Raw genomic sequence first — 144,179 nt, 5'->3', positions numbered from 1 at the left:
AGGAGGCAGAATGCCAGGAGCGCAAAAAGGTACACGTGGGCACACACACACACACACACATTTAGTGATCAAATGACCCCGCCCCATTACACACACCGCTCTACCTGTGTGTGTGTGTGTGTGTGTGTGTGTGTGTGTGTTCTGATGTGTGTGCTGTCCTGTGAAGGCCTGGAGTTTTGCGCTCTGGACTTTTGCCAGGGGAATCTGTCCTCACTTGTTCCCTGTCAGTGGGGGTTTAACACAGCAACGTGGAAACGCAGACTTAACCTTCAATCCTGTCCAAGTTGTTTTTCCAGCGCTCCCTGTCCCTTATTCCCCCCCAGTGGATCCCTCCACTTCTCCATCTCCCCCTGAGTCCCCTCCCAGTGGATCTCTCCACCTCTCCATCTCCCCCTGCATCCCCCCTCCCTCTCTCCCTCTCCCTCTCTCTGTGGTAGGCAGATGGGTTGAATGACCCATGCGCAAAGGGCCCCTGGCGCTTGCTTCCCTGTCTATTTATGAGCCTGTGTGTTAATATTTCACACACGCTGTCTTGGGAGTGCCTGTCCCAACCTGAGGACGGCCCGTGCTGAGGAGAGAGCGACTGTTAGGGCAGCGGCGGTTAGCTGATGTTGTGTAAAACCACAGGCTCTGTGGACAACGTCCTGCCGTAAACTTGTCGGAGGGTTCCCACGTGAACAAGTGAGATCATTTGCTAACACTAGTTGGGTTTACAACTTTTTAATGTGTATTTAGACCATTCGAATAAGATATCCTAACTGGAAATATAACTAGATGTACCGCAGAGCGGTACAAAATATGACCGCCGCCCAGTCCAGCACATGTTTTCCACAAAAATAAGTCACGCTGAAAGGCATATATGATTCTAACTGTCTCACTGAATTGCATTATGCACACTCAATTCTCACTGGTATCTGCTAGACAACAAGTACCAAAACATGATTAGTTCATAGATTTCACATGTAAAATACATTTTATACAACCCCACCCCCATCTTGCCTGTTCATAATTCTGAGAAATTCTTGAATTGTGTGCATGTGTGCGTGTACATGTTTATGTTTATGTGTGTGTGGGTGGGTGGGTGTGTGTGCATGTGCATGTGCTTGTGTGTTTGCCTGTTTATGTGCCTGTGTGTGTGCACTACTAAAAATAACCCAAATATAACCCAGCCGCTGGTTAACTATTGGACCAACACCACATTGAGTTATCCTAACCCAATGGTCTGGGTACATTATTAAACCCAGCAGATTGGGTATGATTCTAACCCAAAACGCTTGGTTATATCAACACAACGTTAGTTAAATAGGCACAGTAGACTGGGTAAAGGGTACACTGGGTAACCAATGTGCTGGGTTAAAACTATATAAATGTTGAGTAAAATTCACACAGTTTATTGGGTATAGATTCAACCCAAACCACTGGGTTATATCAACAAAACTGCTAGTTAAAATAACCAGTTGTCAGGTTTTCTAAACCCAGTATTTGGGTTGCATTGAGAGAAAATGGGCAACAAATAGCCATGCAATGAAATAAAACAGTTCGACATAATTATTTATTTGACAGTTTATTTTTTAATGGATAGCCTACTCTAAAAGCAGCATCAGCATGTGATAAGTTACTTCCACGAAGACAGCTAGATTCCACAGTCCATTTGGGGGTCAGCCCTGTCAATCAAAGAAAGAAAAAGAGTAAATTAATCACTGCTATTGACAGAACTTTATATCAAGACTTTCACGAACCATGATCAGTGAATGATGTTGACAAACATTAAAAATCCGGAGACAAAATATTAGCGCAATACACTCGGAAACCATGACCACCTCATGGAGTTGTTTAACAGCAGACTGACAAACATGCGTTCAGTAATGTTAACGTTTAACCTGGGTGTTCCCATGCTGCCTTGCGCGCAATTTGATTCACGCTGCTAAGGCAACCTGGAGACCATGGAGCAAATTTTCGCCTGAGATAGGGAACCAATCACAGAACAGGGGGGAAAGCAAGACGATGATGAGCTATGCACAGACGCATTTGATAGACATCCGTGGCACCCAATAAACGGATCTGGGCATTTTTTTCAAATACGAGAAAATGAACGTTTGGTTCCCAGACCACGTCTCATTGAGAAGTGGTGGCGCTAGCCAGGCTAGTTAACGTTAGTGGCAGTGATAGTTCTACCGTTAGCTAGCTCATGTTAGCACATTCAGTTAGTTAAATTCAAGTTGTCTGTAACGTTAATGTTACCACCAAAAACCACCCAGTAAGTTACATGGCTATAATATGAAGCTACCCTGAATGAATTAATATGTTGTTTGGCATGATGATTACCGTACGTGTGAAGAGACTACTTCGACTGTATACATTAGAAGACACACATGCTGCACTACCATGAAGCATTTAATTACAGTGCATGAAAATGCACTGTACTGTTCTTCCTATAGGCTTCTTATTACAGTGCATGAAAATGCACTGCACTGTTCTTCCTAGGCTTCTTATTACAGTGCATGAAAATGCACTGTTCTGTTATCCGAAGTCTTCTTCTTCTTCCCACCAAATTTCTGCATCTAATTCAGCTTTAACCGTTTAACGTAGAAACTTCGTTCAAACTTTGTAACGTAGGTCTTGAAAAGGACACGTGGGGAATGTATTTTTCACTTTTGTAAACTTTATACTTTTTGAGATATTAATAAAAAACAAGCTTATTTTTCCCCATAGACTTAACATGGGCTGATGACATCACAATGGGCTAATTAACTTGATTTGCACCTGTATCAACTTCCAGCTGCTCACTACTAGGACCCATCAAAGGGCCAGTTAAACTGATTGCACCTGTATCAACTACTTTCTGCTTAACTAGGCCAACTCTCTCTGTGTCTCTCCATTCTACAAGGATATAAGGCACATTCCATCCAACTTTCTATCCATTCATCCTCTTCAAACCATTCACTCATCCACCCATTAAACTATCCACCAACATCCATTAAACAATCTGCCTATCAACATCCATTCAACTTTCTGTCTATCAACATCTATTACACTATCTTTTTTTTTTTGAACAATGTTTTTATTGAGTTTTAACATAATCAATGTATACATACAACACATGTTTGTTTGACACTTAAGAAAAACATAAATGTAAAGGACAAAGACATTAATAATAATAATAAAAACACATAGTTAGTAAATTAATAAATAAATAAAAGTAACAATAACTATAAGCTTCTCATCGCATATTAGATTTGACACAGCTTCTCATTCAGCCATTGGTACGTCATTTCCACCATTTTCAAGAAAAGATAAGAATGGATTCCAGATTTCCTCAAACCTCCTATATTTACCTTTCACAATATAAGTTACCTTTTCCATAGACATATTTATTGCCATTTCTTTCAACCAGTTACTTATACTTGGTGCCTTTATATTCTTCCAGTGTAAAAGCAATAAGACGGCTTTTGCTTGTAATAGACACATGTCTATTAATGCATATTCCTTACTCTTCAGTTGCATGTTTAGAGGGTATAAATGTAATATAAATATTTTTGCAGAAATTGGTATATTGGTATTTAAGATTTTATCTATCATGCACTTCACATCCTTCCAAAATTTCATTATATGTTCACATTCCCAAATGCAATGGTGTAGAGTGCCTTTAAATGTGATACATTTAACACATGTGTCCGGGATATTTTCATTATATTTGTGTAATGTGGTAGGAGTTATGTAAGTTCGCATCAACCATTTATATTGTAATAATTTCAATCTGACATTTACTGTCTGTGTTTGAGCTTCCTTACACGCCTCCATCCAATCATTCACATGGATGTCCTCTTTTAAATCTTTCCTCCATGCTTCAAGTTTGCTATCTGAGGAATCCTGTGACCCTGACGCTATAATGCCATATAATGATGAAATTAAGCCTCTATTATAACAATCTTTTACCACTTCCCTCTCTAATATTGACAAAGATGGCATATCTAAAGATTTATTTTGAGAAATGAAAATGAAATTCCTTATTTGTGAGAATTTAAAAAAAAAAAATTCTAGATATATCAAATGTATGAACCACTTCCTCAAAAGACATAAGCTTATTGGATGAATATAGATCTGCTACAGTCTTAATCCCTTTATCTATATTTTAAAACCTGCATCCAATCGGCCTGGTGTAAACCTTGTATTGCCCCTGATGGGGCTATAACAAGACAAGTTATTGGGGATGCCTAAATACCTCTTAATTTCATACCATACATTTATCATATTTAAGAAATATTTTTCCTAAGGTCTTTCAGTTCTGAGGAATATAGATACAAGCTTAGAGGCAGGCCTGATGCGATTGCAGATGATTCCATATCCACCCAAGAGGGAATAGTTTGAGAAGAAAAGTAAAACATAATGGTTCTAAGTTGGGCAGCCCAGTAATACCACTGCAAGTTAGGACACTGAAGCCCTCCTCCATCATATGGTAAATACAGAAGTGAAAGGCGGAGCCTAGGACGCCTGTTGTTCCATATAAAATTAGTAAATAATTTATTCATTCTTAGAAACAAATGTTTGGGAGGCACCAAGGGGATATTTTGAAATAAGTATAAGAGCTTGGGCAGAATATTCATTTTCAAAATATTTATACGACCTATTAAAGATATGGGTAATGATGTCCATCTTTCAATGGAGTTAGAAATATTTTCTAAAAGAGGATCATAATTTACTGACACAATGTTCTCAAGGGTTGGTACAATCTTTATGCCCAGATATGTAAAACAATCAGTGGTATTAAAAGTGGATACACCATGGTTGGACTGTTGTCCATCTCCCTTATTCAGTAACATAAGCATGCTTTTAGAATGATTAATCTTGTATCCAGAAATCTTTCCAAACGTACTAATGAGTTCTAATAAAGCAGGGATGGAGTTATTGAGGTGTTTTAAAAACAGCAGAACATCATCTGCAAACAAGGCAATTTTATGTTCTACTTGACCAACAGTAATGCCTGTTATGCCCATATGATTTCTAACTGCGATTGCAAAAGGCTCAATGGAGATTGCAAAGAGGAGAGGAGAGAGAGGTGACCCCTGTCGACAACCTCTGAAAATGGTGAATGGTTTGGACAGCATGTTATTCGTTAGCACCTCAGCTACAGGGTTGTTATAAAGTAGCCTAACCCACTTACAAAATCGTTCCCCAAAACCAAACCTTGTCAGTAATTCAAATAGATAGGGCCATTCAACCCTATCAAAGGCCTTTTCGGCATCTAGTGCTAGGATGGCAATATCTTGTTCTCCCCTCTGGTAATGAAGAATGTTGAGAAGCCTTCTAACATTATGAAATCCCTGTCTACGTAGTATGAAACCATTTTGGTCTTCCCCTATCAGTCTAGGTAACTTCCAAGGGCTTAGCCAAAACTTTACATAATATTTTTGTGTCTGAGTTGAGGAGACTTATTGGACGCATGTTTTCACATCTTGTATTACTTTTCCCTGATTTTGGTAGTAATGTAATTAACGCTCCCCTCATTGACGCAGGGAGAAGGCCATCCTGAAAAGCTTCCAACATCATTTCCAGAAGGGGAGTTAACAGTTTTTCTTTAAATTGTTTATAGATGTCTATGGGAAGGCCATCTGGACCCGCTGTTTTCCCTGCGGACATCGCATCAATAGCTTCAGAAATTTCTTTCAATGTTAACTCCTCATCTAAATTAATTTTATCTTCCTCAGAAATCTGTGATAGGTTAAGGTTATCTAAGAACTCTGTCTGGAGTTCCAAATTAGGAGAGCATTCTGAACTGAGCTTTTCATAGTAATCTTTAAATCCTTCATTAATCTTCACTGGATCTATTATGTTTCCTGATAGGTCTTCAATTGTTGTTATAGCTCGCTCAGTTTGTCTTTGCTTGATCTGCCATGCAAGTAGTCTTCCTGCTTTATCTCCTTGCTCATAAAAAGTTTGTTTCAACTTCAAAACTTTTGCAGCTGCCCTACTCGCTGACATTTCATTATATCGGGCTCTTAGTAGTAGTAATTTATTATGATCATCTGCATTATCATTTGTGTTATGATATATATCTTTTTCCAATTGGGTAATCTGTCCATCCAATTGTTTCATCTCTTGTCTAGATTGTTTGGCTTTTGAACTACAAAAGCCAATAATTTGACCTCTAATGAATGCTTTAAATGCTTCCCATCTTACACTTGCTGAAGTTTCAGATGTATTAATTTCAAAGTATAGGTCTATTTGTTTACCTAGAAATTCTATGAATGATGGGTCCTGAAGCCATCCTGTTTGAAGACGCCATTTAGGGGGGTCGCTCACCATTTTATTATTGATATACATTAATGCTACTGCTGCATGGTCAGAGATAACCACGCTATGGTACTGACAATCAGAAATCCTGGGAAGCAATTGTGCAGATATTAAAAAATAATCAATACGTGAGTATGTTTGGTGAGTACTAGAGTAGCATGAGTAAGCTATTGAGTTAGGGTTAAGATGTCTCCAAATATCCAGCAGATTTAAATCTTTCATAAACTGTTGAATCAGTTTTCTTGATTTGGTGTGTGTATTGTCAATGCCTGTTGAACGATCTTTCACTGGGTCCATAGTGCAATTCATATCCCCTGCTATGAAGTAGTGACCTGACAAGTTAGAGATTAGGAGGAATAAATCGTTGTAAAAATTAGAATTATCCTCATTGGGACCATATACATTAATTAAATTGATTTTATCTGACAAAAGAAATCCTTGGACAATTATAAATCTACCATTGGGTCCTTAGTTATTTTGTCAACCTGTATAGGAATGGATTTGTGGATTAGAATCATTACCCCTCTTGCACTTGAAGTATAGCAACTAGAGAACACCTGACCCTGCCATCTCCTCTGTATTCTAACTGTATCTCCTGTCATCATATGAGTTTCCTGTAAGAAAACTACTTTGGCCTGCAATTGTTTAATTCTGTCCATTACTTGTTTAACTTTTTTAATATTACCCATTCCCCTACAATTCCATGTAAGGAATTTTACCTTTCCCGTCTCAGACATTACATTTTATAAGTGATGCTATGACCAAACCCTTTCCCTGCAGCATAGTCATTAAGCATTGAGAAGCATAAACAAAATATAAAAAAAAAACAAATACAGAAAGAGAAGACACACATACATGTAACCTGAATTTGAATCCCATAAAGTCCCTCCCTATCCGTAGTGGATTGCTCCCTCCCCCCTAGCTATTCACTCCTTATATGAAGGCTATTGGTCCACACACCTTTGAGGAACAAGCAGGTGCTGGAAACCTCTCTCCTATCAACTTAGCACAACCCACAACATTGCTAGTCTACGTCTACTCTTGTTTTGAACTGTTGAACCTGTGTATCAACTGTTAACTTTGCAGTTCCTATGAACACCATACATGTTCCATCTAAGGATATGTAAGGACAAAAAAGTGAGAGAAAAAAAGGATGCCTTAGTCCTAACACAAAGTATGTTGAGCTACTATTCATTCAGAGTCTATCAAAATAGCATTAGTTGCCAGCTAAGTCCAGTTTATAGAGTGAAAATGACTTATCCCAATATGTTGAGACAAAAAAGACATAGCCTATGTCATGCCTGCTAAGCCTAAGACAAACGTTGTAGGCTACCGTCTGCATAAATTCGCAATACCAATTATCCGTTGTTTTCTGAGAATAAGAAAGGAAATACAAATATCTGAACTAAATTTGTCATAAACAAAAACCAGCAAGATATTCCACCTGTAGCACTAGCCTACTCTTTATCCAATCCTTCCATGAAGCGTTCCACCTCAGCGGGGGTGTCGAACAACGTGGATTTCTCCCACGTGTGTGAGAAGAAGCCGCGAAGGAAAGATGATTCTGTGTTTGGGTATTTCCCAGAATTGGGGCCTATTTCTGTCCACAGGGTGTAATTCTATTAAAAACACATTAAATCTAATAATGTTTAGCATCACTAATTAGTATAAAGAAAAACAAGCCTAGACGTTTTTAATGGTTGCTTCTACTCATGATTTAGACACATTTTATTGGTGTTTTATGGTACAATATCAGTGTTTTGGTGTTGTCCGCAACCAGAGTTTTCACATATTGTGCCATATCTCAAACATTATTTATCAAAAAATTAATTTAAAAATCATGCATATGAATTAAATGTTACCTGAACTAATGAACTGCATGCACACATTATGCATATATATGCATTTCCTGTTTTATTTTGCTTAATGTTTACCTGTCCCATGGTTTAGCCGTCATTACCAGCACACTCTACATAAAGGCACTTTGCTACTGTTTTTCATCAAAAAAAAAATTTGGTAACCATGGTCACCTAATATCACAGTGGAATACATGGGTGTCAAGCAGAAAGATTGATGCCTTGATGTCCAGAAACATAAGAAAATCTACTCTTTATCCCTCGTTTTGGGCATGTACACTTATTATGTGTCATTACCATATGCATTGTATTTCTGTATTTTTGAATATTCCTGAAATTTTAAAATGACTTTAATAGTTTAAATGATGTACATTACATGAAGAAAGCTAGCTACACTTGCATGGTGATCATTTTGCTTCTTAGGGTAGTTTTTTCAGGTATAAATGTCATCACCAACACAGTCATTACCAGCACATTATAGCTTGAAATGTAGTGGTAATGACGACTGTGTTGGTGATGACATTTTTGCAGATACATTTAAAGTACTATTTTTAAAAGAAATACGTTTTTTTTTTTTCACAGTCAGTTCAACTTGGGTTTCTAAATTATAAACATTTAATTGCAATAGATTACGATCAGTGATTTGTCATCACCGCAACAAATGTCATTACCAGAACTGCAATGTCATCACCATCACCATGCATATTTTTGCCAATAGAATATGTATAAATTACAATAAATTACATTAATTAGATATTTTTGACAATGTTGGACAGTCTAAATTGCCACTGGATGAAAACAGATATGATATATGCCATTTATTTCAAATAAATGAAATTCCAAGCCAGGGTCGAGTGAAAAAATAAAAAATAAGATACTTAAACGACTATAATTCATGTTGTAAGTAAAATTCAACAATTCTAATAAGTTCAAGATAAAATAGACTTCATGTGAAACCATAATTGATCATTGATTGACCATTTCATCTTTAAAATGTACATATTAGATAATGTGATGGTAATGACATTTACCTGAAAAATGACAAAAAAACATAAATTCCCTTATAGTGTGGTCTCAACCAAGCTCACAAGGTTACTCCTATCAAAATGACTGATAACTTGTTGCATACCAATTAGTAAAAGTTTGAATTTTATTTTTCAAAATTTCAGTAACCCAAATAGGCCCGAAATATGAGAAATGCCCGTTTGCTGATTCCCTTGTCACGTAGTCGTTTTCGCACCTCATCGTAAGCCCTCATGCTTCTTGTGAATTTCCGCAGATACATCTGGATAGAATCGAATGAGTTGCTCCTTATATATAAGCGTCCCTTTAATTTAGCCGCTCTCATAACTTGTTATTTTTGTCTGTAATTCAGGAACTTCACAATAAGAGTTCTTGGTGGAGGCACCTCTGAATTTTCTTTTCGTCGTTGTGGTGGGCGGATTCTGTGTGCACGTTCCAAAGCCAGTGGGACACTAGCATTCATTTCTAGAAATGCTGGAAGCCATTCCTCCAAAAACTCACATGCATCTCGTCCTTCTTCATTTTCTGGCAAGCCCACGATCCTCAGATTGTTCCTCCGACTTCGGTTCTCCATGTCGTCGGCCATCTCTGTCAGCAATTTCACTTGAGTTTCCAAAGCTTTTGTAAAAGCCCGAAGTTGAACGACTTCGTCTTCTGTCCCTGAAATACGTTCCTCTGCTTCCTTCACTCTGTCTGTGACTTCTCTGATTATCGAAAATACTCCATCTATTTTATTTGAGACTAGTTTTTCCATCCCCTTGATCGCGTTCATGACATCTGCATTACTAGGGTTAAGATCAACTTTGGCCGATTCACAGTCGCCATTTTCCTCCATCTCTCCTGTATCATCAGCGTGGTCAGATTCCAGCAGAATATCTTGTTCTTCGGCGTTAGTTCTCTCTTGATTTGCTTTTTTCTTCTTTGTAGGCATCCTCAAACTCTAATTTGATACACCTTTTACAGCAAATAATGTTTGTGAGTAGATTTGTAAGGATTTAACTTGACAATTGCAGGAGGGTTGCTATTACGCTGCCTCTCCATAACCGGAAGTCACATCCATTACACTATCTAAATTCAACTTTTAAACTATATACTCTGTGTCAGGCTTTAAGCATACAATCTGGCTCTATTAAGACTACAGATTCTGTTCCTATTTCCTCTGCCCACAACTGTTTCAAAATAAATGTCCTCACTACAATAATTCACTATTAAATAATTTAACTATTTAAACTACTCAACTATTTAACTGTTTAGACATTTCGACTGTCAGTTGTTATCAACTATGACTCAACTGTTTCCAAATAAAAGTTTGTTTTGCATTTTATGTAAATATACAGTATATTTATATTTTCATGCACTAGTAATTTCCTCCTCATTTTGCAAGGTCTATTTTCTTATGTCTGTCTGTCCCGCCTTCAACACTTTTACATATTGCCTTCAGCGCTGCGCAGCCTCAGGTCAGCTCACTTCACTTGATCAGTTCTTGGCGAACGGTAGTGTCACACGAAGTTAGCTAAACTGCTAGAATGAGCAACAAAAAACAAGCATCTTTAGCAGGTCACTGGCCAGAGTGTTTGAGTTCGCGCAGAGCAGAAAAAAGTCACCGTTAGCTGCGCATTTTAGTGATGAGGACTGGGTGTCAAAACTCGCTTACCTGTGTGACATATTCAGGTTGCTTAATGACCTCAACCTGTCACTCCAGGGGAGAATGACGACTGTCTTTAAACTGGCAGATAAAGTCGCTGCATTTAAAGCCAAGCTTGATTTGTAGGGACGACGAGTGGAGTGTATTTGATATGTTCCAAAAAGTAGTGGGGGTTTTGGGAGAGACTGAGGCAGGGCCCTTTCTCTCACAGCTGGTGCGCGATCACCTTGTTGCGCTCTCAAATGAGTTTGAGCGTTACTTCCCATCCTTCAAAGATTCACGGCAAACCAATGAGTGGGTCCGCAACCCATTTGTCAATATCCCGAATAGTCCTAACTTGTCAGTGCAGGAGGAAGAGCAGTTGATCGAAATTGCAAATGACGGTGGTCTTAAGAGTGTGTATAAGGAAACCTCTGGCGGGTTTTGGATCAAAACCAAAGCAGAATATCCCGAGATAGCCGTAAAAGCTGAAAAACGTTTCCCACCATGTATCTATGCGAGGCCGGGTTTTCGGCAATGACTGCAACTAGACAAATTGCGCAATCGACTGGACATTTCAAACACACTGAGGGTGTCACTGTCTTCCATCACCCTCAGATGGAAGCTTCTTGTTGCAGGGAAACAAGCAGGCCTCCCACTGATTATATTCGTAATGCACGTTTAGTTCCCATGTTTTGTTCCCATATTTTGTTAAGCATGTTCACACTTATAGATGTAGCTTCAAGTTGATCAATATTCATAGTTCATATTGTTCAATTTTCACTTCTTCAAGTTCACGTTTTTCACAAGAGATCTTACCTTCACTGTTCATACATAACTGGAGCTAGTTCTTTTCAAGTAATGCATGCACAACACATATGGAACATGGAACCCCCAAACCCCCCCCCGGTCCGTGAAAAAAATAGGAATCAAACCGGTCCATGGTACATAAAAGGTTGGGGACCCCTGCTCTAAGCAACATAAATCCAAGGGCGTCAGTTTGTTTTTAGAAGTGGTGGGGACAATAACCATAAGCTTGAGTGTGGTTTGAAAAGTGCGGGGTACCCGGTATCTGTTCACATGATGCGGCATTTTGGGGAGCCAGGAGGCAGCATCAGCTATTAATGTGACGTGCAACAGGAGCGTGTAGAGTGATAGGCGTAGGCCTTATTATGCGTGGGCCTTCAGATGCAGCAGGTGTGTGATTTCCAAAACCATGGCGAGATGGGAGAACCGACTGCACTTTGGTTAGCTTGCATTTGCTTTGCTGTTGCTTAGAATGTTAGATTCTTGCGATAGATGTCTTCAGACAATAAAAAGTAAGTTGGAAGGGAAATTGAAGAGAAGAGTTGCTCCCTGCGTTGGCCTTGATTTCCCTTTGAAAATCAGAGGTTCACAGGCTACTGTGGCCTTGGTCAGTGGCGCCGCCAGCCGTAATCCTGTCCGCACTGTGCGTACAATTTATTCATGAAATCATTCCATATTACAACAATAAAAATGTGTACTGTCTTAATTGAAACATGCTTCACGCACAAATGATTGCCTAGGGTAAAGAGAATGGACATCTCAACATAAGGATACATTAGAAGATGATGATTGGTGTAAACTTTGTCACACGACGTGATAAGCAGTTCTGGCGCTTAAAAACGCAACGTTCCATTCAGTCATAAATCATTCAAACGTAGGCCTAGTGCTCGTCATGAAAAGAAAACAGCAGCTTAATATTTTTCAGGTGTTTAACAGTAGGCCTAGGCACACTGTATCAGTTATGCCGTAGGCAGTGAGATTATTAGGCATTGCATCTTGTCACTCTGTTTGGAACATCGCAGTTCGGGTTGATAAGATTCAGTTAATGCGAGTATGGGTTGTCTCAAAGTTTGGGACAACCAAACAGCAGAGTAGGCAAAGCAAATCCTACTTGTTAGGTTACCAATAGCTGTCTTTTCTCTAGGCCTAGGCCTATTGGAAATCGTGACATAAGCTCATTGGTTTCTTTCTTGTTCGCGTGTTGGGTAGTGAAGCGATAATGCATTTAAATCAATGTAGCCTACATCAGAGCCGATATGGCCAGCCCTGATCTGCTGCTCTGTAAAGGTATTTCTGTCCCACCCAAATTTGCTGAACTACTTGCGAAGTAGCCTATTCATCACAGACATCACATGTATCACAAGAAAGAGCTTTTTCTCAGCTTTTAAACGATGTTGGTGGTTAGTTGCTGTGGTAAACGGTTCGCGAGAAAATTAGCCTTTAATTTAATTTAATCATATTTTCTGCGCCTGTCTCCTTACCCATTCATCTTGACTTTGCGAACTTTCCCTCAACACAGGACAAACCATATATCAGAATAAACAGCAGACCTTACCGAACACAAAGGTGTAATTAAAGTTTAAAGTTTAAATTAAAGTTTAAAGCACTCCCCTGTACAGTTAGCCATTCCAGAGTAATCCGGTTTTAAATTTGCAGCAATGTCTACATGCATGTCTCCAACTTTGGGGTTCACAATGTGTTTCAATTGTTCAATAGGCCTACATGATTTTATAACAGGCCAAATAAAAAATAAATGTTACAAATATTGCTTAGATAGCCTGTAAACATTAGGCTACAATCAGAGGATATACATATAGGGCAGACCATTTTATCGCTGGATTTTAGGATAGCCTACTATGGCAACCGATTGCATTCCGAGCTACAGTCAACTCTAGCAGGCATTAAATGACTGGAGGGTCGGGTGGGTGCGGATGTTAAAAAACCTGAACCGCGCAACACTCCATCCACACATATCCAGGCAGGTGTGCATGCTGTGAAGATGTCATTGTGCGCGCCTATCGCATGGTTTAGACTCGATGATTTCAGTATGTGGGGATTTTTTCGGTCAACATTGGTTTGCACATTTTTAGAAGTGGTGGGGACAAAATTCAAATTATAAATAGTGGTGGGGACATATCCCCCCCGTCCCTCCGTAATCTACGCGTATGCATAAATCTCATAGCGTTACAGCAACATCTCCTCCCCATGACCTAGCTAGCTAGCTTCTAGCCACACAAGAAATATGAATGATGTTAAAATCTCCGCTTCGCATTCTAATAACAGAAGGGGCACATTTATGTGGACCACTCCAACATGACTCATTATGTCTGTAACGTTAACTGTATAAAACACTTACTTTCATAAAGTAAGCACACCATCCAGCACATACACATGGAAACCGATATTTTAGGTAGCCTACTTGGCCACGAACTCAAAACGTGTCTCTCTGAAGCTCTGTTCTAGAATCTTTGCTCTGAAGTCTGTCCCCGTTGCTAAGCAACATCAAATAAGCGAAATAACAGTCTTCCAGTATTAAATGTGTACGTGTGATTATGAATGTATGTGTGTGGTTTGCAATTAGAATAAACAAGAAATAACATTTCCAATAATTTCCCATGATAAATTACATAATATTTGCACCTTCCTTCCTTGTGAAGCTCACACTAATTCCACCGCATTTAGTGAAATGCGTGAGCAACGTTGCCACCTAGCGTTCAGATGTAGGCTATTTAAGATTAACGTGGCATTTCCTGCTTATTCTTTTGTCAACACCATGCTTTTAGGAAAACAATCTTTTTATCATAGTTCCCTCTTCAATGAGCGATTACCAGCTCGTTTTTGTAACAGAGATGGCTGTTTATCGTCCCTAGGTTTACAGAAACACCTATTCATATTAATACGTAGCCTATGGAGTGCTGCCGACCACTGTTCATTACGGCCCAGAATGCATGTCTTTACAACAAAACAACCCAGTAAAACCTAATTTCCCGTAAACATATGAATTTGCATACTTGTAACATTTTTAATAATACTCTCCCATCCAGGGGCGGACCTGGACACTTTGAGACCCAAGGCAAAGGATTCCGAGGCCCCTCCGAGCGTCCCCCACCCCCCCCCACACACACACACACACACACACACCACAACCCTAAAACTAAAACACACTTTATTCTGTAATAATGGGACGCTGAGGCATACTCAAATACAACAAATATTTTTTGCCATAGATGACAATGAAGAAACAGTAATAAAAACCTTTGAAAGTATTACAATTATGAATGGTGTGTATGTCTGTCTGTGTATGTGTGAGTGTGAGTGTGCGTGTGTGTGTGTGTGAGAGAGAGAGAGAGAGAGAGTGTGTGTAGGCTAGGGGTTTGGGGTCTCTGTGTGTGAATATACTCTTTGTAGCTATGTATGAGAGTCTGTCCGTGTAGGCTATGTGTAGGAGAGAGAGAGAGTGAGAGTGAGTGTGTGCATGCGAACTAAATGAGGTGTTCGATCTTCCACCTCACATCCGACATCCAAAACAATAAACAGCGTATGCACTGACCGAATCAACTAGCCATTTTCTGTTTATTTTTTCTAATTTTTTTTATGGTCATTGAATAATGGTCAACCGTGAATCTTCTGGGTGGTTTATCTGCATTTTTGGGGAATTCAAAGTTATTAATTTGCACGGGGCCTTTTTTAACGATTTCAACTCGGTCTGCATCTCTTACGGTGTCTTGCCATAATGCAGGGTCGTCACTGTAGTGCTAGGTATCGTGTTAGGGCTACTCACGTTACTGGTTCCGTTGTACCCAAAGCTTCTACTACTAAAATGGTGTCCGTAACAGCACCACCAGCACCAGTGCGGACTTCGGCAGTGACAGTGATCTTGTCCTTCACGACTGTTTCACTTAGATCAACATCATAATCATCATCATCATCAGTAGAAGAATATGTAGTGCAAGTTGTTGGTGGTGGTGCATCAGTGCCACAGCTACTGCAGCTAGCATTAGCTACACCACCTAGCTCAGCAGATGTTGCAGATGTTGTTGCATCACTGTCCAAATTACTTTCTTCCGTGGAAGAATTCTTCGACTGGAAGAAGTTGGTTAATTTAGGCTATTTCTTTCTAAATTCTTCCTCCTCCCTCTTTCTTTTTCGTTTATCACTTCTGGAAACGTTTCATGGCTGCTGTCATTCCCTCAACTCCACCTCACCAAGACCTCGTTCAGACTAGCTAGTCATTTGATTTTATGATGAGTTTATGAACAATGATGAGGCAAAATATTTTTTTCAATCTTTATTATGGATTAGAATATATTGTTTGGATGCGTGATCATTTATTAAAAAAAAAAAAAAAAAACGATATGGGGATGACGAGGCCCCCTGGTGGCCGAGGCCCCAGGCAATTGCCTGACCTTGCCTAATGGTAGGTCCGCCCCTGCTCCCATCATGATATTTAACAATAAGGAAAAATTTAATTTGAATACCGTCAATGTGAAAACAACTCTATTATGTAAGCTATATATAGCTACTGTTCTCCTTGCTATTTCAGTTTGTAAGTCCATACTATCCCATGGCAGAGTAAGGATTTCATGAGTGGGCAAGGTTGCCCGGAGACATTGTGGCTGTCCAGAGGCATTGAGCATACTTGGAAGGCATTGTGATAGAAGGTGAATGGTGAGAGTTACCAAATACCTGTGGGTGGTTTGCAAAATGATGGAAACTTTTGGAATATTTCTTTTTTTTTTAGCTTATGCACCCTCACATTGGAGTCCCCAGTTCATATACAAAATTTGGTATCGATATGTGACAGTGTTCCTGAGATATGGATGACTTCCTGTTTCGGAGCTTCGCCGCCGATTTCGTTTGGCTGTGACGGGCAAACGCTTTCGAAAATCAAAAATCCTTCTGGTAACTTTTGTGAGGCTTGGTCCAAGGATAATGTACGTCAAGTTTCGTGGTGTTCGGACCAAATTTGTGACCTGTGAAAATTTAGTTTCGCTTTCTGTTCAATCCAATATGGCGGACGAACGACACGCCCACCTGACGTCATCTTCGCGACCAACTTACACCGGTACTGACCGGACGTTTTAAAGTTGGAACGGTGTCTCTGTCTCAAAGGGCCTAGGCGCTAGAGCTGACAAAAGATTAGGGAGACGGGAAAAATAAAACTTAAGAAGAACAATAAGTGTGCTGCTTTGCAAGCACACTTAATAACGATAATAATAAAACTTAAGAAGAACAATAAGTGTGCTTGCAAGCACACTTAATTTCGCAGTTATACTTGCCTTGCACGACAAGTCCTGACAAGTAGCTGTAACGTTATAGTGTGCTAACCTCCACAACCCAACAGTATTCTAACAGTATTCTATTCTAGTATGCTAACCTCCACAACCCAACTGAAGGAACTGTACGGGGCGATGTGGGTCGAGGTAGAGTGAGTGGCGAGCAGGCATAGCCTCGGTCAGAAGGCTCAATGGTATGGAGTGATGACATTGAGATGGCAGGTTTCGGTGCAACACAAGTGAACTTTATTTGAGTTTCAATTAATCTGTTCTTTTGTTCTTTACTTGTATGTATGCTGCATCAAAGAGGAAACAAACAGAAAATGGAGTAATCAGTGAAATGGGGTAAATTAGTATAGATCCCAACTCACAAACAAACCAATTGACATTTGAACAATAAACTGAAATCATATGGCTATATAAGGTACAACCAAGGGCGCGGGAAGGGGGGTGCTGAGGGTGCTGCAGCACCCCCTGCTGGCAGGAGATAGATTTTTAAAAAACATTATATATTTTTTTTTTATATAGGTTCCCGCGCGCCTGGGTACAACTAAACAATACTTGACATCCCAAGTCAACCAACATCACCTAATCATCTCTCACATGGGACTCCAACACACCAAACCAACAAACAAAGACCTTAACTTAACATATGATGGCAGAGCTACTCTACAAACTGATAAACATCACAAAAGTCATAGTGAGGGTCATTAAAGTGATTACTTACGTTAACTCAAAGACGCACACAGAGCAGGACACACTGGAGTGCTGGGTTGAGAAGAACAAAGAGTGAACTGAGGGCGAGCAAACAGAGGCGATTCTAGAGTCTGTGGGGGCCCCAAGCAAAAATTCCAAAGGGGCCCTACCGACAAGTGTTATCACCATTATGTTATATCACCTTTAGGTTATTATGTTAAATAATAAAAATACAAAAAGCGTATTATAAAAATTCTTATATTTTGACATGTATCTCACAAAATATAACTTTGAGTGCATGGTGTATGCACTCATAATGATTCTCTACAACATCTTTTTACTGCATTGCCAAGAACAAAGTAGAGGCAAAAAAGGGGTTTCTTTGTTGAACAAATTAGGATGCAATGTGAGCCTTGAATTGGATGCCATGCAGGAATTTGCTAGGTTTTCAAAACCGGATTATGAACATGCTTTGCCATAGAGAAACACACGATAGCGTTGGATTATAAACATGCTTTGCCACAAAAACAGACAAAAATTCGTAAACGAGGGGCAAGTCCAGCTATATGAAGTTATTATTTTGCTGTCACTTCGTCTGTTTTATAACCCAGAAGGATGTACTTGATATCAAATGATAGCTCTGTGTCTCCTCTTTCATCTGCGTGGCATATCTATCCGATCACGGGTCCGCGAGTAATTCAAACGAGAGTAATGGGTGTGCAGCGTTGGTTTGTGTACATGACGTTATTATTTTGCAGTTACTTCGTCTGTTTTTATAAGCCAAAAGGATCGATCGATATTCATGGTACCAATGGATAGCCCTGTGTCTCCTCTTTCATCTGATATGCTTGCCATATGCGATCACGGGTTTGCGAGTAATTCAAAGGAGAGTAATGGGTGAGCAGGTGAACGCAGAGAAGTATAGACTGTAAATATGATGCAATTTAATTTAATGTAATGATTTTCTTTTATTTTCATACTTGATCGTACAGACATAGACGTAGTCTCGTTGGAAAGCCCCACTTCTGCTCTTTCACGCAATAAAAGTTTTATCTCGTTGCAATGAACAGTTCCGGAGCAATGTAACAGAGAAGAAAGGGTGTGTTTTTTGACACACTTTGCGTCAATCGGGTTCTAACAAATTAACGCGTATGCTTGGTCCTTACTGCATCGCGATTAACATGTTATGGCTGACAGCCCTAATACAAACATAGCGTTAACCATCTCCTTGCTTAACTAGTTGTAACTGCCGCTAGCTAGCTTAAGTTTACTGTCGTATAGATGAAGCAAACCATGTTAAATCTTTCTGCCAATTAACATTAGCCTACTATAACTTCATTGAGTAGACTAAATGCCAAAATCCGATGTTGATCCGTCATCACTGCACCCTCGATTGAAGTTTACCACAGTTGCCTAAATATGTGCGGATTCTTTGAACTTTTTTGAACACAGATCCGCTGTTCATAAGGCCATAGCATAGGGCCTACATACAGTATGCACGTAATGTTTGTACAACAGGGCAGGAGCACGCAAAATACATAATTCAATCTCTATGGACGAAATTCTCGCTTCACCCACCGGCAAACGCGCTGAGACCAAGTCGGGGGCCCCCTAGCGGCTCGGGGCTCCAAGCAGTTGCTTGGTTTGCCTGTTGACAAGGTGCGCCTCTGCGAGCAAACAATTTATCCTGGTCTGAACCCCTGCTCCGGAGCTACAGGGTTTTCCAGCAGGTAAACTGGGCGTGGTTAGGTGGCAGAGCCAAACAATCCTGCAATTTCTCCACAGCACTTTCACCTCAAGGACTTTGTGCAGATTTAAGTGTACATTCGAAAACGAGAAACAATATAATAATAATAATAATATATATACTATTTATTTGTTGTGAATGCGGTTCGTTGGATTTTACCTGTGGCCTGCCTTCGAATTTAGCTTCTATGACTAAAATCAAATCAATAAATTAAAATAAAACAACAGCAGTGATTGGCTGCAAAATAAATAATGTCACGTGTCTTGCACCTCTCAAACTGGGCTATCAGGTAACCTAGAGAAAAATGTGAAATTATGAAATATGACTAAGGCATTAAAATGCTGCTTGTTTGTCAGGATACTTTTTCACTGATTTATTTAAAAAATATGAGCTATGAGTGTGAATGTTATATATTCCATCCCCTAATTCTGTTTTACTGGTTTATTTGACAAATAATCTATATGGATTTGCTCTATAAAGACCTTATGTCTGTTTGGGATTGTTTTGAGAGCCTATTGATGTATCTCAGAATAAAGGAATGTCCACAACATTAGTGATGTTTTTTTTGTGTGTGTGAATGTATTTTACTTAACTCATTGAATGTAGCTGGATACTCATGAACGCATGTCTCTAATAGCCACAATAGGAGTAATTTTAGCAACACCGTATTTTGTGTGGCCCATAACGACCCAGTGGATCATGAAAATGTGGCAAAATTCACATTCCTTGCTTGTTGTTGGTACATTAATCCCAGATTGCCACTTACTGTATCTGAGATGTAAGAGTTCAGTATAGGTTTAAGGTCTGGGGCAGGGATTTGACATTCTGAGAGGTGAGACTGCATAAGGAGTTTCAGCATGACGGCTCACCTATGCTGTGTGCTAAGTGCTTCTGGGTCGCGAACCTCTGGTCACCACAACACATATGCAAGCACATGTACACACACATACAAACATATACACACATTCACACATATACATGCATATGCATGCGCACATGTAACCGAGGTCGTAATTCGTCCACTGCTTACGGCCCTCGAACCCGCCACCTCAACACACACCGGCATGAGAGTCGAACGCTCTAACCACTGAGCTAAAAGCCCAGGCTTCCAACTCAGCGGTTAGAAGCGTTCTTAAAGTTAGGGGTGTGAGGATATACACGGGCAACTAACATGCTAGCTCAGTTCGCCTCCGTTACACACACACACACACACACACACACACACACACTGCCAAATGAATAAATGTAATGTAAATGCACTCTCAAATACACCCACACATGCATGTGCACTCACACACAAACACTCACTCTCACACACAAACACGCACACACTTGAGTTTGATGGACAAGGTGCTAAATGTTTAGTGGAGTGACATGCATTCCCCATGTACAGGAGCAGAATAGCACTGCTGTTCTCACCTCATTGGGCTAAAGCCACTGAGGAAATGAGGGAGCCCCAGTCTGGAGTGGGTTCGGCCTTGATACGGCCCTGATACGGCCCTCAGCTAGTTTTGATCTGGCCCCCAGATCTGGCTCAGATGCAGTTTATCGTGCTACTAGAGAGACATCCATGATCCATCTATAGGGCAGCCATGGCCTACTGGTTAGGGCTTCGGTCTTGTAACTGAAGGGTCGCCGGTTCGATGTGGGCGGGGGAAGTGGTTGAGCACTGCTCTCCCATGCCCACATCCACGGCAGAAGTGCCCTTGAGCAAGGCACCTAATCCCTCACTGCTCCCCGAGCGCCACTGTAGCAGGCAGCTCACTGCTCCGGGTTAGTGTGTGCTTCACCTCACTGTGTGTACTGTGTGCTGTGTGTGTTTCACTAATTCACGGATTGGGATAAATGCAGAGACCAAATTTCCCTCACGGGATCAAAAGAGTATACAGTATATACTTATACTGCATATATATATACTATATATACAGTCACTGGTGTCAACATACTTGGCCAGTGAAGCTTTTGATTCTGATTCTGATTGGTAGGACGGATGTTGAGGGAGAAATGGACATAGACCCCACCACATATAGGTGGAAACATATTATCACTCAACCCTCGTCTTGTCCAGAATTGATGTATTCACACACACACACACACACACACACACACACACACACACACATGCGTGCAGACTCACACAGTGGATCTACCCTGGCTATATAGTTAGTCACGCCATTTGCTCCCTTGTGACATTTGGTTTATTCTAGTTGATTTCTTTTTGTTGTTGCCAGGCACATCACATTCTTGAAATCAAATGTGCCACTGACTGAAGAACCTCTTGGTAGGACCACTTTGCTAGCATCACATGGTGCAAGGAATGCTACTGACAGTGACGTAAGCAGGAAGAAATCAAAGAAATCTAATTGTTTATTTCTGAGCAGAAAATCTGCACGGGGTTCCCAGTAAAATGGATCGCCAGCAGAGGAACTGGTGACACAATTACACTCTTTACATAAGACATGGACAAGCAGACCCAGAACAACAACAGAGGTACACACACCTGTACACACTAACTTACCTATACACTTACAGTACCTATACTCACACTGTGAAGGTATGGTCACCATATGTGGACCTACAGTATACTCACACTGTGAAGGTATGGTCACCATATGTGGACCTATACTAACACTGTGAAGGTATGGTTGGTCACCATATGTGGACCTATACTCACACTGTGAAGGTATGGTCACCATATGTGGACCTATACTCACACTGTGAAGGTATGGTCACCATATGTGGACCTATCAATAGTCACTGCACATAGTCACCATATGTGGACCTGTCAATGGTAGTTCAACAGAGTGGTTGTGTGCTTATCCAACCTGTCCAGAGGCCAGGTGTCAGACAAAAGTACATGTACAAAACTGGGGTATAAGAAGACCCTGTTGGGTTGAAACATTGCCTGTGTAGTCAGTTGTAGGCTACTCCAGTGTGCGGACACATATATATTCTCCTTTTTACCTACCAATGATATAAGCACTGCTCTCTGTGATTGTGCCTGTCACTCTATGCGTACACTCTGTACTGTGGATACTTACGCTCACACTCAGATTTTCACACCTCCACCTGTGAGCAGTGTTTGATCTCTCCTGTTTGCCTCCTTAGTGTTTGCCTGTGTGTGTGTGTGTGTGTGTGCCTGTCTGATTTGTGCCTGATTTGTGCCTCTTTGTGTAGGTCTGTCTCAGGCTACAGTATGTAAGAGAGTAATCTGTCTTAGTACAATACAAGTGAAAGTGCACGTCTCAAATTTAGATTATTCCTGTTTCTTTTTTCCCCAGCTGACACAGTTTAAGATCTAAACCTAGTTTTAGCTGCCTGGCCCGGCCCTGTCTCTCCCTCCCTCCCCTCGCCCTTGTTTCTCCCTCACAGCCGCCCGCCCGCCTGCCCGCGTTCCAGCTCCTCCCCTGAGGAGCCGAGCCTAGCCTAGCATCTGCTTCTCGTTTGCTAAGCGGCCCACTCCACCAGCCCCTTCTCCTCCAGCAGCCTGGGTGTGTGTGTGTGTGTGTGTGTGTGTCTGTGTGTGTGTGTGTGTGTGTGCGTGTGCGTGTGTGCGTGTCTGTGTGTGTTTGTGTATTTGTGTGTGTGTCTCTCTCTCTCTGTGTGTGTGTGTGTGTGTGCGTGTGCGTGTCTGTGTGTGTTTGTGTGTGTTTGTGTATTTGTGTGTGTGTCTCTCTCTCTCTGTGTGTGTGTGTGTGTGTGTTAGCAAGGTTGTGCTGCTACAAATTAGCTTTGGGGGGTTAGACAGACAGAGTCTCACACTGCGCTGAGCCAGTCGCTGTTAGATGTGGATTTATGGCCGAGTGCAACGCAGGACAGTTCCAGTTACTGCGCTTCTATTCCTTTCGAGGAAAAGAGGAAAAGAACCATCCTGGGTCATAAAGTATTGAAAAGGGGAATTTCCCCACATTGGCGTGGTGTGTTTGCTCCTTGGAAACATGCGTGTGCGGAGTAGACACAGACTGCCATGTTCCAGATTCTCACAACTGAGCCTGTCTTTTTGTCATTATGGCTTAACTCTTGCACCTCAAATGAAAGTCCTTGGAAATAACAGCGTCTGCTCAGTCGAGCGTAGCGGAACAGCGTCTGCTCAATCGAGCGTCTGCTCAATCAATAAATGTAAATGTAAAAGGCAACTGTCAAGTCTCTGCTTAAATGCATTTCTATGATGTGAAATGAAACAAGATGGTTTACATAATCTACCTCAGGGTTGAGCTGGTAATAATATTATGAAAGAGCCTCTTTGGCTCTTCACGCAACTCACGTGTTTAGCTTCTCTTAGAAGGCCTCCTCACAAGCCATCTGCATTCTGATGTGGTTTTGCATTCAAAAGGCACCTGACAGCCTGATAACATTTCAATCATTCAGTCATTTAAAGTCTACTTGTTCTCAAACTGAACTGCTCAATTGATCGAGAAGTAAGTCAATGACGAAAACAAACATCTTGTGAGATCAGCGTATGTGGCTCAAGCATGGGAACTGATAGGTGACTTTGTCCAGATCCCCAATCCCAGAGAGGCCAGAAGGAGGAGACTGTCACTCCATGTAAACGGGGCAGTGGGACATTAAGAGGGTTTATCATTAATAGAGTAATCATGTGGCTTTTTAAAAAAAATAGAATTGGGCCACTTAAGGTTTTTTCCAACCACTCAGACTCATAACTATGTTGAGAGGCTTGCATAATTGTACACTGTTTTAATTGCATAAGGAGGTGTGTGTGTGGGGGGGGGGGGGGGGGGGGGGGGGGGGGGGGGGGCTAGGCTATGCCTTAGTTAGGAAAGCCAGGAACAAAGACAATATTCAGGGGGGTTTGTGTTGCAGAGAACAAATCAGTAGTTCTTAGAATTTCAGAAAGTTGCATTTTCCCCCCTCCCCTCCCCTCCCCTCCCATCCGTCTCCTAGTCAGTCTGAGAATGGCTGTTTCCAGGAAGAGCACAGTAGGCATGCATCTTTAACGATGTGCCTCTCCTCGTGGGGCTGTTTGAAGCGCGTTTGAAGGGCTGTTTGAAGGTTCATGTGTTAACCTCCTCAGCACCAGCCAGGCCCCCGACCCCATAGCCACCCCACCCACACACACACACACACACCACCAGGTGCTGTAGGGCAGAGAAATAGTCCATCCCTACACTCACATGCAGAACTCCATGTCTAACACAGTTACACACATGCAGAACTCTGTGTCTAATGCAGTTACACACATGCAGAACTCTGTTTCTAATGCAATTACTCACATGCAGAACTCTGTGTCTAATGCAATTACTCACATGCAGAACTCTGTCTACGGCACTCACATGCAGAACTCATATATCTTATGCAGTTACACACAGTTCCAGAGCACTGCGGTCAGCAGACCAACCGCGGCTGGAAGAACCCAGGGCCAGGCTGAAAACTAGGGGGGACAGAGCCTTTTCAGTGGCAGCCCCTAGACTCTGGAACTGCCTCCCCCTCCACATCCGTTCAGCTCAGTCTCTAAATGTTTTTAAAGACCCACCTTTTCACTTGCCTTTGGCTAGTGTCTCCCTTTATGCCCCAGTGTTTAGTTTTAAATGTTCTTTTTTCCGCATTTCTTCATTTATTTTAACTGTAGCCCTTTTTGTTTTGTGCCTTCCTGTTTTTATTTATTGCACTTTAATGTGAAGCACTTTGGTGCGGCTAAGCCGGCTGTAAATGCGCTTTATAAATAAAATTGACATTGACATTGACACACATGCAGAACTCTGTCTACGCCACTCACATGCAGAACTCCATGTCTAATGCAGTTAGACACATGCAGAACTCTATATCTAATGCAATTACTCACATGTAGAACTCTATATCTAATGCAATTACTCACATGCAGAACTCTGTCTACGCCACTCACATGCAGAACTCCATGTCTAATGCAGTTAGACACATGCAGAACTCTATATCTAATGCAATTACTCACATGTAGAACTCTGTATCTAATGCAATTACTCACATGCAGAACTCTGTCTACGGCACTCACATGCAGAACTCCATGTCTAATGCAGTTAGACACATGCAGAACTCTATATCTAATGCAATTACTCACATGTAGAACTCTGTATCTAATGCAATTACTCACTTGCAGAACTCTGTCTACGGCACTCACATGCAGAACTCTATATCTAATGCAGTTAGACACATGCAGAACTCTATATCTAATGCAATTACTCACATGCAGAACTCTGTCTACGGCACTCACATGCAGAACTCTATATCTAATGCAGTTAGACACATATACTTTATGTTGTGTCAAAAAGTAAGTGATGTAACAGAAAACCTGGACCTGGACCCCTGCAAGTTCCTTGGACAACCACACAGTGGTCTACGGACCGCATTTGAGGAAAAGGACCTTAAAGAGATCAAATAAAGTCTTTGAACCACAAACAGGTGAGGAATCAGAACTTATGATTTTTATATTCATAAGTAGTTTATGTCATATATACAATATCAAGGTCCTTTTAAGTCCCTCCACTTGGCGGCCATATTGCAACGCTTTTTGGGCACTTATCAGGCATTTATTTCGGCAGAAATGCGAGTGTGCAAGGGTTCACGACACCAACCTTGCTCCAGCGGCGAGATCACAACACATCACATGATTGGCACAATGTATTCACATGTCAACTTTTTTGCCGCGGAAGGGGCGGGATATGTGTAGACAACTGCCATATTGGCGTTACAAACTAACCCCATGCATTTCTATGGAGGAGTGCTGTGTCTCCTGATTAGAAAGTCTGACTGTATTTTGTGGGCAACTTATGATGATTTTATATAACATTCATTCAACATTCTTGAGGTCATGGCAATAATATATAATCCCTTGTAATAGTGCAGTAGGAAAAACTATGATTATGTCTGGACCTTTCCCTGGCTTAGTGGTAGAGTTATTGGGCTCATGTGATAGGTAAACCAGCTTAATGTTTGGTCAGATTAGTTTGTTTGTTTGGTTCCTGGTCCTGGTCCTTTGTGGGGTTATGCCACCTGAAGGTTAAGTCGTCAACTGAGGTCAACTCCTAACGTAAACAGAAAGAGGCCAAGAGAGACATTACAACCACTGAAGTATTTGGATTGGATGCAGGCCTTAACTAACCTGGCAATAGCCAGATGAATTTCGCTCCGCCTAGCTCCACTCATCCATCTGGAACCGATCCATTGAAGTGTTGCTTCAGAAGGCTGGGCCTAATCAAAAAATGCTTGCATATGATTGAATAAGCCACTTGTCCGTCATCTACTGACATGCTACTTCAACCACTCACATCGAAGCCAACCCGTGACGCTAATAACAGACTCACAGTCGCTTCTACGCTATGTCACATCTATGAAACTCCCGCCCTCCGTCCTGATTGGCTAAACCATAAAGTTGGTTGGAGAAATCACTCTCAATGGAAGAGGTCCCAGATGGATGTGAGTGAAGCTAGGCGGAGCTGACATTCATCTGGCTAGGGTCAGGTTAGGCCTTAACAGGCCACAATAGAAACATTGACCTCTAACCTCTAAAGTGTTAACAGATCAATCCAAATGCACCGCTGCATTCCGCACAGCCTGTTCAGTTCTATTAATTTGGCCATTCAGTGGCATTCAGTTGGCATGTTGGTTCAAGAGGACTTGAGTAGCCACTAGGCACTGACAATGTACACAGTATAGGTGTGTTCCAGGTGTGTTTGTTTGTGGAGGGTGAGGCCTCCACTGAAAAGGACAGGCAGCCACATGCTTGGAATCTTCAGAACCTATTCTCAAAACGACTTTACTCAAAAAATATCTTTTTTCTGCAGATGCATACTTTAGTGCTCACTCAAGCTGACCTGCACAGTGAATCTGGTTGGAAATTCTAACGCAGTTTTGATATATGCCACAAGATGGCAGCATTTGCTACACAATCAGACTAGTTAATGTCAAGGACATGAGAATGAATTTGAATTCCATGCCATGAATGAATGAATTTGAATTCCATGCTATGAATATATGAATATAATATATATTATAATAATTTCAAAGTGGCTGCATGCTGATAAGAAAGTAACTAGTATGACCTGTGTGGAGTGTAACTGCAGAATCGTTGGTGTTATCAGCCTGTTCACAGAAGAAGTCATTACCTTATATCAGGTGTTTTAACCAATGACACACAGCTCACCAGTTCTTCATGAAGGCATCACTGGTGTTCCCTAACCATGCAATAATGTAGTAACACTGCAAATCACCATTCTTTTATTCAGCGGTGGCCCTCATAGTGCTTCTTTGGTCAGAATGGTGGTCGCTGGAATGATGTCACCATTAGTTGAAACCTCCTGCCTTATATCAAGTCTCCAATTTGTGTTTTTGTGCGCAATCTCCGTTTAAATAGAATTCATGAGAGGCGTAATTTACCACAAACACTATGTGATTCCCAGTGATGGTCCCGTGTGTCACTGTTGTTGGTTTGCACCTAACTTAAAAGCCTGCAGGCGATGCTAACCCAAATGCCCCTGGGTGCTGACTTTAAAGGGTCTCTTGACAGTAACACGTGCAAAAAGCCAACAAGCCCACCAGTGCTGAGAGAGGTTTGCTAATTGGCAAATAGCAAATACAGCCGTCAGGTCACAGCGGGTTCTGACACCTCAGAAGTGCTGCTGGGCTACCGAGAGTGCCATTCAGGATACTTCAGAGATAAAGGCACAAGATGCCACCCCCCGCCCCCCTTTAGCCAAGAGAATTTCTTCAGCCAAGAGAATTTCAATTTCTCTGAAACACAGGCTCTCCTTCAAGCCTGGGTGAATCCAGACGAATCTGTGAGCGCATTTGAATTTGTTCTGCAGACCCATCTGTTGAGAATCGGTTTAGTGTCAGCCAGGCTAATCCAGGAACGGTCAGAGAAATAATAGTACCTTATAATAGTACCTAACATTTCTGCCTTTTTTGTAAATCCAAAAGGTTTTACTAAATAAGATGGCCATAATGTGACAGAAGATTAAATCTGGATGGATTTAATTTATTGCATTATTAATGCCCATATTAATCCCCACAAGTGCTTAGGCACATCAGTAGCTGGCAGCAGACAAGCTCAAACAGTAGTTTCTTTAACTTGTAACAGCATGAGATTCAAATAAATAACAGAAACCAAATTAATACTTTCATTAACAAAATAAAATATTCTTTTCTTCGACTGAGGACAAAAGTCAACATATTGTAAACATTCATACATACATCCAGGTATACATTTATCACCTTCCTCTCCCCCCTCATCATTTTAGATAAATATATTACATAGTATATAGAGTATATATAGGCCCTCCCCATTTGACCCATAATTATTTTTTACCGGCTAACAAGGTCCAGTCAGCTGCTCTCTAGCCCCAGACCCGAGCCAGATCAAGACCTTTTCTGGGTCGGCTTTGTTCCAGACTCAAACCTTTAGCCAGTGTGCCCTCCTGTGGTGACTTTAGCCTCTGCCTACATCCTGAGGATGGGCACAAAAACTACATTTCCCATGATGCCCCACTACACTACATTTCCACATGATGCCCCAAATACGATACAGCATTTAATTAAGAAGCAGAGTACCTATAGCATACAACTCATGGGTAGTCTCAGACAGTAAAAGCTCTTTCATGCTCACATTTAAAACACTGATGTCCCTTTCTTTCATTTTGTGCGCTTTTCCAGCAGCTAAAGTATATAAAAGATGCATTAATTGACCTGATAATCCACACAGCACAGACACACACAGCATTAGTGCTGGCTATGTCAGATGTGTGTGACTGTCTCTGGTTTGCGGAGGACGCGGACGGCAAGCTCGTACACGGCGAACACCACCATGTTGACTGGGAAGGCGCGCAGGCAGTTGATGCCCAGGCTCTTGAAGAACACGGTCGAACCCTCCACGCGCACGGTCTCCGTCACGCAGTGGACAAGGCCGCGGTACCTCTTCTGCTCCAGCGCACCGTCCATCTGCAGGCGAGCTTTGATGACATCCATGGGCGTGCCGACCGACCAGCCGGCCATGCCAGCCACCCCTCCCGCCAACAGCACAGCAGTCCACTCTGAAGGACACAGGGCAGGGGAAGGACATGAAAAGCACAGCAGGGTGTGTGTGTGTGTGTCTGTCTGTCTGTCTGTGTGTGTGTTTGTGTGTGTATGTGTGTGTGTGTGTGTGAGTGTGTGTGTGTGTATAATGTGCCCACATGTCTCTCCTTCACCTGGCAAAGTTGATTTTTACTAATTAGCACACCTATGATTGAGACTGTGAATGCTTGAGTGAGAGTGTACGTGTGTGTGTGTATGTGTGTGTGTAATGTGCCCATCTGTCCAGTCCTCACCTGTTTCCTTCTGTCCGGCGGGCGTCTGCCACTCGCACAGCGTCTGGTAGGTGAGGAAGTAGGTGGCGAAGGAGGGGCCGTCCCTGAGGGCCAGTGGCAGGGCCCCCTTATACAGGCCCCGTGGCCCGTCCTTGCACACGATGGACACCAGGCAGTGGACGGGGCCGCGGTATTTCGGCTTGGCCAGGTTAGTGCCACCACGACCACCACCACCACGCATGGACTCCGTCTGACACTGCAAACGGACCTTCACAATGTCACCCGGCGACATGACTGAGATCTGCGCGCGCACACACACACACACACACACACACAATAGCATAAAATCTCAATGAAACACAGAATGTTTCTTGCTCTTGTCTTTCTCTGACAGTCTCAAAGAGAAGTTTGTTACAACAATTTGCCACTAATTCTTGTTCAGTTGTACTAAATCAGTGGTTAGTAAGTAAATTAATGCAGTCATTAGTTACTGATACTGTATCCTATGTCTGTATGTATTACACAAAGTTTTTCTGCCATTACTTATATCACACTGAGACAATTCCTTTTATTTCTGCTTATATTGGAAGGCACTTTCTTGATATTCATGTGCATATTATATTCACTGGTTTTATGAATATTGAGCAGCCCACTGCTTAATAGTTTCTTTGTGTGTAAAAACCAATCTCCTCACCAGACATTTTACACACATGAAAACAACAAATTCTTCAAATGTCAATGAAAACCTAAATGTTATTGGAAGAACTTACACTGTGTTGTCATATTGTCATATATGTCATATTTCCCACACCAAAATCATAACACATTCCTACAGGGCTACACAATTTGGGGAAAATGTCTAATGGGAATTTTTCTGACAGATATTTCAATTTCATTTTATTTATCATTTCTGATTACTCCAAATTTCACTTTATGTTGGGCCACTTCTGATTGATGAGGGTGCCTAGCAGTGCAAAACACAACCCTTCTGTGAGCCTCAACGCCTGTCACACAAGAATGAATATATAGTGCGAGTACAAATCATAGATGGGACAAGAATAATCATTAGGACAAAGTTGTGAACTGCATGATTCCTTGCATCCTTTGTGATTTGCTAATTGCATTAGTTCAAATTGTGACTTTTTAGTGTGTACTTTGGTACTTTTTAGTATGTAGTATAGTACTTTTACGTTTATTTTGGGGGCTTTTTGCCTTTATGAAGACAGGCCAGTTGAGCGTGGCGTGACGTGACAGGAAGCGAGCGGAACAGAGAGAATGGGGTGGGATTGGGGAATGACCTTCAGCTGGAATCTAAACAGGCTCCCCATGGCCACTCTGGCCAGTATATCAGGGTTTCTGCAGTTGTGTCAACCAGTAAAATTTAAGTTGTTTAAAGCCTTTTTAAGACTTATGTATTAAATTTAAGACCTACATGAAATACGAAAAAGTAAGGAAAATCAGAGTCCCAGAATTACTTTCCAAAGTAACAAGCTAGGCAGGCTGAGTGAACGGTGATACATTCTGACCAGGCTGTTTTCTGGCTACCAGTTATGATCAGTTCCACGTACTGTAGGTCTCATTTGAGGTTTTATTACAGCATACTAATACCTGAATCGTTAAGAAAAAACTTCAACACACGGAACAAGCTATGAATTCCGTTAACGCATTTCTCAACAACAAAAAAGATCAAGAGAGAGGGAGGAAGCAGTAAATGAATGTACAAATTCAAGACTTAACTACATGTAATTTAAGATCTAGTATGCAATATGTGGAGGTATTTAGGTCTTTTTAAAGCCTTAAATTGAGATTATGACATTTCAGACTTCATAAGCCCCCAAGGAGACACTAGTATGTGCTCGAGATGCCATCATTTGTATCACAGATCTCCCAACATAACACACTACTGTCCAGTCTCACCTGGGCCACTCCCCCAGCCAGTCCAGACAGGAAGACGTCCAGCTTGGTGTTGGGGGCCCCGAGGCCGTGGAACTGACTGAGGCACTGCAGGCAGTTCCTGTAGGTCCCGAACACCACCGAGGATGTCATGGACACAGTGGTGACGGGCAGGGACATCCCCTTAAAGAAACCATGGACCTGCAGGGGTAAGAGGAAGACGTTTCATTTTTATGTCACAATGCTCAGTATTTGTTACACTGAAAACACTACACCAAGCTGTTGATGAACATGAACTGCCTCAGAAGTCCATTGAAGTCCCTGAAAGCACACTGCAGCCTTGATCATGCCCAGAGGAGTCCCACTGGTGTCTGGGATTTGATTAATGTCCTCCTCCTAACTCCTAACACTGAGCACTACACCATAGTACTTAAACCCATTGAAAATGACTGAAGAGGTTTCATGAAAAACATGCTGTTCTTGATTAGTTAATTATTGGATATGTAACATGTAATCTATTATGATGGAGAAGATGGGGTTCCCTTTTCTTTTTCAATGTTTCTTGCTCTCTCTTGTCTTTCTCTGACAGTCCCAAAGAGAAGTTTATTACATGTACATGTACAGACACACATATTCACATATATAGGTGCCACATCTCTCTCTATCTACTTTCTCATTTCTTTATAAATGATTTACAGTTTGAAAAGTTAAATAGGTTAATGCCCAGAGGAGTCCCAATGGCAAACCAAGCATTGCACCAAAACACATGCTATTGGAAATCACTCTGAAATAAATAACTCAGTACTTTCAAACCATCAATCTACACCAACAGATCTGCTCCCCTACAGATTAGGATTTGAACATGAACATGGGTGTATAAAAGCATACAGTAGGCTATGAGAACAGAAAGGCACAGAAAGTCTTATCAAAATGATTTGGATGCTGACATCTGTGGATAAAAATAAACATCATGCATGCATGAATCTGTTCTTAAATTATTGCTGCACATGGAGAACATGGAGAAAAAACAAGGGTAAGTAGTGGTAGATTGGATCAAGGCTGTGCATTAATATAGAAAAAAATAACATCTTACCCCTTCTTTTTCCAAGGTTTTTACAAAACACTGCCATATTCCAGAGAACTGCTTTTGGGTCTGGATCCTCACCTGGAAGTTTAGTTTACAGTGTAAGCCCTAGGCCTACATATGACTTTTGCGACATGTAGCCTGCATAATTTTATTACAATAAACTTACTTTTACTGTGTCGAAGGGGTAACCAACTGCCACCCCACAGGCTCCTGTCAACAGGGGGAAAGCAGCATTCATTCAAACTCAAGGCTAAACTCAAGGCTAAACGCTAAATAACAGTGCATACCTTCACCTGCGTGTTTAACTCCTCAGAGCAAAAATTCGCTGGGCTAAATAGTAAATAAGGTCCGTGTTGTGAAAAATGTTGCAACATTAAAAACTTAGCAGCTCACTGTTTTGGCTAAATGAGCAGCAGCACTAGGCCAGTTTATTCTGAGCCTAATCTTAGGTAACACCCGAAAGCGTGTCAGCACTTGTGCTGGATTGACAGATTAAAAAGCGATAGTCTTAATTTTATAGATACAATTCTGATCACTCGCCCCCACCAAACAAACAAACAAAATCAGCTTAAAAACGTTTACCGCCGATGATCAGGAATGTCAATATTGTCTGACAGATGAAAACCAGTCTGCCACCAACACTGGTTGACAGAAAAGACATCTTTTGTTTTGCTAATATGGCTTCTTTTTAAATTAATACTGTTCTCTATATAACTGCACCACCAAACTACGTTTGCATTTTGGCTATCAATTGCGGTGTAGGGCATATAACTCCAGCTTGGCTTGACATTACCTCCAACAGATCCTGCGAGGAAATCGGCGAAGTGCATCGCTTAACCAGCAGTTCCAAACACGTTGTTAGGTAGTATCAGCTTTCATAGTAGTAAGACTTCACCGAACACCGAACAGTTGAAAATTATCACCACACACGACTTCAAATGTCATATGGATTTGTTTTGTAACTTGTCCTTCGCGGATGACACACGTGGTCATGTTGTCACAACGTTACAAAATCTTCAATGAAGACTCCGGCCACACCCCCAGTATCCCAAACTGCTCTGGGACGAACTATGAGTTTTTAGGGTTAGCCTGTTCCTCTTACTGTAGGCCTATGCTCTCTTTTGGTTGTGGATCTCTATATCTCTTATCTGGGATGGAAAGGTCATGAATATGATAAGTGAGCCTACTACAGCACAATACATCTGATCGTATCAATATTCGTATGTTGTCATGAGTATTACTTCACTATTTCCATCATTACCTGACCAGCTAGTATTATTAGTTCAGTGGTGCTAAACATTTTGTCACGCAGTCGCCGCTGGCCCACATAGCACACACGCAGGCACACAGGCTGCCTGATGTAACCCGGACGTTTCCATATCGCATGTACCAATCACAGTGAAGGTGACCGAGCAGGAGGGGAGTTGTAATCTTTTTGGCTCTCCGATTGGACAGACTCGATGCTGACAATGACGCAGTACACATGTGCCCTGACATGTAGACCTATCAAATACAGAAATAGAAATCGCTGTAGGTGGTGGCAGGTAGAGAACATTTCCACTAGTCTACACCCGAGAAGATAACGGTAACCGTTGCAGGTGCTTTGAAACAGTTGTTAATGATATAGTTACGTTTTTAAATGTACCAGATTAACCAGCAGGGAATCTTCTTGTGTCAGTCCAAACCGTAGGTTTCGTTATCTTTTTAAAACTAAACAGCACATAGTCTCATCCATCGAACCTCGGAGCAAACAATCCATCTCAAATTGTAGGCTATCAAGCCCAGAATTTAAGAAAAGGGATGGACTTCCTTGCTGGCTGCATAGGAGGTAAGTGAGAAGTAGCTGCTCCTGTACATACTACTGCCCCATTGCTATTAACGTACTTGCTAACTTAGCTTGCTAACTTACTTCTAAATAATATGCCGGTATCCTATGTTCGGGTTAAGCCATTTAAAGCAACACCAAAGAGTTTTTTGTACCTTAAAATAATGTTTCCAAAATCGTTTCAGTGGTTCATCAACTCGTAACAGGGTGAACGGCAATTCTGCATTCGCATCGCGGCCCTCTATCGGCTAAAACCGCACTAGCAGCTATGTAAGTTTGCCAGATCGGGTAGCGGATCTGTAGTTCATAGTGGAATGAGACATAAGAAACTACAGATTTGACTTGCATCTTGCATGCAAATCGTGCAAAGTCATGCTAAATATTCTACCGTCTGTGGACATTGTTATTTGCAAAGCCGGTGCTGGATAAACAAATGGCGTACGTGCGACAGAGGGAAAGTTCTTTGGCGTTGCTTTAATTCGGACTGCACGTCTACCAGACAGTTCATATGCTGATAGGGCTTATGATGAAATCGTCTGGACCTGTACTTATGTGAGTGAACACGCACGTTATGTTGCAGCCGTAACGTTATTAGAGTTGGCTGTCATCCTTCTCAGCTAGCCACACTGCATACATCTGAAACGTTCACTGAATTAACTGTCACATGGCACTGCGTAGACATGACTTTAAGCTGCACAGGTAACAGACATGGCATCCTTCCCTCCCAGCTGAAATGGTCCTGCTAGAAGATGTATTTTTGTTATCTTTGGTTGGATGTGCACCAGTGATCAAGCATCTCAATAAGCCTGTTATATCAAAAAAAAAAAAACTCCAGAAGTCAGGTAGAGATCTTTGAAAATTAATTATCTTGAATTTGCAACTGCTAAAGGTGCTAGCATGACTCTGTACTCAGAACCATAGAATGGCTCAGTCTGTGCTGTACCGTACCGTAAGGTTTGAGGAAGGGCTGAGAATAGAATGGCATGCACACACCCACACCACAGCCAATGGGGAAACCCCAAGCAGGTTGTCCCATTTTGACCATGTGGTTAGTGGATATAGTGCCACACAACTTCTTGATGGTTCTCCAGGTGTTGATGTAAGAATTTGTACCATAAACAGGCACATGTTGGTGCAAATAGTCAGATGCAGTATTGTGCAGTATAAAAGATTCAAGGGGCTATACCTGTTTGTCAAAATTGCAATTGGGTGAAAATCACTGTCACTCATTCTCTTGGCAAAGTTAAGCACAGGCTTGTCAGTGGAATGCTGAGGTCACAGCACTAAACCATAGGACACATTCCAGCCCAGGATGCCTCACTCTGATTGGCCAGGAGGAGCCAGTCCCCCCTGACATAGCCAGCCCTTGTGAGGGGATCATCTGATATGTTTGGCGTCTAATCAACACAGTCGGGCTGTGAGTTTGTGTGTGTTTGTAGCACAGTAGGGGGACACAAGCTTAACCACACTTAAACAAACTGAGTAGTGGTGGTTGGTTCTGCTCCATGCCTTTCACAGGGCATACAGTTCAAGAGGCAAGCACATGTGTCCTGCCACAGACCAGGCTGCCTCTTACACTTCTCGTCTCAGCACAGGGCAATACTGCCAAAATCCGATTGAAAGCAAGTCAGACATTGTAAGACTTGTTAACGGCCTGGATGGCCTATGTCTATTGTTGTGTTGTATTGTGTTGAATAACACTGTTCAATTGTTGCCATTGTGTTGAATAAAACTGTCTGTAAAAAAATGACATGCACATTGACAAAGCAACACAATGCAAAGCAGTCCATATGTTTTTGTTGCTTTGGAAAAATGTTGTGGGTTTGATGTTTGTTTCATCCCTGTGTAGCCACATCTCCAAATAAGCAGAAGCCTATTTCTGTAATCACACTTGTTGGCTCCTGTACAAGTGCTGTTTACTTCAGCCTGGGAAGAAGTCTTTTTTTTTTTTCAGAAAAAAAATCTGTGGCATCAGCCTCTATAGTTTCGACTCTGGAGGAGCAGGAATGTTGTTTTCCTCACTGCTGGGATTGTTGTGTTGGTTCATCAATGCTGCTTTGCTTGTCAGGTTGAAAGGATAGGGGTTGATTTAGGTGCACTCAATAAGGGCTCCCAGTAGGTTGGTTCTTGTAATAAGGAAGAGGGATCCCACGTCTTTATATAAGAGAGTATAGCTTAGCGGCATTTCCCTGAGGATATTTTTACAAAGTGCTCCATATATCCCATATATGCCTAATGCTTACTCCTCTTCTCTCATCCCATGTTCTGTTCTCCTCTCTTCTCTTCTTTTCTCTCCTCTCTTCTCCGTTCTTCTATTCTCTTCTCTCCCTGTCTCTTTTCTCCTCTCATCTCTTCTCCTCTCTCCTCCGTCCTCTCTATCTGTTTCTCTCCTGGCTGCAGGTGCTGCTGGAGTCTTGGTAGGACATCCATTTGATACCGTGAAGGTGAGCAGTCTTTTAAAGAGCTCACATTGCACTGTTAAATAAACCAGTAAGCTACATTATTTAGCCTTACTTGACCCCATAAAGAAATGTTGGTTTCTCTGAATGGGGACAGTTACACAGTGTGTTGTCTTCCTGATCCCATAGAAATCTGATAGGAATGCAGTCTAAAATAACAAACAGTAAAGAGGAAAGCAGAGGAAACTATTCCTGTTATTAGTTTGTTAGCATGTCTTTTAGTGATATGGCTTATATGTCCAACATCTATCAGTGTATCCCCAGGAGCTTGGACTTCTGTTCACATTACCTTGTTGATATCTGTTAAAGATGAGTTGTGAGCATGATCGGTATGTCTGTTGTTTGCATCTTTCTTGACAGGATTAGGACAGATGGTAATAAAGTTCTAATTATAAACATGTTACAGATCAGCAGTAAATAAATCAACTGCAAACATGTGCAGCTGTTCTAGTCAGATTTCGATTTCCCGTGAACTGGTAGAAAAAAACTAGAAATCGCAGTGACCAGACTAAATCAAGTTGTCATATATAGCCTACCTGTCTTGCTTTTCTTCAGAAGTGGATTCTCAGATTGGCTTTCAGTCTAAATCCTTCTTGTTGCCATAGAGATGTCTTTTTAGAGAGCAGAGCTTAGAATGTGTCTGACAATCACTCAAGAAGTAGAATATCGTCCACTTTTACTGTTGAGAGTGTAGGACCATTACTGGTCATTGATCATTTATAGTAAGTAAAGTAAAACCCTGTCTGTAAAAGTTAAAAGTTATCGTCTTTGAATCCTGAAATACTAGTCTCTAAGAATAAGCTGCTGTGTTAGCTTGCATACGTGAGTGTGTAGGGTTGTCTCAATAGCCCTGTTTACATGCACACTATTTTCTTAGTCGGATTGAAATCATTCAGATTGAAGATGTCAGACCAGCTGTTTACATGGCAAAATAATTTATTCTAATCAGGTGTTTATATACACATACACATTCAGAATAGCCATGTGACGTGCACACATTAAACTCTGTCATCTGTTTAGTATAGTTATGAAGCAACAGCTTGGAGCTCATGTTGGAAGTAAGGAAGAGAGGTGAACATATGAAACTGCATTTTTGATGTTGTCACTTTGGAAATGATGATGTGCTATTTTGGTTTTAGATCTTTGTCGGTGGTGTCATAATTGTCTAATGTGTAGGCTGTGGATGAGATGTTTAGAATATCAACCAAAGCATGCAGTTGTTTGTTTATAGTTTGTTTATGTTACAAGACGGGTAATGGGCATGTGCAATTTGAAAATTCTGCAATCTGATTCAGCGTTTACATGGCTGTTCTAAAAAGAATACAGCATCCCTTTTGATCCGAAAAAAAATCCAATTGAATTGGCCAATTTTCTAATCGGATTCTATGTGCCCAATGTAAACCCACCTAATGCCTCACCGCTTCTCTTCTCTCTTATCGTTCCTCAGGTCAGACTTCAGGTCCAGAGTGTGGAGAAGCCGCTTTACAGAGGAACCTTCCACTGCTTCCAGTCCATCGTACGCCAGGAATCGGTGAGTTTACCCTTCATGGTGACCACTCCGCAGAACTAATCAGCAGATTAATGACCCAAACTTTGCATATTGAATGCAAATGTAAAATGTATATCATAGGTCTGTATTATAAATCCAATCCATGGATATTTCCATTACATATGGACCCAAACATATGGATCATTCATATAGAAATGTCTATGAAAATGGATCTATTGACAGACACAAGCAGGGTCACCCAGCCAGAAGCTTTTTCCTCTAATGCATCCAGAACCACTTGGATCTGGTTTTGCCACCAGATCTGTTTTGGATTTAGAAGGATAGCCTGATCCTCTACTGAAAGCCTTTTCTCAATGGAGATGTTTCTCTTTTAGTCCAGGACTAGGCTTAATTCATGAATAGGAAACTGGCCGTATGTGTATAACTGTCTCAAATATTTTCAACATCATTTTGGTCAGGCAATTAACTGGAAATCACTAAGTGAATGACTGTCCTCTCCCCTGTCAGATGCTGGGGCTGTACAAAGGTGTTGGCTCGCCCATGATGGGCCTGACATTTATCAACGCCATCGTGTTCGGTGTCCAGGGCAACGCCATGCGCTTCCTGGGTCAGGACACGCCCTTGAACCAGTTCCTGGCAGGGGCGGCAGCAGGGGCCATCCAGTGTGTGATCTGCTGCCCCATGGAGCTGGCCAAGACACGCATGCAGATGCAGGGCACAGGCGAGAAAAAGAAGTCGGCGCGGAAGGTCTACAAGAACTCGCTGGACTGCCTGGCGCGCATCTACAAGCGCGAGGGCGTGAGGGGCGTCAACCGTGGCATGGTGACCACGCTGGTGCGTGAGACGCCCGGCTTTGGTGTGTACTTCCTGGCGTACGACGTGCTAACCCGCGGGATTGGATGTGAGCCCGACAACCCCTACATGATCCCGAAGCTGCTGTTCGCCGGTGGCATGTCGGGCATCGCTTCCTGGCTCTCCACGTATCCGGTGGACGTGATCAAGTCGCGTCTGCAGGCGGACGGTGTGGGAGGAGTGTATCGCTACAGCAGCATCATGGACTGCGTGCGGCAGAGTGTGGCCAACGAGGGCTGGATGGTGTTCACGCGCGGACTCACCTCCACGCTGCTCCGAGCGTTCCCCGTCAACGCCACCACCTTTGCCACCGTCACACTCGTGCTTATGTACGCACGTGGCGAGACCAGCGGGGCCGGTGACTGTGAGTCTGCCCCGGTGGAGACGCAAACGCAACACAGCAGCTCCCTGCAAACCCAACCCAACAGCCTGTGAACACACACATTGCAGACTTGACCTGAGCAAAAGACACACATGTACTGTATGTATATAAGACCTAATATGCAACTAAACCTATCTATGTTTTCTTTCTTTTACAATATGCCTTAAGAAGAGAAGTTTAAGGATATATGGTAAAGAAAGACGTATTGGCATTGGCATGTACGTGAAAATGTAACTGCTTTTTTTTCTGGAAAAAACATCTGAAGGTTTAGCAAAAATGGAGATAAGAGGTTGGATCTGAACTGTGATCCTGAATGACCAGCCACTCTTCTGCTCCTTCTCCTTTTCTCCTCTTCGCCTTCTGTGAAGTCCTACTGCTGATGACCTTGCCTTTTACTACGCAAACACACCAGACATGGCAGAATCTTGTAGCATGAGAAATTTATATTTTCTTTGTATGCAGAGTAAGAAACTTACTAGTTACTAGTGGAATTTTATTTTCGTGATGATATACTGTATGTATGCAATATATTTATGTGATGTTTCCTTTTATTTCTGCTATCAGAACCAAAACTACCTCCTGTAAGGAAATCACATGGAATCCTAGTGTTCCTTTGGAGGACACACTGTTATAAGAAAAGCTTGTGAATTATCACAAAAAAATTTGGGGTTCTTCAAATGACCTACGTTTGTGCTTCAATTTTGCTAATTGGACAAGTGGACAAGTGTTAATGTTAAACATTGACATGAGCCAGAGGTTAAAGGTGCTCTAAGCAATGTTTTGCGAACAGCAGCAAACATGTCCTCACCATCTGCTAGCTCCATCCACACTGCAAAAAAACAGGGTTTCTGTGGACAGCCCGGGCTCCAAAAACGGCAACAAAAACAGATCGGTCCAACCTGGACCTTGAAACAAAACTAACTGTTCCAGCCAATCACGGACGAGATGCGCATTCAGGAGAGTTTCAGTTGCACAGGAGGGTCCTTGTCCTTGTCCTTGTCCTTGGTATGTAAGGAGAAAACACGCTTTACCACTGCGTCCCTGTCTGGTAAATGTACTGCTCCTTTGATGTTCTTCCGTGTGTCTTTTTTGGATATGATGTTAGTTGAGCTAGACAATCCTTACATTGTCTGATTAAAAATACTGACCTCTAGCTGAGGTGCATAGGAGCACTTAGGGAATTTTCTCTTGGGACTTTTCCACCAACAGAGAACAGACATTCTGGCTCATGCTTCAGATGTTGAACTGTTTGGAACATTTTGAAAAAATAAATCACTTCAGAACCGGAAAAGTTGGTTCGGAGCTAGAAACAAAAGGTTTTCTTAGTTTAGTTGATTTTCTTGTTACCAGAAGTGGGTGTGACATTCTTCAGTTCAGTTGGCACCAAGATTTGAAGAATTCTGAACAGAACCAATTCCGAAACGCCCCATGGGTTAGAACCACTGATTGGCCCAGGTATTAAAGCATTGACAGGTTTTAATTGGTCCAAAAGCACTGGATTTGTATTGTTAATAGGTCTGCTGCCCCTTGTGGTCAACTGGTCAACCAATGTAACCAGTGGCATAATATACTGTGAGTATGAATATATGGATGAGTTTTAGATTAGTAGACTTCGATCCATGGATGGTGGTTCCCACCGCTGTAAATATAAAAGCAAATGCTTTTTTCATGAGATCTTGGAAAGGTCCAAAGTTGTCTGTGGGAAAGAGGAATCAGGCTGATGAGAGAGGGCTTAATGAATGTAAAATGGAGAATCTAAACTAGATTCTTAGAATGCGCCAAAATAACCTGGATTAAAAAGATACACAGGTGAAGCTGCTAAACAATGACGATGATGGTGATGAAGATGAGGATAATGCTGCTACTACTGATCAGATGTCAGGTTGTCTTGGTCATGACATGGTCAAATCAAATGGTTAAAATGGGAATGAAACACATGACAGTGAGAAGAGGCAATTCATATGTAATGTGTTTATTTCTTCTAGATTACTTTTAAAAAGAATGTACATATTGTATTTCAAGAAGTTGTTAATATATTCCTCTCTGTTGCATTTTGCTTTTGGGTTTTAAAATAACCACTGTTGTTGTTCTGGAGTAAAGAGTAATGTAAGTACATGTAGAGAGAACTCAAGCAGACTATTTTTGTAAAATGTACTTTAACTTAAATGGTTATACAGTATATAGTTGGGATGCTCCTGTTGCTGAACAAAATTATTTTTGCCCAACTGAAGTTGCATACAGTTTGAAATAAAATAAAATAAAAACTTAAGCCTTTTTTATGTTCATTCTGTTTAACATGCTGATAAGTATACTTGGTCCTCCTAAATGGGTAGTTACTATAAGTTAAAAGTCAATTATTGTGGTAGTCTTCACTATGGTATCTTGATGCCTCCATTTTCCATTCCTTCAGCTTCCTGCAGGGGTCAGTGTTGACCACATTTTATTTCATGGTGTTCACATGGTGTGATGTCTGTTTCTGATGAGGTCCTTCTCCAGCCTCAGGAGGATAACAGGTGCTAATAAATATGGAGGTTAAAGTTATATTTCTGTAAATTCTGCTTCTCTATCAAATAGCATTAAGAAAACAATTAACAAGATTTCTTGTTCTCATTCAACTTTTATTCAGCCTGTTACCATTGCAACCAACACATGCATTTGCTTTAAAATGGATCTACATACAGAGCTAGCTGAAAGTAGCTATAATTTCCGTAGGGTAGAACTTATTGCCATTTCCCCACTCTCACTAATATCACAAACTGCAACTATAAAAAATTAAATGCAATTTTAAATGCAGTTTACTACAGGAACAGACCAAGCAAATAGCATTATAACAGATGGTACGGTAGATTAGATTCAACTTTATTGTCATTGTGCAGAGTACAAAGACAACAAAATGCAGTTTATACTAACCAGAAATGCAAAAAAGCTGAAAATTGCAGTGTGATATACAAAGTATAGACAGGTGGTGCATAGATACACAGTACAAAATACAGTATATAGTGCAGTGTAGACAGTAGTGTACAGTTGGTTTACAGTAATATCAATTAAATATAAATATGTGCAGTGTATTAGCAGTAACCTTATAAGAGCAGAATAAGGGTCTGTTGAGGAGCCAGGTTGTCACCGAGATGCATAGCTGACATTTTAGTAGTAATGCCTCCCGGAGGAAAGTGGGTTAAACAGTCTTTTGGCTGGGGTGAAAACAGTCTTTGATGATGCTGCGGGCCTTACACAAGCATTGCTTGCCCTGGATGGCCTCGATGGAGGGGAGTGAGGAACCTGTGATGCGTTACGCAGTTTTCACCACCCTCTGCAGTGCTTTCCGGTCGGGGGCAGAGCAGTTGCCATACCATACTGTGACACAGTTGGTGAGGATGCTCTCGATGGTGCAGCGGTAGAAGTTCACCAGGATCTGCGGAGACAGGTGGACCTTCAAGTCTCCTCAGGAAGAAGAGATGCTGGTGCATCAGGGTAGAGGTATTGAGGGTCCAAGAGAGGTCCTCAGAGATGTGGACACCCAGAAGTCCCATTGATGAGAATGGAGATATGTGTGCTAGCTAATGGGGGTATGTGAGCTCTTTGGTCTTCTTAGTGTTGAGAGCCAGGTTGTTGTCAGTGCACCACGATGTAGGTGCTGAACCTCTCTCCTGTATGCTGTCTCTTCGTTATTGCTGATGAGACCAATCACCGTCATCTGCAAACTTAACAATGGTGTTAGAGCCATGTACAGGTAAGTAGTCGTGGGTGAAGGGGTAAAGGAGAGGGCTCAGCACACATCCCTGTGGTACGCCTGTGTGATGATTGAGGAGGTGTGTTTATCTAACCTAACAGCCTGAGATCTGTTGGTTAGGAACTCCAGAATCCAGTTACAGAGGGAGGTATTGATGCCCAGTTCAATGAGTGTGGTGATCAGTTTGGAGGGGATGATGGTGTTGAATGCTGAAATGAACTCAATGAACTGCATTCTCTGGAGTAACACACAGGGTCGCGATGCGTAAGTGCCGCCATCTTGGTCTAGGCCTATCATATGTTTGATGTTGCCACTAGCAAAAGCCTCAAGTATAAACATTATTAATATTTTTCATCATGAAGTACTTTAAAACAACATTCAACAGAGAGACCCCACTTTAATTATTGCATTGCAAGGACACTTCAAATTATCAAATTCTCAGGTATCCTTACAACAGTTTAGTCAGGTTAACAACAGTTGGCTACTGGAGAACAATGAAGTAGCCAATTCACCTCAGTACCAGAGCAACCAACTGAGACTCTATGGGTCGGATTTTGCTATACTGGATATGAGAGCTATAAGAGCTACTAAGGCTAGCCTATGTCTTAGTGCAGTGGTTTTCAAAGTGGGGGCCGCGAGAGGGTGCCAGGGGGGCCTCAGCAAATTGGAGGGAAAAACAAAAGCAACAAATAAATACATTTGAAAAATGTCAAATATACCTATTACTATGAGGGTGTTTATACAATGCCATTATAATAATGTGACGCATATCTGAACATTATATTTTCCATGATAATGACTGGGAATAATAGTCGTGATAGCTCTCATATAGCAGAAAGCCCCAAATAATTTTTTTACGCACTGTATGCACCATCGTGAAGTGGCTAAAATAATTATTAGGATTAGCTTAATGTATTTTTACATTTGCCGTAGTATTGTCGATGGGTTTAATAAGGGGGTCCTTGGCCAGAACCTAGTGGTATTTGGGGGGCCTTGTCGTGGAAAAGTTTGGGAACCCCTGGCTTAGTATACACAACACTAAAATAGGTTAGGTCTAGCTATTTTCTCTATCACTCTGGTCTAGCCTATATGGATGCTCAAGAGGGCTACATAAAATAAACGTTCCACTACATGTGGTGAATAATTGTGATCCATCTTACTATTTTACTACTGCTCCTACTTATATTGCCTCTTTTTTGTTACATACAAGGGCTACTCACTGGCACCTAGGTTTGTCACTTTGCTGTCCCCCACATTGAATCCACGTGGTGAACGACAACATTAGAGACAGCCTGACGTAACCCGGAAGTTACCAATCAGAGTGAAGGTGACCGAAGAGGGGGAAGTTGTGATCATTTCGCCTCACCGATTGGACAGACTCGTTCCTAACAATGACGCATCTACACAGCTCCCCTGACATGTAGACCTATCGCGGTAGGTAGAACAGGTACTGTCATATTTGAAAAAGTTTGTAGGCCTACTTCTACGTTTTCAAATGTACTAGCTGGGGATTTTTGTGAGTCGGTCTAACCTGGAAAGAAGGCTTTAGTTATTGTAGCCTAAACCGAAAAAGCACAAGTTTAAACTAAGGCTAGGCCTACTTAAGAAAATATGGATTTCCTAGCAGGCTGCATTGGAGGTAAGTTACACATGCTGTATCATACTAAAGTCTGATCATACTGCCCTTTGCTAACCGTAGTGTAGCCTACTCAATCTTTTCTGGTACTCTGATCTGATGTTCAGGCTATTTAAGGTTATTTAAGTCGTAGCCTACAGCTTCTTTGCACATGAATTATTTTTTAATTTCCACCAGGCTTTTGTTGGCTGACTGGCTGAACGCCTCAACCCATCCTTCCTGTCAAACCTGTTCGAGTCACAACATGTTTAGTCCTATTTTATAGCCCTACACCTACAGATGGGTTAGCCACAGAATGCGTTTATATTGAATGCTCTCTCGTGGAGTGGAATGCTAGCATGAAGTTGCGTACGAATTCTGAACAGAACCAATTCCGAAACGCCCCCCCATGGGTTAGAACCACTGATTGGCCCAGGTATTAAAGCATTGACAGGTTTTAATTGGTCCAAAAGCACTGGATTTGTATTGTTAATAGGTCTGCTGCCCCTTGTGGTCAACTGGTCAACCAATGTAACCAGTGGCATAATATACTGTGAGTATGAATATATGGATGAGTTTTAGATTAGTAGACTTCGATCCGTGGATGGTGGTTCCCACCGCTGTAAATATAAAAGCAAATGCTTTTTTCATGAGATCTTGGAAAGGTCCAAAGTTGTCTGTGGGAAAGAGGAATCAGGCTGATGAGAGAGGGCTTAATGAATGTAAAATGGAGAATCTAAACTAGATTCTTAGAATGCGCCAAAATAACCTGGATTAAAAAGATACACAGGTGAAGCTGCTAAACAATGACGATGATGGTGATGAAGATGAGGATAATGCTGCTACTACTGATCAGATGTCAGGTTGTCTTGGTCATGACATGGTCAAATCAAATGGTTAAAATGGGAATGAAACACATGATAGTGAGAAGAGGCAATTCATATGTAATGTGTTTATTTCTTCTAGATTACTTTTAAAAAGAATGTACATATTGTATTTCAAGAAGTTGTTAATATATTCCTCTCTGTTGCATTTTGCTTTTGGGTTTTAAAAATAACCACTGTTGTTGTTCTGGGTAAAGAGTAATGTAAGTACATGTAGAGAGAACTCAAGCAGACTATTTTTGTAAAATGTACTTTAACTTAAATGGTTATACAGTATATAGTTGGGATGCTCCTGTTGCTGAACAAAATTATTTTTGCCCAACTGAAGTTGCATACAGTTTGAAATAAAATAAAATAAAAAACTTAAGCCTTTTTTTATGTTCATTCTGTTTAACATGCTGATAAGTATACTTGGTCCTCCTAAATGGGTAGTTACTATAAGTTAAAAGTCAATTATTTTGGTAGTCTTCACTATGGTATCTTGATGCCTCCATTTTCCATTCCTTCAGCTTCCTGCAGGGGTCAGTGTTGACCACATTTTATTTCATGGTGTTCACATGGTGTGATGTCTGTTTCTGATGAGGTCCTTCTCCAGCCTCAGGAGGATAACAGGTGCTAATAAATATGGAGGTTAAAGTTATATTTCTGTAAATTCTGCTTCTCTATCAAATAGCATTAAGAAAACAATTAACAAGATTTCTTGTTCTCATTCAACTTTTATTCAGCCTGTTACCATTGCAACCAACACATGCATTTGCTTTAAAATGGATCTACATACAGAGCTAGCTGAAAGTAGCTATAATTTCCGTAGGGTAGAACTTATTGCCATTTCCCCACTCTCACTAATATCACAAACTGCAACTATAAAAAATTAAATGCAATTTTAAATGCAGTTTACTACAGGAACAGACCAAGCAAATAGCATTATAACAGATGGTACGGTAGATTAGATTCAACTTTATTGTCATTGTGCAGAGTACAAAGACAACAAAATGCAGTTTGCGTCTAACCAGAAATGCAAAAAAGCTGAAAATTGCAGTGTGATATACAAAGTATAGACAGGTGGTGCATAGATACACAGTACAAAATACAGTATATAGTGCAGTGTAGACAGTAGTGTACAGTTGGTTTACAGTAATATCAATTAAATATAAATATGTGCAGTGTATTAGCAGTAACCTTATAAGAGCAGAATAAGGGTCTGTTGAGGAGCCAGGTTGTCACCGAGATGCATAGCTGACATTTTAGTAGTAATGCCTCCCGGAGGAAAGTGGGTTAAACAGTCTTTTGGCTGGGGTGAAAACAGTCTTTGATGATGCTGCGGGCCTTACACAAGCATTGCTTGCCCTGGATGGCCTCGATGGAGGGGAGTGAGGAACCTGTGATGCCTTACGCAGTTTTCACCACCCTCTGCAGTGCTTTCCGGTCGGGGGCAGAGCAGTTGCCATACCATACTGTGACACAGTTGGTGAGGATGCTCCGATGGTGCAGCGGTAGAAGTTCACCAGGATCTCATGGAGACAGGTGGACCTTCAAGTCTCCCTCAGGAAAGAAGAGATGCTGGTGCATCAGGGTAGAGGTATTGAGGGTCCAAGAGAGGTCCTCAGAGATGTGGACACCCAGAAGTCCCATTGATGAGAATGGAGATATGTGTGCTAGCTAATGGGGGTATGTGAGCTCTTTGGTCTTCTTAGTGTTGAGAGCCAGGTTGTTGTCAGTGCACCACGATGTAGGTGCTGAACCTCTCTCCTGTATGCTGTCTCTTCGTTATTGCTGATGAGACCAATCACCGTCATCTGCAAACTTAACAATGGTGTTAGAGCCATGTACAGGTAAGTAGTCGTAGGTGAAGAGGGAGTAAAGGAGAGGGCTCAGCACACATCCCTGTGGTACGCCTGTGTGATGATTGAGGAGGTGTGTTTATCTAACCTAACAGCCTGAGATCTGTTGGTTAGGAACTCCAGAATCCAGTTACAGAGGGAGGTATTGATGCCCAGTTCAATGAGTGTGGTGATCAGTTTGGAGGGGATGATGGTGTTGAATGCTGAAATGAACTCAATGAACTGCATTCTCTGGAGTAACACACAGGGTCGCGATGCGTAAGTGCCGCCATCTTGGTCTAGGCCTATCATATGTTTGATGTTGCCACTAGCAAAAGCCTCAAGTATAGAGACCCCACTTTAATTATTGCATTGCAAGGACACTTCAAATTATCAAATTCTCAGGTATCCTTACAACAGTTTAGTCAGGTTAACAACAGTTGGCTACTGGAGAACAATGAAGTAGCCAATTCACCTCAGTACCAGAGCAACCAACTGAGACTCTATGGGTCGGATTTTGCTATACTGGATATGAGAGCTATAAGAGCTACTAAGGCTAGCCTATGTCTTAGTGCAGTGGTTTTCAAAGTGGGGGCCTCAGCAAATTGGAGGGAAAAACAAAAGCAACAAATAAATACATTTGAAAAATGTCAAATATACCTATTACTATGAGGGTGTTTATACAATGCCATTATAATAATGTGACGCATATCTGAACATTATATTTTCCATGATAATGACTGGGAATAATAGTAGATAGCTCTCATATAGCAGAAAGCCCCAAATAATTTTTTTTTTATGACTGTATGCACCATCGTTGAAGTGGCTAAAATAATTATTAGGATTAACTTAATGTATTTTTACATTTGCCGTAGTATTGTCGATGGGTTTAATAAGGGGGTCCTTGGCCAGAACCTAGTGGTATTTGGGGGGCCTTGTCGTGGAAAAGTTTGGGAACCCCTGGCTTAGTATACACAACACTAAAATAGGTTAGGTCTAGCTATTTTCTCTATCACTCTGGTCTAGCCTATATGGATGCTCAAGAGGGCTACATAAAATAAACGTTCCACTACATGTGGTGAATAATTGTGATCCATCTTACTATTTTACTACTGCTCCTACTTATATTGCCTCTTTTTTGTTACATACAAGGGCTACTCACTGGCACCTGGGTTTGTCACTTTGCTGTCCCCCACATTGAATCCACGTGGTGAACGACAACATTAGAGACAGCCTGACGTAACCCGGAAGTTACCAATCAGAGTGAAGGTGACCGAAGAGGGGGAAGTTGTGATCTTTTCGCCTCACCGATTGGACAGACTCGTTCCTAACAATGACGCATCTACACAGCTCCCCTGACATGTAGACCTATCGCGGTAGGTAGAACAGGTACTGTCATATTTGAAAAAGTTTGTAGGCCTACTTCTACGTTTTCAAATGTACTAGCTGGGGATTTTTGTGAGTCGGTCTAACCTGGAAAGAAGGCTTTAGTTATTGTAGCCTAACCGAAAAAGCACAAGTTTAAACTAAGGCTAGGCCTACTTAAGAAAATATGGATTTCCTAGCAGGCTGCATTGGAGGTAAGTTACACATGCTGTATCATACTAAAGTCTGATCATACTGCCCTTTGCTAACCGTAGTGTAGCCTACTCAATCTTTTCTGGTACTCTGATCTGATGTTCAGGCTATTTAAGGTTATTTAAGTCGTAGCCTACAGCTTCTTTGCACATGAATTATTTTTTAATTTCCACCAGGCTTTTGTTGGCTGGCTGGCTGAACGCCTCAACCCATCCTTCCTGTCAAACCTGTTCGAGTCACAACATGTTTAGTCCTATTTTATAGCCCTACACCTACAGATGGGTTAGCCACAGAATGCGTTTATATTGAATGCTCTCTCGTGGAGTGGAATGCTAGCATGAAGTTGCGTACTCCAAGGTTCCTGGATGGGCTGAGAATAGAATGGCATGTATACACCCACACCACAGCCAATGGGATCCCCACAAAAGTTGGCCCATTTTTACCACGTGGTTAGTGGAAGCAATGGTCCTCCCCCCCATGATCTTGCTCCAGCATTAATGTGTGAGTGTGTAGCCTACCATAAAAAGGCACAGACAGGAATGTTGGTCAATGTTGGTGCTTCCTCTTACAGTCAGATTGTTTTCTGGATAAAATCTATGTGATACTTAGCTGGGCAACCAAATAACCAGTTGTGATTGGATGATCATGACAATTAAATTTGCCTACTGATGATTAAAGGTATCCAGAAAATAAATTGTTGCCCAATATCAATGGGATTAAGCCAGAATATTTACCACATAATGAGGAACATTACCAAGCAACATTGTTCAAAAAGTTGCCCCATGTGTCGTCAGCTTTTGGCGACTGTAGAGCTCCCCTTGGAGTCGAGATATAAAATTTTACTCTGCCATTGTAAATAGCCTACTTCTCATGGATTGTTCCCCCTGTACACAATGACAATGCTTTTGTTGTGGAGGTGAAGTATTAACAACAGGCAAAAAATCTCCAAAGAGTAATGTTTCACGATTCTCATGAGATGTCTTCGGGTCGACCTTGGAGTTGCCTTAGGCTACTGTCTATGGAAATTGCATGGCTGGTTCTCGCGTTAGTGACTATGGCTATGCTAGGTGAACGATTCCCCTACAAGTTCGTACACCATCAAATTGATTTTGTGAAGGTTATATTAAGGTGAAAGGTAATGTTGCATAGTGTACCTTTAAGGTTTTATCTGTAGCCTAGGCCTACTTATACTTCTGAAAAGGTCTCTGCCTTTGAAATTGGCATGACTCATTTCAGGGGAGGCTACTGAAGCTTGGTTTACATGAATTGAAACATAAAAGTGATAATAGAAAACATTTACACATGACCCGCCCTGAGCACAAAACTGACACAGCAGGTCCTTTTGACAGGATCATATTATGTGTTTGTCATCCAGTCCAAACGGTCTGGCTGTGTGTGTGTGTGTGTGTGTGTGTGTGTTTGTGTGTGTGTGTGTGTGTGTGTGTGTGAGTGGCATGGTGAGGGGCTACGTCATGGCTGTCTTGGTTAAGATGACAAACTTGGCTGAGCAGTCGAGGGTTAATCTCTGCTCCATGTGTGAAGCCAAACAGTTTGAGGGATACTCATAACAACATGTGATCTTGTCCTGCCACCCAACTGCACACAAATCTGGCATTATCGCTTAATGTTTGTCCATTATTGATATTGATGAACACAACAACAACAACAACAACAACACACTGCCTTAATTTGTCTTGACATTGATATGCTAAATGAAACTGTCGGTTATTAAAAATAAATGAAAGGAGAGGAAATGTTTAGGCCTGTGTAACTTAGAATAATGTCAAATACTGAGAGGGGAATGAATGTGAGCTGTGTTGTTAATTTCTTCCATTCATCACCAATGTCTCCAAATAAACAGTACCGATGTAAATGCCAATTCTAGCTGGAGGTTCACCTCAGCCTGGGAAGAACTGTCTTTTTTAAAGAAAAAAATAAATCAGCAGTGTGTATAGTTTTGGCTAAGGAAGAACAGGAATGTTGTGTTGATTTATTTGTTGATTTGCGCTTGTACTTAAACAAGTAGACTTGTAGGGGTTGATTTAGGTGTGTTCCTTGGAGGGTACCCAGGGGTCTTGTTTATGTAATAAGGAAGAGGGATCCCACGTCTTTATATAAGAGAGTATAGCTTAGCAGCATTTCCCTGAGGATATTTTTACAAAGTGCTCCATATATCTGCCTAATGCTGACTCCTCTTCTCTCATCCCATGTTCTATTTTCTTCTTTTCTCTTCTCTCCACTCTTCTCTCCTTTTTTTCATGTCTCTTTTCTCTCCTCATTTTCTCCTCTCCTCTCCTCTTCTCTCCTCCGTCCTCTCTATCTGTTTCTCTCCTGGCTGCAGGTGCTGCTGGAGTCTTGGTAGGACATCCATTTGATACCGTGAAGGTGAGCAGTCTTTTAAAGAGCTCAAATTACACTATTAAATAAACCAGCAAGCTACATTATTTAAATAAACCAATACGCACATTGTTTAATCACTAAGCTACATCATTTGATGTATCTGAATGGGGCCAGTGTGTTGCCTATTTTCCACAGAAATCTGATGAAAACACAGACACAGTTTGGAATAGTGAACATTGCATTTGATTATCTTATTGCCATACTTAAAAATACAGCTTTTAATGTTTTCAAATAACAAAGAAATCATTGACTCACCAATGGTTACCTTAACAGCAAAGTAAATGGTTGCTGTTGTAAGTTAGTTATTGTGCCAGCCACACTCTCTCATGGACTCTTTTTTTGCCAAACTCTGCAAAACACATTCTCATACAATAAAACACTTTTTGCATTGCAATGCACTTATGATGCATAACAGTAACTACAAGTGGCTAAAAGTAAACACAAATAAAGCACAGTAGCCATATTTCAACACAATGATTTAAAATTGATCACACTTGTTTCAAATGATGTGATACAGCCAATATACTGTAAACCAGTTCAGAATGCAAGTAGGTTGTTGAACATTAGAATCCTTTTATTTTGTCCCTTGCATTGTAGACTTTACACTGCAATGTACTTCTCATTTACAGTACTGAAAATTCTTTTTTTTTTTTGTAGTTTTCCAATACTTTAATTTTACTGACTTTACAGTACCGTGAATGCTGAATCCACTGAGCTATCTTTCTCAAAACGTTTTTAGTTTTGTCTCATGGTTGTCTTAGTGTCTATGTTGCAAAAATTCTGCAATCTAATTTAGCGTTTACGAGGCTGTTAAATTCTGAAAGGAATACACCACCCCTTTCAATCCAATGAAAATTCCAATCAGATCAGCCAGTTTTATACTGAGTATTTCTAATCGGATTTCTAAGGATTTTATATGAGTATTTCCAATCGGATTTCTAAGGATTTTATATGAGTATTTCTAATCGGATTCTATGTGCCCATGTAAACCCACTTGATGTCTCACAGCTTCTCTTCTCTTTTCTGCTGCTCCTCAGGTCAGACTTCAGGTCCAGAGTGCGGAGAAGCCGCTTTACAGAGGGACCTTCCACTGTTTCCAGTCCATCGTACGCCAGGAATCGGTGAGTTTTATCCATGGTGACCATTCAGGGAGTCAGGTTGTGGTTTGATTTCACAGTCAGCACACATCATGTAGACCCTCTGAAACTGATTGTGATTTCTTACGGTTACCGTAGTGTGTAGTTAACTTCCTCAGCCTCAGAACCATATCCATGAATACATTTTTTTCTGTTGACAGTTTTTCTGATTTATTTCACTAAATTGACCGGTGAGTTTAGATACTTTAAAAAGGCATCTACAGTTGTGTAGTAGTAGGTATCAAGGCCACAATCAAAGCCACCAGCCCATCTTGGAAATTTAGGATCTGTTAATGTTCCCATCAATTATTGATGGTACATTTAATGTTGTGACACCATAATACTAATACTTATACAGTCTTTCATATCATTCTGTGAGTAGTTTGTTCGCCATCATTGAAAGTGAAAGTAAGCAAGTAATAGGCTACGTTTCTATGCAACATCTGAAACTTTCAAGTTCTGTTGGCGATCTATTTGTGTTCTCAGTAGATGCATGAAAGGGTAACCAAATAACTGTAAAACTCCTGAAGTTTCTTCTTGTTTTGTCATGTAGCCGTATAGCCTACTTAAATGTATTGTTATGATCAGAAAAAAAATCCTGACCATGTCAACATAGGGCGAACAGAACACCGATGCAAAGCGGAGTTGATATGGCAAGCCAGTTTAACGTGACAAACAGAAATAGCCTATTCTCGCAGAGTCGCTTGATAAGCAGCCGTTTTCCACACGCCAAAGTGGCACAGTACTTGCCATAATTCAGCCTGCAATACAAAAATATACTCGCCATTGGCGCTTGGTCAGTGCCAATTTTGAGCCCTGGTTGCTAGGGTGTTGATAAGGTTCATATGGTAGTTGCTATGCTAAATAAAGTTGTTGCTATGCTGGTTGCTAGGGTAATCATATTGGTTGCTATGGTGGATGCTAGGCTGACATAGTGGTGGTTGCTAGGTTGTTGCTAGGGTACATATGTTGGTTGCTATGCCAAATAAGGTGGTTGCTATGCTGGTTGCTAGGGTGCTATGGTGGATGCTAGGCTGACATAGTGGTGGTTGCTAGGTTGTTGCTAGGGTACATATGGTGGTTGCTATGCTGGTTGCTAGGGTAATCATATTGGTTGCTATGGTGGATGCTAGGCTGACATAGTGGTGGTTGCTAGGTTGTTGCTAGGGTACATATGTTGGTTGCTATGCCAAATAAGGTGGTTGCTATGCTGGTTGCTAGGGTAATCATTTTGGTTGCTACGGTAGTTGCTAGGTTGACATTATAGTGGTGGTTGCTAGGTTGTTGCTAGGGTACATATGGTGGTTGCTATGCTGGTTGCTAGGGTAATCATATTGGTTGCTATGGTGGATGCTAGGCTGACATAGTGGTGGTTGCTAGGTTGTTGCTAGGGTACATATGTTGGTTGCTATGCCAAATAAGGTGGTTGCTATGCTGGTTGCTAGGGTAATCATTTTGGTTGCTACGGTAGTTGCTAGGCTGACATAGTGGTGGTTGCTAGGTTGTTGCTAGGGTACATGCTAGGGTAATCATTTTGGTTGCTACGGTAGTTGCTAGGTTGACATTATAGTGGTGGTTGCTAGGTTGTTGCTAGGGTACATATGGTGGTTGCTATGCTGGTTGCTAGGGTAATCATGTTGGTTGCTACGGTAGTTGCTAAGTTGACATTATAGTGGTGGTTGCTAGGTTGTTGCTAGTGTGACAGCTGCAGGCCGTTCTTCCTAAGCTTGTTTTTTGTTAATGTCTCAAAAAGTATAACGTTTACAAAAATATATAGCAGCCATGTCCATTTGAAGACCTATGTTATAAAGTTTGAACAAAGTTTCTAAGTTAAATGGTTCCAGTGACATAGCATACAGAAAAAGTGGTCAGCGGAATAATAATAACTAGAAATGCAATTCCAGGAAATTACCAGTGCATGAAAATGCAAAAAATATGATGTAAAATATACAGATTAAAAACAGATAATTTAGAGATAGTTACAATGGTCTTGCTAGGTTACATATGATGGTTGCTAAGCCAAATAAAGCGGTTGTTATGCTGGTTGCTAGGGTAATGTTGTTGGTTGCTATGGTGGTTGCTAGGTTGACATTATAGTGGTGGTTGCTAGGTTGTTGCTAGTGTGACGGCTGAAGGTCGTTCTTCCTGCTTGCGCACTTTCTTCTCTCTCTGTGTCTTTGTCTCCCTCCTCGCAGGTAATTGCTGGCGTGGGCGTGGCTAAGGCATTTCCATTACACTACTAACCAGCAGGTGTATAAAGGGTACTCCGTGCACCCCTGGAGGGGGGCTGGGCTGCTTTTGGTATCTTTTGGAGAGTTGCCGTCTTTTTCTTTCCTTTTGCATCCATGCATTCACAGCACACATTCACTACATGCACCCTTGCTGGCATACTGATACTCATTACTGATGAAGATAACGTATTGTTTACATTTATTTATTTATTTAATAAATATGTGAAAAGTTGGTCCTCTTATGGTTTGTCCTCCTTTGTTTGGTTATCAGACACAGTTGGATGGAAGGTGTCTTGCATTCTTGTTAATAGAGTTAATAGAGTACCGAAGTTTGATGTTCTATTTTCATGATGGCAGTTTCACTGGATCTAAACAAACTTTTGAAGTGGCTTCAATAGCATTGAATGTAGACATGTGGCATTATTTCTAGCTGATTAATTGTTTTAAATGTAGGCTATAGCCATTTAAACATGTTTTACTAGAGAGTGTGTTAAGCCCGCCCACCGACTCTATACACAATGTGATTGGCCTGATCGAACTTTAATTTTTCCAGCTCGCAAGCCAACGGAGAGTTGCTAGACTACCCTGGCTGCAAATTTCTAGGCTAAAGTGAAACAGTTCAAGTTTAATAATCATATGGAAAAACATTTAAGCACAATAATATTACATTACATTTGGCTGACGCAATTAAATAGTAAGTAATTAATAATAATAATAAGAAGAAGCCTAGGAAGAACAATACAGCGCATTTTCATGTACTGCAATTATGAAAAAAATTCATATTAACAAAACGAAATTCAGTTTAATATTATACTATATTTTATATGAATATTATATTATGTTATATTCATTTTATATCAAATTTAATATTAATATTTAATATTAACAAAACCGAATTTGTTCATTCAACCTTTATTTATTCTCGGAGATTCTTTGAGGGTAGTGCTCATTTTCAGTGAAGTCGAGATTACAGTAACAATGAAATAACAAGAGATATAGTAAAATAATTGTGGTTAATAAAACAAAATAAAATAAATAATAAGATAACCTACATACCATTATAGAGATTAGAAATACATAAAATATTAATAATAAAATAATAACAATAATAAAATAACATTTACTTAAAACAGGTATTTACAAACCATAACTCTAAAAGAATTAATGAAATAAATGTAAGTTGAAAAGATGAGTCTTTAAACCCCTCTTGAAAGTCCTAAAGCTATTGCAAGAACGCAGAACACTAGGCAACTCAATCTACCAACGCTGGTGCAAATAAATCACTGTTTTACACCATTTACGAGGCTCAAAGTAGCTCCACACTTCATTGGTAGACTTCCGAGGGCCCTGACATTTAAGACGAGACATTGAGAACTTTGAAAAAGCACTGATAGTTTATTTACAAGACAATTTATACAGACAGTACCTTCAGGAAGTTTACCGTTCACCGGCATCTTGAATTTAGTCACGATAAGTCGAGCGACGAGTACGATTGAACAGGTATGATAAGGGATCAGATTCCAAAAATAATTCTGTGGAAATTCCAGTTTGCTGCTAAGTGTGGAGCTACTTTGAGCCTCGTAAATGGTGTAAAACAGTGATTTATTTGCATGGCTAGGCCGATGCCCGATAACCTGACTCTCGCCAGATGAATTTTGTTCCGCCTAGCTCAACTCCTCCATCTGGGATCAATCCATTGAAGTGTTGCTTCAGAAGGCTGGGCCTAATCAAAAAATGCTTGCATATGATTGGATAAGCCACTTGTCCGTCATCTATTGACATGCTACTTCAACCACTCACATCGAAGCCAACCCGTGACGCTGATAACAGTCTCACAGTCGCTTCTACGCTATGTCACATCTATGAAACTCCCGCCCTCGTCCCTGATTGGCTCTACCATAAAATCTGGTGCAGAAATCACTCTCAACGGAAGAGGTCCCAGATGGATGTGAGTGAAGCTAGGCGGAGCTAAGCGGAACGAAATTCATCTGGCGAGAGTCAGGTTAGATGCCCGAGGCACCCTCATCGCAAACCTGTTGGTGGCATCGGCTAACCAGATTTCGGAGTGCAGGGGACAAGCCGAGATGAGCTATGAGACAAAAGTTCACACTCGGTATAATGGTTCAACACATTTTAGGTCAATATCACACCGAAATTCTCCTTTAATACAACCCTCAGAAGTGCTTAGCTGGATAAGTGGGTTTTGGAATAGCTCCTCCCAAAGTGTAACTGCCTCCATGGCACATAAATGACAGACTTATGTCAAGGGCAGAATGTGCACATTCTGAAAAGTGCTTAGTAGCATGCTTTTTTAAACTTAAACAAAAGGGAAAGTTTGCCCCTATAAGAAGAAAGAGTGACCTCTTTATTAGATTTTAATCTGTTTGAACTGTGTTAAGATAATGACTTGATATCCTAAACTGAATGACCATTCTCTCCCCTCAGATGCTGGGGCTGTATAAGGGCATTGGTTCACCCATGATGGGCCTGGCGTTCATCAACGCCATCGTGTTCGGTGTCCAGGGCAACACCATGCGCTTCCTGGGTCACGACACGCCCATGAACCAGTTCATGGCAGGCTCAGCAGCAGGGGCCATCCAGTCTGTGATCTGCTGCCCCATGGAGCTGGCCAAGACACGCATGCAGATGCAGGGCACAGGCGAGAAGAAGAAGTCGGCGCGGAAGCTCTACAAGAACTCGCTAGATTGCCTGGTGCGCATCTACAAGCGCGAGGGCCTGTTGGGTATCAACCGCGGCATGGTGACCACGCTCCTCCGTGAGACGCCTTGCTTTGGTGTATACTTTCTGACCTATGACCTGCTGACGCGCAGGATGGGTTGCGAGCCCGACGACCCTTACATCATCCCCAAACTGCTGTTCGCTGGTGGCACGTCGGGCGTTACCTGTTGGCTCTCCACGTATCCGGTGGACGTGATTAAGACGCGTCTGCAGGCGGACGGTGTGGGGGGCGTGTATCGCTACAGCAGCATCATGGACTGCGTGCGGAAGAGTGTGGCCAACGAGGGCTGGATGGTGTTCACGCGCGGACTCACCTCCACGCTGCTCCGAGCGTTCCCTGTTAACGCCGCCACCTTTGCCACCGTCACACTCGTGCTTATGTACGCACGTGGCGAGACCAGCGGGGCCGGTGACTGTGAGTCTGCCCCGGTGGAGACGCAAACGCAACACAGCAGCTCCCTGCAAACGCTCCCAGATACAGTGCAGACTTCACCAGAGTAAACAAGACACCTAGATGTAAGACATGTCCCATATATACTGTATGCAGCTAAATTTATTTTTGTTTTCTGTCTTTTACTATGTGCCTAAATGATGGTTCTGAGCAGTGATCCAGAGCATACATAAGAATGGATTTCTTTTTTCTGATTAAAACACTAATCTGGTTCTGATTCACTGGATATTGGGCACTGCAGTGAATACAGGGGTGCAGTTCATACATGTTTTTTTTATTATAATTTGCATGAAACACTTATTTGCATAAAAAATGTTTATACACATTGCGGCTAATGCATAGGAGCATACAGTATTATTCAAACACTCCAGGCAGATTCATGTAGCATAACAAACATATTTTCTATGTAAGCCCAACAACATCCAGGGGATTTTATTATTCTTAAAAAAAAACAACAAAAAAAACATAAATTGTTATTTATGTATGAGATGTATTTATGTTTGAAGTTTTCTATCATTTCTGCTTTTAGAGCCCAAACTACCTCTTCTAAATAAATGATGAGGTAAACATGAAATGATGGTGTTCCTTTGGAAAACACATTATTATACTATATATAATAAAGATAATGACAAGAACAAGGCTATAATATCACAAAAAGGAAGATATTGGGGTTAACACCTGTCAGATATGTTACTTATGCCTATAGTTTAGATGAGTGGACTTAGATCTACACAGAGCTCTGTACTGTATAGGCTCTTGTTTGGATGAGAAGAGTCTGTTTCCCCCACCGCTGTAAATATAAAAGTAAATGCTGCAATTTCATGAGCCCTTGGAAAGGTTCAAAGATGTCTGCAGTAAAGAGGAATCAGGCTGATGATAGAGGACTTAATGAATGTACTGTAAAATGGAGAGAGAATCTAAACTGGAGGAGTTTAGAACGCACAATTGCCCCAATAACTTTGGGTGGAGAAATAAAAACTGGATTGAAAAGATAGGCTACTGCTAGATAGGCTACTGCTAACCGAGGATGATTATGATTATGATGATGATGATGATGATGATGAAGATGCTACTGATGCTCAGTAGTTAGGCTGTCTCACTTGACATAAAGTTTGGTCAAGGACATGATCAAATAAAATGGTTTAAAGTGGAAAGACACACATGATAGTGAGGCAAAGATCCAGTGAATACGGAATGTCCATATTTTGTTTTTAAAAGAATGTAAATATTGCATTTTAAGTTTCATGTTAATATATTTAATATATATGAATTTTGGTTTGAAATGAACTGCTGTTGTTGGTTGGTTGATTGTTGTTTTTAAACTAACCACTGTTATTTTGTTGTTCTGGATGTCACTGAAGAATCAGCAAATGTCGAGAGAACTGGAGCAAACTATTTTTGTAAAGCATTCATAAAGATTTACTTTAAATGGGTTATTAAGTGTAGTCAGCATTATGACTATATACTATATGTTGCTGGAACCAAATTGTTTTTGCCTAACTGAAGTGACATTCAATTTGGAAATAAATAAATAAATTGAGCTTCTATGTTTCTTCTTTCATTCTGTTGTATGTGATGTAAAATGCGTATTATTTGGTCTGAAGGGGTACTCAATAATGAGGAGTAGATTGTCTCAAATAGTTTGTCTCATGGTCTCATGGTCTCTTCTCTAACCTAGATAAAATAGCCCTCCATCACGCAATTCCTTCTCTGCCCTGGAGGGATCAGCATTGATCATGTTTTTATTTCACTAGGCTTTACAACTGATGAGTTGACTTTGTGGTGGAAGCTAAGTTTCAGCAAATTCTGCTCATCTATCATAACACCATTATGAATTAAGACATTGTTAGTTACATTATGTTCTCATTCAAATTTTATTTAGCACTATAACACTTTTATTTAAGTAGCCTACTAGAAGTGCAAAACAAAACAAAACCATTTCCATAAGAACACCAACATTTATTTTCTGTATTTCACAGAGCATGAAAGGGATGCACAATAAATGTGGGTATAGTATAATTTCAATACTTTACCAATTACTGTCCTTTTTTTACCACCACCAGTATCACAAACTGGACTGTCATTATGATAATCAGATCTTTGTTGTATCATCACATTTTTGAGGTAATGGTGTAGAGCAACCTTTATGGATAATTTGTCAAATTTAGGGAACAGATATGTAATAAAAGAAGGGACCTTTCCATTCAGTGCAAAATGCCAAATTATTCTCAATTGAACAAAAATGGCTATCAATAACTGTCAAATTGCGACCCTTGGCTATGATGGTGTATAGTTGCATTGCAACACAACTCCAAGTTTACTTCAAGTCAAATAATCTGTTCAATTGTAATCATTTGAAACACCTGTGTAGGACCATGGCGTCCTTTGTGGGTAATGTGACAATCTCTTTACTCATCTGGGGATTTCTTGCTGGTCACCCCATCTCTAGTCTTGGCCCGCAACTTGTTGACCTGGGACTCTGCTATGTCAGCCCGCTCTTCTGCCTCCTCCAGCTCGTGCTGCAGTTTGCGTAGCTTGGCCATGTTGGTGTTGGCCTGCTCTTCTGCCTCCTCCGTGGAGCGCTTGTACGATTTCACCTTCAGCTGAAGCTTGTCCACCAGATCCTGGAGCCGGGCCATGTTCTTCTTGTCCTCCTCTGTCTGGTAGGTGAGCTCCTTGATGCGTCGCTCATACTTCCTGACGCCCTTTATGGACTCCACCCCTCGCTTCTGCTCTGCCTCCAGCTCTCCCTCCAGTTCTCGGATGCGAGACTCCATCTTCTGAACCTGCTTCTTGCCTCCTTTCATGGCCACCTGCTCGGCTTCATCCAGACGGTGCTGCAGGTCTTTGATGGTCTGCTCCATGTTCTTCTTCATGCGCTCCAGATGGGAGCTGGTGTCCTGCTCCTTCTTAAGTTCCTCTGCCATCATGGCTGCATCAGTGATGGCTTTCTTGGCCTTCTCCTCAGCATTTCGGCTCTCCTGAATCACCTCCTCCATTTCGGTCTGGAGCTGCAGCAGGTCGGCCTCTTGTTTCTTCTTCTGGTTGAGGAGGCCGGTGTTCTGGGAATGCAGGAGCTGCATCCTCTCCGTGGCATCAGTCAGCTCCTGCTCAGCCATCTTGCGTCCCCTCTCCGTCTGCTCCAAGACTGCCCTTAGCTCCTCCAGCTCAGCCAGGATCAAGTTGTTCCTGCGCTCCATCAGAGCGATGTTCTCTTTCAGGTCGTCGTTGCCATGCATGGACTCGTCCAGCTGAAGCTGAGTGTCCTTAAGGAATGCCTGGACAGTCTTCAACTGCTTCTGGGCATCTGCAGCTTGCCGGTTAGCCTGGCTGAGCTGGATCTCCATCTCATTGAGGTCACCCTCCATTTTCTTCTTGATTCTCAAGGTCTCATTGCGGCTCCTTGTCTCAGACTCCAGGTTGGTCTGAAGAGACTCCACCATTCGTTGGTAGTTCCTCTTGGCCTGCTCCATCTCCTCATCCTTCTCTGCCAGCTTGCGCTCAATGTCAGCTTTCACTTGGTTGAACTCCAACTGTGCTCGCAGGATCTTGCCCTCCTCATGCTCCAGAGAACCTTCTGCCTCTTCCAGGGCGGACTGCAGGTCGCTCTTCTCTTGCTCCAACTGCTTCCTGAGCTTCTCCAGCTCATGAACGCTCTTCCCTCCCTCTCCCAGCTGGTCAGTCAGGTCTGAGATTTCCTCCTGGAGGTTCTTGTTTTCTCGCTTGGTTGTCTCCAGATGATCCAGTGCTTCCTCATAGGCGTTTTTCAGCTTGAAGAGCTCTGTACTGAGGGATCGAGCTTCTTTCTGTGAGCCCTCAAGCTCACACTGTGACTCCTCGAACTTTTGTTTCCATTCTGAAATTACTTTATCAAAGGACCTTTGCTTTTTGTCCAGGGTAGCAGAGGCTGCGTTCGCTCTTTCAAGGTCCAACATTAGATCTTCAATCTCATTCTGAAGACGATGTTTGGTCTTCTCGAGGGAGGAACACTTTGCATTCACCGCCTCAACTGCCTCCTCAGCCTCTTGCAGCCTCTGTACCAGTTTTTTCTTGGCCTCCTCAAGCTCCTCCGTTCTCTGAATGCCATCCGTCTCATACTTTGCCCTCCAGGTGGCAACCTCAGTGTTGGCTTTGGAGAGGGCTCGCTGCAGTTCTGCTTTCGCCTCCTGCTCTTCCTCGAATTGCTCTCTCAGCAGGTCACAGTCATGTCGAGCAGACTGCACAGCATGTGCTAGAGCATTCTTTGCCTTCACCTCCTCATCCAGCTGTCTCCTCAAGTCTTCTGCTTGCTGGGTGAATGACATCTTCCCCCTGGTGAGCTGGGAAATCAGGCTTTCCCTTTCCTCCATCTGCCTTCCAAGCTCTCCGTTTTCTGTGAGCAGCTTTGCTCTCTGCACTGAAAAGTCATTCAGGGCTCTTTGTGCTTCTTCAGCCCTTGTCTTGTGCTCATTCATCTGGTCCTCCAGGGAACGGCACATTTTCTCAAGGTTGACCTTGGCCTTCACCACGCCCTCCATGTTTGAAGACATGTCATCCAATTCCAGCTTCAGCTCACTCTTCTCTTTCTCCAGCTTCTGCTTGACTCTCTGCAGGTTGTCAATCTGTTCACCCAGTTCAGCCACGCTATCAGCATGCTTCTTCCTGAGGGTGGCAGAGGTGGCCTCGTGTTGAAGGGTTGCCTCTTCGAGGTCTCTGCGGAGCTTCTGGAACTCTGAGTCTCTCTTTTTTTGTTGAGCTCTACCTGAGCGCAAGTGGCCCCCCCTGCCTCCTCCAGACGCTCACTGATGTCCTCCAGTTCCCGGGACAGATCGGATCTCTGCTTCTCCACTTTAGCCCGGGCTGCTCGCTCAGCATCCAATTCCTCTTCCAGTTCTTCAATGCGGGCCTGATTCTCCTTCAGTTTCTTCTGGAGCTGTACACTCACCAACTGTTCATCCTCAACCTTACTGTTCAATCCACTGATCTCAAAGTCTTTCTTCTTTAGTTTTTCCTCTAACTGCTGTTTATCATTTTCCAAGTCCATCACACTCTCTTGGGTAAGTTTGAGATCCCCCTCAAGCTTTCTCTTGCTACGTTCTAGGTCCATTCTGACCTTTTTTTCTTGTTCCAGAGAACCTTCAATGTCGTCCACCTGTTGCTCCAGCTTTATCTTTGCTTTGGTGAGTGTATTGACCTTGTCCTCCTCACTCTGAAGGTCATCTAGCGTTTGCTGATGTGCCTCCTGAAGTGCCCTTTTCTCTTTTGTCAGCTTCATCATGTTTTCATCCTGAGAAGCCATTTCCTCAGTGAGATTCTTTACCTTGTTCTCAGTGGCATGTTTCTCTTTCTCCACCTTGGCCAAGGTCAGCTCAAGGTCATCAATGTCTTTCTTGAGCTCGGCACATTCGTCCTCTAACTTTCGCTTCTTTGCCGTGAGGTCTGCATTCATCTCCTCTTCGTCCTCCATCCTCTCTGTCATTTCCTTCACTTTTGCCTCTAACTGTATCTTGCTCTTAATCAACTGCTCACAGCGTTCCTCTGAATCAGTCAGAATGTCAGACTCTGACTGCAGCTGGAGGAGTAAGTCATTCTTCTCTTGGAGAATTGACACCATCTTCTCCTCCAGTTCCTTTCTTCTGGCATCGGATTTTTCCAGGGCCTCTTTGATCTTGCCAAACTCGTCTTTCATGTTTGCCATCTCTTTCTCAGACTCTGCGCTCTTTAGGAGGGGCTTAATCTTGAAGAACATCTTCATCCAAGGCCAGTTCTTCACACCCAGGAATGATCGGAGGTTCCACTGGATCACCATTAGAGCATCCCTGCGTTCCACAAGCTTCTGATACTCAATTCTCATAAGTATACCTCTTGCGTTGGCCTGAATCCTTGTGATAATGCGGGAGAGTTGCTCATCCCGCATCTCCTCCAGCACCCCCAGCAAGCCAGCTTTAAAAAAGACTTTTGTATGCCCAAATTTGTACTGCGTGTGGTCGATGTCCAGAGAACCAAGCAGTTTCTCTGCGCTCTTCTTACTGTCCATGAACTGACCCTCAGGGATTGCTGAGGCATTTAGTATTCTGTACCTCTGTTTAAAGTCACCATAGAGTACTCTGTTTGGGAAGCCTTTCCTGCAGATCCTAATGCCCTCCAGCACACCATTACAGCGAAGCTGGTGCATCACAAGGCAGTTGTCCATCGCTCCAGGTGTCTTGGACTCATTAGGGATCAAGCAACGGACAAAATGAGGGTGGGTGGTCTTCAAGTTATTCATTAGCTTGTTGAGGTTTTCCCTGTGCAAGGCTGATACTGTTTGGAAAGATGAGCCTTTCTTTTTGGCAGCTTTGCCACCTGCCTTGTCTCCACCTTCAGCTGCTGCGTAAGCGAATAGATAACTCAACAGCTTGAGAGATGACTTCTGGTAAAGTCCCACCACAGTCTCATTCAGAGGATCTTTGTTCTTCACCAGCCAGCCGGCAATGTTGTAGTCAACGGTGCCAGCATAATGGACCAAAGCAAAATGAGCATCTGCTTTGGGACGTGGTTTCTCAAACATTTTTGACTTGCCCAGATGGTTGTCATACAGCTTGGACTTGAATGTCTGGTCGCTTGCTTTAGGAAACATGCATTCTTCCTCTAGAATAGACATGATACCAAGGGGCTTTTCAATTAGATCAATGCAGGCTTGCAAGTCCATCCCAAAGTCAATGAACTCCCAATCAATCCCCTCCTTCTTGTACTCCTCTTGTTCCAACACAAACATGTGGTGATTGAAAAACTGTTGCAGTCTCTCGTTAGTGAAGTTAATACACAACTGCTCAAAGGTGTTGAAGTCAAAGATCTCAAAACCTGCAATGTCCAGCACTCCTATGAAATGCTGACGATGCTGTTTGGTATCAAGGGAGTGGTTGATTCGAACAACCATCCAGTTAAACATCTTTTCGTATACTGACTTAGCCAGTGCACCAATGGAATAATACACTTGGTCTACACTCTGACCTTTGGTGACATATTCATTGCCTACCTTGACCCTGGGGTGACAGAGTCCTTTGAGGAGATCTGCAGAGTTTAACCCCATCAAGTAGGCAGACTTGTCAGCAGACTCTTGGCCATCTGGCTCAGCCTGTTCTTCTCTCTGTTTCTGCTTGAACTTCATGTTGCCATAGTGCATTATAGCCCCGGTCAGCTTGTAGACACCCATTTTCTCCTCTGCAGTGAAGCCAAGCACATCAAAGGCACTGTCTGTGGCGATTAGTTCCTCTGAATCGTTGATGGAAGCAACAGTGATCTCTCCTTGGGAGACGTAGGAGTAATCATAGGGGTTGTTGGTGATCAGCAACATATCCAACAGCTCTGGCTTTTCATTGGACATGATCTGATAGAAGATGTGATAGTTCCTCTCAGCCTTGAGCTGATAGGTCACCCTGGATTTTTCCAGGAGGTAAGTCTCAATATCAGCAGAGGAAAGTTTTCCACTCGTTCCGAAGTGAATACGGATGAATTTCCCAAAGCGCGATGAGTTGTCGTTCCTCAGTGTTTTGGCATTTCCAAACGCCTCCAGTGCAGGGTTGGCCTGAATGATTTGATCTTCCAGTGTGCCTTTACTGGTATCCTTTTTGACTGCTCCGCCAGCAGCCGCTATGCTAGCAAAATACTGGATGACTCTCTTGGTGTTGACAGTCTTCCCAGCACCAGATTCTCCAGTGATGAGGACAGACTGATTCTCCCTGTCAGTGAGCATGTACTGATAGGCATTATCAGAGATGGAGAAGATATGTGGGGGCGCTTCTGATCTCTTCTTGCCTCTGTAGGCAGCAACTACCTCTGAATCATACACAGGCAGCCACTTGTAGGGGTTCACTGTGACACAGAACAACCCAGAGTAGGTGTAGATCATCCATGCTGCGTAGCGCTCTTTGAGGTTGAACAGCACGGCAGGCTCGTGCAGGAAGGTGAACATCGCCATGTCCTCGATCTTGTCGAATTTCGGTGGGTTCTGAGGGTGGACATCTGACTCCTTGACAGTCACGGTTTTGCCTTCCACAGTGTTAACTGTCACTTTTCCCCCCTCTTTGCTGGTAATCTGCCCCTTGACATATTCAACATTCGGATCGACAACAAAGCACTCAATTTTGATGTCAAATGCCCTGGTTTGAGCTTCGAGGCGCTCTTTGTCCGACTTTCGGAGGAAGGGGGCAGCCTTCCCAAACTCTGCCATTAAAACGTCTCCCATGGCGCTTGTTCAGTGTTCACAGCAGAAGAGAAATCCTAAGCACAAAAGCAGTTATTCAGACAGAGGATCAGGTTCAGATGGTGGACACACTGGAACACTGACTCCAGCCACGTTTGGGTCTTTATAAAGGGACATCCACATGCCAAATTTGGAGACAGCCTCAACCGAGATAAGAGAGAAAAGACAGACCAAATGTTCTTGTCCCCAGAGACGGTAAGTGGTTTTGGGGCATCTATGCGACCTTAACGTGTTAATGTCCATTTTAGGAAAGATCGCACCTCTCTTACTTTGTCCTTCCACAGACTATCCTTGATGTATTTATATAACTCCCATCTTAGAACAAGCATGTAAAGCTTTTGCTGAGGGGAGATAAAAACCCTAAGTAGACTTTTATAAGATTATTTAGTTTTGTTTATTTAGAAATACAATCAGTTGTAAATACCTCCCCCTTTAATGCGTCCCTTAATATGCACTGCATAATTGCAACTTTCAAATCCTCAGAGATGTTTTGAGATTTTACAGACTGATATAGAAAATGATTTCCTATAGGGATAACATATTTGTCCTTAGATTAAATAAGTCAACTGTAAAGTGAAAGAGCTCTTGACAAGTGACCAGTATGGGTGGGATGTGTAAGAATCTGTCTCTAGTCTCCTCAGACTCCTCCTGGCCTGCAGTTGGTCGTTATCAGGTGCTTCTCTGACAGATAACCCTGACACATCTCCTGCCTGTATCTCTCCTCTCTCACACAAGTGGATCATCTCCTCTTAATGATCTGCCTGAAATATACCTCAAGGGTGATTGCCAGACTGAATACTTTATTTTGTCATGTGCACCAGTATTTAAAATTAAAATAACCCTAAAGGAAGAAATTCATCAAAACCTGTTGTCAGTGACAAAAATGAAGTCTGTTTAGAACAATTAATCATTTTTGCTCCTTGCAAAGATTTACATTTTTCTTCAATACACAATGACTTACATGTGAAAGGCGGGATTGTATAATAATACTACTACTATTATTTTTGTAGAAATCTGTTGAGTATTTAATATTTGCATTTGAGTGTCAGGGTATTTTAATAAATCGGTTAGTCAGACATTTGCTAGCCTACACATAACCCACGTTTTTGTTTCTGCCTGTCTACTTGTTTTGTCTAAAGTCACATGAGAAGCTCTTATTGATTTGCATTCACTTTGTTCTACTCTCACGGGACTGCACATTTTACTTCTGTCACCCTCTGTGGCACGAGGACAGACAAACCCCCCACTTCTAACTACAGGCTGTTATCACGACAGCTTCCTTTAGTCCACTGCGTGCCGTGCAGATAACGGGCTTGATATCACCCTAAGCCCCTTCAGAGAGGCATGTGCTGTGGTCATCCAGAGTGGACCATCTTTCGCAGACCCTCAACTACTCAGGCTCACACTGTTAGGGTCCTCGAGCCACGACATGTAGTTCCGGCGTTCAGCGGGATATACAATATAGCTAAAGAATAGTCGCTTCTTCAACAGTTAATAACCAGTTAAAGCAACATTATGAAGTTTTGACCTTAAGCTAAACGGCTTGCAAACACTACCCACTGCCCATTTCACATGATGTCCCCATTGTGTCATCATTAATATCAGTGAGGCTGGACACCTGGACACTGTGAAATGTTATATTATATTATATTATGAGCTACATAATGCATTACCTAGTGGGAATAACTGTTAAACTGTTAAAGATCTGTTCATCACATGACCACATACAGTCAAAATGAGTTTGTTTAGTTTGTAACAGTTTCCTATTATATCAAATCTATCTGCATAGTGCTGCTTTAACAGTATTACCACTGGTCACTGTTGGTCACTGTAATTAAGCATACTCGTATTACTACTGTAAATACCTTGATCCATGCAACAAATCTGATGACAATTAATGACCATTAAAGGAACCATATGTAAGATTGTGGCCAAAACTGGTACTGCAATCACTTTCAACTTACTGTAGAGAGGTGTATCCCCTCCCCCTCCACCCTGACTCGAGGTTGCCAACCCGGATGCCGAAACACTACTGACTTTGTGATTAGTAGATAAGTGGAGGGTGGAACATCAGGCCAAAACACAACATGACATGACAAAACACAACATCAACATCAGTTGAGGGCTGCAACTTCACTTTAAACATGACAATATCCTGGCCGAACTACTGTTGTCAGTGATATAAGTATTTGAAATGAACATGATTTCTTAATGTCAAGTGACGTATCAGGGCCATTTTATGATTACTTGAAATTAATTTCTTACATACGGTTCCTTTAAGTAAACTATTTGTCATTAAATGAAATAAAATAAATTATTTCCCTATTGCATTTGCATTTACTGGTACTGTGTGTTGATTAAACAATACATTTGTTCTTGTCTTGCTTGACACATGCCAATTTATTTAAAAAATAAATATAACACATTTTATTTACACCATACCCCTATCCATACACACACACACACCAAAATTGCACAAAATCTTTTTTTAAATCAAAACAGTAGATAGAAAAAATAGAAACATGATATTTAAAAAGATACAGATAAAAATGAAATTGTGATCAAACTGACGCCATATCAAGGACCAGCCCTAAATGTGGATTTGGACCAGTAGTAACAAGTAAAGACGCCAGAGTCCCAGCATGGCTCAAAGTGGAGTCCCAGCAGCACGGCTCTTTATTGAAGCAGATACCCACCACTCCATACAGCTGGGATTGAGCTCACAGTTTAATCCTTTCACGGTGACTACCTATCACTCCAGGATATAGCTAAGATGGCAGTCACATTTTAACCTATTCACTGTGGCTACAAACCATTCCAGGGTACAGCTAACATGGCCCTCACAATTTTGTCCATTCACTGTGGCTACAAACCATTCCAGGGTACAGCTAACATGGCCCTCACAATTTTGTCCATTCTCTGTGACTATCCTACCATTTCAGAACACAGCTGAGATGGCAGAGTCACTCTCTCTACCACTAAGTTACTGCTAAAATGGCAGGCACTTTATACTCCATTCAGGGTTTCACATTCCTCTGCTGCTGTTCACCATCTGAGTTCATAGCAGAGGGAGTTTGATTTACAGTTCATGAGATGTGTAGTGGTCCCGGTGCGTTCACTGAAAATGGCCTCTCTAAGTGCTTAGTCACCAAGTGTACCCAAAGCCAGTTTTCTAGAGGAGTGAACGGTCTTTCTTTAGTTACACACATTTTTTTTCAACTCACGCACACACGCACACACACACACACACAAAGCGTTCACATCATTTCATTCACAATTTCAGCATCTATCTTGAAGATTATTTAATGGGGTGAAAAATGTGTTGTGAACAAAATGAGAAATGTGAGAGCAGGTGGAATAAGTCTGAGAGGAAAAAAAACAGTCAGAGATGACAAACAGAAAAGCTCTGTAGGGCCTGGAAACCCCCGAGGGGAACTGTCAACTGAGAGTCTCTCCTGGTATGCATGCCCATACACTTATATATAAAACTGCTGTCCACAGATATTTTCTCTCTCTCTCTCTCTCTCTCTCTCTCTCTCTCACACACACATAAACAAGCAGCAATTAGACCGTTGTGAGACAGGTTAGTTTTACCCTACAGATGATGTATTGTTGCTGACAGGTACTACTAACAGCATGTGATCCCAGAAGAGGCAAATAAGTAAGCCTCAGCAGGGGCAAATAGGCGTCAGCAGGGGTAAATATTCCTCAGCAGAGTGACATCCTCTTGCGGAACTGCTCCACGAGGGGCACCAGGCATCGGGGTGTGCCGCTCTGCAGGAGGAACGGGTGCTGGAGGAGGGCCGCAGCACTGGCCCGCTCCTTGGGGTCCCGGGTCAGCATCGAGCCCAAAAAGTCCCTCAGAACTGGGGAGACCTGGACAAAGATGGACAGAGGGGACATGATATTGTGAGTGAGGGAGAGGGAACTTTGCATTAGGAATGGAAATCCAAGTCCACTCAAACTCCAAGTGTTTGTTGTGACTTATAAACTATATAAACTATATAATTATATAAAAAAAACACCTCCACGCCATTCGATATATAACACATTTATCTTTCTCTCTCTCTATCTCTCTCTCTCTCTCTCTCTCTCTGTCTTACTCGCTCTCTCTGTCTGTCTCGTTCATACACATACATACCCACATATTACTAATACTGTATGAAGTTAAAAGCTTTGTGAGTAGCTTTTAAACACAGAGATACATACTAACATTTGCACAGCAGTTAGTGCATTTCTCAAAACAATTAGTGCAAACTGCAAAACCTAGTGGATAACCTGCAAAAACACGTCACTTGCTCAAAATGGATAGTCCATTCCTCAAATCTACAAAACGATAGATTGTTAGAATAAATTGATCAGCTCATATGTATTTGGATGTATAGTTAGTCCATATCCATGCTATCCCCATGTGTGTGTGTGTGTGTGCTTGCCTTGTGTGTGTTCCTGACAGTGGGTGCGGGTTCGTCCCTCAGTTTTTTCATGGCGGTGACGGGTGTCTCGCTGAAGTACGGTGGCTCTCCTTCCACCATCTCCACCACCATGATGCCCAAGGACCAGATATCCACCTGCAGATCACAGCGGCACAGGGAACATTAACCAAACATGTACTCTCAGTTCTCTCTCTCTCTTTCTATACTTATTTATTTAATACATCACAATAATTTTTGTGAAGGATTTTCCATTTAAACCATGAGGAAGACACATCAACAACCAAAAAAAATCAACATTCCAACCTGAATTTTGATTTAATTTAAACATATATTACTATCATATTATCATTGTTACATTAGGGTATTTGATATTTCTGTACAGAAGAAGGTTAACAACAAGAAATGTCTCTCTCTTCCTTCTCCTCTTCTCTCTCTCCCTCTCTCCTCTGTTTGTCCCTCTCTCCTTTTCTCCCTCTCTCTCTCCTTCTCCCTCTCCTCTGTCTCTCCCTCCCTCTCCCTCTCCTCTGTCTCTCCCTCTCTCCTATTGTCCCTCTCTCTCCCCCTCTCTCTCTTTTCTCCCTCTCTCTCCCTCTCTCTCTGATAAGGAGACATGATACCACCCCCTCAGTGCTCTACTCCCTCAGGCCTCTGCAGTATCTCCCCTGAGCCTGAGCAGATGACCCCCTCCCAGGATTAGACTCTGCTATGTGTTATCTGTCTGTGCGTGGACAGGACAGGCCCCAGGACATAGATGGTCTGGAGAAACGAGGGGCAACGGATATAGACACTACTGTGGCAGGGGTCACCTCAGTGCCGTACGGCGTCTTGGAAACAACCTCTGGTGCCATCCAATATGGCGTCCCCACCAAGGACTTCCTCTTGGGGATGTCCTTACTGATCTGAGCACAGAAGCCAAAATCGGACAGCTTTATCTGAGGAGAAAATAAAAAAAGGTGAAAAAATACAACTGATACTATGATACTAAACACACAGATTATTACAGTAACAAGAGTCGATCCCCTATTGTCATTCAGCCATATCAAAATGACATAACATATAATATAATATAATATAATATAATATAATATAGATTCTTACAGATGCATTTACTGACTGGATCATTTTGACCCTTTTATCCAGCCCTATTGTTTAACTATTATAACTGCCTTATAAAACATCTGCATATATTTGCCCTTGTCACAACTTCAAAATATTTACATTTACTCAGAATAATGCAAGTAAAGTCAGGTGAAAGATGAACAGAAATCTTGTTTTAGAGTCGAGAGGTGCGTTATGAACAGGAGTTGCAGGGGTCTAGGCAGAGGAGCAGAGAGTCACTCCTGATGTCTCTAAATGACTGAATAAGAGAAACGAATGAACGAATGAATGAAATCTAGGTTTAGAGTAGAGGACTGTAGAAGATCCTCACCCTCCCGTCTACGGTCAGGAGAATGGAGTCACTCTTGATGTCTCTGTGGATAACTCCTTGAGAGTGTAGATAAGCCAGCGCCTGAAGGACTGCCTCACACACGGTAGCGATCTGTTCCTCATTTAGCCTGCAAACACACACACACACACACACACACACACACACACAGACAGACAGACAGACAGATACACATAAACAAGCAGCAATTAGACTGTCGTGAGACAGATTAGTTTTACCCTACAGATGATGTATTGTTGCTGACAGGTACTACTAACAGCATTTCATTAGTGTCAGTAGAGTGTTTGGACAAATAGCAAAAGAGGTTGATGTCGCCCCCTTGTGTCCTACAGAAGTTACATATCCCCATGTATCCTTTTCCACCAACAGAGGTAAGGTTCCATTCTGGTTCGCAGTTCACAGATAGTTGGGGGTCAAACCAGTGTTTTAGGATAGTTTTTCTGGCAACTGTTAATCTTGCATGGTCCACCATTGACTAAAGAGTGATCATCATTTAATCAATATAACCATGTTTTTTGGGAAAAAACTGTGTGGATAATCTCTAATATTGTCTTTTATATCTTGTGAATATCATGAATCCCACCTGGTTTCTGAGACGATGTTGGTGAGAGCGCCGCCCTGCAGGTACTCCATGATCACCCACAGTTCCTCCTCCACAAGTGCACTCTTGAACATCTCCACCACATTCCTATGCCTGTAGTCTCTCATGATCACCACCTGCAGTGCAACACCGCAGGACGTCAACACCCCAGGAGACATGACTTCACAGAACACTGACATCACAGGACACAAACACCACAGGACACTGACACCACAGGACACTGACGTCACAGGACACTGGCATCACAGGACACTGACATCACAGGGCACTGATGTCACAGGACACTGGCATCACAGGACACTGGAGTCACAGGACACTAATGGTGCGTTCATGGTGCGGAGTATGAGCATTGTGGATTTGTTCCATGCACAAATAAGTCACTTGTTTATTTACGATATAATCATAAGTAAGTGTAATTGAATAATAATTCCCAGAGTACCTTTGAGTAACTACATGATGTTAGCCTTCTGGCCAGCTAGCCTATGAACATTAGCAACATCACCAGTTTGTTGTCGTCAAATGAACACTCTCAATTTGGAAGTCTGGAACTTCAAAATGTTCCAGCTGCATGAACGCACAACAACATCTCAGGACGTCAGCAACACAGGACCGGATGTCGTCATAGGACATCACCACAGGAAATCAACATCATAAGACGCCAACATCACAGGATGTCAACATTGCTGGATGTCATCATAGGACATCAATATCGCAGAATGTCAACTTTACTGGATGTCGTCATAGTATGTCAATATCACAGGATGTCAACATAACAGGATGTAGTCATAGGACGTTCAACATCACAGGAGATCAATATTACAGGAAGCCACTATCACAGGATGTCAACATCAAAGGACGTCAACATCACAGGACGTCAGAATCAACAGAAACTAATATCACACAATCCTAGCATCACAAAGTGTCACCATCATTGAATGGCAAATCAGACAATATGGGCTTGTTCCTTCCTACACACACATATTAACATACAAACACACACACACACACACACACACACACACACACACACACACACACACACACACACACACACACACACACACCTCATTAAAGAGCAATTCCCTCCTCTGCTGCTTGCGTAGGTCCATCATCTTCACGGCGACCTGTCGACCTGTGTGCCTCTCCCGAGCGATACACACCACACCAGTCGAACCTTCGCCGATCTTGACAAAGTTCTCCAGGTAGGCACGCGGGTCGCCCTTATCCACAACCATCTGCAGCGCCGCCTTGAACTGCTCGTGGGTCACCTTAGGTGGCTCTTGATCGGGGGATGGGGATAGTGTTTTCGGTGGACGGAGGCAGGGGGATCCAGGACCCGCTGGCCCAGTAGACGGAGCTCCTGCTGGGGAGGAACGCTGGCCTTCCTCCCTCGGGCCCTGGAGGTAGCTGGAATACTTGGGGAGAGGTGCAGTGTCACTCCGGCCTGTAGGGGGCCCCATGGACAGACTAGAGAAAGGGTGTGAGGCCGGCTGGAGGGACGATCGTTGGGAAGACTTTGGGGTGCTGGTGCCATTGGGCCGAGAGATGGCTGCAATGCCCATAGAGTTTGTCTGTCACAGCAAAGAGTATCACACAGTGAGCTCTCGCACATAAGAAAAGCTTACCAGTTTAACACTGATAGACCAAAAAACAGTTCACCACAGTTTACCACTAGTAGACCAGAGACAAGTTTAACTCTTGTAGTGCAGAGACCAGGGGCGGACTGGGACCAAAAATTGGCCCTGGCATATTTGGCCCAAGCGGCCCTCAAATCGGTCGGGCACACCTAATTAAATACAAAATCTTTGCATTACCCTTAAATATGCATATATTTTCAACTGTCATGGAGCACTGAAAGTGATAGGCCTCATTGGCTATCACTCTGTCTGATCAGAGGTAGCCATGGAGTACATGATCTCCATACTCAAGTAGCCTAGGCTATACAAGCAATTATTAAAGAGTTTCTGCTTGAATTCAAAGTATCATTCCAAATTATTCAATAGGCTACATTTAAACTATATAATGCTCAACTGACAGCAGCACCAAACAGTTACTGAATTTGCCTATGTGTAAAGACCTAAATTACCTACTGTAGATTGTAGTATACGTTAATCACTGTAGGACAACTGAAACAACACAAAATAAATAGAGCTGTTGCTGGAAATATTTTATTCCTGTAGGCTATACTACATTGCTGGTACATTTTGGAACATATAGCTACATTAACTAATTATCTTGAATGTCTTCCAGTAGCCTATCGTATAGGTTACTGTATAGTTGGCTTGTGCATGAATATGACTTGTTGCCTACATTTCCGTCAGTCTACAGCCCATCTTTACCATGATAATTAACCCTTCCAAGATAGAACCCTTTCAACGCTCTACTTTGAGAGACCAACCACCACTCATGCCATCGATGTTGAATTGTGAAGCCTGGCGAAACTGATCAATCTGACCAACAATTAACATCGATTTGACACTCTTTTGCTGTCCGGGGTTGCAAATCATTAATTTAGAACATTTAAGTTACGCTGTTTGTTATTATAATCACAGCACGGCCTTACGTTATCATAACCACATCATTACATTATCGCAATTAATAAGTCATCATAATCATCATCGTCAGCATGGCATGTCACACATAGCCTACCTGCTCCACCACTGAGTTCTTATCATGTAGCCGCAAGACTCCACCACCTGCTCACTGTCCCTCTCTGTATGGGGTTGACATATGCTAGCCTACTTGCAATATTGTATTTTTGAAGCTTCTACATTAGTGTTACTTTTGCACTATTGTCACTACCGGCATCCGCCGCAATGTCGTGTAGGCAACTTCGATTAACTTCTGATGGCTCACAAAATCCTGGCTCTGGGCCAAAATGCGAGGGGTGGGCCTGACGTGAGCTGTTATTGGATCAGTCCACATATGGAAATGTAACCAGTGGGCCGCTGATTGTCCTTCCTTTGGGCTGATCGTTGGCCAAAATGATTAAATTATATATATAGCCTATTCTATCGGCCCAAAAGGTGCGTCGGCCCACCGGGAAAATGCCCGGTATGCCAGATGGCCAGTCCGCCCATGGCAGAGACTACTTTTAATGCTGCGTACTGAAAAAAATAAACATATCTAATGTGACTCTAGTGTGAACATAAACATACAATATACAAGATACATGGATTGTATTTGTCTCAAACATAGATACTTCATAAAACATGTAGTGAAATGGCATTTAGCCATAGATAATATACTTAGCATAGTTATGATTCTAGCGTGGAAATAAGCACAACATACAAAGCTGCTGCACTTTCAGTAGAGATAGTGTAAATGCCACACACTCAAATGCCAAAGTAAATCACTGAGCTTGTCTGACACAACACAGCTCACATAAGTGCAGTTTGTCATGTTCACTCAGGAATTGTCCATATTAAACTTGCTGCAGTGACTTGCAAATAGCAGAGGTGTAAATCATAGCAATGGCAGAGTTGGGGTCAGGGTCAAACCTTCCTTAATGCAGAAAAGAGAGAGTTCTCTGCGCTTCTGCAACCCACAACTAGACAGTGTCACCAGGGCAGGACAAGACAGCGTAGAGCAAAAAGAACGCAGGTGCAACACAGGTGTCTTCTTTATAGTTTTTTTTTTTCCAGGACACTGATGAAGATGTAACCTTACGTCGAAACTGTTATGCAACTTAAGAAATAAAAAAAAAAAAACTATAAATTAAGAAGATATCTGTGTTGCACAGACGTTCTTTTCACTCTACACTTCCTGAAGGCAGATTAGTAGCAGACACAGTGCACAGCACACAGATGGTGTGTGTTTAGCTGTATGCGAGGTGTGTGTTTATTTTAATATGCGTGTTGTGTTTTATCAGCGTAGAGCGAACATAGTGGGTCTCATCGCTCGTTTTCACTCCTTTCCAGAGAATACCACTGAACGTGACAAGCCATCATGGCCAAGCAGAGGCGTCTTTGCGAACAACTTAGCTAAAATCTGATGTGTGATTGACGCCAGCCAATGTGCCCATACAGGACGCTGGCAGCCGATGTGCCCGTACAGGAAGCTTGGGTTATCTACAGTAACAAAACAAACAGGGGTGTGTCTCTCAAACGCCTCGTTGAACTACTACCAAAGATAAATGATAGTCTCTCTCTCTCTCTCCACACACACACACACACACACACACACACCCTCACACACTCTCTCCTCTCATGACACATGTCTTCCTACCCAGCTGTGTGTCTTGCAGCATTTTATATTTTTAATCGCAGCTTTCTCAAGTAACACTGGTTCTCAAAGTCCTCATTATAGTTGCTTATGTTAAAAGTTACTTGCAACTGCAAACCCCAAATCCCAATATATCACTCTCGCCATGGTGGTTACTCAATGACACTTTCAGGAAATGCAGCCTTGACTGTGTGATTATTCGGTCAGATCAACGGCATAGGTCCATGCAGCAGAGACAGAATAATAAATGCTGCAATGCCAACAATCTGATGCACACTGCCATTTGCAAATCTCCAGAATTCCATTCTATTATTATGAAACCAGAGCTGAACCACATTCCACACTGTGTTTAAGTCTTCACAAACACACCGATTGCATATCAGAAGTATTTTTCTTATTGCACAGCTAGTCAGCCTGCTCCTCCTCTGGCCTCTGTGCAGAGACTTCCTCAGTAGTGGATAGTGGGAGATTGTACTCTCGTCTGCTTCAGTTTCACGTGAACCGGCTAATGCATTATTTACCAGTAAGATTCATCTTACCAGCCACCGGCAGATGACTCATTTTTTCCCCTCACTGCACAGCCCTTAGGCTGTTCTGCTAAATCATCCTGTTTAAACCTGAAATGTACTTGTCTGGCTTAAAAAAAAAAAATAAATAAACGAATGTAGTAGCAATGTAGAATGTGGTAAAGCAATAACTTTGTAAAGGGTTGATCACACCACAAAAATGTGAAGAAACTTTCATAGCAAACGTTGTCAACTAATTGCCAAAAGACACCAGTAAGCATGCTAGAAAGCTTTTCCTGATGGCAACTGTGCTCTTGTTGGTGTTTGCAAGGTTTCTGCAGGCCTTTTTTTATGTTGTTAGTGTGCTAGTTTTGCACCTAAACTCCTTACTAAGGACAAGGAAAAAGGACATCTGTGAGAAAGAGGGTACTGACCTTGAAGTCATAAGTCGAGTGAGGCCTCCTTGGGGTTTCCATGGAGATGCCATCAAGCTTGGGACTGAGGTTAACCTTAGTAGGCGTGTGATTGGAGGGTGGGTGGTTTAGGAAAAGGGAAGCAGGCCTGATTGGCTGAGCGCGGGTTGCCTCGCTGTTGGCGTAGCGGCCCATCTCCCCACCTCTGAGGGCCTCAGGTGGAGACGCAGCACCACTTGGCGTGGCCCTGGGGCGGGCGAAGGGGTCGAGGCACACCTCGTGCACAGACTTAGCGCGCGGTGCGCCGCCGTTGGCCTGTAGCGTGGCAGCGGTCCTGCTAGGCCCCAGCGGGCTGCCTCTCTCGCTGTGCACATTCCAAACCCTCTCCTGCCAGTCGCCCGACGGGCTCGTCTGACCTGCCCGTGCCAGTGCCTCGGCGTTCATCTCCTCGTACTGGTAGCCGTCGCCCTCGGTGACCTCGCCGATGCGGCCCATGGACTTGGCGCGTTTCCGTAGCGATGGGCTGGTGCGGCGGAGAGAGTTGGAGCTGGAGACAGAGAGGCGGGCCATCTGGTTGAGGGCAGCGGAGATGTAGTCACCATGACCGATGAAGCTCCCGCGCACAATGGTCTGAGGGAAGGACACACACACACACACACACACACACACACACACACACACACACACACACACACACACACACACACACATAAACTTAATCATGTGTCTTGCTCTGATGGACAGAGAAAAACACATTCACACACGCTTACTCTCGCTCCCACACACAAATGGTCTTGGGGATAGACACACACACACACACACACACACACACACACACACACACACACACACACACACACACACACACACACACACACTTATTCTCAAGCATTAGGCTTATCTACTGGACCTTGACATCAAAACCAGCAAGCTGCTTTGAAGTGAGTTATCTTACTGAAGTTACTCAGTAAAGACACAGAGGCTTCCGATTGCACTACAGTACATTGGTCACATAAAGTCATTGTAAAACTAGGACATCTATATGCATATAAGTTGAAGCACTGTCTGTATGGGCCTAGCATACTAGTCGTGTTTTTTCAGCAAAGCACTTTTACACACATATTAGGGGCTAGCAGCACCAGCAAGGTCGATGTGGCTGTGATCAACCAAGCCTTAGGCCCTTTGGAAAACATTGATCGCCTGTGCAGTCAACCAGGAAATTAAATGATTCAACTGATGGGGAATTAATATTGATGCCAATGGGATGGAGTGTTTATTTGTGTTATTGAGTTCAACCAAGCACCTCTAAACAATTCTCAAAGGCAGAGCTTAACAAAGCAAACAGATTCACCACATTAAGTAACTCACTCACAAGTTGTGACCTTTTGAACTCTGCAATGACCTCCTGATTGATTCACCTAAAAACACCAGCAACAACATGTGCTGGTTACTCAGGGCAGTGATAATGACCTGATCATGTCAGACCTTCCAACACAAAGTATATTTCTCTTCACAAAGTAAAACCTACCACCATGCACCAAAACCAAAACTCTTCCTTTTCACATTCTCAGGTCAAACCTTCCCTCGAGCACGGAAAAACATTTTCAAGAAAACTCGCCTTACCACTTCCCTGGGACGAGTATTTGTCCCCGTGACAAATAACATATTAACTTTCATGGCCAAGCCCTGTGCTTCCTCTCTGGTAAAGCACTGAGCACAAAGATAAACTGACAAAGGAATCTACTGTAGACTCTTGTCTCAAGTGACAGCATTCAAGAAAGCTCTCTGTGCATCTTATCATACTGAACACAATAACACCAACAATAAGTGCCTCAGATGACATGCAGCATGACACCCAGGCTAAACGTGTCCTGCTGTGCTAGAAGGCTCATGTACTGTACACCCTATTCAGAGAGATGTTTCTTTCCTTTATCGACAAGCACAAACACAGCAAACCGAATACAGACAGACAGACAAGCCAAGACCAAGTCTATATAATGCATGTAACTTTGAGTCAAGATTCTGTTTCATTTAAATAGGCTTTCATTTCCTGTTCATAATACCTTTGTTCTCTGACAAACACACACACACACACAAACACACATACACACTCACACAAACACATGCACACACACACAGACTGACACACTGACACACACACACACACACACACACACACACACACACACACACACACACACACACACAGGCAAACATACCTTCCTGGGGACGGGTTCCACATGGGTAATGGTGGAGGGGTCCACCATAGGTTTGGGCCTCTTGAGGGTGTCGATAAGGCTCTGCCACTGGGGTGGCAGCCCCAGGTAGCAGCCCTGCGCCGGGTCATAGGAGGTGTGCACGCGGTGCTGGAAGTCCCGCGGCGCCGAGATCTCCGGCCTCCTGCGCTTCTTCTTCCGTCGGAACATGTCCAGGGGGGGCAGGCACAGGCACGAGTCCGGCGCGAGCACCTGCGGCACACAGAAGGGGGTCCCGTTATGGCACGAGCGCCTCACCTTCTCCACCCACGCCATCACGAGACGAGAGAGCCCACCCGTGCCAGACGCTGCGCGAGAGCGGCAGGGCCCTCAGGCAAGTAGCGGCCACCAGTGAGGATGACCGCTCCTTGATGACAGCAGCCGGATCAGACCGCAGCCGGACTGGGACGCAGCCGACCGCCAGAGAAGAGTGTAACGGGAGCGCAGATGGCACCTAGCAACGAGAGCGAGTGTCACGCGCCAGCGGGGACAGATAGAGCAGATTACGCGCTTCAGAGAAGCACGCGGACAGACCTGCCCAGCAGCTAAACAGGAGGACCCAGAGCAAACGACAGGCGCCACCAACCAGCACAGCGACTGCCCTGCTAAAGCGCGACGAGGAAAAGCAGATGAGGAGTGGCGGCGCTGATGAGAGCGGATGGGTGCAGTGGAGCTCAGATGGCTCCACCACAGCACTCCCACATGTGTGTGTGTGTGTGTGTGTGTGTGTGTGTGTGCCTCTCCAACAGAACGCACACAACCAACACACCAACACTAGAATAACACACGTGGGGAACTGGCTCTGAGTCCCTGTCACTCAGGTGAGCAAGACAAAATAGGCGGAGAGGGAGGAGGCGGGGAGGGGGAGGGAGGGAGGGGAGGGGTTACGGTCACACCCCCCCTCTGCCTGTGCCAATGAGCCGGCCATGTCTGGTATGTGGACGCAGCCCCGACTGCCCCAGAGCCATCTGTCACCCTCTGTCCACCTCTACTGGTGTCACAGGGGAACAACTCACAATAACTCACAAAGCCACAGGAATAAACAACCCGTTTAGGGTTAGCTCATAACAGACAAACTCGAGAATAAACAATGTGCTTCAGGCATTAACTAATGCTCTTTAGAGTTAAAGACTATTCTAAAATGTAGGAATACATAGCAGTATGCCAGCCATTGAGAGAGAAATGGATAGGTTTGAACATATGCATGGGATAATATTCAAACGTGGGACTAAATACTCTTTCTCTCATGGCGTTCAACAAGAGAGATCTCTCTGATCAGGTGATTCTCCTCAAGCTGCCTGCCTGCCTGTCTGTCTGATTGCCTGTTTGCCTGCCTGCCTGTCATGAGACTATGCCAGCATATGTGTGGTGACATGTTCAACACTTCTTATGTGACAAAAATTGAACATTCAATTCACATGAGTTCAGCTGGGAACCAGGGGAAGGCTTGGGGCCTGACGTGGGGGCTGGGATTTGGATGTTGCAGGGGTGGCTAGGGTAAGTTTCTGGAGTAGTTAGGGTAACTGGGGTATCTGGGCTTGCTGCGATAGCTGGGGTAAGTATCTGGGATAGGTAAGGGGTGGCTAGGGTAACTGTAGTATCTGGAGTGTCTAATGTAGCTGGGGTGGATGGGGTAAGTGGGGTAACTGTGGTGTCTGGGGGTATCTAGGGCTATTGGGATTGCTGTGGTGGCTGCTGGGATTGCGAGCTGACTGCTGGTTCAGTTCAGTTCATTGATCATGTCCTAATCATGTCCCTGTGTGAGCCGTTAGCCTTGTCCACAACACAGCAGGCTGCAAGAGGGCAGAGTGTTCTTTTTAGAGCTGTACTACACTGCAGCCAGCTGTGCTAAAACAGATAACTGGCCATCAGTGAGATTGACCGCTTCATGAACAGGGCATTTTATTGGTCTGTTGTTACAAGGGCAAAACATCACTTGCACATTTTTACGTAATCGGTCTTAGGCATAATGTAAATTTACAAGTACAGCTTGTACAACTTTCTCTTCTTTTCAAATGGGGGGGAAAAAGAATTACCGGTAAAACAGTAAACTTGTCTAGCAAATGTGAGCTTTGGATAAAAAACATATGCTAAATGAATGGGATAAATGTTAATATAAATGTACTGTGTGGACAAGTTAAATGAGTTCAGTTATTTGTCAGTGCAGTACAGTAGTACAGTAATTTGCCAATTTAAAGACAGATGACAAATATCTCAAAAATAGAGATGGTTTAATCCACTCCAACACATCTGGCAAACTCACCATGCAGCCAGACTAATTATTAAGTAGCTTTCATCTTATAGTATGTTCAAACCCCGGGATGTGATCTGCTTCCTGCTCTGTGAAAAAAACAGCTCTAAGGATATGGGAAGGACTTTGAAATAACAAAGTTTACCCCTGTTTTGTTTTAAAAGATAAAATACATGCTGCCACCATAAAACCGAGTCATGACTCATGTTCACATGATTGCCTGAGTGGAAGCTTAGGTCGTGTTTACTCAAGCTGAGGGTAAACACCCCCTTCCTTGAAGGTGACACACATGACCAGGATATCAGCCTGCGTTTTAGTTTATGCCACAACCAAGACAGCAGCCAAAACTGCTGCCAATCATCTGGTCCAGCTCTGGCCCTGATCTGGCAGGAACACACACAGTAATTTAATCCTATCCAGGACATTAAACCTTTGACCTTAGGACAGTTAATAACAATTATATATCATTTGAAGTGTTTAAGCCTCCCAATCTCTTCAATGAAATCTCTAAAAGAAAATCTCTAAATCTTTCACTCAAAATAAGAGAATGAACAATTTTCAGTCCCAGGTTCAGTCCAATCCAAGATATTAATCTAATTAGTTGATCATTTTCACATGCTGTTTCTACACATCCTTACTGATCTTTACAAACTTTCACTCACTTTCTCTTCAGCTGAATTTATCTAACCCAGGCAAGAATCCAGCAATGAGGGTGCTAAACACCCGCAGAGGATGAGGCAAGATCATAAATCTGTGTGTAATTGTGATGGATCAGAATTGATGTTGCTGAGAAGTCTTACCGTTTAGTTGTGTTTTTTTGTTTGTAGTTATTTCTGTATGCTTTCTTGCGCTTGAGATGAGTCAGTGAGTTATTCCATCGCTCACACCATTACTGTACCTCCTTCGTCAGTAATGATCTGCAGAAGAGAGAGAGAGAGAGAAAGAGGGAAAAGGAGACAGAGAGAGAGTGATAAGGGAAGCACACCAGAAGGGAGAGAGAGAGAGGAGAGAAAGACACAACGAAGAGTGCAAGGAGAGAGAGGGGGGTATTGAGAAAGAAAAACAGGAGAGAGAAGCGAACAGGAGGAGGAGAAGACAGAGGAGGGTGTAGTGCATTAGTCCCATTCTCTGGTCTTTTCTCTCTTCATCCACCTGTTGCAGAGCTGCAGCACTTACCATTGATCTCCTCTTCCAGTTCTCTCAGCGTGTGTGTGTGTGTGTGTGTGTGCCGCTCACTCTCAGGGCGGGCCCAGCCTTTGAGCTGGAGTGTGTGTGTGTGTGTGTGTGTGACCTGCTCACTGTCAGGGCAGACCTAACCTTGAACTTGGAGCTGAGTGTGAGACAAAGACACATGGCCCCCCGTTCACAGGTTGTGTGTATGTGTGTCTGCTTATCACTCCCAGATTCATATATGCATGAACATATAGCCACTCCCCCATCCAGCCTGGGTTTCCTGTGCTATATTCCTGCGCCGGTGGCTGATGATAAGCAACTACAAAATTAAACATACTGTATGTATATACTATATGTATATGTAATATACTCATGAGCCTCATACTAAATGAGCCTTTCTCAGACCCCATGAGTCAGTCGCTATCAGTAGGCCCTAGATGAGATCACCAGCCTAGTAGACAACATTAAAAGTCTGTTCAAGACCAAGAACACCTGTGTGTGTATGTGTGTTATGGTTTAAAAAAGAAAAAACAGGTGTGTCGGGCTATGAACAGCTGTGTGTGTGTGTGTGCTCATCACTCATAGCACTACGAAACCCCTCAGAGTTCAGTAGGTGAGCAAGTAGTCAGACTGATGACACATTATCCAGCACTGCATCCTCTCATGGGGATGGATGTGGGGTGGGATCTCTCTCTCACACACACACACACAGTCTTTCTCTCTCGCTGACATATAAACCCACACACACACTTTAACACTAACCTAACTAGATAGATAGATAGATTTACTTTATTTATCCCCAGGGTTGACTGGTTGAACTGGTAGAATATGAGCCATATAAGCCACAGGCTTTGTGCTGGGACGAGGGTGGTGACACCATTGTCTTCCATTGTGTGAAACTCATCTCAGGGTGTGCATCTGTCACACTGACATAACACTGAGTGGCCACACCATATCTGCAATTCAGCAGCAAACTGTAGAGCCTATCACTCTATTCACTACCAAAATTCATTACAATTATATATAATACAATTTCCAATGAGTTCCTGAGCATTAGCCTCAGGTTAGTAATTGTACTGCATCTCTGAGGGGATTAAGCTACACGCCCTGCCAAGACTCAGGATGAAAGGTCAAATATAACACTGTTTCTGCTATTACCAATATTATCAGTATCAGGGAGGGAAAAGGTTGAAAGCCTTTACTGCTTAGCATACATACAACAGATGAATAAACATGAACTATAACACTGGGTATGAACTGAAGACAAAACATTATCAGTTTCACTTGACAGTAGTTCTGAGCCATGAATATTACCTGCATTTAATGCCAGCTTTATTGCAGCTAGATGCTTCCAGAAAGCTGCTCTTCCATGTTGAGTCATAAATCCATTTCAGCCTTTGTTTCAGTTCTTACAGCGCCAGCCAAAAAATAAAAGATCCAGAAGCTTAAATTCTTCCTCTCCAGGTAAGCAACTTCACTCTAGAATTGCCAGAACACATGGTTCTACATGGTTCTGAGATCAAGGACGCTCCAGACGTTACACGATTCCTGTCCGTCTGGAGACAGCAGTACCTTGGAATGAAGTGTAATCAGAAGCCTGAGCTCCAAATGACCGGTACATTCCCTGTTGTCACCTGGATCTGAGCTCCATGGGTGAAGACACAGGACAGTTTAGGCCTCTGTCCAATGACCCGTCTCATCTAGGGACAGCTCCCCAGCTCCAGCTTGGTAATCCCTCTGCGGTGGACGTCTCCCACTCTACAGCTGGTGTCTCTGCGCTTCGTTCCACTCACTCCTCTCCTGGCGTGAGCTCATTCTGCACTTTGTCCGGACCTGCCCCACTCTCTCTCTTTCTCTCTCTCTCTCTCAGCTGCATGTGGGGGGATACATTCCTTCAACCGCCTCTCCCGACTTAAAATAGCGATTCAAATTTAAAAAAAATATTCAGAAGAACCACTCAAACCTGAGTGGACCACCAGAACCATTCATGTATGGTCACGCTTGACAACAGCCGAGAGACAAGAGTCCGGGGGAGCAGAGCAGAGGCTACCAGGCAGCACAAGCCTCTCTGCACCGGAGATTCCTGCGGGTTCCCTGCCTCTCTCTGTGCCTGGGCTGGGAGGTTCCTGCGGGTTCCCTGCCTCCTCCTCTGCGGAATGAGAATGAGCGAGGGGCAGGGCTGGACAGGCAGGTAGGCAGGTAGGATTGCTTTCCAGGTCTGTGACAGGCTCCCGCTTGCCCTGTGTGGGTCTGTGTGTGTCCCTCTTCCCTCAGGGTGTTTGTGTGTGTGTGTGTGTGTGTGTGTGTGTGTGTGTGTGTGTGTGTGTGAGGTGATGAGTTGTGCTTAGGGGCACATGCAGTGTGTGTGTGTGTGTGTGCATACTGTAGCTAGCTGGGACATGCTCCACTGTGGGTGACTCAGAGGCTGTTGGAGCAGCCTGGGTCTTGTTTCGTTTGCATGCATTATCAGGGCCAGCTAGCTGTGCAAACTCACTAGCGGTAGATATGGCGGAATAGGGAAGCGTTTATGGTCCTGTGGCCCTGTGACATGACAACTCTCCAAAACAATATCCTCAAGTGCTTCTCAGGCAGTAGCAAGGAGCAACTGTGGCGTGTTTTGTGTAATTCAGTTGTGTGTGCATAAATGCAAATGAAAAAAAAAAAAAAGTGTGACTGATGCTATGTGGAAAAATACAAGCATGTTGCACATCAAGCTCACCTAGCTGTTTCCTGGCCAGCCTGGGATCCAGGATCACAGCAACAGACTCACCTGGGGCTGAGACTCGAGATTACATCAACAGACTCACCTGGAGGGCTGTTGAGATCACATCAACAAACTCTCCCCTTCTCACTCAGCGATGAGCCCATGATGACGGGGGCTGCAAATGCATGTTCCACTAATATGTAACCATTACCAGTAGATTTATGCTGTACAGAGAGTAACATGAACAACACAGCTGGTTTACTTGGTCATACTGTATCACTGAGTATGACAAGGAGTCATTTGTACTGCAGGATAAAAGCACACAGACATTGCATGCATTACTCTAGCACAGTGTTCAAACAAAACAGCTCACTACTCCCTCCCGTGCAATTGAAACTTTCCTAAACGCGCATCTCGTTGGTGATTTGCTTGGAACAGCAGTTCTTTGTTTTTATGGTCCAGGCTGAACCAAGTTGTTTTCGTTGCCGTTTTTGGAGTCTGGGCTGTCCACAGAGACCACATTCTTTTACAGTGTATTCGGGGCACAGGCAGCTAGCGGATGGTGAGGTGATGTTTGCTGTATATGACAAAAAATGTTTTAGCTTAGAAACCGCGTAACATCACTTAGAGCACCTTTAATAAAGCACATCATTATTGCACATTTGCACGAAAGTCACGCATTGTTCATATTTCCTACCCTGGAAATCCAGAGTTCTCGCGAGAGCACAATTTAAATTGTGTCTGCAAGAGACTCTGGCAATGAGTAATGATGCACTATACTTTTGCCCCTTGCATCGCGGGGAACCAATCACATCGGTGTATCTGATACAGGCGGGCCAGAGGTGAGCTAAACAAATGACGACAGCGCTGCAACGTTGGAGGTCAGTAAACATTGGTCGTAGTGTTATCTAATTGCGTCGAAGTCCGGAATCATTCAGAGTAAACATTGGTCTAGTGTTATCCAATTGCGTGCAGTGAGATTTTCAAATGCATGCATGGTGCCGCCCCTCGAGTTGGGCCATTACATTGTTCGTGGCCAGACCCTTAATCTTTCTAGATTACCAGGGTCTGGATTTTCTAGGCTACATATTTCCATATCTGCTCAAATTTAGCCCCGTCCACAAAATTTGAGGTCGGGAAGTTCTGAATAGAATTTTGATTACGACTTCGCCATACTATGACCATTTAGTTGCGTGACATTTACATATCTTATGTTTATTTTGTCCCCCCATGCCTGTTTTATTCATCCCGACCAGAAGAGACAAATGAAACATTAGGCACGTTCCACTTTTGCTGCTTAACGGTTTTGTTCAGAGTTGAAAATGCAACGGTACTTAATCAGAAGCTTTCTGTGTGGTACGATGTAAATTATGTTTAGTTCAAAAGTGTTTTAATCATCCCGGCTCTCCCTTACGGGAGGCTAGTAGTGTCTCATTTCCATGGGGTTCCAAGGGGAATATTTTCACCCCTATGTCTTGCCACTTGGTTTCGAGGGACAAGGGCTAGGGGTAGGGGAAGGGGTAAAACAGAGAAATGGGATTAGGCCTAAGCCCAGTATTTACCCCATCTGTAGACTGGATTTGGGAGGTTCTGTTAAAATAACTAAAAAGAATCTTAGACTGAAACAGAACTCAGAACTGCAAATCCATGCAAGACCACACCACGGTCTTATAGGAGGTCTAGAGAATTTCCCCTTGGGGATCAATAAAGTATCTATCTATCTATCTATCTATCTATCTATCTATCTATCTAGAAGACAAAAAAGGCAGAGAGCGGAAGACCTTTGTTTCATTGTTTCAACATATAGCAAAACAAATCAACCCAAACATGCAGGTCGCTATGTCTCTGGATATATCATTTAAACACTAACAGACACAGGTCTCCTATTAAGTGACTCCAAAGTTCACTAACTGGTCTGGCCTCACCCTTAGAAGGAAGTTTGTAGAAAAATCCTGGCTGCCAGCTCTCACTGCTTTCCCCTGGAGGCGCCCAGTCACAGAGCCTGCTGGGGTTTGGGAGGACAGCATGCAGAAATGACCTCCCTGCATGCAGAGATGGCTCTGTAGGGGTGTCCTCTACTCCACACAAGCCTCCCACTTCACTAGGTTTCCTTCAAAGCTGCGAGAGAGGACACGTCCCACAAACACACCTCTGTCGGACGTGTTTACAAACCGACACACACACACACTCACATGCAGTCTTGGAAACACTAAGACTGTTGGAATCCCCCCCAAACACTACCTCATTGTCAGGGTCAATAAGTGGAAATAGTCTATGTTCATATGATATTTGTACGCTTTGGTATAAGTTCATATTCTCTGCAATTAGTGTGTGACAATGGTATGTTTATTCTAGCCTAAGAGGTGATGCTTCGCCACATCATCAGTAAATGATGTCTCTTAAAAGTGACGTGTGAGTGAGCAGGACATCTCATTTCTCATATCTGCCTCTCTTTCCCTCTCTCTTTACACCAAATTTTATGTGTATGATTGACCTGGCATTCTCTGGGGGTATGCCAAGTTTCGTAGAATTTCATCCATGGGGGGGTCTAAAAAAAATTAGGTTATGTGTACATTTAGTGACTGTACACTCATTGACCTGTAGATGGCGGTGCACACATACACATGCACACACACAGGCACCCACATACTATCGGTATTAGAACGGTCGATACATAATTATAAATTCAGTTGGATTAAAAGAAAGCCAAAATAAATATTCATCATCATCATCATGGCTGCATTTCCAGTATTGGCGATAAGTAGTCGTTTGTCCACTAGATGGCGCGTCGTTGCAGTGAGACGTAATTTTGTTGGAAGTTAAAAGTGGGTTGGAAAAACAATGGACACTTCATACAAGGAGTGTAGTTTACCGCAGAGAACGTCTAATAAGGACAGGATGATGTTCACATGAAATGTAATTTCCATTTCTTCTTGAAGCCGAAATAAATCTGAGGATGTTTATCGGACATACTTGGTTTTTACTGCAGGTCCGTTAATCTTATAATATCAATAAGGACCTAGGTAATGTTACCGTTAGCGTTGGTTGAGTGATGGAGGCCAATTTGATTGATTGCATTTGTAGAAAACTATAAATGCGGTTATACCAAGCAAATTGATAGCAGCACTGTAATTGTATCTTTCGACTGTCATTTGTTGCACGTGCTACAAAAATCATTCTGTGCAATGGAAGATTTACCAACGTTACACTGGTCTGATACAGTTTTGCCTAAACATGCGTGAGACTGAGACGCCTGTTTATTTTTTCTTAAGTGCGTGCAGGGTGTGAGAGGGGAATCGATGTGCTTTGATTCCAGCTTGGTAGTTGTAGTCTGTGAAATTAAAAAGCATGTGTGTGTTAAGTATCCAATGACACCTTCATTTCATTATGGCTGGTTTAGCAACACACCTTAAGCTACTGTGTAGTGGGTCCCATTTAGAAGTGGCTACTTCATTCGCGCTTTCCTTGACTCATGGAGCTGCGTGAATATTATTACAACTTTTTCGCCACTATATGGCAGTTTAAGTCCCGCTTTGATACTGTAAGGCGTAAGCCATTGGTTTCCAAAGGAGATTTTATTTGTGTCGCCAGCATAGCCTATTGACAATTTATGTTGTAAATAGGCCTACCTTATAAGCCTACCTGTAGTTTAGGGAAGCTAACAGCTTTCTATTAGGATCTAGTTTGTTAGTTACAGTTTTGTTTTGTCACTCCCTGATTCATTTTTGCATTTAGAATAGCCAGAGCGTGGATATCTCAATCGGAAAATTAAACAATATCGGGTGCCTATGGACTAGGCTGGGTGAACCCAGCCTGATCTGCCCGCTATTTATTTTTTGATTTCTTAAAAGATTGAGCTTGGTCTGGTGAAAGCCAGACTAGCCATGGACCTCAGTTACACAATGCAAGGGAACATGAATCAGCCTTTATTTGCAATTAACAATAACGGACAACAGCTCTTCAACTTTGGCCCGCTAAAATGTGCATAAACAGTCTAGCTTAAAGATTTCATCAAGGCCCATTTGGACATGTCAGTTATTTGCACCACTGGTTAGATGTAAAACAGCATTTCGTTTCAGACTACTGTTACTTAATTTGTGCATTGACAATAAAGTATTACATGAACTAAAGATGACTAAAATCTTATGTAGAAGAAGAAACATTCACAATAAATCCATCCATCCAAAAATGACCTTTGTTTTTGATAGCTGTTGAAAACGGCATGGAACTGACAGAGATGTTTTGTTTATAAATAAATAAATAAATAACATTATGCTGATACCTTTGCTTTTCCCCCAAATACAATGTAGCCTACAGGTGTAAGTGACCTTTCATCAATCCAGTTGCAATGGATGAACTGTGATGAACTGCCCTACTTGTGATTGTTTAGAGATTTTAAAGGTTTTATAACAATGCTACATCTTCTTTGGCTATTCTATCTATTCACCTTTTCAGCACCAGTAGGCTACTTTCTGTGCAGTCAGCACACACACTCAGGCATGCCAAACAAGCATACACAAACGTTTCAAGAGTGGGGGATGGAGTAAAAGATGGAGACAAATTGAAGTGTGATTTATTTTCGCGGAACGGATGTACAGGACTGAGCGGCGGTCATATTTTGTACCGCTATGCGGTACATCTAGTTCTTAATACTCTTATAATGGTACTGTATCTGCACTACAATGGTGCTGTTACCACACTGCACATAGCTGTACATTCTGTCCTGTACATACTTACTACTGTTATATTGTTACTGCTGCTACTACATTGCACATATCTGTATGTTGTTCATACATTGTTCATATTAATCTATTCTGCTCTAAAGTAACTGCTAATACACTGTACATATTTATATCTAAATTATATTACCTTAAACCACCTTCTGTAAACCAACTGCATACCACTGTCTACACTGCACTATATTTCTTGTCCTGCCTATGCACCACCGGTCTATACTTTGTATATCACATTGCACTTTTCTGTTTTTTTTTGCACTTCTGGGTAGACGCAAACTGCATTTTGTTGGCTTTGTACTTGTACTTTGCATAATGACAATAAAGTTGAATCTAATCTAATGTAATCAGTGTTTTTTCCCGATGCATTCTACTGTCAGTGACTGACGCGAGAGAAGCGAGGTTCTGTGTTCCATTTATTCCATTCCATTCAGATATAGCATATAATACTAATTAATTTGGTGTCATCAAGAGGCATAAAATTAAATGGTAGCTTAGTGGATTGTCCATTCATTGTGCGCATCTGCACAAGTGCTGACAAACTGCACCACTCGTGGGTAGGCCAGAAACAACTACTGTATATTTAAAACCACAAATGAAGTGTAGGGGCAGGCATGGCCTACTGGTTAGCGCATTGGACTTGTAACCGGAGGGTTGCTGGTTCAAACCCCGACCAGTAGGCATGGCTGAAGTGCCCTTGAGCAATGCACCTAACCCCTCACTGCTCCCCGAGCGCCACTGTTGTTGCAGGCAGCTCACTACACTAGGATTAGTGTGTGCTTCACCTCACTGTGTGCTGAGTGTGTTTCACTAATTCACGGATTGGGATAAATGCAGAGACCAAATTTCCCTCACGGGTCTCAAAAGAGTATACTTATACTGATTAGGCCTAGCCTACTGTAACTGTTAATTAAACGAGCATAGCAATTTGATAAAAATTTTTTTTTATTATTTTACTCATCTATTTACTCAATGAACGTAGATGGCCTGTTGCACAATGGGGGATGATCTGCATCTCCGTTAACCGAAAGCTAGTTTTCCTAACATCTCCATTGTAAAATATGCCTCCATAGTGTCAAACAGTGAAGTGATAACATTATGCAGGCAGCCAATGTTCACCGGAGTCAGAAAGAAGCAACCAAGACGGGCCCTGCTCGCTCTATTATGTGTTTTTGTCCCTCCCAAACTGCGTTAAAATGGTGTATTTAAAGGTTGTATCAGCGATTGCAGGCCCAAAAAAGGCCCAAACATAAATGATCACATTAATCCAATCGATCCGCTAGCTGCCCGCCCCCATAAGCAGGCCGTCAAAAAACGCGTCTCTGTAGGCAGCCTAGGCAGGGCCGTTTCAAGGAATTTGGGGGCCTAAGCAAAATGGACATGGAGCCCCCCCGCACGCAACGCCAACCACAGCATAGCCATACAGTTTAAATTCACCCACACTTTATATAAATAAAAAATGTTGACAGTGCAAATACTGCTGTTGCATATATACTGTGGATTAGTTTTGAACATTTTGAACATTTGCAAAACCACCATACCATAAAATCCAATGTCAGCTTCTTCCTCATGAATGGAGGATGAAGTTGATGGTGTACCTGGGAAAATAATTGGAAAAAATTAATTTGAAATGACCTGTGAAGTACGTTTGACCATTTCACTGTTAGCATATTGGAAATGGTCATTAACAGCTCAGTGAGAGAAATTCTCACTGTGGAGGTATCCTTAGGAAGAGCCTGAGGGCTGAGAAATGTAAGCAAAGCACCTTGAGGGAGAAAGAAAAGATATGTTAGCATTTCCATATTTTGATATTTAGAAGGGATGCAGCTACTTTCACAACTACCAGTGCTTACTGTAAAAACATCCCAAGCTAATGTTATACATTGACCTAGGCCTACTAGTAGCTTAACATAGCATTTAAGCATTCTGCTGTTTGAGAATTAGACAGACGCACAGTGCTTTAAAGACAGTAAACAGCTGGCGTGCATGAATACTACTAGACATGAATGTTCCAGTCTGCTTTGATGCACGGAATTTATCGTGATGGTTTTCCTAACCCCCATTTGGTAAATAGATTATCATGGTCGAATAGTTAGTATAGCAGAGAAGCTATGCCACTTTCATCAAAACCTATTACAAAGCTATAGCAATGTTATGTCATTAAATACGATAAACAGTAATTCTGGAACAGATCTGCGTCTTCCTTGTCCCGTTAATAAACATAATACAGTATGTAACCATATTCCGTCCGTTCGAAAAAAAAGTTGCGCTAACTGTTCTAGCTTGTTACAAGCAGCATGGGCCGTCAGGCAGGTAGTTAACAAAAACATTTTTTGCTAGGCTAGCCTTCCTGCTGCGACATTACACCATTTGTACAAGACAAGTAGAGCTATTTCATCCAGTGTAATTTATCACTTACCACTATCTTGTTTTTTCTTGTCATCCTCTTCCTTTCTCTTCTTTCTTTTCTGGCTTCCAGAAGCATAACTTCGCTTTATTATGACCATAGACATAACTGCGAAGTTTTATATTTTCCCGGCAGCAGAAGCTCACGAACCTGGCTGGCTGGCTGCTGTCAGCGACTACTGAGAGGGGCCCCCTTGAGGGGGATCCCGGTATTGCCGGTAACAGTGTCGTTGCACTTTACTGCATTGACTATCAAAGGGGCGCTCACAGTTTGTCGTTGCATTTTATTCTTAACCAGTCGTTGTCTTGGGGCCCCAAGCAATTGCTTGGTTTGCTTGCCTTCTAGCGACGGGCCTGAGCCTAGGCTCTGAGATCTGCACACAAAAACACCGCGTCTCTGTAGGCAGCCTAGGCTCTGAGATCTGTACACAAAAACAATTGCTAACAACAAGTGTTGCCAACTACTCAAAGGCAAAATAAAGTGTTCCAACCAATAACCGACGAGACGCGTGCTCAGGAGAGTTTCAATTGCATGGGAGGGAGGGGGCGGGAGTAGCGAGCTAGCTCTCTGTTTTGTTTGAATGTCAACAGAAGTGATGTTACCTCGCCGTCGCTGATACAACCTTTAGGCAACCTTAAGGCAGAATTAAAAAAAAATATCTGTGTCTGTGTGTGTGTCTGTGCGTCTGTATGTGTGCGTGTCTAAATGTAGGTGCCTGTATGCGGAAATGTTGTCTTTCTGCACCTGCTATTCTCACACAAATTGGGTTACACTTTACTGGACAGTATCGACATGACAGACATGAAGAGTGACATGACACTGTCATGAATGTGTCATAAATAAGTCATAAACGTTTATGACATAATGCTTCTGTTATTAAGTGACGTTCGGTTTTTGTCATAACAAGTTAGGGTTAGGATTACCGTTAGGGTTAGGGTTAGAGTTAGAGTTAGGGTTAGGATTAGAGTTAGAGGTTAGGATTGGGGTTAGGGCTAGGGTTCATGTATCATGACAGTGTCATATGTTCATGACAGTGTCATGCCACTCTTATATTGATACTGTCAAGTAAAGTGTTACTCAAAATTATTCCATTTCAAGCACTTTCACCTGTTTGGATTAAGAAATAATGAGGGGAGGGACTTACCACCCTGACACCATGTCACATGACCTTAAAATATCGCGGGAGTCTTAGCCTGCAGACAGATATTAGGATCGACTTGGTCTGGCTTTCTTTTCGTGATCTTCAGAGGCTAGCCGGGAGGAGCTACAACAGAGGGCAGCTCATCCCGGACAGACAGGCTACAGTCTGCCTGACGTGACTCGCGGGAGACATCGGGGAGGCTCTCCGTAGATGGGCTCTGCCTTATTAGACAATTCTCTGCCAGTAAGCATTGCGTCCATCCCAGTATGCATTGTGTTCAACCCAGCATGCATCACATCAAGTCAGATCTGCACAGATCTGCCTCAAGTCGAACACGCAGTGGCCTTCCACGATCTGAAACACGCCCTCATGACGTCATTTCAAAGACGTGATAGGGCCATTTGGGAGGAATGTCCTCTTGACGATTTTGACGGGAGTCTCATGCTGCTTCCTTATGTTGGAATATGTGCAAATGAACAGAAATTGAAGGAATACCTTCTTATATGTGATTTCTGCAACAATGGTACGCTAGCCTACTGAAAACGTTTGCATTTTCTGCTGTTGGCTAAATAGATAGACACACATAGGGAAAAAACTTAATACTGAATTTATGTGCTACAATGCAGGCCTGTATTAACTGTATGACAACAGTGGTTTATTTAAACTACATCATAAGAATTTATTTCGTCAGTCATCAGGCTCATTTTACTGAGTAAGAATGAAAGTTCTGCTGTATTTATTGCAAACAAAATTCTACGATGTCTCCCGCGAGTCACGTCAGGCATACTGTAGCCTGTCTGTCCGGGATGAGCTGCCCTCTGTTGTAGCTCCTCCCGGCTAGCCTCTGAAGATCACATTTACGTAGAAAGCCAGACAAGTCAGACTCAGTCGATCTCAAACAAGCCTAGCTTGTTCGTCTTTATGCAGATCTGTGCAGATCTGACTTGATGTGATGCATGCTGGGTTGAACAAAATGCATACTGGAATGGACTTAATAGGCTTGTTTGAGTTATTTTTTTGATATTTGAGAATATTGTTGTTTATTATTACTATTCTCCTCAATTTTAAATATTATGTTGTTTTGTATTTGTGTGTCGCTTTGGACAAAGGCATCTGCCAAATCCATAACCATAACCATATAAATGCACATGCAAGGCCTTGCATCAAGTGTTGAGAGAGAAGTTTGTTACTGTAAGCTATATCTATTGGGTGATTCTCATGAAGCTGTAGTGAATATGCCCAGGTCATATTTCCCAAGGTCATATTACGCAAGCTTCCACTATAGGGTCTTGAGATGAAAAGGGCAATGTTAGAAAGGTGTTGAAAATTATTATGATTATTTTTTTTTAAATCTTAAGCCTATGTTCTCTTTGTTCTTTGTGTTTCATAATGATGTTTTCCACACTGTTTTTAAGTGTGAGAGCTCATAGACCAGTGGCACATTTTGATTTTGTTATTTGTTATCATGTAGGGTGGCTAATTAGAGTGCATGAAAATGCAATCTACTGTTATCCGATTTCTTCTTAATACAGTGCATGAAAATGCACTGTACTGTTCTTCCTAGGCTTCTTCTTATTCTTCATTCTAACGCGTTTAATGCAGCTTCAACCGTTTAACGTAGAAACTTCATTCAAACTATGTTACGTAGGTAACATATTAAACCTCATCTACCTAGCAAATAATTTAACCTTTTAAACTATCCACCTATTTAACTGTTCGGTCATCCCAACTATATTAAACCTCATCTCTCTAGTTCAGTCATTCCAACTATATTAAACCTCATCTATCTAGCAATTAATTTAACCTTTTAAACTATCCACCTATTTAACTGTTCAGTCATTCTAACTATATTAAACCTCATCTACCTAGTTCAGTCATTCCAACTATATTAAACCTCATCATGTTGGTTGCCAATTAGCACATCATCTGTTTTAACAATATATTTCACACCATATGTTTTGCATTTTCATGCACTGGTAATTCCCTGGAATTGCGTTTTCTAGTTATTCTTCTTCTAGCGCTTTTTCTGCGTTTAATGTGGCTTCAACCGTTTAATGTAGAAACTTCATTCAAACTGCGTTACGTAGGTCTTTAGGACAGGTGTGGAATGTATTTTTCATATTTGTAACTTTTATACTTTTTGAACTATTAATTAAAAACTAATAAAATTTTCCCCATAGATTTAACATTGGCGATTATGGCATCTCAATAGGGCACTTAGAATCCTATGCCAAGTGTTCCGGCCAGAGCCATATGGTTCCGGCCACCTCCAGCAACTGTCAGGCTTTAAGCATACAATCTGGCTCTCTTAAGACTACAGATCCTGTTCAACTGTTTCCTCTGCCCACAACTGTTTCAAAATAAAAGTCTCCACTACAATAATTCCCTATTAAATAATTTAACCATTTAAACTATCCAACTATTTAACTGTTCAACTATTCCAACTGTCAGTTATCATCAACTATGCCTCTAGCCTACTATATTAAACCACCACCTACCTAGCAACCAATTTAGCAACCATTGAAATTAAGCATCTATGTCAGTTTTCATTGCAACCAAGATGATTATACTAGCAAACCACTGTAGTAACTCCTTTATTTCTGATAGTAGCCACCATGGACACCCTAGCAACAACCTAGCAACGACTTCAAGTACCCTAGCAACAGCCTAGCAACCACATTCCATTAAAACCTAGCAACCAACATCATTAACCTAGCAACCAGCATAGCAACCACCATAACTACTCTAGCAACAGTCAGTTGTCATCAACTTTGACTCCAGTCAACTGTTTCCTCTCCCCACAACTGTTTCAAAATAAAAGTCCTCACTACAATAATTCCCTATGAAATATTTGAACCATTTAAACTATCCAACTATTTAACTGTTCAGCCAATCCAACTGTCGTCATCAGCTATGACTCCCGCCAATTGTGTCCTCTGCCCACAGCTGTTTGGCAGCCTGGGCTTTTCAGTCAACTAGTGTGATCAACTCCAAATCTACATTCAACTTTTAAACTGTCTACTTTTAAACTATCAACTTTTATTAAGCTGTGCAACCACCATGTCAGCAGAATGTGTTACATTTTTATGTGTGATGCCTGGAATGGGGAATGTGTTACATTTTTATGTGTCAGGATGTAGATGGTGCAGGAAAACAAGTTTGGGAACCGCTGCCATATAGGAATAAGTCCCTATAAGAGTTCAAGGTTCCACAGTATTTATTTGTTTATTTTACTTTAACTTTTTTTTTCTATTATGACCAAATGTCTTTTTTAAAATATTTTTTTTATCTTAAATCTCTTGAAATGTAACTCCTGGTTCAGGCAGGTTTTCAAATCTTTCATGAGCCTTCAACTGCATATAAACCAGTTGTGTCCGACATACTAGAATTGTGTATGTTCTTTTGCCTAAGCTTTTGTTAAATTGCTCCTTTTACATAAATAATCAGCCTTGAAGGTGGGAATGGTTGAATTTTAAGAGGCTGTAGTGTGCAAGCCTTCTGTAAGTGTAGAGTTGTGGCCACCAGGTGGCGACAAAGACCCAGCCCCAATTCAGCTTAACCCAACCAAGAGTAGGCCTAACTTATCAGGACATTTCCAAGACGAGTTAACTGGATCACCCCATACGTCTTGGAAATGTCCTGAGCAGAAGTTAGTAGAGAGCTCAGGGCTTTGAGGGTGTCATTGCCAGCAACTTTGGGATATGGTTTCAGATCATATATCCGATCAGAAGCTTTGGAATTGGGCTGCTCGCACTTTGTAAAACACAAGGTATGCCTATTTGAGAGAAATGAGGATAGAGAGGTTAAGTGTAGTAGCATGATATTTGTCATTTAATCAGAGATGAATAAACATAAAGAGAATGTTAAATAAATGCACATGAAATGGAAAAGTAAAATAGATCTAAGGGAAAAAAACAAATGTCACTACACAGTACTCCTATGCACTGCAGCAGTTGAGTCTGTTGCAGGAAATGTAGGGTTACTGGCCTGATTTCACAGAATTATTGGACAGATACAATGTTAAAGGAAAAATCCAGCTGATTTTTACATGGATCTTGATCGCTATGTCGCTGAACTGGAAGTACCTGCAGCTAATAGCCAGTACTCCCATTGAGCTACAATGCTAGGTCTGGGGGTACCATCTAAACGTGCCTTTATGCCTCTTAACAGACTCAAAATGTAAATAAACGGTCTGTAGGCTACAACATGAACTCAGTGCTTATGTGACAAAACAATGCATTTTCTACTTGTTAGCTGTGAAGAAACCATTTGAATTCAAGGTTTGTAGTCTTTCACATACTGTAGGCTACCTCATTTCCATCAGTCAGCTACTCCAGTTCGGTAGCATCGATTTTGATCATTATCTTTCCTATGGACAGTAGGCCTACATGGCAATGTCTAGCGATCAAAATCCATGTAAAAATTGACCGGATTTCTCCTTTAATTAGCAAAAATGCACTTCTACCAATATCCAGCAGGAGTTGGTATACTCAACTCAATCATGTTGCAAATATGAATCTGGTTTTCACTGTTCACCACCAAAAATTTTAGGCAACTTTTCTTTGGGACTTTTCCTCTTTTTATTCTCCTTGATCGTCTGACAACAATGGCTCCAGAAGTTCAAATGGCTGTTGCATTCTTCTGTATAATAACCAAGTGTAAAAGGCTCTACAACGCTGTCAAATAGAGAGAGAAACCAACAAAGAGAAGTTTGTTTTTTTAACTACAGCTTCCACAATTTAATGTCACATGTAGACTAATAATATTCAGAAACTCATCCATATTCAGTCAAGTCAAGTCAAGTTTATTTGTATAGGCTAGCACATTTCATACACAGAGGTCATTCAATGTGTCTAAACAGTAATAACAAATAAAAGCATAAAAGGGTAGTAGTGAAAGAATAGTTTAAAAGGCACAAGGTAAAATCATTTAAAAATAAAGAATAATTAAAAAGACTAAATAAAAGACACAAGGTAGAATAATAACAAAGCAGATTCAGAATTTGTAACTCAGTTCAGTTAGCAGAAAACATCTGAGAACAGTTTTAGTTTGGTCTTATGTCTAGATTTAAAACTGGTTGGTTCCAGAGCTGAGCCGCATAACAGCTAAAAGCTTCTTCACCATGTTTAGTTCTAACAGCAGGTTTTACTAACAGGTTTTTCTCCTGAGTCCTGAGAGGTCTTGAGGGTGTGTAGGCCTACTGCTGAAGCATGTCTGATAGGTATTTAGGTCCTGCTCCATTTAGTGATTTAAGCAGTAGTGCTTTAAAGGCAATTCTATGACTTACTGGAAGCCAGTGCAGGTGGTCAGTTCTTTTAGTTTTTGTGAGAACCCTAGCTGCTGCATTTTGTATCACCTGAAGCTGTTTGATAGTCTTTTTAGCAAGGCCTGTGAACAGTCCATTGCAGTAATCAACCCTGCTGGAGATAAATGCACGAATGAGTTTTTCTAAATCATCTTTTGACATCAGCCCTCTAAGTTTGGCAATATTTTTGAGTGGCTGTTGTGGCTGTTGAAATTTAGATCACTGTCAATTAATACACCAAGATTTTAACAGTATCCTTTGCTTTCAACCCTTTTGTGTCAAGGAGAGTGGCAACCCTAAGTCTTTCCTCCTTTTTACCAAATATAATTACTTCAGTTTTTTCTTTGTTCAGCTGAAGAAAATTTTGAGACATCCAGGTGTTGATTTCTTCTATACACTGACACAGAGATTCAAGGGGACCTAGTTATTGAAAACCTTAATGAGAGCTGTTTCAGTGCTGTGATTTGCCTGAAAACCAGACTGAAAGTAATCAAAATACCCATTTGATGTTAAAGGCGGTGTCATACAAGACTGAACCATTAAAGTGATTTTCTTTTTGAATGTAATCAATAAAATGCAATGCATTCTGTGCCATTTTCTGTGAATATATAGTTTAACAGTCAAATTATTCTGAGGGAAAGATGCTGGTATTGCAACAGCTGATCAAATTGCACCCTATAACAGTTCATGAATCAATGTGTTGATTGGCTGAAATTATTTATTATATAGGCTCTGTTGTTTCACTGGAGTTTTCTTGAGTGCACACTAAACAGACAGCAAGAGATCAAGCATTTGGCCACTTCAGCTCATATCTCAAATGCTCAACTATTCAAATGAAATGAGAACAAAGCCCACACAGATTCAGTATACAACAAAAAGCAACAACACAACAAATACTGATAACTAAAATAGAAACCTTGGGTTTTTGTAAGATCATTTGAATTAACTTAATTCAACTTAACACAATCATAGCTGAAATAGCAGTCCACTTCAAGGATATATCTTGGTTTTTATTTGTTTTCTGGGGGTGGTCAGCAGATGTAGGTCACAGATAAGAGGAAATGGTGTTTTCCTTCTCTGAGTTATGAGATGCACTCGTCTGCCTGTGCAGAAACAGTGACAACAGGGAAAAGCAGAATTAACATGACTTGCATGGTTACAATCAATTGTGTTTTTATATGAAAACAAAACTAAGTGTGAAATGTTTTCAGTGTGTTTTTAGAAGAGATTGAAATTGCAGGTGTATTATTTAAGTTTGTATTTTCTTTCAATTGTAGGCTGTAGGCCTACTATAGTGGTAACAGCATAGCAAGATACGACAAGATCTATCACTGGTTATGGTCATTGTGATTTAGACTATTTTCAAGTGAAGGATTATGTGATCAAAATCAGAATATGCTGAAAGAGAGATCTTCATTAAAGAACTATCCAAGGTGCTGAATCAAACAATTTTTAATGTTTTGACTTTTTGCTAAATATTCTGCCAACAAATATGAAAGGATGCATCTTTGTGTTAACTGAGTGGCACACAAACAAGAAGTGTCTTTTTAATGTGTCTTCATTTCAAGGGTGTTAAGACATCACGTCACGTCAGATCCACGTCAGCTTCATGAAGAACGTCATAGCCTAGTCACTGGCAAGTCCTACGTATACTGTAAGTGTAGCTTCAACAGCAACATGACTGCACCTGCAACGGAAATCCTAGCCTTTGCAAGACGTTGACTGACGCCATAAATTATGTGGATTTAAAGGTCCGCCTCCTTTTTTGTCCGAAAGCAAAACAGTTGCCTCATTTGCAGAGTACCATTGGGGACGTCCATGTGTAGCCTATGCTGTGATCTAATTCAGCAAGCCTCACAACACATCTTGGCAGACTGCGGAACCTATGCACGGCCTATTGCTTTTTGGTTGATGGAGATCTCAGGAATGAGACGCACATTAATAAAGTAGGCTAAACCAGATTATTATTTTTTCTTCTGTTGATACTAGTAGACTGGCAGGTGGGTTTTTGAGACGAATGAAAGCAACCGTATCTTATAGGCTAAGCTAAAAAGGAAATGTGATTTGACTCGTTGCATTGTTTTTGGAATAATCGCTAGCATATGTTCAAGTCGGGAGACGCAGAGCGTAATGCAAGAAATCGCGGCCAGATGAAGGACAGAGACTTCATGCCTAATATGGAGCGGGGGAAACCCGCGACATACACTGGGGACAAAAAGGCAAAAATGGCTGCGAAGACAAATAAAAAGTGGGTAAGACTGGCTACTGTCTTTGCGTATGTACTATCTGTTTCTCTTGCTGCGATAATTCTGGCCATATACTACAGTCTTATATGGAAGCCAACATCTGGCTTAGCACCATCATCAGGAGGAACAGATGCTCCGACTCCGACTATCGCTGTAACCATTGGGGTTGTCACCACTGGCATGACCATCGTCAGTGCTCCTCAAGAAAATCAGAACAAAACCGATAGCACATTACACGACTATTTTTGGACATCAGAGCGCGCGGGTGCCCCTTCGGAAGCGCCACCCCACAGGGAATCTACTTACGGAGGTCCGACCACCACACCAGAGGACACATTTCTAGAAACGCATAGTAATAGTGGAGCTGATGCGCGACATCCAACGACAGACAGAACACCCTCAGCAACAAAATCGGTCCATGCAGACATAGTTGAACGGCCGACGGAAAGCGCCACCAGCAAGCTAAACTCTGAGACGCACGTCACAGATAACACGCAGAACAAAAATATCTCGCTCTTGGATGTTTACTCCGATCTAACAACTGGGATTGAGGAGGGTATAATTGACGGTTCTGGGATGGAGGACCACTCTCTCTCGGAATTTATTGTCTTGAATGCGCCAGAGTCGGAGGACTCAACGTCACCTACTGCAGGTTCACAAGAACCCCGGGTCAGTGTCTCTTCGCAAACTGAAGTCAGGTACACCCGTGGTCATCTCTTCTCCACAGATACACAATTTGACATGACATTCTCAGAAGGCTCCGCTTACAATCCATCCGACCTTCATGATGCAGACTATGCATCATCTGCTAAAACCTCTCAACCTGCAGAGAATGATAAAACTTCTCCCACGCATAGCATCAGCACCAGGACGGTTGCGGCCAGTGATGATGACGAGAATTAAGTGCGTGGTAAAGTGTCTGCCGTCTCTCTACAGTAGGCCTATCGGTGATTAAAGAGACGCTGAAGAATCTCCATAATGCATTGACTGCATTATGGAGATTTGAGGCGAGACATCTGTGGATACCTAATTCGCAAAATAAGAACGAACTGTTTCAAACGGAAAAAAGATAAAGCCATGCTTGACCTCAAATAAGGTCGTGAAATGATCACATATTTGGTCATATGTTTGTGCTGTAGCAAGAGGTTGCGTGGAAAAAAAAAACCTTACTGTCCCACTCAGGTATGTGTAGGTATAACTGTAAATAGTGGAAAAGGAGCATAGGATAGCTGTTTGCTTTAGAGAACTCAGCACCCCCTGGCTTAGGCCTATGCCGACGTTTTAGCCAAATTATGTAGCATCGTTTTTATGACACAATGTGCAATTCATAGGAAGAGATGGAAATAAGTGAGTTTTAATAAGACATGTTCATTCTATACCTAGCATAAGCATAAGCTCTGGCTTCAGCAATATTAATGTCATACAAGTTTCTTCAGAGCAAACCATCATCCAAATATCACGGTTGTAGTTGATGATTATGTAGCTTCGCTGTTTTAAGTATGTAATTTTGAGCAATGTTCTTAATAAAGACAAATTAGGAATACAACTAGGTCATGTTTATTTGCATTAGGTTGATTACAACACATCTGACAACACTAGAAAAAATTCTAATGACACCAGTCCAAGGAAAATGTCCTGCGTAGTTTTCGGTTCATTTCATTACACCACTCTTTTGAAATGAACGCGTTCTGAATTTTACATTTGGATCAATTTGTTATCTATTTGCAGAACATGGATAGACCTTAAGATATACATGAATGACCAATATACAGTTTGTATACATTTTCATAGATGAACTAGTAAGGCATGATGAATCTTCTAGGCTCCTGCCATGCTCCAATTTGAGAACTGTGAGTTCAGAGTTTCTTTGTTTATTCTTCAGTTCTCATGGAATTGGCAGAAAACAACAAACAACAACAAAAACAACAAAGGACATATTACACGTTTTGTTTTATAAAAACTCTGCCCTGCTCACTGGCCTAATAGTGGTCAGTGAGCAGGGCAGTCACTGTGAGTCCCTGGAGAGTTCCCATGCTCCATGGCAGCGGCCACAGTGGGTAAGGTGGCCCAGCTTTTATCAGGGCGCCTTGGGACACAAATCTCAGATATTCAGTGGCCCATCTTGTCCTTTTACTCTGGAGAGATCACTCAGGCACATGGAATGGGACAGAGGGAAACTCTGATAGCCTAATCCCTGCCTCTAATAGCTTGTGAAAGCCTGAGAGCATTTACTGATCTGAATGTGTGTGTGAAATATCCAGCCCCTTACCAGCTCAACATGTACTCTTTTTTTTTAAGAGTGATGTGTTTTCTAGTGAACCTTAGTAGACACCATACACCACAGGTATTAGGCTGTACCTCTGTGCTGACATGTCATGGATTGTTTTGCAGACCTGCCGTGCTGCAGACCTGTGACCTGCATTGATGTCTCAGAGTGCTTTAATGAACATTTGATGACAGAGATAGTACGGCATAGTCCTTACTGTGAAATGTGATTCAAATACATACATATGAGTCAATTGTACGGGAGTTTTTACATAGCATTTGCCACAGAACATGACAAGAAATACAGTACAAATAAAGATGAAACTGAAGGAATCAGGCGATCAGTGCGGTCTCATTTATTACTTTGAATGTTGAGACACACAGACAATCTTACTTTTTGAGGAAGTATATCACAACATGGTGATGGGCAGAGGCAATTGTGGGTCATGACCTGTAAATATGTTGCTACTATGATCATAAACCATATCATCTCCCTATGGTTTAAAACTGCTTTTCAGACCAGGCCGAGACTTGCATATATCAGACATCCCACTTAAGATGGGCAGAGTGCAGGGAGGAGGGAGGGGATTCATTTAATCAGCAGGGAGCTCTCTTGAGAGACTCTCTTAATTAACACGCTCTACTGCAGTTCTCCTGTCCTGTAAGTCTGAATGCGTCTGCTGCCAGTTACCAATTCACTGTGAATGTGCAGATTAATTAATATCCCAATAACGAGAAGTGTCTTCCCTGTTCTTTTTCATGTGCATACGAAAGGCTGTATCAGAACAACTGCACTTATACACCTGTCATTTAATAGCACATCGAATACGGTCCTTTCCATAAAGCCAACTATAGGAACGGCACTAGACGTTTTTCTGAATGGATGTCACATCTAAATTGGACATATTCTGTCTTTATATCTAAATGTTCTTTGTGATATACAGAAAGGATGTTCCTATGAAAGCTATTTGAGCTGCTGCATTTATCAAACAGCAACAGACTAGATCAATGTGAAAGCCACAAAAAAGATTTTAGTTTTTTCAGTATTAATTAATTTGTTTCCAGTCTTTGCACTATGAGACTGATTAGCAATTCAGTTCAGTTACAACAACATGAATCAGAAAAGAAGGAATTAAAGAAACAGAGAGAGAGAGAGAGAGAGTGTAAAAGAGGGAGAGAGGGAGGGGTACATATCAAAGGTAGACCATGCTACAAGGGTTGCCTTTTGATCTACATGTTACTTTGATATTTGAGAGAGAAGCACCTGAGAAACCTCTTAGACTTTCGATTGTCTCCAGCGTTTGGGTTATGACGCTGGGGATTGTGTGTAAATGGCAAAGATTAAGATTAATCCACACCTTTTGAACGGAACTCTTCTGCTTGGTTATTATGCATTTGTACACAGTCAGAATACACACAGTTACTTATTTGATGTTTCTCATTTAATTGATCAAAGCAGTGAAACTGCAGCCGCAGGTAGAGCCATCTCCTCCCCCTCACCATGACAACAGGGGTTTGGAATAGCTTCCTCATGATGGTCCCTGTAGCAAAGGGAGAGAGCAGTGACCCCACCCGGTCTCGGACCCATGGTCTCCAGGGTACTAAACCTGCGACTTGACTACAACGCCAGAGCCAGGCCTGTTGGTATGGCAGCCAGAGCACATACTCAACCAAAGTGACGGCACTCCGTCACAGTGCCCTCCCTTTCGGGAAGTGTGCCCATGCGCTTCACGCGCGCTGGCGTCTCTCACGCAACCAGCTGTTGTCCCATCCCAGGGTGCCCCACACACTAGTGCTTTACCCATCTCTGGGGTCCCTCACACAAGGCTCAACCTATCCTGGGGGTCCGTCATACAACTTACACATTGGGCACGCCTCCGATGACCTCACGGCAAGCCATCCTACTTCTGACACCATATATAGCGAAGGGAGAGAGCAGTGACCCTATTTGCAATGCCAAAAGCCAGGCCTGTTGGTATGTCTTAGCGCATACACCAGAAGGCTTCTTATAAATTACTGTAAATTATTCTATTCTTAGTTTAAAAAAAAAACTATTGCATTTCATGTAATGACCTAACTATCATGCAAGACCTTGAACACCTAAGGGGAAAATACAGTAATGTGACAAAAGAAAAAACATAAATTAATTATACCGTCCTTAATTTCTTCATTTTAATTCCAATTTGGTTTGTTTAGGCTTTAGACTTCATCACTGGGTCAGCTATGGCTGGTTGGTTTGGAGTTGGTTTGAGGTGAAATTTGTGTGTAATAAGTATGAAGAGACATCTCTGTAAGCTAATGGCTGATTGGTTGAAATATGCTTGTGATGGCACCTCAGGGAGAGAATTGCGTTGGCTGCAGGTTTAATCAAGTCTTGAACATTTGGGCAGAATAGAGAGGCAGTGGTAAATATTGTGAGAAACTACAATTAATCTGACTACATCAAATTAATCAATTGACCTTGAATATTGCCAACTAGTTTATCAGCTAGTAGCAGAGTAGTGGCATGGCATACGAGAAGATATATATGAATGGCCGTGAATTAACAATTTATTAAATAGTAAACTATAAACGCAAATGTAACCAATATCACTTAAATCGACTGCAAGGTAAAATCAGATAGGCAACTGTACTCCAACAAAATAAACTTAACCAAATAGCCCAAAACAAGTTACATGTCAAATACACCAGATAAGCCAAAATTACATCAAATGAAAGAAATAAAAAACAAACCCAAAAAAGAAGAGAGCCAGAAGGCTTTGTTACTTCCTGTTGACGTTCAAACAAAACAGAAAGCTAGCTCACCCCTCCCTTCCATACAACTGAAACTGTATCTTTTTCATGGGAACAGAAGGTAAAGGGAGTGTCCCCTCAGAGCAGACAAGTTCCAGAAATTCATATGTACATTGAATTCACATTAGTGCTATACAACTTAGACCCCTGTACTTCTCGCACTGAGACCATTAACATACTAAACATGGAGATGTCATTTATCCAGTCAACAAATACATCAAACACATACAGAGAGGCGATTGCAAAGGGCATCCTCCCTTTTGTCAATGCAAGAACCCTTCTACTGCTTTGGCTAGGCCTTACATTTGTGTTGGAGAAATCTGATGGCATTCTTTTATTGAATATTATGGGAAAGAAATGAAAGCCATGCATTTATGACCTCTGTCGATCTGTTGGAGAGGATGTATTTGGCATAGATGAGATGATGAGATGACATTTGTAAGCCCCAGATGGGAGTGCTAACCGAATAGCTGTCGGCTAACCGAATAGCTTTACTGGAGGTAGCCTAAATAAGTACATTATCTGCCAGGTTTCAGCCAGTGGAAATGTGTTACATGAGTGCAATGCATGTACTCATAGTTTATCAGCAAATTATCCAACATGCTTTAAAATTGTATCTAATATTAAGATTCATGTTGATATTATGACTCTGGTGTGTCTGATCGGAACGTGCCCTGGGGACGCAGGACTGGGAGAGGCCCTGCTGTTTGTGTAAAGCAAATGGCTCGGAGCTGTTGTTTACACTAAACTGCCATCGTGGGCCAGGGGCCAGAATCTGTCAGTCTCCCTGCGTGTCCTTGTGTGAATAACGATCCCTGAGGCTTTTTATTCAGCACTCGACATTCTCTCAGCTTCTTTGCTCGAATAAATCTCGCAAACATGAGACAGCTGTGTCAGGTGGGACCTTTAGAATGCAAACCAGAGTCTTCTGAGTATGTGTGTGTATGTGGGTGAGAGAGAGTATGTGTGGGAGAGAGAGAGTGAGTGTGTCCCCTTGTGATTGTGTGTGTGAAGGGCAAGAGTAGTCTCCTGCAGAAGGCAAGGACACATGGGGTAACTGTTTATACCAAAAGGCTATGTCCATCATTCTCACTAGATATTTCAAACAATCCGCTTGTATGGGGGTTGTCTTTAGATAGGGCAAAGGGTTTGCTGAAAAAACAGTAATAGTTCTGGAAGTTTTTACAGTGCAACTATTTGATTTAATCCTTGAAACAGGGTGTGTAATTCACTCACTCAATAGTTCCTTAACACTTCAAACTACATAGAATGTAAATCTGCAACCATCCAAAGAAGGATCCCAAACAGTATTTTAACATGCCAAGTTATGAGGAATAACAACATCTATAGGAGTGCAGCCTTATGCACTCTCCATTTCCATTCCGTTCAGTCTGGATAAAAACATACGTGCCCAAAGTAAACTAGACAAATGTGATGTGGGACCTGAAACCAGACTAAAGAAGAGGAGAAATAATGAGGGCGAAGAGTGGGAGGAGGTAAGCTGCCGATGCTAGCTGATTAAATCTCACCAAATAACGCTGGGCAAATCAATCATCTGCCATGAAAGTGCAATCAATTACTTCTGACACTAATGATATATATTTTTTTAAATAAAAAAATTGGTCTCTAACAAAATCTAGGATTGATCAGACTGCAACACTAAATGTCTATCTAGCCTGCTTCGCATGAATATATGAAAGCATACTGCTTTGGAGAATACAACTGATCAAAACATCTCAATACCATCCAGCCTTGGACAGCAAGTACCGGCTCTACTTGAGCTTTGAAAGGGTCGTCCGTCTCACTGCAAATGTTTGTGGTCTTTGTATTCTATAAAAACTTTGCTCTTTGATCTAATCATTTCAAGGTAGAAGAACAATTAATTTTGTGACTTGAAGTCGTCTGATAAAGCTGAAGCCAATTTCTTCCTTAAAGCCTTTTTTGGAGGGATGCTAGATCTGCATGTTGTTGATACGTGTTCCTTCCAGACAGATATTTTGCTCACATATTTGTGAGGCAAATTGTGAAAGCTATGACGTCAATGACTGATCCATGGCTGGGGCAAGGTGGTACCTTGGTATGAGAAAATGTAAAAAAACAGCTTGAAAAATGTTCTTTACACCAGTTTACTTGCTATTTTAGAAATAAAGATGTCTTGATGCAAAGCTAATACAGGATTCACCACAGTAAATTGGTGTAATTTATTATTTTAATTATATAAAAATGCTTATTGATGCATATGATGAAATACAGTAATTGACATTTTCAGGATTCAAACAAATGAACTTGCACAAAGAACATATTTATCCTTTATAATTATAGTCTTCTGTATTTCTGTCCAGCCAGTATGAACTTCACTCTCCTTCATCAGTTTTTTCCCCAACTCATCAGAAGCTTTGGAACTCTTCCACAAGAAAAGTGGTAACGCTACAGGCAGTTTTTTTGGATTCCCTGTAAAACAAAAACAAAATAGAATATCTTATTTGTAACTGGTGATTTCATGGAGAATTCTGCTCCAGGAGCCAAGACATTGATGTTGACGTTTGGCAGGACTGCATCTCTAAATGCCTTTATTAAGCTTTTATATTATAACACTAAATAATGTAATAATAATGATGATGATGTACAGTATTATTAATAAAAAATGTTGCAGAGTACGCTCACATTTTAGTTAGGACATTTTGAATAATGTGTGATTCCTATACTTATTTAGCCACTTTTAAAACACAATTGTCTCCAGACATACTGTACATGAAAACACACAGTCAAGGAGTAATCTGACTAAATCTAGGCTAAACTCCATAAGGTTATGATGAGTAATGTCAATGAGTAATTGGACTAAATGCAGTTTAAACTCCATAAGGTTATGATGCATCAGCAGGCACATTTGCTTTATTGGAACAGGAAGGGCATTGACAAGACTGAAGGAGCAATCAGTAAATGGAGTGTCATCACCATTGCTCTGACCCCGAGCCCAAGGTCACCTCTCCATCAGTGAACACAGACTCCCAATGAACAGAAATGACAGGAGTAAATGACTCTCCTCCTGGGGGTGATGCAGATGGCAGTGGTGCCATCAACAGCATAGCTGATGGCTTTCATTTCTCATGTGAAAAACATTCAGGTAATGTTCCCAATGAGAATGTTTCTATTTCTTTCTCCTATACACGCACTCACTTTAAACTTCTTGTACCTCCTTGACTATCAGTGCATACGTCATTATGTGAGATCGTGCCAGGTCCACAAACATTTGTGACCCCTCATATTTTATGGGATCAAAAAGGACACCCCTGTTCTCAGGCTACTAACTGTTCAATTTCATGCATGTTCTAAATAGGCTGCAGAGATTCAATGAGAAATTACAAAGCACCTCTGACTGAAGGCTGTTATTCAGGGAATAACATATGGCCGTCGAGGGAGACGTCTATGATCAATCTAATGGAGCAGAGCTCGAAGGATTTGGGAGGCAGGGGGGGTTTTAATCATCAGCTATACCCACAATGCACCACTGCAGAGGATGAGGCAGTGCCTGTAGCGGAGTGATTTATGGGCCAGAGGTTATGTAAGTGAAGAACTGATTAAATTACTTTTTGATAGAATCGACCAAAGGAGGGAGGAGGAGGGGGTTAGGACACAGTTTCTACTTCAAGGAAGATGATGTCATAGAGCTACAATGAACATGGTGGCACTCGGCTCAGAAATGTTGTTTAAATGTCTAGTTAATGGTATAGAATGATATCAGAAGATTACCCAATTCGGCTACTGGAGGTAGATGTGTTGGAATATTAATGACTCTAGAAACTTGGATAGAGTAATAGAACTTTTCTGTATTGTCAATAAATACATACACATAAAAATTTTAATTGTATTAAGTAGGCAGTGCAAATAGTGCAAATACTACATTCATAATGTAGACCTGCCAGGGTGCATACTCTTATCTATCTTCTAAATATCTTAATTACAATGTTTAAACATATCAAAATAGCAAATCGCTATGTCAGTGTCAATCTATGCATTCTGTAGTATTTGACTACCACATACAGTAGGTTCAGTCAGTGATTTATTTGGGCCAGAGGTCAGTGAAGAAATGACTGAATTACTTTTTAATGAAATCGACGAAAGGAGGGAGGAAGTGTGTGTGTGTGTTACAAAAATCTACTGTAACCTTTACAGGTGAACTTAATGTGACCTTCTATAAACTTTTGAATGTGCATGTCCAACAGTTCAATGTTTCAGTACTTTCTGTACTGAAACATTAACCTGAAAGCGAGATATCCCTAACTTTTTGTGAGTAGTGTAAATAATAGGTTGGATTATTTGGTTATCATGTAAACTGAAGGAATAAGAAGTCAAACACGAAGCAACAGGGAATTCCAGGGGGGCATGGGGGCTCATGGACATGCCCCCAGAATGTAATGTAGCACTGTAGCTGCCTGGCTGCTCTAGCTGTTGGCTGCAGCAACTCGAGCTAGGTAGAACCGATTGTTTTTGCTTTTTTTCGAACCGACAGTACTCGGTGACCTCGAGAAACAGAGATCTATGAGAGAAATCACCGGAATTTTCCTTTAGCAGGCAATAAGGACAAGAACAGCCAGCAGAGTCAAAGCAAACAAAGAGGACATCTGATTGTCTCATGAGATCTCACCGAAAGCACACTGCTAGATTCTCGCCAAGGGGTGAGGCTGATAGACATGGAGGGCGGAGGGGAAACGAGAGGGGGGAGGAAAGGAGGGGGGTGTTACGCAACCTTGGTGGCGACAGCAGCGGCAGCAATGGGAACAGCTGCCTTGTTTCCATGCCACCCGCAGGGGCTAACCCCATCAATCAAAATCAAGGTTTTGCCCCCTCTGCTGTGGGGACCACACGACCTGGGACATGTCGGAAAATGAGCGGCTTGCTACATAAGGGACATGGTGTTCAACAGACTGGGGGTGGGGGGGCAAGCGACTGTTTGACTGACTGGGTTAGTATCGGCGATAATCTGTGTCAGATACCATACTGTCTGCCTCTATCCCTGAAGACATGCAATTACGACTAATGGCCAGGAATTTGATTACATGGGTGTGCCATAACAAAAACACACAATTCACACAGTGCTCTCCAAGCACAGCAGAAGCTGCAATGTTTATACTACTTTGCTGATGACGGGAAAACATACCATATGTATGCTGCTTCAAACTAAACAAATAAAGAAATAATTCTGTGACCATATCCACATAAATGAAGAAAATAGAGCATTTGGAAGGCATTAATAAATCAAGGGCATATCATGGATCACATATTAAAAATGTTTTATTTAATTGGACCTGGATCTTTTCTTTCATCAGTGATTATTTGTCAGGTAACAGTTCTGCATTGATGGTAAATGTATCCATCTGCCAAAGAATAGTGCAATACCTCCCCCTAGTGTATCAATGTGAAAGTATCCACACTGTCTATATTCTCTTTCACTACTAAAACTTGCTTTAACCAAAATACCATACGAGACTGGTTGGGAATTTCTCCCCTTCTCAAAAACCACATAGAAAGCCACACCACATAGAAAGCCACACCACACCCACGTGTGCATGCACACACACACACACACACACACACACACACACACACACACACACACACACACACACACACACACACACACACACACAAACAAACACATTGTAAGGAAGAGACAGAAATTGTCCACCAATCACAGGCAAAATGATCTGTGCCTACTATTACCTACAATCACATACAGAGAATCCTCCTTTCCTTCAGATCTAAATGAACAAAAGTCTCCAGGCCTCTCTCTGTCAAGTTCTTCAACACACAGAAGACTCCACATGTGTCCAGAGCTGAGAGTGTTTGTGATACTGTGGACTCCCTCATTCCTCTCCAGCAGCTCCATCTTCTTTTAGCCCACATATTGCTCTCATTGCGTTTGGCCATCATTTGGACTGCCTGCGTCACTGCGCTCGCCACAAGAGGTTTCCAGGCATTCCATGGCGGTTTGGGAAACCACAAGCTTGTTAGCCGCTCAGAGGCGAGAGTTAAGAATGGAGAGGAAGAGTGAGAGTGGCTCCACATAGCAAGCCAGGGGGAAACACAGCAGAGGTCTTTTCAGATTTCCACGCAGGCTTGGTAAGAGGGACAAACGCAAGCGAGCTGCTTTGTGAGAGGACAGCTTGTTCAGGGGGGGGTAACGTTTTAGTCACTGCTGTTTGATGTCTTATTCAGTGATTTTGGTGTTGTTTAAGACATGTTTCTTGTGGCTAAGTGGATGAGTCAGTGTGTAGTCTCCTTGCATCTTAGATCATAGTGTCACTCCATGATCCATCTTGTTATGCAGGTCTACCTTGACTGCTAAAAGATCACCCCACCTTGGAACGACAGAGGATATCTAGTTCAAGAAAATAAAAATACATAATCTACTGTAGTGTACTGGATCACCTGCATGTTCAGCTTTGGGATCAGGCCCCAAGGAGCTGGATCTAAGTGTAATCTAATGACCTACCTCAGAATTGCATTATCATTCTCTGCTCTTTCTCTTGGTTTTTCTCTCAATCAGTGACACAGTCCGATGTCCCTATTCCGAAGGCAAAAAAAAAAACATGAATCCTGCATTCAGTTAGTGTTTCGAAGATGTAAGCACAGTTCAGGAATGAAAAACAAACTGCTGTGTAAGATTTCTAAACACATGCGGCAAGTTTCCCAAACATGGTTCAAGCCTTTTGACATTGAAGCTTTCTTTCAGTCTAGGTAGTGTTCATTTCATCAGACAAGACAAAGACAAAATATGTTAGTCAACGATATGTTAGTTAACGATCTCCCATGACTAAGATGTACACTATCAACATTGTAATATCATTGATGACTCTAAAATGAAGTTTGCCACCAGACTTTATTTGTGTGTCCAAAAAAAAGAGGGGACAAACTGCATTTCCCCTAATTCAAATATTAATTCTGTTAACTGCATGGCAGGCACCGCAGCTTCTGCGTTGAATGTCCGGAGCGGCCTTGTTGTGTGTTCTGTGTTGTGAGTTCAGTGCCCATGTTAACAGGTTAGAGCCGACACTACCTTTGTGATATGTGGATGTGCATGTGTGGCCTGATCTGTGGTTGGGGCTAGGCTAGGGCTCCATGTACGGGAAACCAGCCCATAATGGTGGTACAGCTTCAACTGCAATGCCTTATGTTACTGCATCATTACATTAAAAGCAACTGAGACACATTGAGAACTCTAAGTAAAAGAGGGATCACAGCCATACATTGGTTGGTGGTACCATGTAGTAATGGAGGTTATTGCCAAGTGCTAGTCACATAGAGTAGGCATTTACCCATTGCTTTCAGTTAGCCATTGCATGACACTTAGAAACAAGTGTCACCTTGTTTCTCATCTACAGAAAAGAAAGGAGTTTAATGTTATTTCTGTGTGGATATTGAATACTTCAAGGTAGATATTCTAAACCTCCTTGTGGCATCCTGAACCCATTAAAAAAAGTGATGAAGCCCTCACACTCAGTGGAGAGAACCTGACCCTGAGGGAGACCGTGACCTTAGTCTTCCTCTTCCATTCTTTTTCCCAACGTTCTGCCTGCTTTTGGTCCTCTTGAACCTCCTGTCAACCACAGAGGCAGACAAAAAGCCATAAGTTAGAAAGACTGCAAGTTTACTTCAATATGCTTTTTCTTTTCACAGAAAAGGCATTAAGACTTACGTAAAAGCGCTGTAGTAGCCTGGCATTGTTTCTCTGCATTGCAGATATGTATTTGTCCAGCTGGGCTTCCTTACTCTCCAAGACCTCACACTTCACACTCCTTTTCTCCTCAGTCTTGAATTTGACATATCGCCCACTCTCTTTCTCCTCAGTCCTGAATTGGACACCACCGCCTTCCTCAGCTGTGCTTTCAACTTCATCAAACGTCAGGCAAGACCCACTGTCAAACTCATTATCCTCAAGAAAAGCGGTCTACATAAAGAAAAAAAAAAAGAGAGATCATAAATATTACTTCTACACACTCCCATTGCCCAAGTTGAATCTATACAGCAGGACTGAATCCTAATCTTTACCTGATCAAATACATTATTGAAATATAGGAAGAGTGTGTCTTAATCTGATACATGTGAGTGTATTAGAGAAGAGTTTGTGTATCCAAGACTTTGCAGAGAACAGGCAGAAGTTGCTGAACCCAATAGCACTGCAAACTTGAATTCCTAAACCTCCTCATTTAAACACCAAGACATGGACACACACACAGAGACAGCAGACAACTTCCCATTTGCCTCTTTACTTAGCTCTGTGGGCAAGTCAACTGTGATCAAGACAACCTGTCCAGGTGAGTCACCCTTTGGTCTTAACCATAGGCTAATACTTACCTCTAAACAGTCTCCATCGCAGTAACTGCAGTCCGCATCATGCATCACAACATCGTCCCCATCCATATTTGTGAGTATACACAAACATGGCTCTCGCTCTCGGCTCTTCGAGTCTTTGAAGGCATAGAAAGGAAGCCATAGACATTAGCCTAAAACTAGCAAGCCATAGGCCTACAGTTGATGTGTAGGGTTACAACGCGAAGCAAACATTGACAGAAGATTATGGACTATGGTTAATTTGACCATTCATTTCATTGACTAAAGCTACTTTAACACAAATGTTTAGAGGAGTTAAGCCCCATTTTACCTATGGGATTCAGCTAATCAACTATTTACCTTAGCAGCCACATAATCACTCTGTAACAAGCTTAATTCAGCTAATTTGCTATTAGACCTAACTGCTGTAGGTTAGTTAAATCTCGTTAACAAAACAAAAACAAATGTTTTATCCAGAAAATAATTAGCCCTACAGGGTCACATTTGGCTTTGTTTACAATGTATAAAGTCACATTTAATTCGTGGCTAGCCATCACAAAACTTGATTATGCTACCTTAGTTAACTTTAGGATATTGCCTAACGTTACTAACCTCGACAGAGCTCCATTTCTACTGTAGGATAAGTTACAGGTCTCTACTTCACGCTGTGTTTGAGGCTATTGGCTTAGTAAAAACTACACCCAGCTGGCACAAATTGCTAAATTGTTCAACATCAGTAACCTATCTGGAGTGTGTTGCACCCATAAGTGTTGTCAGTGTTCTTCTATGAAGTCGTTTCTCCAGGACAAGATTGGATGTCTTACAGCCAATAAGAATGCGTCAAAGTTTAGAAAAAAAATACTGTTTGTATTCTAGACCTTCATTTTGACCACATTTGTGTCTGTCAGCTGGACATAGAAAATCAGTCTCAAAATATGATTAAGCCATTGGAGCAAGTTGTTTAAAAAAAGAAAAAGCCCATTGTAAGACCTAGGGCTATACCTACACATGATGGCAAAAAAGCATTTCATTTCTTATGGAAATTGTAAGTGCATTAGACAATGCGTTTAGACCACACTGTGTGCTGTTTTTTGCTGTGTGCTATTTTGGGAATAGGTGTAGGCCTATTGTTTATGGCATGTTGGGCAGAAGAAAATGTAGACATGCCTAGTATTTCCCTTGCAAACATGCCAACAAAGCCTACATAAGGCTACATGTTAAATAATGGTGCATGTAGTTATTCATTGATCTTTACATGTCTTTTCTTGTTGCTCACTCCCATTTTTACAATACCACTCCACCCCCATACTGGTCATTACTTTACTCTTTTAAAATTTGTTGGCCTCTACATCTTGAGCTGAGCCATTGTGCATTTAGTTGTATATATTATTGTCTAGAGTCCACACACAGAACGGAGGAAATTAACCTCAATTAGAGTTAGCATCTTGTTGGGTTTATCCATGTCCATAGTGAGCTGTGGTCTCCTAAACAGCAATACTCCAATCAGCACCACGTCTTTAAGTTCTGTAATTGGTTTGCTGGGATAAAATATGAGTTAGGAGTGACATGACCATTATGTATAGATTAGATGATTAGATGTATAGACAAGTTTAATACCATTTTACCTTGAGTATATTTTCTAAATGATAGAATAATCTTTGATAGTATGGCCTTGAGATGTCATTGCAGTTGTATTTAATAAAACTTTAACAGTTCAACCCGAATCTCAATATGTTCATGTACACTCAATTTCACTCCTATATTCCACATTTCTTTATTTTATAGCTTGAAAAACAAAGCTTTATCGAAAGGTAAACATTAACAGACATCTTCCACGTTGTTAGAGCAAATGACACTTGACCATCCTTACACCTATCATTATGCATAACTCACATCCATTTGAATGTATGTAAAAAATGGAAAATGACTCATAAAACAAGACATCAACATTGCAATGTATACATGTGTGAGACTTCTCAAATCCTCCATACACCCTGTTAAATTACACTCTCACCACACAGCTATACCGTAGGCCTATGGTATGTCGGCACCATTTGCCACTGTAAACACTAGATGTTTACATTGTCTGGGCAACAGAAATATCCATACCTATTTTCTTTGACTAACTTTCAAATGGCATGAGCTTAAACAATATCCTACAAAGACATGGATTATTTTTTTTGTTAGTTTGTATGGACAAACTCTTCTCTGAACCATATATGTTTTAGGTGGAACCTGATTGTTTTGATAATCCTACTTTGAATTTAGACCAGACACCCATTTGTGGTCAAGACTTAAAAATATCTCATTGTGGTGCTCCCTATAGAAACCGCTAAACCCTGAGTTCTCTATAAATGACTGAAGTGTTTGGTAAATTGTCCAAAAACTTAAATGTCCAGGGATTGCTTGAAGAAAAAAAAACTTGAAACAAACTGGAACAACCCACTTTGAAAAAGGTATGTACATGGAATTGGCTGACACTCATATAGTTAACATGTATACCCCCATGGCAGGGTGCAGCTGTAGAGCTATAGATGTGAGAACTCAAAACACAAAAAAATATATTGAGGTCTGGACAGCCATAACATTTGTTATACTCCAGGCACTGCTGTCAAGCCTTACAGACAAAAAATATGTTCAATGTTTGACATCACACTGCATTTCAACTTGAACAGCACTGGAGCATACTGTATATACTGATCTACAAGGACCTTCTCTAGTTTGATCCCTGGCTTAGTTTCTGAACTATTACTTCTAATGGAGAGTGTGTGCTTAAATACAGAGAACCGGCTGCAATTATGTAGTTATGATGAAAAAATAGCATCAAAACAGGATGTTATATTGTCCTGACAGTAATAATCCATTGCACCTGACTCTCTGAGGGTAGACCTAAACCCGTATAAACATCTAATCAGATTAGAATATGTGAATATGTCTATTCAGAATATGACAAGCTTCCTATTCTTGAGGTCTGACTGAAATGTCTTATTTTTTGAATAGATGTAGATTAAATAGTATTGTTTTTTGCAGCTCTTTCACTGGTAGTTTGAATAGCAAGACAGGCTGTTTAATATGGACATGAAAAGACACACTGCAGTAAATGTTTTGCACTCATTAAAGCTTAATGAAAAGAAAAGCACAGATTGAAACAGATTTCAAATAAAATATATATAAAAAATAACTTCCCAAGTATCCTGCATTACACAAACATTCAAAAGTTAAGACATAGAAGAGGCAACTGAGATTGTCTTTTGTTTAAAATACCAAACATGCTAAAAAGTGCTCCTATGGGATCAAATGTATGTTAACCATTCATCAATGCACCTGTTTCTATCCCTGGTAAAGGTTGTTTCAGAAAGACATCTGAAAACAGCAATGTGAAAGACCAAATATGTAACAGTTTCATTTGTTATGATCTACACTTGCATAGTTAAAATATAAAAATTCAAATTGTGTTGAAAAAAAATCAACGTTCCTGGTGCATATGATGGATATGAAAGAGAACAGTTTAGTAGAGTATCTCCATAGTTTGGCCTTCTCAAAGTCAACCACACTAGTGTTTTGGTGTGTTACATTTAGTGCCTGTACCTTGTAATGCAACTTTACTGGAGTCCCTCAGTACCTGAAACAGCTATAGCTAAATGTACCTGTTAGGTTAACCATGACATCACAACACCAGAAAAGACGTCTCAACACCTGACACCTTACTGCTAAAAAGACAAGCACCAAATAGCAAGAGTGATCTATAATGACATCAATATTACCAGAGATTTCATATGTTGGCCACAGAGAAAAGAAATGTCCATGAAGGAAAACCATAGAAATTGAACATGTTTTTACAAAACCTTTGAAAACCCTAACTTGAAAAAAACACAAGGTGCTTGACATACTCTGTGTGACCTGCCTGAAACTTATATGCATGTCTTCCATCAATCTAATCGTGCACATACAGTACTTGCTAGGTAGAAAAAAAGGCCTTAAACCCATTTTGTAAGCCTGAGACACTATATCCCTCAGGGAAAAAAACCTCAAACACATTTAGACTATGTATACCATTTGAAAGTGCTTGTTGAATAGGTTATTTTTGGTGTAATAAGTGCATAGATTGATTCTCACATTTACAGTATGGCTTGTTTCTTTTGTTTCGCTTTTTCATTTTTCAATATAATACAATCTACACATTGTGGTAGCCTTTCACTGTCTCTTGGTGTGTTTCGAGTTATAATGACTCCGCATGTCCTTGCGGAGACGGAACTTCTCCCCACAAACCCCACAAATATACAGGTGCACATCCATGTGTTTCTCCAGGTGATCTCCGCTGGGAAAAATTTGGAAGCACACCTGGCAGATGGTCTCACCTGCTGACAAGTGTGAGATCATGTGACGGACGTGGTCGTGCTTCAGGAAGGTGCCCTGGTCACAGACTGGGCAGACATAGCGCGCCATGCCCTTGTGCATGTCGGTGTGGAGCCGCAGTTGGCGCTCACGAAGGAACTGTTTTCCGCACGTCTGGCAGGTGAACTGCTTCTCCTTGGTGTGCACCGTGTAATGCTCTCGCAAGTGGCACCGCTGATAGAAACCCTTCCCGCAAATGGCACAAAAGTGTTTACGTCGATGGTCAAGCTCGCCCCCGTCGTCAAGCAGGGAGGGACGGAAAGGTTCTTGCTCGGGGCACACCAATGTGTGCTCCACAGCCAGATTCTCGCTCTCAAAGACAAGGCCACAGAGAGGGCAGCGGTAGCCCTCCAAAAGACCCTCCTCCATTGCCTGTGCATCTTCTGGAAGAGGGGAGTCTTCCTCGGGCGAGTCAAGGTCAACACTCTGGGGCTCTCCGCAGCGCTCGGCGTGCTCCTGCAGCTGGCGGCCTTTGATCAATACCTGGCCACACCTGCCGCACGCACAGATGTGGCCCATGTGGTTGGAGATATAGTGGGCCGACTGTTCCTCTTCTGTCAGCAAAGCCCCACAAAGCTCGCAGGGTGCCGATTCCTCGTCCTGTTTCTCCTCCTTAATCCTGACGACCTTTGAACCTGAAGCACCAGACTCATCACTACTGACTAGAGAGCCTTCTGTGACATCTTCCATGGCGGAAACACCAGCTTCTTCTTTGTCAAAGCGTTTCTGGTCTCTGTCTATGTCTTTGTAAGATCCAAGGCGTACGCTGCAGCCTTTGATGCTGTGATTCCCCACTTTGATCACTTTGATGTTTTCCATTTCGGCCTCTGAGTCGTCTTCTTGTTCCACTTTGATTGTTACATTCTGGCAGGGGGTAGCTTCGTTGTCTGTCCCTGTTCCCACTGACCTGATCACACTTTCTGAATCAGACTTTTGGTCTGGCCAGTCATCCTCTCCTTTGCACATCATTCTATGCTCCTCTGCTCCCTCTGAAGCGGAGCTTTCTGCTTTGTTGGAATCATTATCCACCTCGGCATTGACCCTGGGAGGCTGGAAGGCTTTGCGGTTGGTGCAGGTGAGAATATGCTCGATAAGCAGCTTTTCACAGCTGAAGACGAAGCCGCAGTCATCACAGGTGTAGGTTCGCCCGAACCGAGGCCGCTCCTTCAGGGTGGCGCTCCTGCCGGAGCCTCTCTTTCGCAGGTCACATGGCTGCTCGTTCATGCCACTCTCTGAAGGCACTGGAGCCAGGGGTAGGACCACGTCTTCCACCGGCCTAACGGTCGACACATTCAGGCTCTGTCTCGTAGGGACGGCAGGAACCTTGGATGGAGTCTCAGGCTCTGCTGCATTGGGTTTGTTCTGATCAAACATACGGACACCGAATATCATCTTGCCTCCCACCACGCTTGAAGATGAAGATGAGCTGGACGAAGATGAAGATGAGGCGCAGGATGACGGTGTGAGGTTTGAGGAGCGGATGTCTCGCAGATCCTCCAGAGAGTCTGGTATGTAATACATCTGTAGGTAAGCCATGGAGGCCTTGAGCTCCTCAAACTCGTAATGGCCCACCATGATGCGGCCAAGATACATGAGCTGCAAGATGAGGTCGAAGCACTCTGCGCTGATCTGCATGTTGCTGAGGTCTAAACGGGCCGTGGCCTGCTGGTCCCGGATGAACAACATTCGGAAATAGGAGCTACAGGCAGCCAGCACAGCTTTGTGGGCCCGGAAATATATATCACCAATAGTGATACAGCAGTCACAAAGGAAACCCCATTCACGCTGGTTGTTGAGCTGCTGCAGGACATGCTCACTGTGACTTGGCCTCGCCATCACCCTGGAGATGTGTGAAGGGGGAAAATAAGAATTAGATAATGGTTTAATACGGATTTAAAGGTGGGGAGAAAAAAGATTATTAAGTTACAAACACACACATTTTTTGAATAATACTCTGTTAATAATAAATAATGAATACATAATTCTAAATAATACATATGTGTATGTTTAAAAGTAATAGCACAGGTCCTACTGGTTGTAGGCCCAATAATGCAGAAAAAAGGAACAATAATCATTATAATTGTTCAAACAAGTGAAATGACCATACAACTTCCAAAAGACTTTCTGTCTCATGATAGACCTACTTTATAATTAGGTTATTAAATTAAATTTTATTAAATTAAATACACAGCAAAAACAGTGCAAGGACTACAAACAGGCTGGCCTGCAACAATGCTCAGACAGGTGTAGGCCTACTGAGATTAAAGACGTTTCCTTCCTTTCAAAGTGAAAATCACTTAAACTCGTTTACATGAATTATAGGTCGGCCTGATACATAGTTTACAGTGACAACACTCCAACTTCTAAACTTATATCATTCTCAATTAATAAGATCTTAATGTGAAGTCGCAGAGGTTTTATTTTTCCGTGAACCCAAAGCTATAGCCTACGCACAGACATTGAAGACTGTCAACGTGTGAAAACAAGTCATTGTACGATTGCCCGCATGGCTAAATTTACAGTCATGCACATGCAGTTCCTTTTGTTGAGACTCGTCGTCATCTCAAATTAGGAGGTTTACATCCCGCCCACGCATTTCATTGGCCTAATTCGGAGACAGAACGTGCGGGCGTTGTGGCTGTCAATCATGTGCCACAAAAAGTATTTTAAATTGTGTTTGTCGTGAAAGTAACATTTGTAGACATTTTATATATCGGTAGTAAGAACTACCGACAACTGTACAAGGATTTGTCCGTATCGAAAGTGTAGAAGACCAACTGTCTGTGCTGTCTCTGATCTCACGCAAGCATGCACTGCCACCCCCGCGCTGCTTCCCGCATTCACGCTATGGGAAAAAAACCTTCGCGTTTAACACTGTAATGTTTATACTCAAAGCCATAGGAAATACTCACCGAAAACAAAGGGTGCTGCCAATTAATGAACAAAAAGTTAAGTTGTAGAGCACTGGTTTAGAAGTTCCGCCGTTTTTGTCTTTATCTAAGCATGAAGTTGAGTCGAGAATAATCGCGAGGGCGAAGCCCCTTCTGCTACACGGATGAAAGAACTTCCGCACAGCCGCTCTGCGAGCTGTATCACCGCACCGAGGCTGCCTGCGCTAGATCCAGCCCCACTCACGCAAATCCAACCCTCCATAGGACGGAGCTCTACAGTGTGAATGCAACCGTACATGAAAATATGCACATTACCTTGCTGTAACAACAGCGTCAATAGGCCAGCTTGAATTTACAAGTCAAAATGCAAGCTCTTAGGCCTATTGATTTCCTGAGGAATAACTCATTTATTTCGTTTGGAAGAGGTTTGTAGCGTAGGCGACAGTGCAGACCATTTAGAGCTGCGAGGTGAACCATGCTAATTCATGCATGACCTCACAGAACAGCTGCGGCCAGGTTTTACGGTATTCGTACAAGCTTCTTCCAGTTGTAAGAGTAGGCTACTGTGTAGGCTACTATAGGCTATGAGTTCTATTGCACGATACGAGACAAACTATTGTAGGCCTACAGACCGATAGTAAAGATTTTTGCCACCCTTTTCTGGTATAGGAGTCATGCCTTAGTCTACTAACATGAGTTGAACTAGCCCTTCAAAATGAGAAACAATCACTTCGAGACACCAAATGTACAGTACGGTCACGTGATGAATAACAAGCTTAGTTGACAATCGCATAGGAAGAAACGCGAGACCACACGAGAATTTTATCCTGCAGCAACAAACATAAATCTAAACAATCTCGCCCATTTAAATGGTAAGGATCCACTCCACGATTCTGTTTTAGATTGACAGGATTGTATAGCTTCGTACAATAACTGTGCATGTAATGTATCTCAGATTGCATGGGACAATATTCTAGATTTAATTTCGACAGCACTTGACTCGTTGGGGCTAAAACGAGTGCGAATTAACATGATGCTGCTGTCGTGAACTGTGATTGTCACGTAGGCTAGCCAAGGAGAATTTAAAGCAAAACGAGTCGATAATAACGTGCATGGACAATAGAATGTCTCTCATTTTTCACATTATGTTTTTGGGATAGTATACGTCCGGATCGTCATTTTATGCAGGCAATGTGGCTAAACGGAGTATCCCAGGTATTGTCTCGTCAGCTTTGAAATCTACAGTGCCGTAAGCGAATGTCTAGGTCCACTGGGACCTGTAGTCTCAGCATAACAATGCACTCTCTCAAGTATTGCATAGTGTTTTTGGCTATTGTGAAATCAGCATGAAGGTAAACAAATAGTTAACTATGGAACACATGCCAAGATTTCATGGTTTACATGGTTTCGAATAAGCTGTAAAGCAAGACTTTATTTTGAAAAAGGGTTTATTTGCAGGTCTGTATCCTGCAACATTAATTCCCTTCACACAGGTCCTGCATCTGTCAAATAGATTAATGGCAGGGTAAAATCTGAGGATGTTCTATTTAGAGGGAAACCTGTCCTGTTGGTTTTACTGTCCAAAATTGGAAGGGGAAAGAAAAATGTAGTCTTGTCACTAGAGGTCACCATATTCAGTAAAATTAGTTTCTTTTAGTAGACTACTCGTATGAAGAGCATGTTTTCTAAGGCAGTATAACTGCATATAATGTTATGACCAACATCAACAGAAACACTTCATAATAAAGTAAAATATACTTTATTATGAAGTGTTTCTGTTGATGTTGGTCATACACATCTGTTGAACTCTGTCTCTGATCTAATGTGTGTGTAGGTGTAACAGGTTGATATTGGGCGCCATGGATGTGTCCAGTCACAGCCTCTACCTCCTGCAGCAGCTGAATGTTCAGAGGGAGTTTGGCTTCTTGTGTGACTGCACTGTTGCCATTGGCAACGTGTACTTCAAAGCCCACCGGGCAGTTCTAGCGGCCTTCTCCAACTACTTCAAGATGATCTTCATCCATCAGTCCAGGTTCAGATCATCAATTTAATCTTTGCCCTCACATTTTATGCTGCAGCGGAATAGTATGTTTACTGAACACTTTAACTTATTTATAAGAGCTTCCTCATCCTTCTCTGTTCTTTGTTTCAGTAGTTTGTGTATTGCTCCTGTACTTCAATCAGGCGATCTGTGCTCAGTTTGCAATATTATGATTTTCATATGGCTAACGTGATGTAACTTTGATATTGCAGTGAGTGCATCAAAATTCAACCAACGGACATCCAGCCTGATGTGTTCAGTTACCTGCTCCATATAATGTACACTGGCATGGGGCCAAAGCAGCCAGTGGATAAGAGCCGTCTTCAAGAAGGGATAAAGTTTCTTCATGCCTACCAGCTGTGCCGTAAACCAGACGAGGCAGGTCCAGACCCAGCCTCTGACCTCCGCATGTCCAACCTTTACGGCATCCAGATCTCCTCCCAGCTCCCAAATAAGGATGGCACAGGGCCGAAATCGGGTGGGCAGCGGGACCCTGAGGGATCACGCTCTACTAGTCGGGCAGAGTGGGCTGAGCGCTCCCATGCCCGACCCTCCTCCCAGGCGGTTGGCCTGGAGGGCATCCCCTCTGACCACCAGCTGCCCGGCATGCGGCCCCTATCTTCCCTGGCTTCCGGGGATGACTCGGACATCTCCACCCGGATCAAAGAGGAGCGCCTGGACGACGAGGAGCAGGAGGAAGTGGACAAGCCTTCGCTGCCCCCTCCGGCTCCTCGATCCTCACTCTCCCCGGCCCAGGGGAACCCTTGCCAGCCAGGCCTGGCTCTCCTGTGTCCTCACTGTGGTGAGCGCTGCCTGTCTCCTGAGGGTCTGAAGGAGCACCTGATCAGCCACGCGGCCTGCTCCCTTGAGCCGCTGATGGAGGGGACTCCCTCAGAGGACGCGGACTTGGGCGGGCCGGGAGGGGCAGAGGAGCACCGGGCCTCACGGGAGCGCCTGGACGCCGGCTGCCTGGAGGAGGCCTTAAGACAGAGCCAGGCGCTGGCCGACGAGATCGCGGCCGAGCTGAGGCGAGGCGGGGGCGCGGGGGGCGTCGGGATCGGGGGGTTCACCGGCGCCAGCCCCCCCATGGTCGGCCTGTTCACGCGCAAGCGGAAGATCGCGTGCGCTGTGTGCAACCAGCGGTTCGCGCACAAGAGCCAGCTGCAGGAGCACATGTTCTCGCACGTGGGCAAGACGGCACGCCACCACCACCACCCGCACCACCCGCACCAGCACCAGCGCTACAGCCGCTTCTGCAACCAGCTGCTGCAGGTGGCGTGCGAGGGCACGGGTGATAGTGCTCAAGGGGCCGGGCCAGGACCAGGGGAGGGGTCAGCAGAGGAAGGGGGGGGGCCAGGGATGGCCAGGACAACGGCAGCTCCTGCTACTCGCTAGACTCAGAGGTGTCGCGGGAGAGTGTGGATGCCGTCGCTGTTGAATAGCAAAAAAAATACATTTATGAATGTAAAGTAAGGAACAGAGACAAGATAAACAGCATACACACTCTCTTTCCACAAAGACAGGATCTGTATGTGGAAAATGAATGGCGCTTTTTCTCACTCTTTTCCTGTCCGTCTCCAGTAGCCTGAATATCTTTTCTTGTATGAGTATCATCATGGTGGCTATGATGTAGGAGGTCTCCATGTTGGAATATTGGTGCTTACAGTATTTGTGTTTCAGCATTGTCTAAGTTGTGCTGTTTTGTTTGATGTATTCCTAAAAATAGCATATAATGCTATCCCAAAACATTTATATACTTTGGATTACGCAAAGTTTTTTTTTGTTCAATATGAATGTTGTATGAAAATATTGAAGTCCAAGACTATTTTTGAATTTTATTTGCGTCACTTTGGAAGGAATACTTGATAATGAGTATACAAATGAAACAAGTTTGCTGTGCCTTTGAGGGATTTATCTAAAGGCGCCTTCATATCTATTTTGTTCCAAATCAGAGTTGCTGCTTTCACATATACCCAATCGAGCCGATCTTTGAGGGAAACGCTCCACGTTCCCATTGAAATAGCCAGGTGTGAAAGCGCTCTAAGAACTCTCACTACCCCAGCAAATGCACTTGCTTCTCAAGCTCCACCAAATCCTATCTAAGATCCTATCTAATACATGTGATATTCTAAATTCCAACAACAAAGCTCTTGTTGGAGAACAGTCATTCAAAGCATGATTTTTTTTTTTTTCAAAAAATATATATATATATATATATATATATATATATATATATATATATATTTGTAAATCATCATAATGCAGTCTTTTGACCGGATAGATATGTTGCTTGTTCATCTGAGATAACTGCTGTTTGCAAGAAACGAGCCTAAAGCCACAAGCGTCAGGCACCAGACGTGGACTGACTAACCCCCAGGGCCATTACTGCACTTTTTGGCGAGACACACTCTAACCTGGCACAAAATGAAACCTGAGTTTTCTGCAGGGCAGTTCTACTGGACGTTAGTCCCAATGCCAAAATTAAAAATCAAATTGAATTTGTTCTCAGAAGATCTATAATATACTGTATATTTGTGCCAGACAGATCAGCCTTGAAATTATGGCCTAATTTGATAGCTGGTGAAATTTCATTTGTCATGCCTCTGAATGCTTCAAGAAGATGGCAGATGAGTTAGTTATATTTGACAGTCAGTAATGTCTATACTGGAGCCATATTGACTGTATGATGCAGTAAATTTGAAGAGCATGCTTAATTTGGATAATGAATTCTACACACCCCTCCCTTTTCAAAGCACAGCATGTTTGATTCGTATGACACTACTGTATCTCTATATCATATCAAGGACAACTTGCTTTGATGGCGCAAAGCATATTTGGTTCCTGAACTGAATATACATAGTTCCGTTTCTTAAATAGTCCATTGTACTGGATAGTCCATGCTTTTTGAATGTGCTGGTTATTGCAGTTTTGTCAGTTCCATGTTTAGCGTGCTGTGATTGGTTTGTAAAACCTGTGTAACAGTTACAGATGTGCTCTTCATCTGTGTATTTTGTGACCAGTATGGTGTGTATGTATTAAGTTCACTTTGCCATTCAGTGTAAAGTGTATATCATTACGTGGTACGCGTTTTCAAAATATTTTTGGTAATAAACTTGTTTTTCCAAAACTTGTGTGCCATCATCAAAATGGAATACATTGTGTTATGTTCTTAGATAAGAATGTTGTTGAAGTGGTATGGAGGTCTTAAAGGTGCCATGTGTAATGTCCGCCAAAAAATCAATTCATACTCCACATTCCATAAAAAATGGGGGCAGTATACCTCCAGGAAGTGAGTTGGTCTACCCTAGAGTAACAACCGAGAAAGGTGTATTGCAGTTTGGCTGGCGGTTATGTTGCCCGCATACCGCCTCCCATGGCCGAAACTGGTATTATGACACCTGTCGGGCTGTGGCTAGTATTTTAGCATGCTAATTCAGGTTGATATCTCTGCAGCACTATACCTTGTCATTTTTTTAATGACATCATCGCCCTTATTTCTTCTCATTCTTTTGATGTGTGTAGCTCATTTTTTGGATATTTTTACCTCAATTCTTACACATGGCACCTTTAATATAATGCAAAGTCCAAGACACACTTTTTTAAATTATGTGAAGCCTCATATGTTGATACATCCCATGTATCTATTAATTTACACACTTTATAAAGTATTTATTAAGTTTATTAAATATTTTAATTTCAGTAACAGTCTATTGGATGAATTGTATCCATCTCTTAACCCAAATCCACTTTGGCAGTCCCATGTTCTTTGTGTTTATGATCAAGTTAATCTGTAACTGCAGCAATATCCGTCCCTGTGGTTTAGTCATATGTTACATATTGCTTTGCAAGTGACAAGGAACAACATCTGTTAAACTGTATAAATGTTTGCAATTACATGTCACTAGATGGCAGTATGCTGCGAGACTGGATAGCTAGATCTCTTCCAAGGCCACTTAACAAGTGATCATTTTGAATTCTGTCTCCTACAGAAAATTAGGTCAGATTGTCTGAATTCTGGTAGGAGGCCCACCTTCAACAGCGCTACCTCAATGTCAGACCCCTCAGTTGAGTTTGGAGAGGTCAGACAGGCAAGAGTTAAGAGGATTGGTGCCACACCACACCAGGGATCCTTAAGAGCATGATTGTGAAACATTCATAGAGATGATGTCATTTTAGGTGAAGCCCTGCTTGTTCTAGTCTTACACTACAAAACCATGAGGCTGAATGCATTATGCATTCATGTGTGGCATTTCAAATTTAAACATTCATCAGATCCACAGAGAGACACTTTAGGTCCTCTTGATGGAACATTTCACATTAATAATGCATCTTTTCCATCCAACACTGAATTTGGTATATCTGTGTAATTTAAAGAAGCATTAGATTTTGAAATGCATATACCTACCTGCATATTAAACTGAATTACACAGGTAGGTATATTTCAGTTTCTATCAGTCTATACAGAGAGATATGGAAAAAAATATATAGTTAAAGAGAAAAAAGTACAAAATCAAGGGACAGGTTTTGCTTTGAGATTGTGTGATTTTAATGTAAGTGTGGGTTTTCCATTGCTATAGAAACTAGATCTAATTCCCTGTAAAAAATATAATGTCACAAATCAGAGCTAAAAATATCATACTGTGGGAGGGCACATATGTCATCTTTATATTTGTAATGAAGAAAACGACTCTGGAAAGCTTCAATACTTTAATTACATTATGTAGCACATTTTACCTTACCAAAGGCGATCATACACAATATTTGGAGATCAATATTTTTCAGAAGATCTTTTCTGATCCAAATCTTCTATGAAAGTAGATTTTCATATGTGTATGTTGGTCAGATATTGTGTTAAATGTGTTAGAGTGCTCCTGATTGTGAAGACAAAGTATGTATTCATTACTATGAATGCACAGCACAATAGATGTCCTCACAACACAAAGTAGATTCACTGGGCTGTAAAATGACAGAAATACATGTAAGGATCCCATATAAATTGCACAATGTAAGGAAAAAAATATATCTGGATATCTTATATGCTACAACCGAATATCCAAAATAGCCATGTCCATAAGCTAACTACAACTTAGGCCTCTTCTACATTATCATCTCTGTGGCTGTTTGTTAGGGGAGGCTGTATTTCCCTTGAAAGCTGACACAGAGCACTTTTGATGGCCGCTCGGACCAGGGAGTTGGCGGTGAGTATTAGCAGGCTCTCACCACTCAGAAGGCCGGTGTCTTCAGGTGACAGACTGCAATCGAATGTGTTGCCACAGGGTTTGGCATCTGTGCTGTTGGCTTCGCACAGACTCCTGCAACCATCTCCTGGCACAGTCAGAAACGACATGTTGCTGGGGCTGTTGCGAGGTACGAGGCTGTCGTGGTCGGGTCCTGTCGTCTCCCTCATGCTATCAAATAACTGAATTTCCTCCGGCCCATTCCGGAACACCTCATCCGTGGCCATGGCGATATCAATCTGTGGTCTGAAGCCTGTGTCCAACTCAGCAACACAGATCAAGATGGCAGCACCATCAGAGAGGCTTGAGGACTCATTCAGATCCATCTTGGAGGGTTCTTGTGTACCTACACAGCTCTCCAGCTCATTTTCATCCTCCCTTGACGTCAAATCCTCTGACATCTTGCAGCGAGGTTCCTCAGTGTCTCCTTCATGGGATTCACACTCAGTGCCCTTCGCACTGGTGGCCATCACCTCAGCACTAACCGTCATGGTGTCTGGACAGGCCACCTGACCCTCTCCATCTCTCTCTGGGATGTCTTCCTCATGTATTCTGGGCAGGTTCTCATTATTCTCCAAATGGTTGTCTACCAGTCTTTCCACACGCTCAGGCTCCGGTGACTGTGTGGCGCCGCATTCAAACTGGTTAGAGGAGTATGCTTTCTTCCGTCTGCTCAAGAAGCCCTGGAGTCTTTTCCGAAGCGTCTTCTTTCGCACCTCTGGCTCTGTGTCTTTTGATGATGACTGTGACTCCTTGGTCACGCATGTGCGTTTATCTGCGTGGCGGCCGACAAATGGGAACCAAACTCTTTTCATCCTCTTCTTCTTAGTCTTAGTTCCAGTTCCAGGTTCCGGATCAGCACTGGAGGAAGACGAGTGACACGTGGCACCAGGCGTGCTGATGTCACCCATTGACTGAGTGTCATCACCGGTACATTCCATAGACTGTGCACTCCCCTTTTTAACCTCACCGTCTCCATGTTTATCTCTCCTTCTCTTGACACACATAAACACGTGCGGAAAAAGACTCCTTAATCCCTCTTTAGTGGTCTTTTTCCTCTTCCTGCTAACGTCGAGATGTTGCTCCTTAACTGTGTCCTCCTGATGGCCAGCATCACAAGTAGTGCAATCATTTTGGAGCCTTGCATGGTCACTTCCCTCAGTTTCCCTCTTCACAGTTGTTTGAAGATTTTCAGAGGACAGCCCCAACGTGGTTCCTTCCTCTCCCAATGTGTCTGAGGTTGTCGGAGGAGTGGAGTCCTTTGATGTCCCATTGATGTCCATTCTTCGTCGGTGTCTCAGCGCTCGTGCGTCTGACCTCTCTTCAGTTTGGTTCACATTCTTAGCTTTGCCCAGAAGAAGTCTTGGTGGACCTGTCAGTTTCCTCTTCAACACAACCTTTTGCTGGTCTTGGTTAGTGTCAGAGTCACTTGTAGCCATGGCTCTAAACTGGACACACGTCAAAGGTACACTCCCTGTCAAAAAATGAAGCATCAGTGAATTTCACAATGAAGAGATGCCAGAGTGCACAACACACAATTGTTTTTAGAGACATCTGAACATACCAGTTATATAATTTCATGTGAAATTAGTTACACTTATAAAATACTTTAAAATATACACAATATTTTGTGACTGGCAAAGCAGTATAAATCATAGCTGTTCTCGTAACAATTACTTTTACAAAAGTTAATATTACAGGAAATAACTAATTGTTGACAGCCTAGAGTGGAGAGTCCCTGCGCAAGGCATTATAAAAAAGTGATCTATTTGTACTTAGCCTACAGGTAGCTTAGCTATTAATATAAATATAGGCTATAACATAAAATGATCAACTGCAAATTGATTAGCCTTAGTAATTCATGAGATTAGTAGGTTTCAAACACTTTCGGAATACAATCTGTCAGAAAATAAAGCAGACTCGTATAAAATAACAAAGCGGTTTGAGTAAAGTCTATTTGAAGAGGAATCTTTCACACATTAGAGCATTACATTTATCAACGAATGACATCAGAGCGCGCGCTATATTTTCAGTTCTTCACACTGGGTTTGACCTTAACAAGTAGCCAAACGCATGTGAGTAAATATTCTCCAACTTATACGAATATATGTGTAACATCTCTGAATATAAAAACTGGACTCGTTTTAAATGTTAAGTACATACCTTATTTTCCTGAAGTTCGCGATAATATGAAGATCCAGGGAGGTGGGAAATATTCTCCCTCCTCCAGCACGTCTACACCCAAGTGGTCGCTGCCGCCAACATGCAGTCGCATCTTACCCAGTTTCCATAGTAACCTGCTGATTGGCACTTTATTTTGAGGAAACTATGAAAAAGATACAGTGCAGATAGGGATGTGTAATGTTGATCTAAGCTTCTGTTACGTCAGCTACAATGTTAATAGCCAAACAAACCACTCAAAAATAAAAAAAGAAAGAAAGAAAAACAAGCACACATCCAAGCATACATCCAGCATTTACAAGATTTTCATTAACTTAATTGAAATGTATGTTTTTAAAACTATGACTATTAAAGCCTAAATTATACCTATTTCCCTGCTGCATTGCACTGGGATTAATTTCATTCCATTCCCATATTTGTCATAAAATTGACAGAGGGTAAGATATAGAAAGGATGAGGCACCTGACGTCAACCATGACAAGCTGTAAGCTTTTAAATTCACCATCTGACACAAGCAGCAAAATGATTTCAAAGTTATGATTTCCAGCTGGCAAGGTGCTTTAGAGCTTATTGCAGTGGAATCTCAAACCATACCCACAGTATCGTCTGGGGCTTATACACAGTTTGGAACCGAGACGTGACAATGTGTGTGGTCAAATGTCCTCACGTCCACAAGGCAGAATGAGTTGCAGGGGTTTATGGGTAAAAGTAGGATAAGCCTTTTAGTATTCAGGTGTGGTTTGGGGTTCCTGCTGTGATGGGAATTAGAATGGGTCTGTTTACACGGCAAACCAATTTGGACTGTGTTCTCTATCAAAATTCGACCATGTCTTACCTAGGATGGCTATTGTTCGCAATTGCCCTTAATTGGCTCTTTCTGGAATTGGTGGGTAATTAATTTGTTAAAGAACACATGTGAACCTTTTATGACCAAAATACTCTATACTGATTGCTTTTCTCCTGAGGCATCAATTTTAAGTCCAGTCTTAGATATCAGTCTCTAGCTAATGGAATGCATGCGAAAAAATACTCAAAGCTATATGCAGCTATCAGTTCAACAACCTGCGTTACATCTTACTTTTCCTTGAAGGAAATCTATAGAGGATTATAATACAGAACACTTCTTTATGTATCCATGTTAAATCAATTCACATTTTCATCTGCAATAGTCCCATATAGTACCCATAGTACCATGAAGTACAAATAACTGAAAAGTGTAAGCCACATATAGGAGGAAACATGCAAACTAACCCTGGCTTCAGAATGCTCAGCTAAATGATAAGTGACATGAAATCCCATGCAGTGGCTTTCAGATGACGATCTCAACTATGCTGTGAAGTCAGTGCCTCCGTGGTTGCACTGAGCAGTGTTGAGTGGCTCGAGAGAAGGAGGATTTTTTGTCATCTGTGATACTTGGCTAAAAACCAACTACCAGACTTTGGTAGATCAAATTAAGTACATTTATTTTTGGAATATGTCTTCATAGAATGGATCATTTCGCAGTAATCTACAGTAGCTATGATGGCAAATAATACAAAAATGAATGACTGTAAATCTTTATATATTTTCATATGTAAAAAAAACATGTCTTTAGGAAGTTGCAAACAGATGTATGAAGAAAATGTTTCATTACACAAGGCACTCCACCAAAACTATCTAATTTAAAAAAGTTAAAAACACCTCTTAGCAATGTAATAAGTCTGCTTCAATTTGATTAAATCATCTATAAAAGCAACTTGTGATGCATTGCTGTAATAAGGCACAAGACAGACCACTTCTGCTAAGGCTCTTTGGCCAGCACATTTATTTCCGGTGGAGCCTCAGGTGTTGCAGTGGCTATTGTTAATGGTAAGCATACCTGTCTACACGCACCCGGTTGGGTGTGCACCTAATGAATGAGCGTGTTACAATGCAGGATTTGTGTCAAAGTTGCATAAAGAGCTGCCCTATGGGGCATAAACAAAATATTCAGTGCCGGACTGAACATGTAAGGAGCAGAATATAACAGAAGATGCTGTTACAACACAGCTGACGCTCCACCAGAAACATTTTGGCTGGCTAAAGAGCCTTCCATGCATAAGGCGCATTATTGCAAGAGCAGTTTGTGACCAGACATAACACCTGGGACTCTCACACAAGACGCATCACAAAGACACATCACTGCAATTCCATTATGATCATTTCATGCCATTTATGTCACATGTGGCCCGAGGTCTTTAAGCCCATCAAGCGCTGTGAATTTGGTCTCAGTCTGTTCATGTAAGCATTCTTAAAATAAACACTGACACTAATTAGCCAGAGTCTAATAATACAATCACACCTTTTGCTTTGTAGCCATAGCAACAGCAATCGCTTTTTTTAAAATTTTTTATCAAAGGTCACCTAGAGATTAAGTTTGAGGGAAAAAGATACACAATGACACTCCAAAATGTGTATTTGTGTGTGTGTGTGTTATATGTGTGTGTGAGGAAGAGAGAGAGAGAGAGAGAGAGAGAGAGAGAGAGAGAGAGAATGTGTATAACACAGGTGACCCAAGCAGGAGATAAATTAAAAGAATATAGCTTCATTTTGTGATAATACTGTCATTTCAAAAAGTACACATCACTCAAAAACCTTGTATAATTCAGATTAGCTAGAGGAACCTTGCAAATATCAAGTGTTTTATCAGAGTTTGTGACTTTATTACGTTCACCTTTGTCAATATCACATAAACAGGGTTTAATCACAGCAAGCTAGGATATGTTTTGCTTGAACTAATGTTCAAAAAACAGACTAGTTAACTAAAGGCTCTTTTTTGTTGCTTTCCTCCGGCAAAAGGAACATGACATGACATGGATTTCTTCACAGCAATCAGTTTCCTCTTATCCCAGGGTAACACAGTATTAGGACTTATGCAACTTTCAGTTCCTTTGAAACTGCAACAGACAAGCAGTGTAATCCATCGGAGCAGCTTTATCCACAATGGCAGATCCCAGAGAAGTGTTGTTGCGATTCTGGAAGTGGGAGCCACTGAGGGACAGTTATACAATTCCAGTATGTAATGACAACAGGCTAGGTGGAGTAGCAGGTAGCGCTGAAATAAACACACTCACTCAAGTGGAAATAAAATTGAACAGCAGAACCACTGCCCATTTTCCAAGTGAATGGGATGCTTCATGTGTTCTTTCTAGACATCTTCCTCATGTGGGTATTCAAGAAAATGGGTTTGTGGAGGATTTTGACCTCACAATAGCACAGTGGGTGTGTTGCAAGTGTTTGTGTCTGTGACGGTCTTCCAGTCTTCAAAAGCATGAGCCATGCTTGCTAAGGTCTGCGCTTTACTGAATCAATCAAGGGATAGATGGAAGAGTGGAAACATCCATTCTCTTCAAGGGCCAGGTGCCAGGGGGAGTTGTACCTCAATGGCTGACCAAACCTAGGGAGGGAGGCAGAGTGGGTGGAAAGAGAGAGAGAGAGAGAGAGAGAGAAAGAAGAAGGCAAGTGTGTGTGTGTGTGTGTGTGAGAGAGAGAGAGAGAGAGAGAGAGAGAGAGAGAGAGAGAGCCAGATAAAGAAAAAGCAATGAAAACAGCAGTCTGGTCCGTGATAAAGATTAAAGGTCCTGGGCATGAAATGTTTACTCTGCTACAGATGACCATATGGCTCTTCGGTGAGCTGATGTGGTTACTATGTAAAAGCTAGGCATCTATTTAATGAAAATGGGAGGATGGATTGGAACAAGCCGAGGCAAGACACACTTTTGTTTCCACTTACCTTGGGGTCTGAACCTATTGCATGACGGAATAGAGGTCGTTGTCATGGTAACAGGGCCATATTAGTCTGTGCGATGGAGTCATCTAGTGAAGGTATATCGACAGAGGGGAGAAGGTGGTGGAAAGGTGAGAGAGTGCTTCTTCTAGACTATAGTTTTACATGCACACCAATTAAAGACACTGATTTGTGATCAAATGAATGTAGAAAAAAAATCATCACAAATTACAAATGTTTTGAAGACAAAAACTTTACAACATCGACAATGCAACAACATATACCGGTAGTTTTCAACGACATTTTCACTGTCTCTTTCTCTCTATCTGTCTCACTCACCTACTCACACACACAGATGAACACACACGTCAGGCAGACAAGGTGAGCGCCTGATTAAACAGACGCATGTGTTATTCACACTTTTACGTTAAGTAAAGCTCTGCAACCTAGCAACTACTGTACTTTTAGTGTGGAAAACAACATGTCCACTGCTTTCTTTTCTCTGTGGATAATCACCCAAACAACCTTCTCAAATGTTACACCATGGGGTTATGGGATGTTTTCCAGCGCAATTTTCTCTCTTCCCTATTACATATCACATAGTGAAGTAAAGGAGAGACATACTTCAAAATCCAATTTATTATTTATATATATTTGTGTGCTAAAAATTATACTAAGACATAAAAAGATAATAAAGAATATTCTCAGAACCATTGAATTATGCAATGAAACAGACATTGCCAGAGATATATTTTTTTAATAGCCATTAATCTTTGTTCATCCTCAGGTGGGGCTGTCTGCACCAGAGAAGGCACTCACATTGTTGACCACAGGACACAGGAACCCGGCTCCCACATTAGGCTGGATGTCCACGATGGGCAGGGTGAAGTCTTTGGGCACTCCCGTCCTCCCCTGTTCAGGGCTCAGTGACAGGTGGGTCTTGGCAACACAGATCGGCAAATTTGCCAACCCCTTTGAGAAAGAACGAACACATTAAAAGACAGCATTGACAACAAGCTCACCATCAGTGATACAAAGTAGACCGCGGAAACAGAAACCTCTTAGATCCAAAAGGACACATTAACAACGGATAGAAATAATAAGTGTTTAGCTGATTTTTGTTAAAAATGGCCCCTAACCTGTTTCGTATAAAGTCTGATCTTGTTCAGTGCTTGCGCTGATAGCTGTATGTCTTTGACTCCATACATTCTCTGGGCCACCGTGCGAATCTTCTCTTCAATGGACATCTTGAAAATAATTAACACTTCTTAGGGTCTTCAAAACATTAGGCTAAAACAACACATTACTCAAAGGTGACCTGAACTCCTTCAGCTCAACCCACTTATTCAAACATTCTTTAGATCAGTGGTTCTCAACCTTTTTTCAGTGATGTACCCCCTGTGAAATATTTTTTCAGCCAAGTACCCCCTAACCAGCGCACAAGAATTACCGCTATGCTTCAACCACGACTCCATCGTTTGAGTTTTGACAGTGATTGACAGGTGATGGCAGGTGGCATGTGACAGGTTGGGTCAAACCATCCTGGTATGGGGGCGACTCTGGGTTTTTAGGATAATGAAATTGAATAGCCTACTGAAATATAAAATTCATTTTATGAACTTACATTTTCCTGAAATATTTATTTAATAATTGTTTTTAAAGTATTTTTTCATGGATTCTACTTTTTAAATATATGTATATTTTAAAATCTCACGTACCCCCTGGAGTGCCTTCATGTACCCCCATTTGAGAACCACTGCTTTAGATGGACAAAGACAGAATCTCTGGTTGTTAAAGACCACTTGTGCCCAGTTAAAATATCTAACTTTATAGTCTGTATTATTTATAGACTTTAGAATTAATTGTCTTTGTTTGAAAAAGTCACTAACCATAATGGTGGACAGGGTAGGGATTATGAGACTCACACGCAGGTGTAATAGGGGGTCACAGTTGCTTTAGTTGGCGAGTGCTAACTGCCTGAGGCTTTGTCATCAGCTACGAGCTGAAGAGATGAAACAGCTGTGGTGGTGTGAGCAGGAGTGGGTGGTGGTGGGGCTGCCATTAGTTAATGGGAAACAGGGGCATAGTCTGCATCAGTGTGAGGAGGGTCATATAGATTTGGATGAGCTAAGTAACCACCCCGACTCGCGCGCATGTACAGTATGTAGGCTGCACACTCACTCACAGTGACACACACACACACACACACACACACACACACACACACACACACACACACACACAATCTCAGAAAACATACTATACAACATAGTTGCATTAGGCATCTGTGGTCATTTCCTGTCAGGATACACAATTATTATTTTGTCAGTCAGAAGGTTCTATCACTTGCAATTAAATGAAATGTAGACAAAAAACAACTACAAATTAACAACTTATCTGAGATATGCTGTTCACGCAGGGTATGGCATTACAGACCAATGACAATTACTTTCACGGCAAACATATATTAATAATAAATGAATGAAATAAAGAGAGCAAATGCCCTTCTTTACCTCCAGGGGGTAGAGGTACTTAAAAACAGAGAGCAAATGCCCTTCTTTACCTCCAGGGGGTAGAGGTACTTAAATGGATGTGGGACTTCTGCAGCTCTCTGCACAGCCTTTCCCAGAGCCACGGCGCCAGCGCCCCCCTCAGCCCAATGAGTGCAGCTCACCACATCAAAAGCCCCAGCTAACCTGGCCTGGGCAGAGACCATCTCCAACTCATTCTCTGTGTCAGAGCTTTGGAGGAATACACACACACACACACACACACACACACACACACACACACACACACACACACACACAAAAACAGAAATACATGTTTGTTCATACAAGTATGTGATAGCTGACTAACCACAGGGGAGCTAATGATTTGAAAAGACTAGTGGCTATTTTCATGAAGAACAAGAGCCACATTCTACATTTTCAAAATTTAGAAAACGGATTATAACACAGTATGTTTGCATGTACCGGTAAGTAGCCTCTTTGTCACACGTGTGTAAAAATAAGTGTAGATTTAATCGGAACCCAGAATAGAAATTTTCCAAATCCTTTGACTACTACACAGCATAAAAGTAGATACTATCTGGAACATTTTTCTAAGGAAAGGTTAGAGTAACATGGATGGCAATTTCATCAGAGACTGGCTGAAGCCCTGAAGACATTAGTCTGAGTCATACTCACAAAATATATACAGCCTATAATTACATTTCCACTGAACTTGACTGAACCTTTCCCTGAAATGGAGCAGGAGAGCTGGGTATGCAAACTCAATAAAGTGTCAAAATAAAACTATGGATATGGGAACAATGGATGGTGAGTCATACTCACACAGGTAAACCTATGACATGTTTAGCAAAAGCTGGTGTGTGTTTGTGTGTATGCATTATTTCAGATACGGTACATCTAAATTGATACACTTACCAAAACATATTGATGGCTACCACCACTGGTAATCCATAAGCTCTTGCATTTTCAATCTGTCTTCTTAAATGGCTACAGCCAAACTCCAATCGGTTCACATTCTATAGGAAAGATGTAGCTAAATGTCATTATTAAGGTGACATGCAATCAACAAATGCCTATCCTAATGCCATGGTAACTTAGTGATATGTTTTCTACTTTTTGCATCAATCTTGAAGTGAATCAAATGATGGTGTATTCTTAAAAAAGTACATGTAAACATGATTTAATGAATAACATTTCTGTATACAATATCAGCCACTAATATCTCACCATATTGCAAAAACTACTCTTATATGTCCATATTACTATCCCCACCCTTTCAACTGTATATTGCATCTTGATTGTGTCTGTTGAGGGGTCCACGACCATGGCACCCTTGACAGGGACAAAAAGGAAGCGATCATCCTCAGCTGCACACTGAATCACAGGCTCAGTCCCTGCCCTGTCATGCTCGATCAACCTTAAGCACACTATGTTGATTGATTTAGTGTATATAGTATATTTAGTATTTAGTATTTTAGTATCATGTGTATCTTCTACTGTCTCTATTGTACAGTGGAGTTTTTTTATATGTTTATTATTTACTTTTTCTGCTGTAAGTGCATGTTGTGTGTGATGTCTGTATGCTACTGAGACCCTGGATTTCCCCTTGGGGATCAATAAAGTATCTATCTATCTATCTATCTATCTATCTATCTATCTATCTATCTATCTATCTATCTATCTATCTATCTATCTATAAGACCATGACTTTATCAAAAAATATTTTTCATTTTATTTCCATTTTTTATTTGTTATTAAACTGTCATGCTGTATTAAGGCACATACATAATACCACAGTGTTGTTATGCCATGTTAGTATGTCAATGCTTGATGTAAATACATGTATACATATAGCTCAGACAACAGTGGAGTTCATTGCACTCATACAAACACATGAGACATTACTCCTGCTGCACACTTCGCTGGTGAGGTCAAGCTAGCTGTGACCTGCAGCATGGAGATCTGGTCAGTGGACAGAGACATCTTAACTATGCAAAGCCAGACCGTACAGTAAACATGCCCTGGCGACAGTAAACTCTGTCTCTCTGTCTCTCTCTCTCTCTCTCTCTCTCTCTCTCTCTCTCTCTCTCTCACACACACACACACACACACACTCTTTTACTCATTCACATACACACACACACACACACACACACACACACACACACACACACACACACACACACACAGACAGACAGACAGGCAGCCAGACAGACAGACAGACACACACATACACACAGATACACACGTGGTCTCTAGCTTGTTCACTAATCCTGTCTCTGAGAAAGGTTGGATGTGTTTAGTTTTCCCAAATGCACTGTGGTTGCCCTGAGTGTCTCAACAATTTACATCAGCCTAGCAAGCGCCTCAGGCCCTGCTGCTTGCCCAGGAGATCTGTCCCTATGATCTCTTCTTCTATGTACCTACCTTTCTCTCTACCTTTCTCTCCCTCTTCTCTCTCTCTCTCTCTACCACCTGTATCTTTCCATCTCTGACGCTTACGAGAGCCTGATGCGTGAGTGGCCCTAGGTGACCCTGTAATGAGAGCGTCTGTGTGCTTGTCTGCACTCTGCCGCAGCCTCGCCTCAGTGACAGCGTTCTGGGAGGCCGGCGCTGGCTGGCTCCGGCACACACTAACACGTCCCACAGTGCAGTAGTTACACAGGCATCAGACAGGGACAGACAGAGGTGGAGGCAGGCAGGCTGACAGTTTTTAATGGCCCAAGTACAAGTTTGTGACCTTTTTTTCCTCAGAGAGTAACTGTGCAGTGAAACAGGTAACATGTCCATTTGACTGTCTCATTCTTAGTGTCACTGGCTGAAAAGCAGGTTCCTTTTTTGATATATCTCAGTCTCCAGTAAAATCTGCAGATATAACAAGCTATGTGCTCCAAATACCTCAGTAACCAAAACAACAACTAATAATAACAACTGTTATTGAGGACAGGTGCGTCATCCTATTTGAACAAGCAGAACGACAGAAATAGAAATAAAATAGGTGGCAATGCCTCATTCTCTTTCAGAGCTTCTAACTCAATATTAGCTAACCAGAACCCTACTTAGCATAAAACAATATCTTGCATAAACCTCAACCAAGGCTTACTAATGCTATCCCATAACATATCTAAGTTTATCATTTCTAATTGTCTCCCCAGTATATGGACATCATTCAGAATTTATCCATATCTTTTTTATCCATGATGTGATGTGAAGATATTACAGTATGTTTTATTTTATACACTCATGTTTTAATAACTGTCTTACCTTCTGATCTCCTCCGTGCATCTTGAGAGCACGGACAGTAGCCACCATCACCGTCACATCCGGCTGCAGGCCTGAATATCGGCACTTAATGTTGAAGAACTTCTCCAGACCAATTTCTGCACCGCAGCCGGCTTCAGTCACTGCAAGAAATTGAGGGGGAGTTGGTCATTCAAGTCTTAGATACTGTATCATTACATTGGCAAAACTGTACACTAGGCTGACCTGACATCAATCCAGTTCAGTGGATTCTTTCACTGAACCCATCAGGTTAAAAGTACATTGAACAGTAGCTATCCAATCAGACACAGGGGAGCCAGCAATGTGCTGTGTATTTCTACTGTGTCAATTCTGCTGTTCAAATGCTGTAGTTATGTTATAAATGTAATGTACTCAACAATGCTTTAGTTACTTGGTATGTTCAGTCTTCATTTATGTGTGCAAGACAAAAGATGAAAGATATCTCTTTATGATGCTCCTGCATTATTAACCCACAGAATTATGCTTCTCATTTTGGACTAAAATGTCACTCTGAAATGATCAACTCGAGCTGTCCTTCTGCAACCTTGCTCAATACTAATGCAGTGAATGGAAACGATCCCTCTCAATCAAACCAATGAATGACAGAGGAGCAGGCAGCGGACAAAATCAACCAGAGGCCAACATCGCACCCATGAGAAAGACATATTAAACTGAAGATGACTCACCCACAAAACCTGCAGGCCCCACCAGTTTCAAGGCCATTTTGTCGGCCAGGATGGACGAGTTGCCATGAGCGATGTCAGAAGATGGGCTTGTGTGAATAAACACTGGACTCCCCTGGGGTTGGGAGAAATAGACCGGACAGAGAGCAACAGAAACCAAATACATGAAGAGTTATGACATCAATATGTGTCTGATATAATACAGGTAGAGTGGCGGATACAGGCTGAACAGGGCTGATCTGATTCCCATCTGATATGGAGCATCCACTCCAAAATCAGGTGCTATTTGGGTAGCTCTGGAAGGTCATGAGTTGAATTACCACGATGAAACAAAGCCGAACTCTACCATGACCATATTATTGTGCTAACAGCACTTAGCCTGGCCCCTCCCACCTAGATATTCTTTCAGAGAGATAACCGTTTCCCTCAGACAAGAAAAATGTCAGGCCAATCAGCGACGAGAGGGGAAGTCGAAACCGAAACTTATTGTGATAAACAGAAGCAGCAACTCCTGCAAACATCACAAAATGCAGTTGGAAAAATGTAGCAATTTATTTACAGCAAAGGTAGACTCACATACATTGTTTCCTGACTGTTGATGCTGTTTATTGTCAGTTTAAAAAGTTTAGTCAAAGTAGGAAGCAACGTTAGGAATCTCTGATCAATGTGATTGGTAAGACTGGACCAATGATTTTAAAGTTAGTGCCCGTCGCGATTGAAGTGTTGCAAACATTTCCCAATCAAGAGTAACCAGACTAGTTTGGATTTTTACAGGCTAAACAGCACTTAGCAAAAGGGAAAATAGAATATAGAACAGAAATAGAAAATGTTTCTGTGCCTATTTCCAGGGGAAGATGTCATCCTCACTATGTTTATTTTCTTTAAAGAGCGCAACAAGATTTGCATAATTCAACATCTGTTCAGTTGGGCCGCCCCAAGCTCTAAGCCTGCAGGGGAGGAAGCAGAAAGCAGGGGAAAGGTTCAAATAAGGACTCTCACCTCCACTGTTTGCATCAAGCAGGGTTTCAATGCATCTCTGAGAAGGACGGTCAACACACCTGTGACACCCTGCAGGACACGGTAAAAGTTATTGTCAGTACACATAAACCATTCAATGGTTGGCCGTACAAAAAAACCCTTTGGTATGGTATTGGTATTTTGTTTCATTTTTAACTTTATGTCAATGAGTCACTACAATACATTATACTGTATCACTGCACCTCACCTTGCCAAATGTAAGTAGCCTGTTGGAATTGGCTTTTGCAGAGATCTAAGATAACTGGTAATCTAGATGGCTTTCCAAATACTAATTTGTAGGCTAAGTGATGACAGAAAGCAGCAGATTTGCTTCTCCTGATTTTTGTTTACAATCTTCCAAAGGACCTGTGACCCTGATCCAGTGGGACCAGCACAGCAGGCTATTTCTGTTGCTACTGTATATGCTTGTTGCCATACCAGAAAGCTCATCTGTAGGCATCCACTGGGTATGTACACACACACCGCAGCAAGTTTAAAATGCCCTACATACACATACACACACACACACACACACACACACACACACACACACACG

General features: G+C 42.1%; 8 protein-coding genes and 1 pseudogene across 15 annotated transcripts in view; 3 read left to right on the top strand and 6 right to left on the bottom strand.

Annotated features, from left to right (window-relative positions):
• Positions 1 to 28,272: 28,272 nt before the first annotated feature.
• Positions 28,273 to 33,909, bottom strand: slc25a47a (solute carrier family 25 member 47a). Of its 3 annotated transcripts, none has more exons than XM_048249621.1 (6): positions 33,836 to 33,909; positions 32,741 to 32,784; positions 32,581 to 32,652; positions 31,512 to 31,688; positions 29,616 to 29,895; positions 28,273 to 29,339 (listed from the first exon to the last, which is right to left on the bottom strand). In XM_048249621.1, the coding sequence occupies exons 4-6, from the start codon at positions 31,665 to 31,667 to the stop codon at positions 29,044 to 29,046; spliced, it is 732 nt and encodes a 243-aa protein (XP_048105578.1). In that variant the 5' UTR covers positions 31,668 to 31,688; positions 32,581 to 32,652; positions 32,741 to 32,784; positions 33,836 to 33,909; the 3' UTR covers positions 28,273 to 29,043. The 3 variants fall into 3 exon arrangements, with proteins under 3 accessions (XP_048105578.1, XP_048105576.1, XP_048105577.1); XM_048249619.1 differs by lacking the exon at positions 33,836 to 33,909 and adding an exon at positions 33,368 to 33,828; XM_048249620.1 differs by lacking the exon at positions 33,836 to 33,909 and adding an exon at positions 33,157 to 33,201.
• Positions 33,910 to 34,087: 178 nt separating this feature from the next.
• slc25a29 (solute carrier family 25 member 29) lies at positions 34,088 to 59,731 on the top strand. 6 transcript variants are annotated; one of them, XM_048249638.1, is made up of 6 exons: positions 44,732 to 44,971; positions 48,804 to 49,040; positions 51,571 to 51,614; positions 52,667 to 52,750; positions 54,961 to 55,066; positions 57,442 to 59,731. In XM_048249638.1, the coding sequence occupies exon 6, from the start codon at positions 57,442 to 57,444 to the stop codon at positions 58,234 to 58,236; it is 795 nt and encodes a 264-aa protein (XP_048105595.1). In that variant the 5' UTR covers positions 44,732 to 44,971; positions 48,804 to 49,040; positions 51,571 to 51,614; positions 52,667 to 52,750; positions 54,961 to 55,066; the 3' UTR covers positions 58,237 to 59,731. The 6 variants fall into 6 exon arrangements, with proteins under 6 accessions (XP_048105592.1, XP_048105595.1, XP_048105594.1 ...); XM_048249637.1 differs by lacking the exon at positions 54,961 to 55,066 and having other exon boundaries at positions 48,804 to 49,027; XM_048249636.1 differs by lacking the exon at positions 54,961 to 55,066.
• A 399-nt stretch (positions 59,732 to 60,130) lies between these two features.
• LOC125298773 lies at positions 60,131 to 66,470 on the bottom strand (annotated as a pseudogene).
• Positions 66,471 to 68,837: 2,367 nt separating this feature from the next.
• On the bottom strand, positions 68,838 to 85,847 carry LOC125299824 (serine/threonine-protein kinase PAK 6-like). The gene is made up of 10 exons (XM_048251288.1): positions 85,028 to 85,847; positions 83,341 to 83,457; positions 80,254 to 80,502; positions 78,056 to 78,664; positions 73,956 to 74,462; positions 72,874 to 73,007; positions 72,273 to 72,399; positions 71,650 to 71,775; positions 70,844 to 70,978; positions 68,838 to 70,286 (listed from the first exon to the last, which is right to left on the bottom strand). Exons 3-10 carry the CDS (start codon positions 80,458 to 80,460, stop codon positions 70,119 to 70,121), a joined length of 2,013 nt encoding a protein of 670 aa, XP_048107245.1. The 5' UTR covers positions 80,461 to 80,502; positions 83,341 to 83,457; positions 85,028 to 85,847; the 3' UTR covers positions 68,838 to 70,118.
• Positions 85,848 to 101,639: 15,792 nt separating this feature from the next.
• Positions 101,640 to 104,847, top strand: zgc:153157 (uncharacterized protein LOC751674 homolog). The gene has a single exon (XM_048249759.1). The coding sequence runs from the start codon at positions 102,106 to 102,108 to the stop codon at positions 103,150 to 103,152; it is 1,047 nt and encodes a 348-aa protein (XP_048105716.1). The 5' UTR covers positions 101,640 to 102,105; the 3' UTR covers positions 103,153 to 104,847.
• A 10,735-nt stretch (positions 104,848 to 115,582) lies between these two features.
• Positions 115,583 to 126,779, top strand: zbtb25 (zinc finger and BTB domain containing 25). The gene is given in 4 exon segments (XM_048250792.1): positions 115,583 to 115,622; positions 124,759 to 124,956; positions 125,178 to 126,288; positions 126,291 to 126,779. Coding segments are annotated over 3 exon segments (1,401 nt in total). The 5' UTR covers positions 115,583 to 115,622; positions 124,759 to 124,783; the 3' UTR covers positions 126,408 to 126,779.
• Positions 117,397 to 123,620, bottom strand: zbtb1 (zinc finger and BTB domain containing 1). Its single transcript, XM_048250791.1, has 2 exons — positions 122,946 to 123,620; positions 117,397 to 121,873 (listed from the first exon to the last, which is right to left on the bottom strand). Exon 2 carries the CDS (start codon positions 121,867 to 121,869, stop codon positions 119,833 to 119,835), a length of 2,037 nt encoding a protein of 678 aa, XP_048106748.1. The 5' UTR covers positions 121,870 to 121,873; positions 122,946 to 123,620; the 3' UTR covers positions 117,397 to 119,832.
• Positions 126,780 to 129,657: 2,878 nt separating the features above from the next.
• Positions 129,658 to 132,445, bottom strand: si:dkey-1h6.8. Its single transcript, XM_048250850.1, has 2 exons — positions 132,366 to 132,445; positions 129,658 to 131,676 (listed from the first exon to the last, which is right to left on the bottom strand). Exon 2 carries the CDS (start codon positions 131,639 to 131,641, stop codon positions 130,052 to 130,054), a length of 1,590 nt encoding a protein of 529 aa, XP_048106807.1. The 5' UTR covers positions 131,642 to 131,676; positions 132,366 to 132,445; the 3' UTR covers positions 129,658 to 130,051.
• Positions 132,446 to 133,927: 1,482 nt separating this feature from the next.
• Positions 133,928 to 144,179, bottom strand: part of mthfd1a (methylenetetrahydrofolate dehydrogenase (NADP+ dependent) 1a, methenyltetrahydrofolate cyclohydrolase, formyltetrahydrofolate synthetase) — a gene marked incomplete in the record, with an annotated part of 23,878 nt that continues 13,626 nt past the window's right edge. The window contains 9 exon segments of the mRNA XM_048250880.1: positions 133,928 to 135,798; positions 136,135 to 136,217; positions 136,948 to 137,100; positions 137,268 to 137,375; positions 138,692 to 138,869; positions 139,557 to 139,657; positions 141,906 to 142,045; positions 142,610 to 142,721; positions 143,606 to 143,674. Coding sequence (XP_048106837.1) covers positions 136,149 to 136,217; positions 136,948 to 137,100; positions 137,268 to 137,375; positions 138,692 to 138,869; positions 139,557 to 139,657; positions 141,906 to 142,045; positions 142,610 to 142,721; positions 143,606 to 143,674 — 930 coding nt within the window.

The sequence above is a fragment of the Alosa alosa genome, chromosome 8 (genome assembly GCF_017589495.1).
Source record: "Alosa alosa isolate M-15738 ecotype Scorff River chromosome 8, AALO_Geno_1.1, whole genome shotgun sequence".
NCBI classification, from domain to species: domain Eukaryota; kingdom Metazoa; phylum Chordata; class Actinopteri; order Clupeiformes; family Clupeidae; genus Alosa; species Alosa alosa.
Note: the sequence above shows the minus strand (reverse complement) of the source record. Positions and strands in the feature narration are given on the sequence as shown.

What these genes read in the sequence shown, in the direction of transcription:
- slc25a47a (XM_048249619.1), bottom strand. Translation starts at nt 33,404, where the DNA reads ATGCACTTCGCCGATTTCCTCGCAGGATCTGTTGGAG. An exon ending in CCTCGCAGGATCTGTTGGAG is followed by an intron (nt 32,785 to 33,367) that starts GTAATGTCAAGC and finishes CCCTGTTGACAG; the next exon opens with GAGCCTGTGGGGTGGCAGTT. An exon ending in ACCCCTTCGACACAGTAAAA is followed by an intron (nt 32,653 to 32,740) that starts GTAAGTTTATTG and finishes CTAAACTTCCAG; the next exon opens with GTGAGGATCCAGACCCAAAA.
- slc25a29 (XM_048249634.1), top strand. Translation starts at nt 49,204, where the DNA reads ATGGATTTCCTAGCAGGCTGCATTGGAG. An exon ending in ATCCATTTGATACCGTGAAG is followed by an intron (nt 51,615 to 52,666) that starts GTGAGCAGTCTT and finishes GCTGCTCCTCAG; the next exon opens with GTCAGACTTCAGGTCCAGAG. An exon ending in CCATCGTACGCCAGGAATCG is followed by an intron (nt 52,751 to 57,441) that starts GTGAGTTTTATC and finishes CTCTCCCCTCAG; the next exon opens with ATGCTGGGGCTGTATAAGGG.
- LOC125299824 (XM_048251288.1), bottom strand. Translation starts at nt 80,460, where the DNA reads ATGTTCCGACGGAAGAAGAAGCGCAGGAGGCCGGAGATCTCGGCGCCG. An exon ending in TCCTGACCGTAGACGGGAGG is followed by an intron (nt 71,776 to 72,272) that starts GTGAGGATCTTC and finishes TTTTCTCCTCAG; the next exon opens with ATAAAGCTGTCCGATTTTGG. An exon ending in CTGTCAGGAACACACACAAG is followed by an intron (nt 70,287 to 70,843) that starts GCAAGCACACAC and finishes ATCTTTGTCCAG; the next exon opens with GTCTCCCCAGTTCTGAGGGA.
- zgc:153157 (XM_048249759.1), top strand. Translation starts at nt 102,106, where the DNA reads ATGTTCAAGTCGGGAGACGCAGAGCGTAATGCAAGAAATCGCGGCCAG.
- zbtb1 (XM_048250791.1), bottom strand. Translation starts at nt 121,869, where the DNA reads ATGGCGAGGCCAAGTCACAGTGAGCATGTCCTGCAGCAGCTCAACAAC.
- si:dkey-1h6.8 (XM_048250850.1), bottom strand. Translation starts at nt 131,641, where the DNA reads ATGGCTACAAGTGACTCTGACACTAACCAAGACCAGCAAAAGGTTGTG.